This window comes from Capra hircus, chromosome 9 (assembly GCF_001704415.2).
Source record: "Capra hircus breed San Clemente chromosome 9, ASM170441v1, whole genome shotgun sequence".
NCBI lineage: Eukaryota > Metazoa > Chordata > Mammalia > Artiodactyla > Bovidae > Capra > Capra hircus.
This window is the reverse complement of record NC_030816.1, coordinates 91,369,542-91,507,866: the sequence shown is the minus strand read 5'-3', so window position 1 is coordinate 91,507,866 and position 138,325 is coordinate 91,369,542. Positions and strand designations below refer to the sequence as shown.

At 50.8% G+C, this 138,325-nt stretch overlaps 2 protein-coding genes and 1 long non-coding RNA gene across 6 annotated transcripts in view; 1 reads left to right on the top strand and 2 right to left on the bottom strand.

The window, feature by feature from the left end:
- On the bottom strand, window positions 55,052–124,549 carry FAM120B (family with sequence similarity 120B). 4 transcript variants are annotated; one of them, XM_018053498.1, is made up of 11 exons: window positions 124,463–124,549; window positions 104,832–106,049; window positions 99,604–99,784; window positions 86,310–86,411; window positions 83,275–83,447; window positions 77,674–77,766; window positions 69,648–69,854; window positions 68,295–68,403; window positions 65,734–65,826; window positions 59,521–59,572; window positions 58,897–59,354 (listed from the first exon to the last, which is right to left on the bottom strand). In XM_018053498.1, the coding sequence occupies exons 2-10, from the start codon at window positions 106,026–106,028 to the stop codon at window positions 59,532–59,534; spliced, it is 2,196 nt and encodes a 731-aa protein (XP_017908987.1). In that variant the 5' UTR covers window positions 106,029–106,049; window positions 124,463–124,549; the 3' UTR covers window positions 58,897–59,354; window positions 59,521–59,531. The 4 variants fall into 4 exon arrangements, with proteins under 4 accessions (XP_017908989.1, XP_017908988.1, XP_017908987.1 ...); XM_018053500.1 differs by lacking the exons at window positions 58,897–59,354; window positions 65,734–65,826 and adding an exon at window positions 55,052–56,613; XM_018053499.1 differs by lacking the exon at window positions 65,734–65,826 and having other exon boundaries at window positions 57,585–59,354.
- On the bottom strand, window positions 129,139–136,501 carry LOC108636758. Its single transcript, XR_001918576.1, has 3 exons — window positions 136,437–136,501; window positions 129,872–130,028; window positions 129,139–129,248 (listed from the first exon to the last, which is right to left on the bottom strand). It is a non-coding gene; the product is annotated as an uncharacterized LOC108636758 (long non-coding RNA).
- Window positions 136,446–138,325, top strand: part of DLL1 (delta like canonical Notch ligand 1) — a 9,348-nt gene continuing 7,468 nt past the window's right edge. The window contains exons 1-2 of the mRNA XM_018053497.1: window positions 136,446–137,346; window positions 137,532–137,828. Coding sequence (XP_017908986.1) covers window positions 137,293–137,346; window positions 137,532–137,828 — 351 coding nt within the window. The 5' untranslated portion in view covers window positions 136,446–137,292. The remainder of the gene's footprint in view (window positions 137,347–137,531; window positions 137,829–138,325) is intronic.

Below are 138,325 nucleotides of genomic sequence, written 5' to 3'. Positions count from 1 at the left end.
AAGAGAAGACTGGTCCCAGCTCAATGTGAAGAGAAAACTAGTGGATGATGCCCACCCAAATTGGGGAGGGCAACCTTTTACTCACCCAATTCAAATGCTAATCTCATCTAGAAACCCTCACAGACACCCAGAAATAACACTCAGCAAGATATCTGGGAACTCTGTGATCCAGCCAAGTTGACATAAAATTAGCCATTAAAATTGTCAGCTATAGGTATATTTTATTTTTTGTTTCAAAGGATTTTCTGTTGATTTGAGATTTAATTTTTCACTACTTAAAATTATATAAATTTGTACCTAAACTTTTCTATTAGGTCTTCACCTCCCAAGGTTTCTAGCACCATTTTCCCCCAACCATCAGGTGCAAAGTACTTCAGCCTAATATTCCTCTAGACTAAACGTGGTTTCCCTGAAGGCCTTGTCCAGAATGTGCTACATGTGAAACCTCCTAGAGCTACCTCTGACTCCAGTTGTTTGAGTGGCTTTTATATTTTATTCAGTTACACATGCTCACCCGGAAAAGGCAGCCTTTTAGCCTTTGATAGGTTGGAGGAGTAATTGGCTTTTGCAGTTAGCCAGACTCTTACGATTCCAGTACCAGGTGGCACTAGTGGTAAAGAACCCGCCTGCCATGCAGGAGACAAGTGATGCGGGTTCCATCCCTGTGTCAGAGAGATCCCCTGGAGGAGGGCATGGCCACCCACTCCAGTGTTCTTGCCTGGAGAATCCCATGGACAGAGGAGCCTGGTGGGCTACAGTCCACGGGGTCGCAAAGAGTCAGACACGACAGAGCAATTTAGCATGCATGCAAGATTCCAGTGAGAAAGCTCAATTACGTTGAGACTTGGCTTCATAGATGAGTTACATTCCTGCCTGCAGCACGGAATTGAAAGAACCTGATAATATCAGACGTTGTTGGGGGAAAACAGCACTCGCTCTGGAGGCAGCAGCCGTGGTCTGACTCACATACGCTGAACTGGGAGTGTGCACACGCTCGTTTTCCCTTTCAGTCAGAGCAGAGATGCCTTTCTGCAGCTGCTGGCCCAGTGCGGTGATGCTGGCTAAGCTGAGCCTGTGACGAGCAGGGGCTACATTTCCCGCTGTAATTGTGAAGGCAGGAGGCTGAGACGGTGACCGTGCAAGCCTACTTGAGAGGAATATGAATTACTTGGAGGAAAATGGTCTTTATTTCTAGAATGTCTCAGTCATTTCCCTGAAGGGTTTCCCAGCTGGTTTTCTGTACCTGTTATTTAGGAGAACCCTTCTGACTCTAGGATCTCCCATCCCCTCTGTGAGTTTCAAGGTGTGACTAAATGCTTCCCTATATCAGAGCTGACTCACTGGAAAAAAACCTTGATGCTGGGAAAGATTGCGGGCAGGAGGAGAAGGGGGAGACGAGATGGTTGGATGGAATCTTCAATTCAGTGGACATGAGTTTGAGCAAACTCAGAGATAGTGAAGGACAGGGAAGCCTGGTGTGCTGTAGTCCATGGGGTCCCAAAGAGTTGGATGTGACTCAGCAGCTGACCAACAATAGCAGCTCAGAATTACATAGAGCACTTGTTAATAATTAATTCCTGAGCCCACCCCAGACATACTGGCCTAGTTTCTGGACTGGGACGTGAGAGTATGCGTTAGAAAGCTAATACCAAGGAGACACAGCACAGTTAGAAAACCCAGGAATTGAACCTGGGTCTCCCGCATTGCAGGCAGATTTTTTACCAACTGAGCTCCAAGGGAAGCCCTAGGAGACTTTTAATGAGGAGCTGACTAGAGGTGTGACCTTGTGCAGTTACGAGGGGCTGGTTAGATGACCCATGAGTGTTTGGTGCTGGAGCCTGAAGCCCGCGTGCGCCAAAGGCTCCTGGGAAGGAGCAATGGGTGTAAAGGGAACTCAGCCGGATTGGAAGCAACACACCGGGGCGTGAGGGCATTCCTACCAGCCTCACCACCTCCAGATCGCTCACTTTAGCGATGGCTGCAAGGGGCTGAGTTCCCTGCACCCAGCACAGCCGCTAGGAGCAGCTGGAGAGGGAGGGTCTGGCAGAGCTGAAGCCACCACCACACCCATCAGAGGGGCACAGAAGGAAGACGGCACTGCCCATCTGCCCAAGTTGGCAGTCTCAGGCCCACACCTAGCTGGTGGGAAGGACATTTAGGCTCCACCCACAGAGGAGGTGGCAACTATGCCCGTGGACAGTTTGGACCACAGGGAACCTGAAGGCAAGGAGAGCTGCAGGTCAGGACGGAGGGTAGGAGAGAACTGTTAGTCTCCTGGGGCTTGTTTTCTCTCTTGGACAGAGAGGGGCTCCCAGTGTGTCTGCAGCGACTCAGTACGTCCAGCGCAGGAAGGGGCCCTGATAACCCCGGCCACCGTGGCCCTCTCTGAGCAGATGCCGGCGTCTGTTCTCTCCTTGCGTAAGATCAGCTGCCCATGTGGCTCTCCCTAGTCTGAGTGGCTCCATGGAGTGTGTATTCATCTTTGAAAATGTTTTTTCTATAATGGAAACACCTCTATTCAAGAAAACCGCCTGGGAAAACGAAAACAACAGAAATCAAACATGGGGTGTGAATGGATGCCCACAGGGCTGAACTGGAAAGTGTAGGTGACCTAGGGTGTGATTCCACACCTTGTCCTCGAGCAGACGCAGAGCCTGTGCCTTTTCTGCAGTGAGACGCTTCTGAGGGGGTTGTGGGGGCGGGGGGGCGGTGCCTGTGCATTTGGAAGAGGAGTTGGCTGTGGTCCAGGGAGGCTGTGAGACCCTCTCTTCAATGGACATCAGAGCTGCAGGCCACTCTCCAAGACCACCGGATGGCAGTGTTGTCTTGTCCGGCTGGGTATCCCACAGCTGGGGGCCTGGCGTTCTATAAGTAAGTGGTTGCTGGTCCAAGATTCCCAGTGCAGACTGCTGAGCTCCTGTGAGAGCCCTGGGCCTGATGGTAAATCCTTTTCATAACCTGGAAGGAGGGTTGACTTGTCCTCATATCAAAGCGGAAAAACAGGAGATAAACCAGCTCAGTTCAGTCGCTCAGTCGTGTCCGACTCTGCGACCCCATGAATCGCAGCACACCGGGCCTCCCTGTCCATCACCATCTCCCGGAGTTCACTCAGACTCACGTCCATCGAGTCCATGATGCCATCCAGCCATCTCATCCTCGGTCGTCCCCTTCTCCTCCTGCCCCCAATCCCTCCCAGCATCAGAGTCTTCCAATGAGTCAGCTCTTCGCATGAGGTGGCCAAAGTACTGGAGCTTCAGCTTTAGCATCATTCCTTCCAAAGAAATCCCAGGGCTGATCTCCTTCAGAATGGACTGGTTGGATCTCCTTGCAGTCCAAGGGACTCTCAAGAGTCTTCTCCAACACCACAGTTCAAAAGCATCCATTCTTCAGCGCTCAGCCTTCTTCACAGTCCAACTCTCACATCTGTACATGACCACAGGGAAAACCATAGCCTTGACTAGACGGACCTTAGTTGGCAAAGTAATGTCTCGGCTTTTGAATATGCTATCTAGGTTGGTCATAACTTTCCTTCCAAGGAGTAAACGTCTTTTAATTTCATGGCTGCAATCACCATCTGCAGTGATTTTGGAGCCCCAAAAAATAAAGTCTGACACTGTTTCCACTGTTTCCCCATCTATTTCCCATGAAGTGATGGGACCGGATGCCATGATCTTTGTTTTCTGAATGTTGAGCTTTAAGCCAACTTTTTCACTCTCCACTTTCACTTTCATCAAGAGGCTTTTTAGTTCCTCTTTGCTTTCTGCCATAAGGGTGGTGTCATCTGCATATCTGAGGTTATTGATACTTCTCCCGGCAATCTTGATTCCAGCTTGTGCTTCCTCCAGTCCAGCGTTTCTCGTGATGTACTCTGAACATAAGTTAAATAAGCAGGGTGACAATATACAGCCTTGATGTACTCCTTTTCCTATTTGGTACCAGTCTGTTGTTCCATGTCCAGTTCTAACTGTTGCTTCCTGACCTGCATACAGATTTCTGAAGAGGCAGGTCAGGTGGTCTGGTACTGCCATCTCTTTCAGAACTTTCCACAGTTTATTGTGATCCACACAGTCAAAGGCTTTGGCATAGTCAATAAAGCAGAAATAGATGTTTTTCTGGAACTCTCTTGCTTTTTCCATGATCCAGTGGGTATTGGCAATTTGATCTTTGGTTCCTCTGCCTTTTCTAAAACCAGCTTGAACATCAGGAAATTCACTGTTCACATATCGTTGAAGCCTGGCTTGGAGAATTTTGAGCATTGCTTTGCTAGCATGTGAGATGAGTGCAATTGTGCTGTAGTTAGAGCATTCTTTGGCATTGCCTTTCTTTGGGATCGGAATGAAAACTGACCTTTTCCAGTCCTGTGGCCACTGCTGGGTTTTCCAAATTTGCTGGCATATTGAGTGCAGCACTTTCACAGCATCATCTTTCAGGATTTGAAATAGCTCCACTAGAATTCCATCACCTCCACTAGCTTTGTTCGTAGTGATGCTTTCTAAGGCCCACTTGACTCCACATTCCAGGATGTCTGGCTCTAGGTGAGTGATCACACCATCATGATTATCCAAGTGGTGAAGATCTTTTTTGTACAGTTCTTCCGTGTATTCTTGCCACCTCTTCTTAATATCTTCTGCTTCTGTTAGGTCCCTACCATTTCTGTCCTTTATCGAGCCCATCTTTGCATGAAATGTTCCCTTGGTATCTCTCATTTTCTTGAAGAGATCTCTAGTCTTTCCCATTCTGTTCTTTTCCTCTATTTCTTTGCATTGATTGCTAAGAAGTCTTTCTTATCTCTTCTTGCTATTCTTTGGAACTCTGCATTCAGATGCTTATATCTTTCCTTTTCTCCTTTGCTTTTCGCCTCTCTTCTGTTCACTGCTATTTATAAGGCCTCCCCAGACAGCCATTTTGCTTTTTTGCATTTCTTTTCCATGGGGATGGTCTTGATCCCTGTGTCCTGTACAATGTCACGAACCTCATTCCATAGTTCATCAGGCACTCTATCTATCAGATCTAGGCCCTTAAACCTATTTCTCACTTCCACTGTATAATCATAAGGGATTTGATTGAGGTCATACCTGAATGGTCTAGCGGTTTTCCCTACTTTCTTCAATTTAAGTCTGAATTTGGTAATGAGTTCATGATCTGAGCCACAGTCAGCTCCTGGTCTTGTTTTTGTTGACTGTATAGAGCTTCTCCATCTTTGGCTGCAAAGAATATAATCAGTCTGATTTTGGTGTTGACCATCAGGTGATGTCCATGTGTAGAGTCTTCTCTTGTGTTGTTGGAAGAGAGTGTTTGCTATGACCAGTGCATTTTCTTGGCAAAACTCTATTAGTCTTTGCCCTGCTTCATTCTGCATTCCAAGGCCAAATTTGCCTGTTACTCCAGGCGTTTCTTGACTTCCTACTTTTGCATTCCAGTCCCCTATAATTAAAAGGACATCTTTTTTGGGTGTTAGTTCTAAAAGGTCTTGTAGGTCTTCATAGTACTGTTCAACTTCAGCTTCTTCAGTGTTACTGGTTGGGGCATAGACTTGGATTACCGTGATATTGAGTGGTTTGCCTTGGAGACGAACAGATCATTCTGTCATTTTTGAGATTGCATCCAAGTACTGCATTTCAGACTCTTTTGTTGACCATGATGGCTACTCCATTTCTTCTGAGGGATTCCTGCCCGCAGTAGTAGATATAATGGTCATCTGAGTTAAATTCACCCATTCCAGTCCACTTTAGTTCACTGATTCCTAGAATGTTGATGTTCACTTTTGCCATCTCTTATTTGACCACTTCCGATTTGCCTTGATTCATGGACCTGACATTCCAGGTTCCTATGCAATATTGCCCTTTACAGCATCGGACCTTGCTTCTATCACCAGTCACATAAACCAGCACAGCTGGTAATAATTTGTACTGGCAGAGATAAATCAAAAGTTGGCGAGTAGTGGTCTGTACTGGAGGTCCTGGGCAGGGTGTGTGGGTGGGAGGGAGAAAACATCGAAGACAGTTTCTTTGGAAACAGGGCAACTTCTGGGGTTTACTCAGGCAGCCGTCTGGTGGCAGAACTGAAATTAAGACTCAGCATTCATTTAATTCTCCTGGGCCCTCTCTGGGTTTTCTTTGTTTGCTGCCACCAGCAAATCCTTTTATTTCTTGTACTTGAGTCTGTTCTTTCAAATGGACTGTGATGTTATGACACTCTTGAGGACCTAAGTCTACCCTTCTGCTCAGACCCTTGGTTGAAGAGTTTCTGTAGGTGCTCATGGTAGAAAACACCCACAAAGAGCACAGTCTCCACTTAATGAAGTTCTAAATCCCAGCAAGTAGGCTGCTTGCTTCAAGTAGTAACTACACCCCCCAAGAAAATACAAGAAAAGACTTGTTTTTCTTGCATTAAATTTAATGCCTTTGGTTTAACAAGAGTTGGCCTATACTGCTTTCCTTTGCCACTGGCAAGGAATACTTCTGTTTTCCTTGAGTATCACAGGTAATTTTGCCTTTCTTCTCTTTTGCTCAGAGAGAAGCCTGGTAACCCTGAGGCTGACCTGCCTTAACTGGAAAAAGTTTAAAAAGGGAAAAGGAAAGTCTGTCATTATAATGATCACATTCTCTAAGCCGAAGGTTGAAACATGCTGTAATGTAGGGTCTGACCAAATAGTTCAGTTCAAGGCTGTCTTGCAAATATTAGCACTTGTAATAGAAGTTCTAAGAGTATCTATTCAGTTTCCTAACACTTACTTTTCTTTCCTAACACTTACTTTTAGCTGTTTCCAAACCTGCACCTGGATTCGTTTCTTCATTCTGGTAGTGTCATTTACTTTTGAACTGGCTGTGGAGAACCATGTGGCTGGCCTAGAGCTCGGGTTGAGATTACGCGCTGCTATCCCTCTTCATTCAGGGTGCTGAGAGCATCCACCCGCAAACTCTGAAATGTCGGTTAGCGCCTCGGGAGACCATCTCGAAGCCCACCTCTGCTACCGCTCCTTCCTGGGAGGAGTGCTGCGTGCAAGCCCCTGGAGCGCGCAGGCTGCAGGTGTGCAGACCTCCAGCCATCGGGCTCCTGGCCTTGGGGCTCTGAAAGGCTTTAACGCCATAGGGCGTTTCCCACTTGCGGGTTCCTTGTGAACCTTTAGACCTCCGTAATGACCATTTATCATTAAAAATAAGTTTGAGGTCAAAGTTTGGTAAATCTAGAATTCCATGTGTAACGATTCCTTTTCCATTTTTGCCAACCTCCTCAAAATATTTTGAGTTTGGATGCTACCTAATGACACACCTAGTGAAAAAAATCTAATTGGTAAATTGGTTTGAGCTGGCCAAAAATTTGTTTGCTTGATAGAGTATCTCACTTTTAGCCAGCCATGTTGACATCAATAGATACACCTGATCATTCCCTAATTAGTAACTAATGAAGACTGTTGTTTTCAAGAGCCATACATATCGGGCGGGGGTAGATGGGGCCAGGATGGAGCTAACTGCAGAGCACATGCCTGCTGTGTGTGAGGATTTTCAGGCAGTTAGGTGATGGCATGGCCAGGATGCCATCTTATCTGTTCCATTATGGAGCTGAAACCCCAGCCTTTTTAGAAAGACGTGTACAAAGTCTCTGGTTGTCTGGAGAAAATCACAGAATTCTGACTTCCTTCAGGCTTCACAAAGGTGAAACAAGTTTTAACCTTGAGCACACATTACAAATTCCAATAAAGGAAATGATATTGAAGAGTGTAGAGTTTCACTTAAAAACCGTGGTAATAAATGCTGACAGGCAACATGTCTGCCACACAAAAATTAAAGAAAAACTCCAGGGAAAATCACCAATGCCTGTTTTTATTCCACTGGAAATTTGTAGTAACGTCAAATATCAACACTTCAAAAACAAGAAACAAACATTTTTTTAATGCTTTTCACAAATCAGAGGAAACAATTACTAATCTAAACTAATCAGGAAGTTTGGTGAAGCTTATTGTTCCATTTCCCTCATAATTTGTAAGAAAAATATGTTTTTTATTTTATACTGGACAAACTTTGATATGAGCTCTTCATTTGCTCAAAATTTACAGCAGGTTTTGAGCCCTCCTGGCACTCGGGTGCCTCCTGTTCTGGGTCTTCTATTTGACATGGGTATGGGTGCTGCTGCCTGGATTTGGTAATTCCCCAGAGGGGTTAGCCTCCAAAACGCCAGCATGCTTTGGTTTATTACAAGGTACAAACTGTTTTTTCCTTGAATTCCTCAAATGCCACATTCATTCACATATTTTATTATAGAACATTTCAAATGCATACAAAAGCGGTTGAGAGGCCACGTCATGAAACCCTGTGCCCTTGACTCGCTCCAGTGACCACTGCTGACCTTCCCTTCCCTCCCCAACACCACACGCCCCGAAGTATTTGGAAGCAAATCCCAGAAGTCCTATAACTTCATCTGTAAATTTTTCAGCCCTATAAAAGATAGTGGCTCACAAGAAACTGGAAAATTCTGAAAGAGATGGCAGTACCAGACCACCCAACCTGCCTCTTGAGAAATCTGTATGCAGGTCAGGAAGCAACAGTTAGAACTGGACATGGAACAACAGACTGGTTCCAAATAGGAAAAGGACTGCGTCAAGGCTGTATATTGTCACCCTGCTTATTTAACTTCTATGCAGAGTACATCATGAGAAACGCTGGGCTGGAGGAAGCACAAGCTGGAATCAAGATTGCCGGGAGAAGTATCAATAACCTCAGATATGCAGATGACACCACCCTTATGGCAGAAAGCAAAGAGGAACTAAAAAGCCTCTTGATGAAAGTGAAAGAGGAGAGTGAAAAAGTTGGCTTAAAACTCAACATTCAGAAAATGAAGATCCTGGCATCTGGTCCCATCACTTCATGGGAAATAGATGGGGAAACAGTGGCTGAGTTTATTTTTGGGGGCTCCAAAATCACTGCAGATGGTGATTGCAGCCATGATATTAAAAGACACTTACTCCTTGGAAGAAAAGTTATGACCAACCTAGATAGTATATTCAAAAGCAGAGACATTACTTTGCTGGCTAAGGTCCGTCTAGTCAAGGCTATGGTTTTTCCTGTGGTCATGTATGGATGTGAGAGTTGGTCTATAAAGAAAGCTGAGCACCAAAGAATTGATGCTTTTGAACTGTGGTGTTGGAGAAGACTCTTGAGAGTCCCTTGGACTGCAAGGAGATCCAACCAGTCCACCCTAAAGGAGATCAGTCCTGGGTGTTCATTGGAAGGACTGATGCTGAAGCTGAAACTCCAATAGTTTGGCCACCTGATGCAAAGAGCTGCCTCATTGGAAAAGACCCTGATGCTGGGAAACATTGAGGGCGGGAGGAGAAGGGGATGGAGATGGTTGCATGGCATCACCGACTCGATAGACATGGGTTTGGGTGGACTGCGGGAGTTGGTGATGGACAGGGAGGCCTGGCATGCTGCAGTCCTTATGGTCGCAAAGAGACACGACTGAGCGACTGAACTGAACTGAAAAGATAATGATCATATTTTAAGATATAATTACAGTTTCATAATCACATTTTTAAAGATTAAATATAATTTCTTTAATCATTTTTTTTTCCTTTTGGCTGTCCTGGGTCTTCGTTGCCTGCGCGTGCTTCCTCTCACCGTGGTGAGCTCACCGCGGTGTTGGGGCTGCGCGCTGTGGCGGCCCCTCCCCTGGAGCACAGGCTCTGGGCCCTCAGCTTCAGGAGCCTCTGGGCCCTCAGCTTCAGGAGCCTCTGGGCCCTCAGCTTCAGGAGCCTCTGGGCCCTCAGCTTCAGGAGCCTCTGGGCCCTCAGCTTCAGGAGCCTCTGGGCCCTCAGCTTCAGGAGCCTCTGGGCCCTCAGCTTCAGGAGCCTCTGGGCCCTCAGCTTCAGGAGCCTCTGGGCCCTCAGCTTCAGGAGCCTCTGGGCCCTCAGCTTCAGGAGCCTCTGGGCCCTCAGCTTCAGGAGCCTCTGGGCCCTCAGCTTCAGGAGCCTCTGGGCCCTCAGCTTCAGGAGCCTCTGGGCCCTCAGCTTCAGGAGCCTCTGGGCCCTCAGCTTCAGGAGCCTCTGGGCCCTCAGCTTCAGGAGCCTCTGGGCCCTCAGCTTCAGGAGCCTCTGGGCCCTCAGCTTCAGGAGCCTCTGGGCCCTCAGCTTCAGGAGCCTCTGGGCCCTCAGCTTCAGGAGCCTCTGGGCCCTCAGCTTCAGGAGCTGCAGCGCAGACACGCGGACACGGCAGTTGCGGCTCGGGGGCTCTAGAGGGCGGGCTCCGTGTTGGTGGCCCACAAACCCAGCTGCTCTGTGGCAGGTGGAATTTTCCCAGATCAGAGATGGAACCCAGGACCCCTGCTTTGGCAGGTGTATTCTTATCCACTGCTCCACCTGGGAAGTCTCTTAAGTATAACTTCTCAGCCAAATTTCCAGTCTATGTTCAAATTTCCTCAATAGTTCTATGTTCAAAATAGCTCATTCAAATCTGGAACCAATCTCTCCATCTTCCTCTCTCGACGACGTCTCTCTCTGGGCACCAACCTCTCTTGGTCTCTTTCTCAGCTTCTTGAAACTCAGTTGTCCAGAAACTGGGTGATCTGTACAGCAGAGCTCCCTGCTTCCTGGTGATTGCTGACTGAATTCCTATAGTTTATGTTTTTGTCTTTTCCTATAAATTGGCATTGAGATTTAGAAGCTTGATCACATTCAGTTCAATTTTTCATCAACAGAGTAATCTACTGATGTTTATATATCTTACCATTGCTTAGATCGGCAAATTTGACCTGTTGCTATTATTTAAATAGTAATCTACTCTGATGAAATATCTGAGTGTCACTGACAGCTTTTGTTTATGCCATTAGAAGATAAACTTCGGTTTCTAAAAAAAGCCACAGCCTTCTTTCAATCATAGGTCTCAAACTCAGACTGGGCAGAGCTTCCAAAGCCTTCTGCTGCGCAGGTCAGATGCTTCTTCCCACCTGCCCTGGGGTGGAGGGTGCCTGGTCTCTGCACAAAGTGCTCCAGCAACGGGGGTTCATCCACCCAGCCTGGCCCCGGGGCCACAGGAAGCGCCTTCACAACATCTCAATTTCTCCTTCAGGGCAGTGCATTTTCTTCCAAGGTTTTTTTGTTGGTTCTTTGTTTTTAAACAGGCTTTTCTCATGTTACCCTGCTCTGTGTTAATAATGTAAATATCACTTGCTTGTGGAACGAACTTCCCAGACTGTTCCCTGGACAGTCAGTCCCCTGGACTGAGGGTGCTTTGCTGGCTCTTGTGAATCTCCTTACAGCTCAGCCCCTGCGTCCACACTCTGCCCCCACACCTGCTTGTGGGCACCAGCTTCGTTTGCACGTTATTCTGTGGGTGACAGAATGGCCCCCCTCTGCCTTCACCTTCACTGCTCCTGTTGGGCTGTTTGGGGAGCGGGCCTCAGGAAACCTGCCATCTGGGTGTCTGTTCCGGCCCATGAAGACGACTCCTCCCGGCGCGGGGGCAGAGAGTCCGTGTGGCTGGTACCCCTTGTGGGAGGCCCAGGTGATAAGGTTCCTTTTAGAAACTTACAGTGAAAGTGAACGTGAAGTCGCTCAGTCGTGTCCAACTCTGGGACCCCATGGACTGCAGCCACCAGGCTCCTCTGTCCATGGGATTTTCCCAGCAAGGGTACTGGAGTGGGTTGCCGTTTCCTTCTCCAGGGGATCTTCCTAGCCCAGGAATTGAACCCGGGTCTCCCACATTGTGGGCAGATGCTTCACCCGCTGAGCCACCAGGAAAGAAACTTAAGTCCAGCTGATTGCAGTGGTGAGTCCTTGAGCTCCAGCTGGCCGCCTGCTCCTTGACGGCAGGGCTCAGATCCCTCGCGGGCTTAAAAGGAGGGTCAGGCAGCGGGCTGCACAGGCGGCTTCTCTCTGAAAGCGCCAAGGGGATGGTTTGAGAGAGTGAGAGGGTGCCTCCCAGAGCTTGGCCTCGAAATAGCCTGGTCGTCTTGAGCTTCCCTTAACAGCCAGCCATGAGTCGGGCACCCACAGTCTCTGTAAAGCCTTTGTAAACGTGTTTGTATTTGTTTGTGCCACTCTGAAGAGCAATTAAATTCAAACAATTACCTGATTATTCTTATTTTCCTTAAACTAAAACCATCTCTAAGTTTCGAGAGTGTCCTCTTTTCTCTCTGATCTGGAATTGGGTGGCAGGTGGCATGTCACACCCAGTTGGGATTGTGCCTCAGGGAAGCCCCGTGACACCAGCTCATTGCCACCTCCACCTTCAGATGGAATCCTCTGGGGGATTGCGTGTTGCCCAAGTGACATCAGTTTCTGGGCGGAAACGAAGTGTCTTGCCTTCTGGAGTCGATTCCATCACTTCCCAGCCATGTGGCTCAGGCATCCCTACCTGTGGAACGTGTGAAATGTCGGTGCTCCCTCCCAAGGAGGAGCAGGCGACGCAAGTACTTAGCCCAGAGCCTGCGGCACAGCAAGCCCTCAGTGAATCGCAGTTGTGACTGAGCCTCAGGCTGCTCCCTTTCTCCAGAGGGCCCACAGCCCCACCCCGTCTATCTGCCTAGAAACTCTCACTTGTCCTCCTTCAAACCCTCCGGATTCCAGCTCAGGGTACCTCTGGGAAGCCGCCTGGCCTTGCTCCAGCCTCCTCCCTCCCCTCATCTCCCTCCATCTCCCCCTGCACAGTAGCTCTGCTCTGTGAGGGGTACCTGCTCACTGCGTGGTGACCTCTGGCTGCAGCCCTGGAGGGCAGAAACCTCACCCCTTTGCACTCTGTCCCTCCATCCATGTCTATCACTACTGCTGAATAAATGCTTGTTAAAATAATTAATTAAACTAACTCAGGGCTTTCTTGCATAAAACTTTCACTGGAAGCTATAAATGTCTTTGATTCCTGAAGAATTCTTTGTTACTAAATGCAACTTTGTAAGGAAAAAACTCAACATAGGGTGTTGGGGGGAGGGGGGTCAATGGGGGGATGGGGTGGAAAGATAAAAAGAATTCTTGGTGGCAGGAAGTCTGAGAAGCTGCTGCACCGACCTCTCCTCCCATCCCACTGGGAGCTTGACTCTAAACCGAGCACTTGTTTCCGAGCTTAGGCGGCAGCAGCTTCCGTGCAAGGTTAGGGTGCAGGGCTTTGCAGCTGGCCAGGGCCTTCTGTGGAGCCCGTCCTCTCTGCCGGGCGTGTGCCCCTGCTGGCCTCCTGAGGGCTGGCCTGCCGTCCCCGGACACTCTCCAAGGTACCTTGGGGTCAATTTGCTGTAAATGGCCCTCAGATTTGGGGCCAGCTCCTCTCACTTCTGCTGCTTGGTAGCTCATACCCTGCAAAATCTTATGAATAACCTGGTGTGATATGGTAACTATGTTTTCAGACCCTCAAACTGAGTTGGTCAACCTAAGATTTATATCAGGTTTGTGAACTGTTTTATACAAGAAGGCTTATAAAGTTACAAATATTAAATCATATTTTATGATGGTTTCTTTTTTTTTTTAATGTGGGCTATCTGAAGAAGACTCTTGAGAGTCCCTTGGAGAACAAGATCAAACCAGTCGATCTTGAAGGAAATCAGCCCTGACAGTTAACTAGAAGGGCTGGACAAGAGCTGGCTCAGTGGGGAGCAGCCCGGGGCTGGGAACGCTTGAAGGCAGGAGGAGGAGGGGCGACAGAGGGTGGGACGGCCAGACAGCATGCCCAACTCAATGGACATGAGTTTCAGCAAGCTCTGGGAACTAGTGAAGGACAGGGAAGCCTGGCGTGCTGTAGTCCATGCGGTCACAAAGACTTCGACACGACTGAGTGACCGAAAAAGGAAGGAAAAAAGTCCCACTATCAACACCAACTTTCAGTAATTCTATTCCCTTCTCTTCAGATTTCTGTATGTGTATTGCTTGCCTGTATGTTTATATGTTTACAAAACTCAAACCAAACTTTCCATCTTCACCTCAAGTTTAGAATTTCATAGTGATTACGAGGCAGCAAGTCAGAAGAGCTCCCACTTATAATAAGAGTTTGTGCGGGAATCCCTGGCAGTCTAGTGGTTAGGACTCAGGGCTTTCATAGCTGGGGCCCAGGTTCCCAGATTCAATCAAGAGATCCCCCCCAAAAAAGGACAGAGTGTGAATTTGTGACTCTGAGTTCCTAAAACTTGAACATCTGCAGACCTGATTTTATCTGCGGGCCTGTATTTTTGTGACTCTGAGTCCCTAAAGCTTGAACATCTGCGGACCTGACTTTATCTCTGGGCCTGTGTTTGGATATCCCGTTTTGGTACTACCTTCGTATCATTATTGATGCTCAGTCGTGTCTGACTCTTTGTGGCCCCATGGACTGCAGCACGCCAGGCTTCCCTGTCCCTCACCATTTCCCAGAGCTTGCTCAAATTCATGTCCATCGAGTCAGTGAGGCCATCCAGCCGCCCCATTCTCTGTCATCACCTTCTCCTGCCTTCACCCTTTCCCAGCATCTGTGTCTCTTGCAATGAGTCAGCTCTTCCCATCAGGTGGTCAAAGTATTGGAGCTTCAGCTTCAGCATCAGTCCTTCCAATGAGTATTCAGGACTGATTTCCTTTAGGACTGACTGGTTTAATCTCCTTGCAGCCCAAGGGACTCTCGATCATCTTCTCTAGCGCCACAGTTTGAAGGCGTCAGTTCTTTGGCACTCGGACTTTTTTATTGCCCAGCTCTCACATCTGTGAACGACCACTGGAGAAACCATAGTTTTGACTATATGGACCTTTGTTGGCCAAGAAATGTGTCCGCTTTTTACTGCCCTGTCTAGGTTTGTCATTGCTTTCCTTGCAAGAGGCAAGTGTCTTTTAATTTCATGGCTGCAGTTACCATCTGCAGTGATTTGGGAGCCCAAGAAAATAAAGTCTGTCACTGTTTCCATTGTTTCCCCATCTATTTGCCATGAAGTGATGGGACCAGATGCCATGACCTCCATTTTTAGAATGTTGAATTTTAAGTCAGCTTTTTCACTCCCCTCTTTCCCTTTCACCAAGGGGCTATTTAGCTCCTCTTCAGTTTCTACCAATAGGGTGTTATCATCTGTATATCTGAGGTTGTTGATATTTCTCTTGGCAACTTTGATTCCAGCTTATGCTTCATCCAGCCTGGCATCTCACATGATGTACTCTGCATAAAATTTAAGTACTCCTTTCCCAAGTTTGAACCAGTCTGTTGTTCCATGTCTGGTTCTAACTGTTGCTTCTTGACCTGCATACAGGTTTCTCAGGAGGCAGGTCAGGTGGTCTGGTATTCCCATCTCTTTCAGAATTTTCCACAGTTTGTTGTGGTTTACATAGTCAAAGGCTTTAACGTAGTCAATAAAGCAGATGTTTTTCTGGAACTCTCTTGCTTTTTCAATGATCCAACAGATGTTGGCAATTTGATCTCTGGTTCCTCTGCCTTTTCTAAATCCAGCTTGAACATCTGGAAGTTTCAGTTCACATACTGTTGAAGCCTCGCTGGGAGAATTTTGAGCATTACTTTACTAGTGTGTGAGATGAGTGCAATTGTACGATAATCTGAACATTCTTTGGCATTGCCTTTCTTTGGGACTGGAATGTAAACTGACCTTTTCCAGTCCTGTGGCCACTGCTGAGTTTTCTAAAGGTGTTGGCATATTGAGTGCAGCACTTTAACAGCATCATCTTTTAAGATTTGGAATAGCTCAGCTGGAATTCCATCACCTCCACTAGCTTTGTTTGTAGTAATGCCTCCTAAAGCTCATTTGACTTCATACACCAGGATGTCAGGCTCTAGGTGAGTGATCACACCATCATGGCTATCCAGGTCATTAAAATCTTTTCTGTATAGTTCTTCTGTATATTCTTGCCACCTTTTCTTAATATTTTCTGCTTCTGTTAGGTCCATACCATTTCTGTCCTTTATTGTGCCTATCTTTGCATGAAATGTTCCCTTGATATCTCTGATTTTCTTGATGAGATCTCTAGTCTTTCCCATTCTATTGTTTTCCCCTATTTCTTTGCATTGTTCACTTCAAAGGGCTTTCTTATCTCCCCTCGCTGTTGTCTGGAACTCTGAATTTGGATGGATGCATCTTTCCTTTTCTCCTTTGCCTTTAGAGTCTCTTCTTTTCTCAGCTATTTATAAGGCCTCCTCAGACAACCATTTTGGTTTTTTGCATTTCTTTTTCTTGGGAATGGTTTTGATCACCACCTCTTGTACAGTGTTACAAACCTCCACCTATAGTTCTTCAGGCATCTGTCTATCAAATCTAATCCCTTGAATCTATTTGTCACTTTCACTGTATAATCATAAGGGAATCAAGTTAGGTCATACCTGAATGGTGTAAAGGTTTTCCATACTTTCTTCAATTTAAGTCTAAATTTTGCAATACGGATTTCATGATCTGAGCCACAGTCAGCTTCCAATCTTGTTTTTGCTGACTGTATAGAGATTCTCCATCTTTGGCTACAAAGAATATAATCAATCTGATCTTAGTATTGACCATCTGGTGACAGCCATGTGTAGAGTCATCTCTTGTGTTGTTGGAAGAGGATGTTTTCTATGACCAATGTGTTCTCTTGGCAAAACTCTGTTAGCCTTTGCCCTGCTTCATTTTGTACTCCAAGACCAAACTTTCCCATTACTCCAGTTATCTCTTAACTTCCTACTTATGCATTTCAGGCCCCTATGGTGAAAAGGACGCCTTTGGGGGGTGTTAGTTCTAGAAGGTCTTGTAGGTCTTCATAGAACGGTTGAGCTTCAGCTTCTTTGGCATCACTCGTCAGGGTGTAGACTTGGATTGCTGTGATGCTGAGTGGCTTCCCTTGGAAACTAACAGAGATCATGCAGCTGTCTGTAAGCGTGCACCCAAGCGCTGAACTTTGGAGTCTTTGGTTGGCTGTGAGGGCTACTCCATTTCTTCCAAGGGATTCTTGCCCACAGTAGTAGATATAATGGTCATCTGAATTAAATTTGCCCTTTCCTGTCCATTTTAGTTCACTGATTCCTAAAATGTTGATGTTCATTCTTGCCATCTCCTGTTTGACCACTTCCAATTTACCTTGATTCATAGACCTAACATTCCAGGCTCCTATGCAATATTATTCTTTACAGCATTGGACTCATTTTCCTAACCAGACACACCCACAGCTGGGTCTTGTTTCCACTTTGGCTCAGCCTCTTCATCCTTCCAGAGCCATTTCTCTGCTCTTCTCCGGGAGCATTTTGGACACCTGCCGACCTGGGGGGTCCATCTTCCAGTGTCATATCTTTTTGCCTTTTCATGCTGCTCATGGGGCTCTCAAGGCAAGAACGATAAAGAGGGTTAACACTCCCTTCTCTGGTGGAACGCTCTCCAGCATGACCTGTCTGTCTTGGGTGGCCCTACACAGCATGGCGCATAGTTTCACTGAGTTAGGCAAGGCTGTGGTCCATATGATCAGTTTAGTTAGTTTTCTGTGATTGTGGTTTTCATTCTGTCTGTCCTCTGACGGATGAGGATCAGGGTCTTGTGCAAACTTCCTCATGGGAGGTACTGGCTATGGGCAAGGCCATGCTCAGTGAGTCTTTAACCCAATATTGTTGATGGGCAGGGCTCTGTTCCTCCCAGTAGCTGGGCCTGTGTTCAGTCTTAGTAGTTGCAGCACAAGCTAATTGCTCGCTGGCGAGTGAAGTCATAGCTCCCCGAGCAGGGACCGAGCCCGTGCTGCTTGCATTGCAAGGCAGACTGTCACCCACTGGGCCACTAGGGGGTCCCTCCTTTCTGCTAATCCGTACTAATGTGTAAGTGAGCAAAGACATTAAGAAAAATAAGTGAAGTGAAGTGAAGTGAAGTGAAGTCGCTCAGTCGTGTCTTAAATGGCTTCTGCAGCATTAGTTCTGGATGATACTGGGACCTGCAGCCACATTGCAAAGCACTGGTGTCTTCAGTTTCTTGCCTCTTGACTCTTCTCCGTGTCTTTTCTCGGAGCCCTTCTGACGTTCTCTCTGCAGAATGCACAGCGCTAGCTGGTCTTGCCCGAGTGCTCAGATTCCCAAGTCCACCCTGGACAGCGAGTGCCCCCGTCCTCCCACGAGTCCTTCACGGGCCCTCCTGAGAGCCAGCCGAGACTTGCTGTGTGTGAAGACTGTGCAGCATTTTCACCCTGAAAAGGCACTTGCCTCTGTGAGGGGCCCTACCCTCTGAGGGAGGCGCTTGGGTGATGCTGCTGTGTGGCCCTGCTAACTCACCGTGCCTTCCTCCAGGTTGCAGATGGAGGCTCTGGCTTCAGGACAGCTCAGGGGAAGTCCTCCCTCTTAGACCCAATTCCAAAGTGGATAAAAAATTTCTAGCTAAGTTTTCGCAAAGATGGAGGGCTGGAAGGCATAGTATATTAATCTTAGTGGTTGAGTCCCTCCCATATTCCACATCTTTCTATTATTTCTTACCCATTTCAAGTTCCCCACCAGTTAACTTGTAATTAAAGATTTTAATGAAAAAAATATTTTCATTGGTACTTAATATCCTTGCATTTAAATTATAAAATCCTATTCTGCATCTCATAAAGTCAATTTTTCCCAAGAACATGGCTTTTTATATTCTGATTGGCTGGATGGGAGAATTCACACAACACACACACACACACACACACACACACACACACACACTTCTATGGAAAAAAATCTATTTTCTTGGAAAGACCACACCTATCTCTCTATTCTCAGCCCTAAAATAATCACAAGACTTACTGAAACTGCTTCTTCCTCCCTAGATCCGCTGAAACTCAATTTATAGTTCCTGCTTGTCTTAAAGCTGGATGACCCCTGGGGTCGCTGCGCCAATCTCTGGCCCCGGACGTCCTTCCTGGTCCTTTCCACCCCCCACAGACAACAGACGTAATCTTCCTATAATGCAGTTCTGACCATGCCAGTTCTGTCCTTACAATTACTTATTGCTTTTTGCTTTTTATTCACTTTAAGAATATTTATATTCAATAAACAAAAGTAACTTGTGGGATATAAATTGGAAGATAACTTGGGATTAATAGATACACACTATTACACACGAAATAGGTGAAGAGCTAGGCCCTACCGTAGAGCGCAGGGAGTGTAGTAGGTTATTAGATTATGTCACAATATAACCAATCTAGTGTGATAACCTAAAGGGAAAGCGTCTGGGAGAATACATACGTCCATTCACGCATAGCTGAGTCACTCTGCTACATACCTGAACCCAGCCTCACACTGCGAATCAACTGCGCCTCAGCAACAGCGCAAGACAGACAGACGAGGCGCAGGCCTCTGTGCCTGACAAGCGGGCACAGCTGGCAACTGCCCCCACCACAGCCCAGGTGTGGGCTGCCGCTCCAACTCCCCACCCCCGACTCCCCTGTCAATCTGGCAACCACTGGTCTGTTTTGGGTTCCTTTAATTTTGCTTTTTCCAGAATATCATATAAGTGAAGGCGACTTCCCAGGTGGCTCAGACAGTAAAGCATCTGCCTACAATGCGGGAGACCCAGGTTCAACACCTGGGTCGGGAAGATCTCCTGGAGAAGGGAATGGCAACCCACTCCAGTGTACTTGCCCCCTCCCTCCAAAAATGGGGTTCAAAGAAGTATTTTAAGGGCTTCCCTGGGAGCTCAGAGGTTAAAGCGTCTGCCTGCAATGTGGGAGACTCGGGTTCGATCCCTGGGTTGGGAAGATCCCCTGGAGAAGGGACTGGCAACCCACTCCAGTGTGCTTGCCCCTCTCCCCCCAAAAATGGGGTTCAAAGAAGTATTTTAAGGGCTTCCCTGGGGGCTCAGAGGTTAAAGCGTCTGCCTGCAATGTGGGCGACCCGGGTTTGATCCCTGGGTTGGGAAGATCCCCTGGAGAAGGGACTGGCAACCCACTCCAGTGTGCTTGCCCCTCTCCCCCCAAAAATGGGGTTCAAAGAAGTATTTTAAGGGCTTCCCTGGGGGCTCAGAGGTTAAAGCGTCTGCCTGCAATGTGGGCGACTCAGGTTTGATCCCTGGGTTGGGAAGATCCCCTGGAGAAGGGACTGGCAACCCACTCCAGTGTGCTTGCCCCTCTCCCCCCAAAAATGGGGTTCAAAGAAGTATTTTAAGGGCTTCCCTGGGGGCTCAGAGGTTAAAGCGTCTGCCTGCAATGTGGGCGACTCGGGTTTGATCCCTGGGTTGGGAAGATCCCCTGGAGAAGGAAATGGCAACCTACTCCCGTGTTCTTGCCTGGAGAATCCCATGGAGAGAGGAGCCTGGTGAGCTACAGTCCACGGGGTCGCAAAGAGTCAGACACGACTGATCGACTTCACTCTCACTTTCACGGTATAGTAGCCTTATTCTGTAATTAAACTTTTTACTCTGAGGTAATCATAGACTCAACGCAGTTGAAGGGAACGACACAGAGGCCTCTGGACACCGGCCCTGCTGTGCTTCCAGCCCCACCTCCCGTGCGGGCGCTGCCTGCTGGCCTCACACACACTGGCATGGAAGCGCGCTGTGGGGTCCCTGTCCATATTCCCAGTCTGTGCTCCCGCCTGAACCTTGCTCTCGTCACCGCATCCAGATAGAGCTGGAGAAGGTCTTCCCTCCTAACAAAGGGCAGTTATTTCACAGGCATTTCCGCCATCGCCTCTCACCGTCCAGGCTTCTCTCCTCCCAGCACGCCTCTTCCATCCTGAACTACGGACCATCACGCAGCACTTGGTTGTCCTCGTGGCTGAACAGCTGTGCTGCAGGGTCCCCGTGTAGAGAAACGGGAGAAGCTCCCCAGCCTCCCCCTGTCCAGCTACTGTCCCGTTATCCCGGGCCTCTCTGCAGCCACGTCGCCCCAAGCACGCTGCCAACACTGCTCGAGCCTTCTCTCCACGTGCCCTCCTACGTGCTGACGTGCCGCAACGCTCCTCTCACGGCACCACGAATGCTCCTGGGCCAGACCCAGCAGAGGCCCCTTGCTTGGAACGCTCCTTTCGCCTGTCCGTGCTTTGTGACGCTGAGCTCTCCGGGCTTTCTCCTGCTTCATTCGTTGCTCGTTGGCTCCTGGACCCCTGGATCGTCTCTCACTCTCTATCCAAGTTCTGGCTGTGGGTGTTTCTTGGGGCTCCTGGAGGCCACTCTTAAGAAGGGTGGGTGTGCTTTTCTTATTTAAGATTTTTGTGATTAGACCATGCTACATGGATATATCTTTTAATTTAAAACCCACCATTACATAAAGAGTCAGAATTCCACTGAGTACTCACACCAGCCCCATTCTCCTCCAGAACTAACCACATCCCAGGCCTGGGGTTCCGCCAGCCCCTCCAGCCTTCCCCCTCCCCACACAGATGCCTTCGCGCTGTTAGGAAGAGCTCCCCTCAGCTCCCTGGGAGTTGGTGTCATCTCTGTCATCTACCCTGAGTATTTATTCTTTTTCAGAGCAAACTGATGACTTTGTCCCTAGTAACTAGCGTAGTCTGCGATTGCCTATTGACCTCTCTAAGAGGGCAATCTTCCTCAGTCTTGGCTGTGAGAACAGACCCTCTGGAGGCAGCAAGTGTGAGCCTTCCGGCGTTTCAGTCCCAGCGCTGGAGGGCACAGGGCACCCGGAAGCAGCACAAAGCACACTGACAACCCCAGCGCAGCCGGTGCTTGATGCCCATCCCACAGGCACACCCCACGACTACAGGCACGTGCACAGATGTGTACAGTCACTCATCACCCATGGGTTTCGTACTTGTGAATTTGTCCGCTTGCTCAAAAGTTCCAAGGGAGGAGAAGATCGGAGATGCACACCCTCCCAGAGACAAAGGCAAGCGAGAAAAGCAACACAGCACAGCGCACGAACCCACCACTGCCGCCATGGCCTGAGACGCCCGAGCGGCAGCCCCGCCGCGCTCTGCTCCCCACGGTTGCTGTTGTTCAGTCGCTCAGTCGTGTCCGACTCTTTCCAGCCATGTGGACTGCAGCCCGCCAGGCCTCCCTGTCCTTCACCATCTCCCAGAGCTGGCTCAAACTCATGTCCATTGGGTCAGTGATGCCATCCAACCATCTCATCCTCTGTCGTCCCCTTCTCCTCCTGCCTTCAAGCTTTCCCAGCATCAGGGGCTTTTCTAATAAGTTGGCTCTTTGCATCAGATGCCAGAGTATTGGAGCTTCAGCTTCAGGATCAGCCCTTCCAATGAATATTCAGGACTGATTTCCTTTAGGATTGACTGGTTTGATCTCCTGGCAATCCAAGGGACTCTCAAGAGTTTTCTCCAACACCACAGTTCAATAGCATCAATTCTTCAATGCTCAGCCTTTATAGTCCAACTCTCACATCCATACATGACTATGGAAAAACCATAGCTTTGGCTAGACGGACTTTGTTGGCAAAGTAATGTCTCTAATTTTTAATATGCTGTCTAGGTTGATCATAGCTTTTCTTCCAAGGAGCAAGCATCTTTTAATTTCATGGCTGCAGTCACTGTCTACAGTGATTTTGAAACCCAATAAAATAAAGACAATCACTGTTTCCATTGTTTCCCCATCTATTTGCCATGAAGTAATAGGACCAGATGCCATGATCTTAATTTTATGAATGTTGAGTTTTAAGCCAGCTTTTTCATTCTCCTCTTTCACTTTCATCAAGAGGCACTTTAGTTTCTTTTTGCTTTTTGCCATAAGGGTGGTGTCATCCGCATATCTGAGTTTATCTCTCAGCAATCTTGATTCCAGCTTACACTTCATCCAGCCCAGCATTTTGTGTGATGTACTCTGCATATAACTGAAATAAGCAGTGTGACAATATACAGCCTTGACGTACTCCTTTCCCAAGTTTGAACCAGTCTGTTGTTCCATGTCCAGTTCTAACTGTTGCTTCTTGACCTACATACAGGTTTCTCAGGAGGTAGGTAAAGTGATCTGGTATTCCCATCTCTTGAAGAATTTTCCAGTTTGTTGTGGTCTACACAATCAAAGGATTTAACACAGTCAATGAAGCAGATGTTTTTCTGGAACTCTCTTGCTGTTTCTATGATCCAATGGATGTTGCCAATTTGATCTCTGGTTCCTCTGCCTTTTCTAAATCCAGCTTGAACATCCGGAAGTTCTCAGTTCACGTGTTGCTGAAGCCTGGCTTGGAGAATTGTGAGCGTGACTTCGCTAACACGTTAGGTGAGTAACTGTGCGGTAGTTCGAGCATCCTTTGGCATCGCCTGTCTTTGGGATTGGAATGAAAACACCTTTTCCAGTCCTGTGGCCAGTGCTGGGTTTTCCAAATTTGCTAGCGTGTTGAGTGCAGCACTTCAACAGCATCATCTTTTAAGGTTTGAAATAGCCTAGTTAGAATTCCATCACCTCCACTAGCTTTTTTTGCAGTGATGCTTCCTAAGGTCCACCTGACTTCGCACTCCAAGATGTTGGGCTCTAGGTGAGTGATCACACTGTGGGTCATTAAGATTTCCCACGATAGAGAGCCCCAAAGCCTTTCCATATGAAGAAACCTTCATTTATTCTAGTTTCAACAGGTCATGTGTCCAGAACTTTTTGTTGTCTTTTATAGTCTTTAACAGTCTTATTTTTATTTATTTTTGGCTGTGCTGGGTTTTTGTTGCTGTTCACAGGCTTTCTCTAGCTGTGGTGGGTGGGGACTACTCTTTGTTGGGTGCACAGGCTCTGGGGCACTCGGAGCTCAGTGGTTGTCACACATGGGCCTAGTTGGCCCATTCCCCAAGGCATGTGGAATATTCCCAGACCAGGTATCAAACCAGTGTCCCCTGCATCACAAGGCGGCTTCTTACCCACTGGGTCACCAGAGAAGCCCTAGACTCACCTCTTTTAAGCTAAGCTAAGTCGCTCGGTTGTGCCCGACTCTGTGCGACCCCACAGACAGCAGCCCACCAGGCTCCCCTGTCCCTGGGATTCTCCAGGCAAGCACACTGGAGTGGGTTGCCATTTCCTTCAGAGGGAAAAAAAAACTGTGCCTAAGAACCCAGCTACTAGAGATCTAAGCCAGTGACATGTTTTCCCGGAATCTAGATATTCACAAATGTGGCAACGATAGTGACGAAAGGCACAAAAAAACCCTGAAGATAAGGTCTGGGGGAGGGGGTGGTTACTGCCCTCTCCCTTTCTGGGGCCGCTGTGTCTCCCCTGGGGCAATGGGGGAAGCTCTCAGAAGACACTTTTGGAAACTGACACACTCTCTGTGGCATGCAGACTAGAGGACTGTTCCAGACATCATCGTTCCCACTGAGCGTTCTGTCCAGAGCGCCTGCCAGGCTCCAGGCCCTGTCCCCCTTCCGGGAGGAGACTGGGCCTTTTCCTGCTCTGTTGTGAACAGCAGGCACTCAGTGAGCCTGGGCTAGAAATACAGAAGAGGCTTCGCATTCAGCAGGCTGGGGGAGTGGGGAGCCCGGCTCCTGCAGACAGGCTGGAAACCGCGATGCCCTGTGTGTGCTGCTGGCTTGGAAACGAGGGTCCCCCATCTTTTTCCGGAGCACGAGCCCTCTGCCCTTGTTTCCTGCTGCGGCGCCTTTGCAGTGTCTGCGGGTTATAATCTTGTCCCGTTACTGACTGCAGCCAAAAGGTAAAGCTTCACTTGTCTTGCTCGCTTAGGTGGGTGCCTGGCACTCAGGGTGCTCAGCAAGTACTTTTGGTGAACGAGTGGGTCCAGACACTGGACAGTGTGGAGGCAGGAGGGTGGCATCCAAGGGGACAAGCGCCCCCAGAGGGTTAGGGTTCTCAGAGTCCCTCGTCAACTCCTCTTAGCCTGGAGCCTCAGCACTGACTGGAAGGCCTATCTTCTGTGAAGATTCACTCCATTTATCCTGAAGGCAGCCTGTGCTTTGTCACATAAAGCCTAGGACTCAGAGGACTTAAATCCTTCTCCAGAGTCACGGCAGCTGGTAATTGGAAGAGGTCCGAGCTGAGTCCAAAGCCTAAAAGTTTACAGATGTCTTAGCTCCAGACAGTTCCCTGAAAACCACGAAGGACAACGGTTGTTGGGAGCTCTGGCTCTGGGGTGAGGACGCAGGGGAGACGCCTGTCTGTGCCTCAGTTTCCATGTCTGTGAAACGATGGGGATGTTGATAGCATCTGTGCACGGGGCCATGGGCATTAAACTGAAAACCACCTGATATGTAACCAGGGACCAAGAAGCATCAGATAGCACTGTTGTTAGTACACTCACAAAGCTAATATTAATACAATCAGGACACAAGCTGCTTTTCCTGGGCCTCCTCGGACTCTGTTCCAGATGAAAAATTGGTGTGGGCAAGGTGCTCAGTGGTCAGTGCCCGTCACCCGTGCCAGTCCGGGGTCCCCACTTACCAGCCTCTGGGCGGAGGGGAGCAAGGCAGCAGCTGGGTCATGCCCATCACTGCTTCCAGCGGCACCTCATTTCTCTCAAGTTTGGGGATAAACTCATCAAGTCAATTCGTGCAGCCACTTTGAAGAAGTGAAAAGGACCAGGGGGTCCTTTCCCAGGACCCCCGGGAAAGCCAAGGACTGGGGAGGCCAAGGGGTGGAGACTCGGCAGGTCAGCCTGAAGCTGAGCACCTCAAAGGCCGAGAAGAGGCTCACCTGACGCTCACCTGGGTGCCCTCTGCCCTCGCCTGGACCCTCCCTCCTCGCCTGGACCCTCTGCCCTCACCTGGACCCTCTGCCCTCACCTGGACCCTCAGCCCTCGCCTGGACCCTCTCCCCTCGCCTGGACCCTCCCCCCTCTCCTGGACCCTCCCCCCTCGCCTGGACCCTCCGCCCTCATCTGGACCCTCCCCCCTCGCCTGGACCCTCCCCCCTCATCTGGACCCTCCCCCCTCGTCTGGACCCTCCCCCCTCGCCTGGACCCTCCCCCCTCGCCTGGACCCTCTCCCCTCGCCTGGACCCTCCCTCCTCACCTGGACCCTCCCTCCTTGCCTGGACCCTCTGCCCTCATCTGGACCCTCTGCCCTCGCCTGGACCCTCTCCCCTCGCCTGGACCCTCCCCCCTCGCCTGGACCCTCCCCCCTCGCCTGGACCCTCCCTCCTCACCTGGACCCTCCCTCCTTGCCTGGACCCTCTGCCCTCATCTGGACCCTCTGCCCTCGCCTGGACCCTCTCCCCTCGCCTGGACCCTCCCCCTCGCCTGGACCCTCCCTCCTCACCTGGACCCTCTGCCCTCACCTGGACCCTCTCCCCTCGCCTGGACCTTCCCTCCTCGCCTGGACCCTCTCCCTTTGCCTGGACCCTCTTCCCTCGCCTGGACCCTCCCCCTCACCTGGACCCTCCCCCTCACCTGGTCCCCACACCCCTCCGAGGCCCCCTTCCCCAGTCCCTGTGTCTCGGCTCTGGTCTCAGCTGCTCACCTCCTGTCCGTCTCCAGCTCCTGCAGAGAAGAGGGCCATGCCCTCAGTTCCCCTCCAGCCCCACACACCTTCTGCCTCTCGGGCCAGAGGCAGATTCAAATGCAGTCCTTGAGCTAGGGATGACTCAGGAAGGGCGGTGAGCGCTGCTGGGGCTCCAGTGTGCGTCTCCTGGATGGCCAGCACCAAGTGGTGAGGCCAGGTAGCCGGAGGGTGACTGTTGTGGGGGAGCAGAGACAGAGATCAAGAGAAAGAGAAAGAGAGACACAGAGACAGGCAGACACACAGAGGGAGACAGGGGGACAGAGGGAGGCAGAGAGACAGAGAGACAGAGAGACAAAGAGACAGACACACGGAGGGGCACAGAGGCAGAGATGCACACGGTGGGGGGAGGGGGCAGGAGAGGTGTTGGCACCTGCTGGGGTCCCTCTGATCCCACACAACCTCCTGGAAGGGATGCCCTCTAGTTTATGATGAGGAAACTGGGGTTCAGGGAGATTCAGGGGCAGCTGGATTTGCCCAGCTTGTCTGGCCCCAGCCCTCTGAGTCTCCTTATTCTCTGGGAAGTGATGGAGGAAATTCAAAAGCAGGAAATTGCGAGCGCAAGCTTGCTACGTTTGTGTTGGGCCTGAGTGCAGTGTGCAGAAGCGAAGGGAAGTGCCCGCTGTCTGAGGGGCTGTGTGTCCCCAGGTCAGTCAGCAGTGGAGGTGCCCGTGAGGCCACGATGAGGGGCTGCCCACGGGGGCCTGGGCGGGGGAGGTGGTGGTGTCTGTGTGTTTAAATCCCGCAGTGCGGGTCTGGCGCAGGGGGCACCGTGGGAGATTCCGAGCGCGTTTCACAGGGCCTGGCTGGGAACGCAGCTGCAGAGCTGAGCAGACACACAGGGCCCCCCAAGGGGCAGCTGCGGAGGAGGGCACAGTCGGTGGCCCAGGAAGGCTTCCTGGGGCTCCAGGATCCCCCTGCATCCGGGGCCTGCGTGCTGGGGGTGCCCCACCCCACCAGAGGGCAGGGAGCAATGCTAGGGAGTCGATCAAGGAGCACAACACCGAGACAGGTCTGAGACAGGTGGAGGGGAGAGAGGAGCCCGCAGGAGGGAGTTCCCAGCAAACAGCCTGGAAGATGGGGCGGCGGGGGGTGCGGTGGGGAGACGGCCAGGCCAGGCACCGGTGTCTCGACACGGAAGTGCCTGTTCTCAAAACCAGCCTTGGATGTGGTGAACAGCTCCTGCCATGACAGTGCCCTGCGCCAAGTCGCTCAGCACCGGCTGGCTTGGACATGAGGGCCTTCTTCACACAGAGTGTGCAGGCCACAGAGGCGGCTGCTCTGGGCTGTGGGCAGAAGGCTGCAAGTTCCCTGGGGAGCTCTCAAGGCCTGGTCCAGGGTGCCAGGTCCACAGTGATCCTCCTGTGAAGGGGAGGGTTGGGGATGAGGACTTGCTGAGCAATAGCTCAGTCAACCAGCTTGTTTTATAGCTAAGACAAAACAAGGCCCAAGGGTGGACTTGTTCATCTTCATCTTCAGCGAGATTGGGCCAATAGCCCAGTCAGTCAGTTCAGTTGCTCAGTCGTATCTGACTCCTTGCGACCCCATGGACTGCAGCCCGCCAGGCCTCCCTGTCCTTCACCAACTCCCAGAGCTTGCTCAAACTTATGTCCATTGAGTCGGTGAGGCCATCCAACAATTTCATCCTCTGTTGTCCCCTTTTCTTCCTGTCTTCCATCTTTCCCAGCATCAGGGTCTTTTCCAATGAGCCAGTTCTTCATGTCAGGTGGCCAAAGGATTTGAGTTTCAGCTTCAGCATCAATCCTTCCAATGAATATTCAGGACTGATTTCCTTTAGGATGGACTGGTTGGATCTCCTTGCAGTCCAAGGGACTCTCAAGAATCTTCTCCAACACCACAGTTCAAAAGCAACAATTCTTCAGCACTCAGATTTCTTTATATTCCAACTCTCACATCCATACTTGACTATTGGAAAAACCATAGCTTTGACTAGACAGACCTTTCTTGGCAAAGTAATGTCTGCTTTTTACTGTGCTATCTAGGTTGGTCATAACTTTCCTTCCAAGGAGTAAGCGTCTTTTAATTTCATGGCTGCAGTCACCATCTCCAGTGATTTTGGAGCCCAAGAAAATAAAGTCTGACACTCTTTCCATTGTTTCCCTATCTGTTTGTCATGAAGTGATGGGACCAGATGCCATGAATTCGTTTTCTGAACGTTGAGTTTTAAGCCAACTTTTCACTCTCCTCCTCTTTCATTTTCATCAAGAGGTTCTTTAGTTCTTCTTCACTTTCTGCCATAAGGGTGGTGTCATCTGCATATCTGAGGTTATTGATATTTCTCCTGGCAATCTTGATTCCAGCTTGTGCTTCATCCAGCCCAGGATTCTGCTTGATGTACTCTGCATAGAAGTTAAATAAGCAGGGTGACAATATACAGCCTTGACGTAGTCTTTTTCCTATTTGGAACCAGTCTGTTGTTCCATGTCCAGTTCTAACTGTTGCTTCTTGACCTGCACACAGATTTCTCAAAAGTCAGGTCAGGTGGTCTGGTATTCTCATCTCTTGAAGAATTTTCCACAGTTTGTTGTGATCCACACCGTCAAAGGCTTTGGCGTAGTCAATAAAGCAGAAGTAGATGTTTTTCTGGAACTCTCTTGCTTTTTTGATGATCCAGCAGATGTTGGCCATTTGATCTCTGGTTCCTCTGCCTTTTTTAAATCCAGCTTGAACATCAGGAAGTTCATGGTTCACATATTGCTGAAGCCTGGGTTGGAGAATTTTGAGCATTACTTTACTAGCATGTGAAATGAGTGCATTTGTGCAGTAGTTTGAACATTCTTTGGCATTGCCTTTCTTTGGGATTGGAATGAAAACTGACCTTTTCCAGTCCTGTGGCCACTGCTGAGTTTTCCAAATTTGCTGGCATATTAAGTGCAGCACTTTCACAGCATCATCTCTTAGGACCTGAAATAGCTCAACTGGAATTCCACCACCTCCACTAGCTTTGCTCATAGTGATGCTTCCTAAGGCCCACTTGACTCCACATTCCAGGATGTCTGGCTCTAGATGAGTGATCACACCATTGTGATTATCTGGGTCGTGAAGATCTTTTTTGTACAGTTCTTCTGTGTATTCTTGCCACCTCTTTTTAATATCTTCTGCTTCTGTTAGATCCATACCATTTCTGTCCTTTATCGAGCCCATCTTTGCATGAAATGTTCCCTTGGTATCTCTAATTTTCTTGACGAGATCTCTGGTCTTTCGCATTCTGTTGGTTTCCTCTATTTCTTTGCACTGATCGCTGAGGAAGGCTTTCACATCTCTCCTTGCTGCTCTCTGGAACTCTGCATTTAAATGGGTATATTTTTCTTTTCTCCTTTGCCTTTAGAGTCTCTTCTTTTCTCAGCTATTTGTAAGGCCTCCTCAGACAACCACTTTACCTTTTTGCATTTCTTTTTCCCAACTATGGGAGTTTGGGAATTTTTTTGCTGGAGTTCAGCTACAGATATCTGGATCTATTTGAGCCAGTTTAAGAAGACTTAACTCAGGAGATGGTACTTCCAGAACAGTCGACACAAGCAGAGAGCAGGCGCTAAGCTGTGTTTCCAAAACAGCCCCTACCTCACCCTTCAGGATGGGCCTGGTGAGACAGCTGGTGCTTCTGCTTCCAGCAGTGGCCCAGCCACGCCTGGCTCTGTGGTTAGAATTCAAGAACATCACCTGACAGTGGGCACACAGACCTCAGGAGAGGGCGCTGGTAGTTCTGGGCTTCTGGACAAGGCCTGTCTCCAGGGCTCTCCAGGCCCCACCCTCCTTGTTCTTTAAACAAAGAAGAGTGACTCTGGGACTCAGGGCTCCTCTGCTGAGCGACAGCAGCAGAGTCTGCATGATGGGACCAGGAACCCCAAGTCTGACCCTGGACACTCGCTCTGTGGCTGCTGTGCCTGCGTGAAGGTCTCCGTGCCAGGGCCGCCTTCTGAGCCGCCCTCAGCCATGAGCGCATGTGTGGTGTGTGCACACTTGAGCGTAGACCTGGGTTTGGATTATGGCTTGGAACTGTAACCCACCACTTGTTAGCTGTGTCATTTTGGTCAAAGGACCAGCTTCTCAGACTTCAGTCTACTCACTTGGGAAGCAGTGTCTGCCAGTTCACCACGGCACCAGGCCGCCTGAACAGGAGTCTGGGAATTTCCCAGGAATTGGGAGATGCCGTTGGGGTCTCCGAAAGGCCTCTGGCAAGGAGCCCTCTTCTGCATCTGGTTCGACCAGGATGAGACACCCCCCTGGGTCCTGGGCCATCATGGGCTGTGAGCAGCTCCAGCCACACCAGCGCCACCCTCTGTGAAAAGACAAACCGCATCTTGTGGAGAACCGTGCTCAGACTCACAGACACAGGCTCTGCCACAGGGCTCCCGTGAGCACAAAGGACACGGAAACGCAAAGGCCAAACGGATGTAACTTGTGTAGGACTCACTGACTCTTCCTGTGGGACTTGGGAGGACCTTTCATTGGGGAGGAATTGACTACAGTGCCACACCAAGGGGGCGTAGACACCCCACGCCTTGCTGAGTCTGTCAAGACTGCCTTCCCCCTTCCCTCCCCATGGCTTCCTGAGTGCTGGGGTTATCTCTTCCAAGCACATCCCTGGGACACACCCCGCCAGGTGGCCAAGGCGGGCTCTCATTCAACCTGTCTTCCAGTGCACCGCTGACTGTGCTGTGGACTTCAGCTGAAGCTTGGGGCTGACCAGTGAGGCCTCACCTGCCAGCAGGGTGGGTGGGGGTAAGCGCTATTCCTGACTTCCCTTTCTCACTCTCTGGGGTCACCTGGAATGCCTCACCTTGCCGGATCACCACGCAGCCTCCTCTGAATGTTTCTGAGTGGGATGAGAGGCCAGAGCAAATGGTCCTCTTCCTTTTTTGCTGCCCCAGCACCAGCAGGACAGCTGCACCCCAGGCGGGCCTGGCTGGCTGGGGAGATGAAAGAGGGGTCGACATCCCTGAAACTGGCCTGCAGCTTCCATGACTGAAGACCACAGTGCATATTCAGGCATGGCCACTTGAGAGAAGAAAAGAGAAACAAAACAAGACAAAATGAATAAGCTAAAACAATTAAAAGGTAAAAGAAAAAACACCAGAGTCAATTATCTACTTTTCTTTCTCTCAAGTTGTCAAATAAAGGTCATTCCCCCACGTTTTGAAAAACCAAGAAAAAGACTCCTCTGAATTATGAGCATTTGTAGCAAATTATCTAATATATGAAGAGTCGCTCCAGCGAGTGTGTCACTACCGTCACTAAAGCCCGTGTCCTGTGCGATCCGCTCAAGGACGTCCACATCCCTTCCCACTGATTCCATGGTGATGCTTGCAGCAACGGTCGCTGGATGAGCCATCAGCTTTTTAAAATGAGGAGACTGAGAGGACTCATGATTTGTCAAGGTCTCTTTAAGGAACTTCAGCACATCTGTGGAGCCCATGAGTCCTTACAGAGACAGGGTGCAGACAGTGAGGAGAGGCAGGGACGCGGCTGGGGGTGCGGGTGCGAGGTGAACCCCGGGGTGAGAGCTGGGGTCTCAGCTGCGGTACTGGCAGGGGCTCCCTGAGAGGGAGGAGCTGTGTCCTTGCGTTGGAAGAGGGCTCCAAGGGGCAGAGGCGCTAAGGAGTTTGTCCAAGGGCACACAGCTGGCCCGGCTCACGCCAAGCCCTGTGCACTCCTCGGCCCTCCCCTTGTCCCTGCCCCAGGAAGGGCCAGAGTGCGCATGGGCTCACGGGCCCAAGAAGGCGGTAGAACGTCGGGGACGAGGGCCTCTGGGGCCACCCAGCCCTCGTCTCAGTCCTTTCTCCTGCCTGGTGGGCTGTGAAGGGAACCCCTGAGCCCCTGCCCACATCTTGGCCTGAATCACCAAGGAGCCCTGGTGTCCAGTCGGGCAGCTCGGACCAACCTCCCCTGGCAGGAGGGGCCTTGGCTCCACGGGCTCCGGTCCACTCACGCGGTCTGTGGTCCTCCTGGCTGGGAGGGAAGGACAGAAGACACACCTTCAGATTCAGGTTTCTACTCATAACCAAGTCCTCGCAGAAGAAGGAAGAGGGAACCAGATAGCGCTGGGAACCAGTAACAGGATAGGGAGCTTTGAACCTGTACAGACCACCTGTTGGAGTCTGGCCAGCCAGCTTGACAGCTGCTTGCTGAGGGGGGCCTCACCTGGGGCGGAGGGCAGCAGTATCTGGTGCCCACCGTTAGCTGGTGCCTCTGCTGAGCAGCGGCCGAGGGCCAGGCTGCAGGCTGCCAGCCCACGCGCATCAGTTCCGTTTCTGAGTCAGAGGAGCAGCTAATGAACACCGGCCAGAGCGAAGCTGCCTCCCCGGGCAGAGGCAAGAGCTTGCGGCCTGTCTGGAGGGGGACCTGGCCTGGGATGAGGCAGGGGCCCCGAGGGAATGGCTCAGATACACAGTTGCTCCGTCCACTGCTAAAGGAGGGCTTGTTTGGAACTCTGTCCACTTGGCCTTCAAATTACTAAGACCGCCTTTGACAAGCAAAGATCGAGTGTAAACAGTGTAGCTGTGAGTGAGGCTTTAGGAAAAATGTCAGAAACAAGTACTCTTGTGTAGGTATTTTTCAGGTTGGCAAATTTTGAATAGAAAATTGTCTGTTCTAGGAAGGGTTTTCCGTTGACAACTATCTCACTAGTTCATGGTGTGTAGCAGCCAATGGTGAGATACTTCTCATAGACAAAAATCAAGTTCTTTCTGAAACAGTATTTTTGCAGGGTTTGGGCCACAGGGCTCAGGTGGACTACAGTTGTGTGCTGTTTGCTGGTTCTGGGAAAACTGCTCAAACATCTGTGGGGGCAAAGAGCCCAGATCCCTAGGTGACGCTGCAGGAGAGTGACGGGAATGAGCAGAAACAACTGGCACATGTTTGGAGAGTTTCTGGTAAATTACTGTTCCATGACAGAGGCTAATCCCCAGGAAGGCCAAGCATCACATCATTTGTTCAACGAACACTCACTGAGCACTGAGCGTGTGCGAGCGATCCTAAGAGGGCAGTCGCCCTACAGGAACAGGCACCCCAGCCCCACGCCTTGGGCACCGTCTGAGAGGTGGTTTTGAGTGACTCCGGGGCTGCGGCGACACACTCCATGGCCGGTTCTTGGTTTCCCAACTGAACGGGAAACATTCAGCGAGCCCGGCCACACAAACAAGTCCAGGTGCATCCACCCCAGCCGCTGGATTAAGTTTCCACGCGTCCATGCAGCCGGGCATCCACAGCTCTCCCTCCCAATGCGTCCTCCTCTTCCTCTTTCTCCTTCAAGTCCTGGCTCCTTCTGGCAGAGTCTCATCAGTCAGCCCTCTTGCCTGGCTGGGGAGGGCAGCCAGGGGGGCAGTGTGTGAAAAGGATTAGAAGCGTCAAGCCGAGCACCTGTGAGGCAGGCCCGCTGCAGGGCAGACCCCACAAAAACCTTCTGTGCAGGAAGGCCCTCTCACCCTGGGAGTGGCTCCTGGAGGCCACTTCTGAAAGCTCAGACTCGTTCGCCTTTTCAGTGGTGCCTCCCTGCCATGGGGCCAGCCCCAGACAGCGGTGAATTCCCATCTGGGGGCGGCTCCTCTGATCTCAGACCCTCTTCAGGGTCATTTGTGCACTGAGATGGGGCCGCCTCACTTCTCAGCCTGCTGTTGATGGCTTAGTTCCCAGAGGTGTGGCAGCCCCAGAAGCAGAGAGCAGCCAGGCCCCCGGTGTCAGCACTCACAGTGGGAGGCAGGCGAAGGCTGAGGCTTCCGTTTGACGCCTTCCTCCCCAGAGCTGCCTCCTGTTTCGAAACTTTCTCTGGCTCCAGGGCACAGACTTCTGGGGCTTGTGAGGGAAGCAACCTCAAAAGCTCATTCGATCCACCCCTCTGCTTCAGGAGGGACCACACGCAGGAGCATCGGGGACAGGCTGTGGGGGGGCAGCCCAGCTTGGTGGCCAGCCCTGCCGTGCTGGGTGGGGAGGCAGCTTTAGGCTCCTGCTGGCCCCTCTGTGCAGACCTGTGCTGGTGACAACCACGCCCAGGCTTTGGGCCCTGGCGACAGCTTCGGGCCTACAAGCAAAGCCATCCAAGAACGTCTGCTTGCCTCTTGCAGGTTTAAAAAGGAAGCATGCGCAGTGGCGAGGGCCCTTCCCTCCTGCCCTGAAGCCTTGTCCCCAGAGGCCTGCGGAGGGTCCTCTGCGGCGTGGACACCGCTGCTGTCCTCACCTCCCTCTGTGAGCATGTTGCCCACAGAGGCAGCCCCCTGGCTGATCCTGGCTTTGCTTTTAATACAAGTTTTGCCTGTAGAGCAATATAGTTCGACATCTGTACACACTATGGCGTGCTCACCACCTCAAATACCATTTGCAGCCATCATGATACAGATGAGAACCTATGAGCCTGTTTTTTTGTTTGCTCTTCAGATTCCACACGTTAGTAAAATCACACAGCATGTATTTCCCCGTCCGACTTATTTCACTCGGCATAATGCTTTCACGGTCCGTCCATGTTGCAAACGGCAATTTCCTTCTTTTCTATGGCTGAGCGGTGTTATTCCATTTTACGGACGTGCCATACACCATCTTTACCCACTCTTCTACTGATGGACACTCAGGCTGCTCCCATGTCTTGGCTGTAAGGACAGAAGCAGAGCTCTACAAAAACAGAGCTCTGATGGACACAGAGGCACAGGTACACTTCTGAGTTCCTGTTTCTGTTTCTTCAGATAAACACCCAGGACCAGATTTTCTAGAATACATGGCAGCTCTGTTCTTAGTTTTTTGAGGAACTTTCATACTGTTTTCCACGGCAGTCGTGCCAACTCACATTCCCGCCAACAGTGGAGCAGGGCTCCCTTCTCTCCACAGCCTCTCCAACACTTGCTATCTCTTGCTGTTTTGACAGTAGCTCCCAGGCTGATTCTCGGCTCCATTTCTGTAAGAATGTGGGGCACGGGGGTGGTAGCTGCCCCAGCCCCTCCTCCCCGAGTCCTCCTCCCAGTCCGGCCACGACACCAGCATCTGCCCCTCTTCAGGGCACACTTAGGGGACCCGTGGGCACAGGCGCTGCAATGCTGTCCCCATGGGGCCAGGGAAGCCACTGTGAGCCCAAGTGACATTTCTGGGGGCTGGTCTCTTTCTCCCACACCATTCCTCTTCAGCCCTGAAGAGGCCCTGGCTGACTGGGTTGGGGGCCACCTCTGTTTATGGGCAGGATACCCCTACCTTCTATGTCAGGCTCCCAGGTCGACTCCAACAGCTCCCAGTTGCAGGCAGCCAGGGGACAGTTTAGCGCCAGAGAGAGAGGAGATTCTGTTACTAGTGGAGACATTCTGCATGTCATATTATGTGTGGTTTTTCTCAGAAAATAATGCAGCACTTCTCAGGGGCTGCTGCGGGTGCTGCTCTGTGCCAGGGCCGTGGGAGATACACACACGGACAGCCACCAGGCTGCCCGTGGCATAAACAAGGAGGAGACGTGGACACACCTGTGACCATTCTCAGTGACCACCCAGCTGGCTCGGCCTCTGTGGATGGGGCCCCTGAGCCCAGACTGCCCCGGGCCCAGGTCAGGTCCCCAGAACAGTGAGGGGGCTGGCGTGAGGCGCAGGATCTCTGGAGGGAAAGGCCCTCCTGGATGGCCTGTGACCAGAGGATCTGGGCCTATGACGGGGGCTCACAGAACCACTGAGCATTCTGGGGTCACAGCCACCCCAAGCCAGCCCCTCACACCTGTGTCCACGGATCTGAGTCTCAGGTGCTGACGCTGGTGGCCACAACGCTGGGCTCCAAGCTCCGCTTGGCAGGACTGTTTGGTGGGCAGGTGACCGCACCCGTATCTGTGAGTGAGGGCAGCCCCATGGGCAACACAGCCACAAGCGACCACACTGTGTAACCGAACCTGTGGACTAACCCAGAGAAACAGAATTCTGAAGGACTTGACCAAATTTTCTTCCATTCAGAAGGGATGGATTTTGCATTGGTACCAAAGGCACAGGTGAGCCCCCTGCCCTTAGCATGACCGAGGGGAACACGGTCACTCAGAAGTTTTATGAGAAAAGCTGGGCATCTTCTCGTGTTTATGAGCAACACACATCTCTAGCTCAGGTGAGCTCTTTGCCTCCTTTTCCTTATTGACCTACTAGTCTCTTTTTTATTGATTTATACAACAGAGAAACTATTCTTTGTTTCTGATATGCCTCATAAATATTTTTTACAGCTCACCATTATCTTCTGACTGGCTTATGGTGATGATTCTGATCAATGCGCCATCTTTTTATTCTCACGTAGTTTTTTCCTAACATTATGCCTCTTGCTTTTGGGCTGTATGTAGGCCTTCCACTGCTGCTCAGTCGCTAAGTCGTGTCCAGTTCTTTGCGACTGCATGGACTGAAGCATGCCAGGCTCCTCTGTCCACTGTTTCCGAGTTTGCTCAAATTCATGTCTACTGAGCAGGCGACGCTATCCAACCGTCTCATCCTCGGTCGCATCTGCCTTCAATCTTTCCCAGCATCAGGGTCTTTTCCAATGAGTCGTCAGCTCTTCACGTCACATGGCCAAAGTATTGGCGCTTCAGCTTCAGTCCTTCCAATGCATATTCAGGACTGATCTCCTTTAAGACTGACTGGTTTGATCTTGCAGTCCAAGGAACTCTCAAGTCTTCTCCAACACCACAGTTCAAAAGCATCAGTTCTTTGGTGCTCAGCCTTCTTTATGGTCCAAATCTCACATCCATACATGACTACTGGAAAAACCATAGCTTTGACTATACAGATCTTTGTTGGCAAAGTGATGTCTCTGCTTTTTAATATGCTGTCCAGGTTTGTCAAAGCTTTTCTTCCAAGGAGCAAGTGTCTTTTTCATTTCATGGCTTCAGTCATCGTCTGTAGTAATTTCGGAGCCCAAGAAAAGAAAATATGTTACTGCTTCTACTTTTTCCCATCTCTTTGCCACGAAGTGAGGGGACCTGATGCCATGATCTTAGTTTTTTGAATATTGAATTTCAAGTCAGTTTTTTCACTGTCCTCTTTCACCCTCATCAAGAGGGTCTTGAGTTCCTCTTCACTCTCTGACATTAGGGTGGTATCATCTGCATATATAAGGTTGCTGATATTTCTCCTGGCAGTCTTAATTCCGGTTTGTGATTCATCCAGCCTAGCATTTCATATGATGCACTCTGCATAGAAGTTAAATAAGCAGGGTGACGAACAGAGTGACAGGTACAGCCTTGTCGTCCTCCTTTCCCAAATTTGAACAGTCCATTGTTCCATGTCCAGTTCTAACTGTTGCTTCTTGGCCTGCATACAGGTTTCTCAGGAGGCAGGTAATGTGGTCTGGTATTCCCATCTCTGTCAGAATTTTCCAGTTTGTTGTGCTCACACTGTCAAAGGCTTTAGTGTACTCAGTGAATAAATAAACATTTTCCTGAAACTCCCTTGCTTTTCTATGATCCAACCGATGTTGGCAATTTAATCTCTGGTTCCTCTGCCTCTTCAAAATCCAGCTTGTACATCTGGAAGTTCTCAGTTTGTATACTGCTGAAACCTAGCTTGAAGGGTTTTGAGCATAACCTTGCTAGCATGTAGAATGAGTACAACTGTATAATAGCTGGAACATTCCTTGGCATTGCCCTTCTTCGGGACTGGAATGAAAACTGGCCTTTTCCAGTCCTGTGGCCCCTGCTGAGTTTTCTAAATTTGATGGCATACTGAGTGCAGCACTCTAACAGCATCATCTTTTAGGATTTGAAACAGCTCAGCTGGAATTCCATCGCCTCCACTAGCTTTGTTCACAGTGATGTTTCCTAAGGCCCACTTGACTTCACACTCCAGGATGTCTGGCTCTAGGTGAGTGATCACACCATCGTGGTCACCCAGATTATTAAGACCTTTTTTGTATAGTTCCGTAGATTCTTGCCACCTCTTCTTGATATCTTCTGTTTCTGTTAGGTCCTTGCCATTTCTGTCCTTTATCATACCCATCTTTGCATGAAATGCTCCCTTGATATCTCCAATTTTCTTGAAGAGCTCTCCAGTCTTTCCCACCCTACTGTTTTCCTCTATTTCTTTTCATCGTACCCTTAAGAAGGCTTTCTTTTCTTTCCTTCCTGTTTTCTGGAACTCCACATCCAGCTGAGCATGTCTTTCCCTTTCTCCCTTGCCTTTCACCTCTCTCCTCAGCTATCTGTAAAGCTTCCTCGGCCAGCCACTTTGCCTTCTGGCATTTCTGTTCCTTGGGGTGGTTTTGGTCACCACCTCCTGTACAGTGTTATCAACCTCCACCCATAGTTCTTTGGGCACTCTGTCTTCCAGATCTAATCCCTTAAACTGACTAATCACCTCCACTGTATAGTCATTAGAAAGGAAAGGGAAGTCGCTCAGGCGTGTCCGACTCTTTGCAACCCCATGGGCTGTAGCCTTCCAGGCTCCTCCCTCCATGGAATTTTCCAGGCAAGAGTACTGGAGTGGATTGCCATTTCCTTCTCCAGGGAATCTTCCTGACCCAGGGATCGAACCCGGGTCTCCTGCACTGCAGGCAGATGCGTTACTATCTGAGCCACCGGGGAAGCCCTGGCATAATGATTAGGGATTTGATTTAGGTCGTATCTGAATGGTCTAGTGGTTGGCCCTGTGTTCTTCAATTTAAGCCTGAATTTTGCAATAAGGAGCTCATGATCTGAACCACAGTCAGCTCCGTCTTGTTTTTGCTAACTGTATAGAGCTTCTCCATCTTCAGCTGCAAAGAATGTAATCAATCTGATCTCGGTGTTGACCATCTAGTGACGTCATGTGTAGAGTTGTCTCTTGAGTTTGGAAAAGGGTGTTTGCTGTGACTAGCGTGTTATCTTGACAAAACTCTGTTAGCCTTTGCCTTGCTTTATTTTGCACTCCAAGGCCAAACTTGCCTGTTTTTTTGGGTATCTCCTAACTTCCTATTTTTGCATTTCAATCCCTTATGATGAAAGGGGAATCTGTGTGTGTGCCAATTCTAGGTGTTATAGGTCTTCATAAAACCGTTCAGCTTCACATTCTTCAGCATTAGCAGTTGGGGCACAGACTTGGAGTATTGTGATGTTGAATGGTTTGCCCTGGAAATGATCTGAGAGGACCATTCTGTTGTTTTTGAGATTGCACCCGAGTACCGCATTTCAGACTCTTTTGCTGACTATGAGGTCTACTCCATTTCTTCTCAGGAACTCTTACCCACAGTAGTAGATATAATGGTATCTGAATTAAACCTGCCCATTTCTGTCCATTTTGTTCACTGATTCCTAAAATGTCAATGTTCAGTCTGGCCATCTTCTGCTTGCTGCTGCTGCTGCTAAGTCACTTCAGTCGTGTCCAACTCTGTGCAACCCCATAGATGGCAGCCCACCAGGCTCCTCTGTCCCTGGGATTCTTCAGGCAAGAATAACGGAGTGGGTTGCCATTTCCTTCTTCAATGCATGCACGCATGCTAAGTTGCTTCAGTCGTGTCCGACTCTGTGCGACCCTACGGCCAGCAGCCCACCAGGCTCCTCTGTCCATGGGATTCTCTAGGCAAGAATACTGGAGAGGGTTGCCATTTCCTTCTCTGCCATCTTCTGCTTCATCGCATCCAATTTGCCTCAATTCATGGACCTAACATTCCAGGTTCCTATGCAATACTGTTCTTTACAGCACTGGACTTTCTTTCACCACCAGTTACATCCACAACTAAGCATTCTTTCCGTTTTGGTCCGGCCACTGTGTTCTTTCTGGAGCTGTTAATAAGTGCCCTCCGCTCTTCCCCAGAAGCATACTGGACCCTTTCCAACCCGGGGGGGGGGGCATCTTCCAGTGTCAGGCCTCTTGGCCTTTTCATATTGTGCACAGAGTTCTCAAGGCAAGAATCCTGGACCGAGCTGCCGTTTCTTCCTCCAGCGGATGAGGTTTTATCAGAACTCTTCACTATGACCTATCTGTCTTGAGTGGCCCTGCAAGGCATGGCTCCGAGCTTTAACCCTTTGCCACAAGGCTGTGATTCATGAAGGGGAGGCCTTCCATACTTCAACAGAAGAAAATCCTCCGGTGGTGGTTTCTTTCTGTACATGTCTGTTTCTCTTTTGCACTTAGACTGTTGATCTTTCTGGAATTTACTTTGATGAGGTATGGGCCTAACTTTTCAGTTTTCCATGATGTTTGCCCACATGACATCAGTATAGGAAAATCATGTTGCCCAACAATTCAAACATTTTTATCATAAATTACATGTATTTGGGTCTGTTTTTTGGACTTCCTAATTATCCATTTGCCAGTAACAGAAGTTTAAAATGTAACTTCATAATGTGTTTTAATATCTGATGGGACTAATTCCTCCATTATTTGTTTTTTCTTTTAGGTTTGTCCTGCCTACTTCTATTTTTTCATACAAATTTAGATTTAACCTGTCTAGTTAAAAAGGGTCAACCCTTCAGTTGGGAGCGCACGATGTGTACAGATTAACTTGCAGCAACTGGCCTCTCCACAGCATGTGCTCTAGCCCACGCGCACAGGCACTGCTCTCTCTGTCCCTGTGTTTCTCATCTCTTCCTGACCACAGCATCAGATAGTTTATCTCCTTTTTTTTTTTTTTATGCTGTGATAAAAGCAACCTTTTTTTCTATCATATTTCCTAGTGGTTTCCAGACAGGAAGGCTGCTGACTAATTACTTTGTCAAATTCTCTTTTATTTTGTACATTTTTTCCCCAGTTGCTTCTCTATGGTTTTCCAGATATTCAATGAAATAATGTGTAAGAAAGCACTTTATCTCATCCTTTCCCATTGTGGTACTTTCTTTCTTTTGACTAAACTGCACAAGCTGGAGCCACCAGAACAGTGTGAAGGGGGCCGCCGGATTCTGAGGGCCTGTCTTCTTTCTGATATGGGGGGCGGGGGGGGGGCTGTTTCCAGGGTCCCCAGGGTGCGAGCTTGCAGGCTAAGACAGCACTGATGACACTAAAGGCATGCTCATCACCCTCTATTTCATTAGGAGCATTTTAAAGGACAGAGTGTGTGTGACTTTCATTCAACATTTGTCAGCATCTACAGAGACGTTGTTTTTATCTTTTGCTCCACTAAATGGTGATTTATATCTAAAGACCTAGTTTTGACCCATTCCTACTTCATTGGAAAAAATGCTTAGTCACTCACTAGTATATAATCCTCTTAACACACTGCTGGATTCTGTTCTCTGATTATTTATTTAGGATTTTCACACTGCTACTTATTCACTAGATTAGTTGGCAGCTTTCCTTTTGTTGATCTCTTTGGTGTCAATGCTATGCTTGCTTTCTTCCTATGTCTGCGATGGCTTAAACACTGTTGGAACAGACGGGCAAGCGGCACGGTGGGAGTTAGCCTTTTCCACCCTGTACCCAAGTAATCTGGAAATGGGTCTTCTATGTGCAGCTTTTAGACATTAGAAGGTATACAAGCTATGACAAAGAAATTTCTATTTTTAAAAGCAGGTGAGATAATAAAGTCTAAATAGGAGTTTTGTTTTTGGTAAAATTTCACGTTTGACTTGCTCATAAGGCCATTTGGTATCTAGCAATACTTGTTGGTTAATTTGGAAGCCCAGATTTTAATTTTATTTAAATAACACTATGCTCTCAAGCTGCAATGGTGAATGGCCAAGAAAAACGTAATTTATAAGCAGCCAAGCACCTGCTTTCCTGCGTCCAGAAAGCGGCAGGACTCGCCTGCTGTCGCACACCAGGCAGTTGCTGCGGGCTTCAGGGAAGTCGGGTGACCGGAGGCTGAAAGGAGGCAGCTGGGGGCCGGGTCAGGGCATGGCTGGTGAGCCCTGGGCAGTGTGATGGGGAGGCCAGGCTGAAGAAGCGACCGAGGACTGAGACCTCGCAGTGACTGAGCGCCTGGGTCTCAGAGGATGCCACGTCCTAGAGCCACAAGTGAAACTTTACAGCAGATTCTGTGCAACTCTGGGGGCCCTGCCCCCAGCTACTGGTGCATACCAGACAGCCCAGGGCTCAATGCTGGGCAGGCACTTTGGGAGGGGCTTGGGGATGAGGCTGGCCATGGAATCACTCATCCCACAGGTGATTAGCCTGCATGGACTCTCTTGGGGGCCCTGACTTCCCAGTGACCCACAAGATGCCCCAGGTCTTGCCTAGGCATCCACTCCTTCTCACACCAGATCCAGCCACACAAAGAACTGAAGGCCCCCAGAAATCCCAGGGTGGACCTCGTGCAGCCCTTCTGCCTGGTCCTGGCTCTGAGTGCTTGTATCAACACAGAGGATATGAGGGAGGGGCTGCCACGCTCTGCCCTCTTCTGATAAGCCTGGGGGGTGGGCTCCACGTGCAGGTCTGAGCAGGGCCAGTGGCAGCACCTTGGCCACACATGCCCGCCCTGATGGACACAAGCAGCTGGAGGCCAGAGCTGGTCCCTGAAGAGAGCCAGGGGGAGAAACACTCGGCTCGGTGTCCTTCAGTTCTCATGGCTCAAAAAATAAAGGAACTGTTGGCAGACAGGGTGGGCTTCCCAGGTGGCACTGCTGGTAAAGAGCCCCCTTGCTTATGCAGGCAGATGTGAGAGATGCGGGTTCGACTCCCGGGTCAGGAAGATCCCCTGGAGAAGCAAATGGCAACCCACTCCAGTACTCTTGCTTGGAGAATCCCACAGACAGAGGGGCCTGGTGGGCTATAGTCCACGGGGTCACTAAGAGTCAGACACGACTGAAGTGATTTATAAGGCAGGGATCCCAGGAGAAAGAACCAGGCACGGCTTTCTCACATAAGAAGCCATTTTTGGCGCACATCTTTTGTGATCTGAGCCTGGACACAGTGCCTGCCTTCGAACAGGTCTCAGTATTTAATGATGTTCATGAAGGTGGGGAACGTAAGAACAAAGGGAAAGCAGCCAAGAAGCAACAGTCCAGCGATAAGACAGTCCATTCCTCCCGAGAGGTGTAAGGGACAACCTGGTGCAGGCTTTGAACTGCTCTGCAGGGACTGAGGCCCCAGCCCGGAGCACTGAGGGACGATGCTGACCCTCCCGCCTCCAGTCGGCTGAAGCCCGGCTTCTGTCCACCCTCGTCCCAGGGCTGTGCTGGACTCTCCTCTGCTCAAGGTGCATCACAAAGGTGCACGGGCACTTAGCTTAAAGCTCCCCGATTCTGCTGCTTTGGGAAGGTCCCTGGTGTTCTCCTGACTTGTTGCAAGTAAGAAATCCTTCCTTCTCTTCTGGCACAATGCTCACCAGGAAAGGAATCCAGTTTGGGGGACTTAACAGAGGTCTAGTTTTGCCTCAGACCCCTCCTTCCCGCTGGGGGCTCTCGTCCCGGCCCCGACACCCAGGTGGAGGAGGGCCGAGCCTCCTGTGGGGCTGGGACCCCCGCGTTCCCTTCAGCAGGGTCTCAGTCCCACCTGAAGCACCGCAGCTGTGCCCCCAGGGAACCTCCGCTGGCGGGACATGGCCCCCACTACAGGGCCTATGCAATGGTCCTGCTAACGGCTGACGGAGCCCACCCATTTGTTCCATTAAACCAGCTCCCTTAACCGCACGGGTGGCAGACGTTCCCTGGCCGAGGGGCAGCGTCCCGGCAGCTGGCGCTCTCCCTGCGGGCAGAGACGCACCCTGACCCCGGCCTGAAATATGGGGAACGGTCCACTCTGGAGTCACCTGCCAGGTGCCAGGGGAACAGAAATTCACCGCCACCCAGCTCTCAGGCTCGTTAACTCCCAACTGTAGCTGCTCCGCACGAGGTGGGGGGTGGGGGGTAGGCCAGGCCAGAGGCGGGGGAGCACTGAGGGAGGGGGCCGAAGGCTGGGAGGCAGCCTGACCCCTCCCAGCCCCATTCCAGAGCACAGATAAAAGTGAAACCTGAGCCGGGAGTGTTTGTGTTGCCACCGCCAATCAAGGCCTCTGTCGTCATGGTAACAGGGACACTTCGGCAGCTCGAGCAGATGGTCAGTGAGCAACAGGCGGCATATGCTCCTCAAGCCCAGCCGCGGCACAGATGGAGGCTGGGGGGGTGCTCCTCGGTGACCGGACGTTTCCTCCTCTGCTCCCGTCATGGGGATTAGCGCCGTGTGCGCAGTTGGGCCTCGGTTAGCAGAGCCGGCCGCAGGACAGCCAGGGCCCAGAGCCTTGTTAATAGTCCTGCCCATCCTGGGCTGGTTCCTGCGGCCTTTACAGGAGCAACGCACTTCCCTTCGGGATGGGGTAGGGGGACGGATTAAACACCTTTTGAAGCATTTCCAGGGCGGCGGTGGGGCAGAAACAGGTCCTTGTGGGGACGTTTTAAACTCAAGGCTGGGACACACGTGGTCAGCCACTTGGCCACTAGCTAGTGGGTGACCCTGAGATTCTCTGTCTTTTGCTGTTTGTAAACATTCACCGCATTTGGTTATTAAACCTCCTTTCTGGGAAGTTTAAGTATCAGCCTCCACTCTGGCCTACAGAAACCCCTGTGTGGGGAGAAGCGGCCTCAGAATGGCTGGTGATGACCAACAGCGTTACAGCAATTGCCCTTCAGGGCGCACTGGCTACACCCAGACACTGGAGATGCCTCGGGCCACCTGAGGCAGAGGCGAAGCTGGGATGGCCATGTGGGCCCCAGGGCTTAGGGTTACGGGGCCCCTCTCCACCAGGCCTGGGCAGCGGTCACACTGTCACCTGGCCCCGGGTCTCGTCTCCTGCAGCCCCTGCACGGGTCACACAGTAGTTGCTCATCGGTTGTCACCCTGTGACCCCATGGACTGCAGCCTGTCAGGTTTCTCTGTCCATGAGATTCTCCCAGCAAGAACACTGGAGTGGGCTGCCATTTCCTTCTCCAGGGATCAAACCCACGTCTCCTACAGTGGCAGGCATTATCAGTGAATGAACAAGTGACCATCCTCAGGGTTCCTAAAGCTAAGCTTCAGGTAAAATTCGTGCAGATGATACTGAACTGGAAATGACTATCACCAAGAGAGACGTTCTGGACTGAAGTAAAATTTCTGGAAGCAGACATATCTCAGGCATCCTGGCCACCACGGTGAACCCACCGGGACTGGGACCCTGCATGGGCCAGAGGCAGGGGAAGAACAGCTGTCAGAAGGCCTGAGAGCAGCCAGCTAGAAAAATAAACAATAACACTTATTGCAGGTAAAGAGGAGGCTTGTGTAGTCCCCCCGGAGAGGGCGACTCAAACAGACAGAGAGACAGGAGGCAGGAGGGAGCTGAACACCCACCAGGCAATCAGGGAGGGTCCATCAACACATGCTTGTGATATGCCTCAGTGTCAGTGACTTCAGTAAACTCCACCACGTTTACTAAAGCTTGACTTTAAAAGCCTGCTATAAGCGACTATATACTGGATGATAAACAAGGTCCTACTGTGACACAGTGACCTGTATCCAATATCCTGTGGTAAAGCACAACGGAGAACGTGAAAAAAAATGCACATAAACATGCAACAGTCACTTTGCTGTGCACCAGAAACTAACAACACTGTAAACATCAACTACACTTAAGGTAAAAGGATGATAAAAGCATGTGTTGCTTTCTTACTGGTTTGTTTTAGATGGCTATTAGGCTTTGCAAATAAAAAAAAAAGAGCCCACAAAAGTTTACTAATATCCATCCCTAGTAAAAATGATGTAAATAAAATGCTTTGAACTCAGCAGCATGTGGGAGGAAGCAGTCTTGGTGTGGCCGGCACTGAGGCAGGAGGCAGACCATCTCCCAGCTGCCGCGGGGCCCGTGTGGAGGCGTGCAGGGCCCTCCACAGCCAGACAGCATACCTGCGCAAGGGCACGCTCTCCAAGCAGAAGTGAGGCCCAGGCAGGGCAGCAAAACCAGGTGGATCTAAGGGCTGGGCTGCCATGGCTGGTCTGCCTTTTTAGCAACAAACCTACCTGCGTAACAGTCTGAAGTCAGAGGTGGTTCTGAGTCGGCTGCCCTGGGCCTCTCATGTACCCTGAGCTGTTTCACAGCCCATCAGAGGCCCCTGAGCTTCAGCTGCGTTTGCTCCCACTCGACGTGACCATGAGACAGAGGGAGCTGCGGCACAGGACAGTCCCCTTCTGAGAGCAGACCAGAGTTGTGCCCCACTCCCTTCCTCGGCTCCTGCGGTTGAGGTCGCTGCTGGCGAGGTTTCAGGATGCCTTGTCTCCTCCGCAGGGAACTGCTTGCTCCTCCCTTGCCCTCAGTTCTGATGCTTTCTGTCCACAGAAGTCAGGCCATGGGGGCTCTGACCACAGGCCACGGAATGGACTCACGCGGTGTGGGCATGTCGGGGCCGAAGGGAAAGAGCCAACACCACATAGCGGCCCCACAACAGCACACGGCCTCTGCAGACACGGCCCCTGGCAGAGTCACCAACTCCTACAGGCCCTGCCGAGTCTGCCCAGCAGCTGACGAGCCTCAAGTGCAGAGGTGATGCACGGCCCCAGGCCAGGCTCAGAGGCAAGTTCCCTGGAAACTCCTGGTGGCCCCAGCACCTGCAGGGCGAGCGGAGATAAAACCTGACCCCAGCAGCCCCACCTCAAGGGCCTCCAACACCTTTGCTTCTCAGACAGCGTTTCTAAGACTCAGCTCTCCTGAGAAACTCTAGACAGCTGGGGAGCCCAGGTCTCAAGCGTCAGGGCTCCAAGGCCAGGTGTCAGCAGCCACCCTTCCCGAAGCCGCCCCGGAAGCAGAACACACCACACGTTCCTGTTCCACTTACTCTGAACACGTCCTGAGCCCCAAGCCGGACACTCTCTTCCCTTGGGCTACCTGGCTCAGAAGCAGCTTTGCACAGACAGGAGGAGAGTCAAGTCTCACCTGGACCCGGGGGACAGTCTCCCACACAAAAGTGTCACGTCGGCCTGTCTGCCCACAGAACGGCTGCACCATGCACGTGCCCACCCCCCACCCCCACCCCCACCCCCGCCGGGGTCCTGCACCCTGAGGCTCCGACCCCTCCATCCAGCCTCCTCCAGGCTGCCCTGCGTGAACTTTTGGACCTTCTGTTACAACTTACACCCTACAACTCTTTCCATATTCCATCCCTAGAGGTGCTAAAGTTGTCATCTCAGGAAAGCAATACAAAACCAGCTTTGTTGCCAACAATGAAATTTGAGATTTCAAACAAAAATCAGAGTTCGGAGCCCTGTGAGAGCCACAGCTGCCGGAGGGGGTCTACACAGAAGAGACCTCCGATGGGGCTGCCGACAACGTGGCCAGTGTCTCTCGTGAGGGAGCGCGCTGGCGTTCGGAGCTGCAGGGCTCAGCAAGCCGTGTTTTCCACATGACCAAGCAGGTCACACACCTGCGCACCCAGAGGGCAGGGCAGACCGGCGGCTATCACACACACTCGCTGAGGTCACTGAGGGGGTTTGGGTTCTATGGCAGGTGCTTTCAGAGAATTCCCACCTGCGGAGTTTGGGGTCGTTTCCAGGAAGACTGTCGACACATCTCTGAAGAGGCCACGAGGGCCACCTGTCCTTGAGCCACAGGCCCGTGGCTGGCCCTCCCCTCAGAGAGCAGTGCGCTCCTGCAGACGGGTGGCTGTCTTTCCTAAACCCGGACACTAAGTGCGTCTGCAAAAGAGCAACTGCTGCTCTTCTAACTTTGGGGGGCAATGCAGGGGTTCCACTGGGAATAAAAAATGTTCTCGTGTAGTTGGTGTATTGTTATTTTTAAACGAATTAATAAATACACATTTGAACTTTTTATCATTTTAAATTTCTAATACAGTAACTCAGAGTCCTCCGGTTTCCAGATGTAAAGGGGCCTAAGACCAGCAAGAACTGTCCCTAAGGGGATGACAGGCACGTTTTCCATCATCTCCATGCACTTGCTGGGGTCCAGCAAGCCTGGGAGCCCACCGCGATGACAGCTGCTACTCCGTGTATGAGAAAGCTGTCAGTATCCGAACATAAGGACACTCCTGACACCTGTCCACACAAGCTCAGAAATACTGACAGCCAGCTCTTTATAATGTGCTGTGAGCACGTTCATGAGAGTCAAAGGCTGAACCTCACTACATACCAGCCTGGATAAAAACAACTTTAAATCAGCTTTAAGACTTGGAAAGGTCCAATTTTCAGAAGGAAGTATGCTGAGACCTAGAGTATCAGAAAAGAACAAAGAAGAGAAGGATTTCTGAGGGGAGAAAAAGGGTATGACACTCTGGGGAAGACTTTTCAGGATGAAATAAAATTCTGTAACCTTAAGCTGGTGATTGTCCTTTAGGACGTAAAAAATACTGCTGAGTCACAGCCCCTTCAGCACTGGAGCACTGTCTTCTCAGAGGCAGCTTGTTTCGGGGCTAACGCCAAAGCTTCTGAAGAATTCCCTTCTTTGGAGGCAAACACGCACTCCCCTCCCCTGAGCACACGTGACCTGTCTCACCACGCTGCACTGGGGACAGGAAGGTTGGGGTCACACCAGACGCAGTTCAGTGGCTCAGACTGTCTCAATATCTCTTCACAATTGAAAGGCTTTTATCTTCATTTGGATCTGATGTTAAGGGCTGTGGCTTGATTCAATAGACAGATTGGTGGCCTAAATTAATCACATTATCTGCTTTTCCTGTATTCTAACAACTACACAGATCAGAAAAGGAGAGTATACCTCACGCCATTTTACACAAACATGAGTCAGCTGCTAACAGAGGGCTGACAGGATGAGTCAGACCAAGAACCGGGCCTTGGACAGGTTTCACTCTCGATGCTCGATGTGCCTCAAAGAGCTCAGGCTTAGAAGACAGCAGCCAGTGAGAAAGCCTATGGCCGTCAAACCTTACTGGGCTGAGTTTTACTAAATTCAGTGGATCTAGTGGAGACCAGGGCCTGCGTGTGAGGCTGCGGCCTGGGGCCCGCCCCTTCCCCTCATGCCCTCTTGCCTCCAGCTCCCATCTCCAGGCAGAGGTGGGCTCCAAGCTGCTGTCCGTGGAGGTTGGTGGTCAGCACTGGCACATGGGCCCCTCGTGACCAGCCCGTGTCTGGCGGACCTGTGACCTAGATCTCCAGGAGAGAAGCTCTCCAGGAACCATGAACATGGAGACCAATCTGGTTGGCAGAGGTGGCTGCTTCTCCTTCTTTTTAGAAGACATGACTTGCCCAACAGAGAAGGCTCAAGGTAATTTTTTCATCTAATCTCTAATAAAGCTGGTTTTCACTATGTGCTTTCTCACTGAGAACTATACACGTCCTGCAGACCAGGACTGTTTCCACAGGAGGCAGGCTTAGCTGGAAGCTGCTTGGCTTGGCCTGGGCCCTGGGGACAAGGCACGAATCACCGTCTGGAGTGTCACCAGAAACTGGGAGTCACTTTTCTAACACAGGACCTCCTTGTGCAGGTGGCTAATGTGAGGGAACATTTGCCAACTGTAGGCTATGCCACCTTCGTATGATGAGACCAACTCTGCAGAGCCAGCCTCCAGCCCTTAATGCTTCCCAAACGGCTCCTGGAACGTTTGGGAGACGAAGCCATAGAAGAAAAAACACGAGGCAGCTTTTGCTAGAGTAACAAGGAAGCAGCCATCTTGGCTGTGGGTCATGTTGGCATCAAACAGGAGGAGGTTACTGCCGGGCTCCCAAACACACCTGGCGGGCAGGCCGGGTCGCCTCTGCCCACACGGAGCTGCAGCTTTCCCAGGGATGCAGTTCCTCGTCTGACATCACAGTCTGCACGGCCTTGAGCCTGCTCGTCCCCAAGCCAGCGGAATGGGTTGAGTGAGGAACCCACCGGGCGCCAAGCCACGCTGACACTGAAGACCTGGTGAGGCTGTCTGGCCACCTGCATGTTGCCTGCTGAAGCTCCGGCACCACAGACAAAACAGCCTCGCCTCACACGTGCTTAGTTTTCCTTTTGCAATTTTTTTTCTTTCTTTTCTTTTTTCTGTGAATCAGGAAATATTGGTTCCTACTTATTTTTCTTCCTAAGTCGTGACAGAGGCCTGGAAGAGCTTTAAACAAGAAGTTCAAAGAATGGAAAAAAAATGAACATAACCAAGTTTCGGTTCTGAAACCTGAAATCAGATTTATTAAACCCAAATAATGAGTGCTCTGGGTTTCTCTGGTGGCTCAGCAGGGAAAGAATCCACCTGCAATGCAGGAGGGGAAGAGATGTGGTTGGACTCTGGGGTCGGGAAGATGCCCTGGAAGAGGAAATGGCAACCCACTCCAGTATTCTTGCCCGGAGAGTCCCATGGACAGGGAAGCCTAGCGGGCTACACGGGGTCACAAAGAATCAAGACATGACTGAGGGGCACCACCACGATGAGTACTTTAGAAACACACACTTAACTGCAGACAGACAGCGTCCCCGCCCCTCAGGCTCCACACGCGCCTGCCGCAGGCTTTTGCTGCGCGGCTCCGGCAGGAGCTCTTCTGAAACCCAGGCCCCAAGCGCTCCAGTTCAAGGAAGCAGCGGCGAGGCTGCAGCCCGGGTGCTGAGGGGATGAAGTGAGGATGGCCCCGCACCCCAGCCGCAGGGTGCGCGGCCTCTGGGCGGGGCCAGCCCAGGCCCCGTCCAGGTACCATGGCCAAGCCTTGCTCCCTGCAAGGCCCTGATGCCCCGCTGCAGCGCCTGCATGGGGCTGCCCACACCACCCCATCAAAGCCCGCCTCTGAGCATGGCCCACAGGGAGCTGCTGAGGTCATGACACTGCCTGCTTTGTAGTTTAGTTTCCTTCCACACACAGGACGCCATAGACGGAAAGCTGTATGAAGGAAGAGCTGCTAAGCTTAAGGAGTCTAATGTGTGTCTGCAAGTATTCAATAACGTTAGAACACAGGAAAGCACCTTTTTCCGCGTAAGAACACATGACTTACAATTCTCTCCAACGGTGACAGAAGAGGCAGGTGTTGACTGGACTGCCTGGACCACAAGCCAAGTGAGCCTCCCTGGCACCTGCATTTTCTGGGGCTGCCGGCCCTTCCTGCCAGGACCTGATGGCTTCCTAAGCGGGAGGGCCTGGGCGTGCAGGGGGTGGGCGGGACAGGAGGGGCAGGAGGGTAAGCTGCAGCGCCTCCTTGGGGAGCATCACACCCGAGTGTGAGCCGCGTGTGTGCTGCACCTGTCTGCGTGTGCTGTGCACGTGTCTGCATGTCTGTACATGCGCTGCGCACACCTGCATGCATGCTGCACGTCTGCGTGTGCTACACATCTGTGCATGTGGTCTGCAAGTGTCTGCGTGTACTGCACACATCTGTGCACGTGCTGTGCACGTGTCTGCATGTCCAGGTGGACAGACACACGCCCGCACCCTCCTACTCCGCATCTTCCCTGACATCACTCTCCTCCCATGAGTTGTAGAATGCAGCACTTTCATCATTTCTAGAAGTTATTTTGATTTTTATTTCCTCAATAAAAATGTACTTGCCCTTCAAAGACAGTGTGCGTGTACAGAATGTACAGCAAGCAGAGCTGTCACCTGCGCCTGGGATCAGGGAGCGTGGGGAGCTAAGCAGAGAGGCCTGGGAGACCATGCGGCTGCTGGGGCCCGGGGCCAAGTTCCTTGAGGCTGGTGAGCACTGAGTGCACGGCAGGGCTGGCAAAGGCCACAGAAAGGGAGCACGAGGGGTCAGCCTCAGGCTGCTGGGGGGACTATCGAGTCAAGGCTGTTCAAATCATCCCCAGAGGCGTGCTGGGAAGACTGAGCCAGGAACCCCCATCTGGAGAATCGGAAGGACAGAAGGAAGCGTAGTGGTGGGTACACGGCACGAGAGCTGAAGGTCATGGTTTTTATGGTCAGGGGGGACGCTCTGTTCAGGAGACGGTTTCCACAAACGGTCACAGCGACACTCCTGTCTCCTATGCTCTTCCAGAACCCCACTCCTTTCCCACTGAGAGGAAAGTCTACTTCATCTCCACCTGAAGCTGGACGCCTTTCTGGCTACCTTATGACAGAATATGGCAGAAAAGCATGACTTACTGGATTATAAAAGGTGACGTGGCTTCTGCCTGGTTCTTTAGCTCGAGGGGCACTTACCTTGGTATCCAGCTGCCATGCCGCAAAGAAGCCCACACAAGCCCCTGCGTGTGCACACGTCTGTGTGCTGCACGTGTGCCGTGTCTGTGTGCCGTGCACGTGTCTGCATGTGCTGTATATCTGCATGTGTGCTGTGCACGTATGCTGAACCATCACTTCACATAGTTATCATTTGTGTGTGTGTGTGTGTGGAGTGAGAACATTCTATTAGCAAATTTCAAGTATACATTATATTATTATCAACACAGTTGCCATGCTACACATCACATCCCAGGAACTCATTCATCTCATAACTGAAAGTCTGTTCATTTTGACACATATCTTCCCATTTCCCCAACCTTCCAGCCCCTGGCGACCACCACTCTATTCTCTTTACTAGTTCAACTGTTTTAGGTTCCACATGCAAGTGGTATCATGGAGTATTTGTCTTTTTGTGTTTGGCTTATTTCACTTAGTGTAATGACCTACAAGTTCATCAACACTGCTGCAAATGAAATTTTCTTTTTTAAAAAGAAACTGGACAGCATTCCTTTCATACACACATGCACCCTAATTTCTCTACTCACTCACCGAATGAGTGAATGGAGGCCGGTCAGGGCACCTCCATAGCCCCGTTCCTGTGAACAGTGTGGGAAGGAACACTGGAACGCAGGTGTCTCTCTGCGGTGCTGGTTTAGCCTCCTTTGGAATGGACAGAGAGCTGGGACTGCCGGGTCATACGGCCGCTCTATTCTTAGTTTTTTGAGGAAACGTCTAGTTTTCTACAGTAGCTGTGCCATTTTACATTCACAGCAGTATGCAAGGGTTCCTCTCTCTCCACATCTTCACTGACCTTTGTTGTCTCGTCTTTTTGATGATCGCCATTCCAACAGTTGTAAGGTGGTATCTCCTCGTGGATTTGATCTGCATCTCCCTGATATCAATAACACTGAACATCTTTTCATGTCCATTTGTATGTCTTCTTTTGATAATAGTCTATTCAATTCCTTTGTCCATTTTTTCAATTATTTGCTTTCTTGCTAATGAGTTACGAGAGTTCCTTACATATTTTGGATATCACCTCCTTATTAGGTATGGTTTGCAAATACTCTAAACCATTCTGGAGGCGGGCTCTCCATCTTCTTCAGTCTTCCTTCTGCCTTTGTCCGATGTACTTCCACTTGTTTATTCTTACTTTTGCTGCCTGTGCTTTCCGGTGTCATATCCAAAAGAAAAAAACTACTGCCAAGATGAATGGCGTTATTACCTACATTTTCTTCTAAGAATTTCAAAATTTTAGGTTATTTAAGTCTTTAATCCATTTTGAATTGACTTTTGTGTATGCTGTAAGGGTTCAGCTTCATTGTTACGTGACTATCCAGTTTTCCCAACATCATTTATTGATGAGACTTTTTGGAGACCTTGTGGAAGATTAGCTGATCATGTATGAGGGTTTATTTGGGGGCTTTTTATTGTTCTACTGATCTGTATGTCAGCTTTTATATCCAAGCCGTAGTTTTGGTTACTTTACTGTGGAATATACTTTGAAATCAGGAAATGTGACCCGCCAAGCTTTATTCTCATTTCTCAATATTGCTTTGGCTCTTTGGGGTATTTTGTGGTTCCATGCAAATTTTAGGATTGTTTGTTCTACTTCTGTAAAATGCCATTGGAATTTTGTTAGAGACTGTACTGAATCTGTAAATCACCCAGGGAAGAATGGACATTTTAATAATATTAATTCTTCTAATCCATGAACATGGGATATCTTTCCATTTGTTTGCATCCTCTTCAATTTCTTTCATCACTGTTTTATAAGTTTCAGTAAACAGATCTGCTACCTCTTGGTTAAACTTACTTCTAAGTACTTCATTCTTTTTGATGCTATTATAAATGGAATTGTTTTCTGAACTTCTTCAATACTCCGCTGTTGTTGTTCAGTTGATAAGTTGTGTCCAACTCTTTGCAACCCCATGGACTGCAGCACATCAGGCTCCTCTGTCCTTCTCCACTATCTCCCAGAGTTTGAGCAAATTTGCCCGTTGAGTCACTGATGCCATCAACCATTTTATTCTCTGCCACCCCCTTCTCCTTTTGTCTTCAATCTTTCCAATCATGAGGGTCTTTTCCAATAAGTCAGTTCTTCACATCAGGTGGCCAAAGTATTGGAGCTTCAGCTCCAGCATCAGTCCTTCCAATGAATATTCAGGGCTGATTTCCTTTAGGATTGACTGGTTTGATCTCCATGCAGTCCAAAAGACTCTTTCGAGTCCTCTCCAGCACCACAATTTGAAAGCATCAATTGCTTGGCACTCAGCATTCTTTATGGTCCAACTCTGTTGTCAGTGTGCAGAAACCCAACTGTTTTTCTGTATGCTGATTTTATACCCTACAATCCTTTACTAGTTCTAACACTTCTTTGGTGGAGTCTTTAAGGTTTTCTATATATGAGATCATGACATCTGCAGACAGGTTTTACTTCTTCCTTTCCGATGTAGATGTCTTTTACTTCTTTCTCTTGCCCAGCTACCCTGGCTAGAAAGTACTACGCTGCGTAGAAACAGTGACAGTGGGCACCCTTGTCACATTCCTGGTCTCGGAGGAAAAGCCTTCAGCCATTCACCATTATGTATGGTGTTAGCTGTGGGTTTGTCATATACAGCCTTTATTATGTTGAGGTACATTCTTTTTATACTTGATTTGTTGAAAGTTTTTATCATGAAAGGATGTTAAAATGGACATATATAAATAAATATAAATGTATAAATGTAAATATATAAGGAAAATATTAAAACTAAAATAAATTAAAACTAAAGAGAGGACAGATAGCAATGTAATAATATCATAATATTAGTACTGAAAATAATAATTGCTTTTAACAATGGGTAGTAGAATCATCCTAAAAGAAAATCAATAAACACTGTACTTGAACTGTTTTATATCAAGTGGGCTTAACAGACATATGTAGCCCATTTCCATCCAATAGCAGAATATACAGTCTTCTTAGGTAAAAACAACATAATATTCTCTAGGACTGGTATGTTAGTCCACAAAATAAATCTTAAAAATTTAAGGCTAATGTGACATTAAGTGTATTTTCTGATAACAATGGTTGTTGTTGCTCAGTCACTAAATCATGTCCGACTCTTCGTAATTCCATGGACTGTAGCACACCAGGCTTCCCTATCCCTCACCAGCTCCTGGAATTTGCCCAAGGATAACAATGCTATGAAACTAGAAATCAGTAAGAGGAGGAAAACTGGAAAATTCACAAATCTGTGGAAATTAACACATTCTTGACCAAGCAATAAGTCAAGGGAGAAATCAAAAGGAAAATCAAAATGTATCTTCAGGCAAGCAAAAATGGAAATACAACATACAAAAACTTAATGCAATAAAAGCAGTTCTAAGAGTGAAGTTTATAGCAATAAATCCGTACATTAAGAAAGATCTCAAACCATGTAATGTTACATTTGAAAGAACTAGGAAAAGAAGGTACCAAGTCCAAAGACAGCAGGGAGTGTGCGTGTGTGTTGCTTCAGTCTTGCCTGACTCTGCGCAACCCCATGGACTGTAGCCTGCCAGGCTCCTCTGTCTACGGGATTCTCTAGGACAACACCAGAGTGGGTTGCCATGCCCTCCTCCAGGGGATCTTCCAGACCCAGGGATCGAACGCATGTCTCTTACGTCTCCTGCATTGGCAGGCCGGTTCTTTAACACTAGCACCACCTGGGAAGCCCCAACTTACCAAGACTGAATTACAATGAGATAGAAAATCAGAACAGACCAATGAGTCAGTAACTAAAAACATTCTAACAAAAGCTCAGGACCAGATGGCTTCACTGGTGAATTCTATTAAACATTTTTTAAAAAGAATTAATGCTAATCCTTCTTAGACTCTTTCAAAAAACTGAAGGGAAAGGAATACTTCCAATCTCATTTTACAAGGATAGCATCACCCTAATACTGAAAACAGCCAAGGATACCACAAGAAAAGAAAATCACAGGCCAATATCCCTAATGACTACTGATGCAAAAATCCTCAACAAAGCTGTGTGTGTGCTCAGTCACACAATCGTGTCCAACTCTTTGCAACTCTATGGAATGGACAGCGCAGTGGTGGTGCAAAAAGCTGTGCAAAGGAGACAAGAGCCCTGAAGACGAGGAGCGCGAGGGCCGGCCACTGGGAGCTGACCATGGCCAGCTGAAAGCCACCGCTGAAGGGGACCTTCTTACAGCTATATAAGCAGTTGCTGAAGAACTCAACATCGACCATTCCACAGTCATTTGGCATTCAGCAAACGGGGATGGTGAAAAACACAATAAATGGGTGCCTCTTGAGCTGACCAAAAATTAAAAACTCGTCATTGTGAAGTGTCATCTTCTCTTATTCTGCACCACAATGAACCACTTCTTGGTTGGACTGTGACGTGATGAAAAGCAGATTTTACACCACAGCTGATGATGTGCTTCCCAAAGCCAAACCTGCACCAAAGAAAGGTCATGGTGACTGTGGGCAGCATTTACCATGGTGGTCTGCTGCTGGTCTGATCCACTACAGTTTTCTGAATCCCGCTAAAACCATTATATCTGAGGAGCAAGCTCAGCAAATTGATGAGATGCACCAAAAGCTGCCACGCCTGCAGCCCACACTGGTCACCAAGGGCCCAGTTCGTCTCCATGGCGACACCCGGCTGCGCACTGCACAAGCACCAGTTCAGAGCTGGAGGGGCCGGGCTGTGGGGCTCTGCCCACCCGCCACGGCCACGGCAGGCGCGTGCCAGCCCGCGACCACTTCCTCACGCATCTTGACCCGGTTTCGCAGGGGAAACACTTCCACAGCCAGGAGGCGGCAGAAAATGCTTTCCAAGAGTTCGTCAAATCCCAAAGCATGGATTTTTATGCTACAGAAATAAGCTTATTTCTCACTGGTAGAAGTGTATTGATTGTGATGGCTCCATTTTGATTAATAAAGATGTGTTTGAGCCTAGTTATAATGATTTAAAATTCACAGTCCAAAACCGCAGTTACTTTTTCCATCAACTTAATATTAGCAAACTGGATTCAACAGTACATTAAAAAGACTGTACACCTTGAGCACCTGGGACTTATCCCAGGGATGCAAGGATGGTTCAACATTCCCAAATCAATCAATGTGATAAACCACAATAACAAAATGAAAATGAAAAATTATATGATTATCTCAATAGATGCAGAAAAGGCATCTGACAAAATTTAACATCCTTTTTCTTCACAAAGACCCCAATATACTGGATGGTAAAATGTCTTCCAAATAATTTTTAAAAAGTGAAATTACATTTCATTATGAATAATAATACTTTTATTTTCATTTTAGAACTGATATATGGAACCTTCATCAGAAGACTTAACTGCAGAGATAATATACCACCACCAAAACTACAAAAAAAAAAAAATCACTGCACTGGTTTTCCAAATGTAGTAAAGATTTTATCAACTCAACAGCTTCACTTAAGCATTAAATGAACATAAAATATTTTACTGACAAGTTAGAATTCACTTATGAAACAGGAGATGACATTCATGGAGGTCTACTCTTCTAGTCTAAGGAGTGAGAGATTTATTTCAAAGTTATACAAATAAGCAACAAAGAAATGAAATTTCTAGAAGCAGTAGTGGTATCAAATTAGCAAAAACAAGATGAATAGGTTTTAGACAGGAAACCTACATATAAAAAAATTCTATTTCTAAAATTGGGAAATAAGGCTATAGGTCCTACATGACTACATAAAAAGTGACTAGACATGCAGATGTCCTAAAGAAGGACCTGCAGGAAGTGAATAGGAGACTATATTTCTTTTTGGTGAAAGTGAAAGTGCAGTCACTCAGTCGTGTCCGACCCTTTGCGACCCCATGGACTGTAGCCTATCAGGCTCCTCCATCCATGGGATTCTCCAGGCAGGAATACTGGAGTGGGTTGCCATTTCCTTCTCCAGGAGATCTTCCCAACCCAGGGATTGAACCCGGGTCTCCCACATTGTAGGCAGACACTTAACCGTCTGAGCCACACATATTACCAAATAAGATTCTAAAACAAAGTAAGAAGCCTGCACACACAGCTGTCAGTCAGGCTAAAGCATCAAGTGCTAAGATACAAAGTGCACTATGATTTGTTTAGGGTTTATTTTGTTTTAATGACATCAGCTGAAGGACATGTCTTGTGAGCGCAGGCAAGCATGACTCAGAGGCTCTCCTGGGTGCGGGTGCAGCCTGGAAGGTGGATTGGCAGTCACAGCAGCTCCAGGCCAAAGGGAGACAGCTGCTAACCTAATCCCTAATCTAGATTATTTTCAATTATCAAAATACCCAGGGGCTGAGGTCAGGACAATTTGGGGCTTAAAATTTCAATTCTTAGACTATGTGAAAATTCTTTCATGAATAGAATGTCTCTGAACTTGGATTCATTTAGAATATTTTTTAACAAGAGCCCTTCAGGGCTCACAGATAAAGAGCAACAGATGTCCCACTTGTTAGCGGTATCATAAATTAGGCTTCTTGACACTCAACTACTGCTTCTCTCTACATGGTTTGCAGGCTTCCTGTCTGATGCCTAATGTGTGCTGAATCCAGGTGTCTTCACAGGCACAGGCTCTGGGCTGGAGCAAATTCTAAATGAAAGGGTGAAACAACTGAAACAGACCCCTGCGTCACAGGCAATGTCAAGACCATGCAGTCATCTCTCCCACCAAAAAGGTGAGAAGGAAGCTGGTACATCTTTCTCGGTGAAGGTACAGTTGGAAACTTTACTTCTGGTTACAATTTATGATTAGTAAATAATTTCTGGAAAATGATACAGCTTATTAGACATCATGTCTTAAAAGATAAGATCATCTGGGAAATATCCTCACAACTTTAATCCTCTAGTATTAAAGTTAAAAAAAGTGGGATATCATAAGATTTCAATTCATTATAAGAATCAACAGATGCAGACGGGCATGAAGACGTTAACCATGGCTGTTTGGGGACGTGGAGTCAGGACGACGTCTACAAGTAAGCCCACAAAGGCGTTTTAAAGTTGAATGAGGAAGAAGGCTGAAATAGATGCTTTTCCTCTTGTGACTCTGGGTCTGGAACCCCCGGTGAGCTTCTCCTCAGATGACTTCATTCTGAAGGAGGGCCCAGAGGATCCAGAGGCTTCACTCTGGTTCGACAGCCAGATTCTGCGGCTTCTTCTGTGCACACTTTTTCTAGAGAAAGCAAACTTACCTTGAAACCAAGTTGGGAGGTTTTAACATCTGAATTCTTTTAAAAGTTTGGTACTTGATATGAAAGATTTATGGTATAAAGACAGATATTTTACTTCAATCTTTGATAGAACTGATTTATTCTGAAGATGTTGAGTGGTGGACTTACCCAGAAGATGACTAATATCTTCTCCACTGGTCAGGCTCATACTGTCTACTTCCTGTACCAAACAGATAACAAAACAAAAAATAAGAATTAAATTTCTCTAAAAATCAAACAGAAAAAAATGACACATTTCTAAGTATGTACAAAAACATCTAAGTTGTATTTGGGCCAGAACTTTATTGTCTTTTTGGCTGTGGCCACCTGTTATTAAGATTTTGTTCCATAATTAGCCATTAAAGTAGGAAGCAATTAATTAAGAGGCAGTCCTGTTGGTGGAAGGAAGCACTGTCAGAACTGTTCCCCTCAACTCCAGGGCCACCGTCTGCACAGCATCTACGCAGCCACTGCTGCCAGGGATGTTTGCAAACGGCCCTTCCCATGCAGATGGCACCTGGGATGTTCTGCCAAGAGCAGGAAAGCACCAGGGTGGCTCCCTCCGCAGCAGAGCCCAAGGCTTCCCCACCCCTGCCCTTGGGGCTGCTGCCCACTCTCTGGCATCGCTAGGGTCAGAAAGGAACCATTCTGCAAGTAAAACAGGTGATGGCTTTTCACATTTAAAATGTAACACTTTTCCAGCAAAAGTGATGGGCAGCCTTGTCACCTGCACCCCCCAGGAGGGTGACAAGAGAGGGTCACAGCAGTGGCCAGAATGAGGTTTCCAGGCAGCATCCTTGTTATCACAGATGATCAGAGGCAGCTTTACAACAGCCCAGGCCTCCTAGGAATCACCACTGAGAAGTGAAAATCTGAAGAAATCACAGGCAATTTTGTAGCTACCAACTGTGGAATTTAACACATCATTTCTCACCAACAGCATGAAGAGGTTAAACGTTCTCACTTTAGCTGCCGGCTAGCATTTTACAAGTTCCGAAAGCTTTGATGTTCACCCCTTGGTGAACAGAGGTTCACACCTCTGCAGGTCCCAGGTCCCCACCCTTGTCTCATTGGCTCCCAGCCCAGAAAGGCTCCCAGCCCTCGGTTCTCACCTCTCTGCCCAGCCCAAATGGAGCAGCTCAGCTCTCATCAGGTCAGGGGCCCTAGGGGCAGCCATGGGAAACCTGCTTGTTAACTCTGTCCTGAAAACAGTGACAACTTTCTGCTTGGACTGCTTGAGTATCTCCAAAAAATACTGTAAAAAGGGCTCAAAAGTAGATAAAACACAGCAAAAAATGTGCTGGCTAAGTGAAGACGACTCATTCAACCACATTAAGGAGGTGAAAAAATGGATTACCTCACCTGAAAACATGTGTTCCTGTTCTAATAAAAGACTTAATGTACACATGCGTGTGTGTATAAAACACATTGTGTGTGGAAACACACGTGCACTGCAAACATTTTTTGAGCACCTTCCGTATCGGGCAACGTGCAAGGACACAGTCTGCTTGCTTGTATGCGTCCAGTCAGACCTTCCAGTTTCTCCCCCACCCCAACTCCTAAACTGCCAAGTCTGATACCAAAGCAGCACTCACCACCTCACTCTGCCTCCAACCTGAGGCCCCCAGAGAAGTGTTTCAGCCCAAACCCTCTGGCACTAGCACCCCTGGACTTTGGTGGGGCTCCTGCAGGCCCCACAGAGCAGGGGTTTCCTCAGAGGCCACTTGGCAACCGTCTGCCCTGAGCCTGCAGGGAAAGCACCCCAGGGTGGCGGGCCAGCGCGGGAACCACCAGCACCTGAACTCCGGCTTCCCTCGCAGAGCTGATGGTCCCTCAGGTCCACAAGTCGACCTGGGCCTGAGACCTACAGGAGGTTCGGCAGTGGGACCCGCAGGGCCCAGAGCGCAGGTCACCAGCAGAGTGGAAGGACCAGGGAGACAGCACATCCCCCCCAGGGCCTCCACTCTGCCAACGTGCTCGATGTCCATGGGCGGGCTGGACAACTCACCAGACACACAGGCCTTGCTGGCATGCGTCCTCGAACCCTCTTGTCAGCCCAAAGTGGTGGCAGCCCTGGCCTTGTGCTCCGGCAGGTGACACCTCCTTCCCTGACCTCCCAGACCTACCCCTTCCCAAAACCTCAGACCCTGCCAGACCGACGGGGAAGATCAGCAGGCACCAGCTTCCCATCTGTCCTCTGGTCCAGGCCCAGAGGGACACCAGGCCCTCAGCGTGACTTGCCCACTCTCTGACCTGCATCACCGACAGCACTCAGCCTGACCTCAGCCTCCACGGGGCCGTCCATACACGCAGGGCACGGTACACGGGCAGCTCCCTGGGGCTGCCCCCAAGACCCCTGCCGTCTAGTCGCGAGGGCGCCGAGAGAAGACCCCTGCCATCTAGTCGCGAGGGCTCCTAGCGAAGACCCCTGCCGTCTAGTTATGAGGGCTCTCAGGAGAAGATCCCTGCCCAGGGCGCCAGGGCTGACGTGACGGTCTGCTCTTCCACCCTAAGGAAGTCTGTTTTCTAATCTGCATGAGGAGGGATTCCTAGACACCACTGTCTGCCAACACAATCTGAAGAGACTGTTTACTGTAGATCCAAGGAAAACAGTTCCTCCTTTGATGTTAATATGCCCTGACAGCTCTGGGAAGTAAAGAGGAAGCCAATATTCCCACCTTCCCTGGCCAGTGACCAGAGCAAACGCTGATCAGGCCAAGGGCGAGGGCCTGGGGAGGGCTTGGTGTTCAAGCGATGGCTTCTGGACGCGTGCTCAGTGACGGCTGAAACCACACAGGCCAAGCCTGCAGTCAGTGTGCTTTGTTTCCTTGCTTTACTCTGTGATTAAAACCAGCTTTAACTGAGGCATAACTGACTTTTCTTTTTAACAGAGAAAAACTCTAACAGGACAGGTCAGTGTGAAAATATTAAGAGAAACCCTAGAGTCAATGCAGGATTAGAGCAAGATCAAGAGGAAACCATGCGACACGTGGAGGCCGGGGTGTCAGTCTCTCCCCTCCAGGTCAGAGGTCAGGGAGAGCCCTGGGGGCACTGCCTTTGCAGGATTCCAGGCAGTGTCTACTTGGCTGGACCCGAGTGAAGTAAGAAAAGAAAGGCTGTAGCCTGTACTGTTCTGCAGGCTTCAAATTCAAGGCCCACCAGGTCCAAGGTCCCCGGTGCGGGCAGCACAAGGCCTGCTCCTGACGGTGTGTCCCCAGGACACGGCCCGCCCCCTGCACTCACCCCGCAGGCTGTCCCCACGCAAAACAGCAGCAGCAAAGACCTTGGGGCTCGGAGCAGAAGGACCCCAGGGCACCAGGCTGACGCCAGTGAGGAGGCGCAGGGAGGCCCGTCAGTGGGCTGCTGGGGTCGGCCACGCGCGCCCACAGGCACTGCTGGTCCCTGGGGTTGTGCCCCCCGCGGTCACGCCCTTGCCCACCTGTGCCTGGCTCGGCCTGCAGCCTCCCCATGGGGCTCTCCCGAAGCCCGAGCCAAGGAGTGAGAAAGGCGGCTGTTCTCACGCACTTGCCAGGAGCTCGACCGGGAGACGGCCAGGCAGGCGCTCTGGGCGGCCTCCCCTCCGCGTGCGAAGCGGGGGCGCGGGCTCTGGAGGAGGGCCGAGCCGGCCGCGTCGGGTCGGGCAGCGGAAGACGACCGCGGCCCCTCCTCGCTCCGCGGGGCCTGGTTCCAGGGGTCGGCATCTCACTGGTACAGGGATGGGGCTCAGAGCCGCCACTGCTCCTCAGCCCACCCCGAGGCCCCCGGGCCAGCACAGAGGCCCGGTCCAGTGAGGACCACGTCGCCTCCGCGCGCAGCGCCGTGGGCTCTAGGCGTGACCGACCGCCGCCTCTCCCGCTTCTGCCCGGGAACCACTGCGGCAGCAGGTGCTGCCGCTCCTGCCCCAGGCCGTGGCCCCGCACCAGCCCCTTTCCTCAGAGGCCCTCTCCACCTCAGAGGCCCTCTCTACCTCAGAGGCCCTCTCCTCCTCAGAGCTCCTCTCCTCCTCAGGGCCCTTCTCCTCCTCAGGGCCCTTCTCCTCCTCAGGGCCCCTCTCCTCAGAGCCCCTCTCCTCCTCAGGGCCCCTCTCCTCCTCAGGGCCCCTCTCCTCCTCAGGGCCCCTCTCCTCGTCAGGGCCCCTCTCCTCGTCAGGGCCCCTCTCCTCGTCAGGGCCCCTCTCCTCGTCAGGGCCCCTCTCCTCGTCAGGGCCCCTCTCCTCCTCAGGGCCCCTCTCCTCAGTCCCCCTCTCCTCAGAGCCCCTCTCCTCCTCAGGGCCCCTCTCCTCGTCAGGGCCCCTCTCCTCCTCAGGGCCCCTCTCCTCCTCAGGGCCCCTCTCCTCCTCAGGGCCCCTCTCCTCCTCAGGGCCCCTCTCCTCCTCAGGGCCCCTCTCCTCCTCAGGGCCCCTCTCCTCACAGCTCCTGTCCTCACAGCCCCTCTCCTCAAAGACTCTGTCCTCACAGCCTGTCTCCTCAGCACGTAAGGTGGCGGAGGCCGGGGTGAGCCCCTTTCTCCTTCCGGGCTTACATGTCTCCAGGTCCCTCTTTCTCTCAGAAACCCCTTCCCTGGACTTCCCTGCTGGTCCAGCGGTTAAGAATCTACCTGCCAATCCAGGGACGTGGGTTCGACCCCTAGTCTGGGAAGACCCTACGAGCCGCAAGGCAGCTAAGCCCATGAGCCGCAACTAGAGAAAGCCCTCACTCAGCGACGGTGACCTAACGAAGCCAAGAATAGATCAATAAAATTCAAAACCAAAACCACCTTGCCCTGGCTTCTCTAAGGAGGGCTGTCAATCTTAAAGTTACCACCTGAGATTCCCCAGGCTCCACTGCCCAACTAGGGGCCATGTCCTTACACACCGTGCAGGTGTGAGGACAGACAGGGACCCCCCTCCGCCCCCACCCCCGTGTCAGAGGGACTTGCCCTCAACTGTGAGTCCACAGCACTGGGGTCCCCTCTGATTCCAGGGTGGACACAGACCTGCCTACATGTGGGGGCCCTGTCTGTGGTTTCATCGTCAACCTCAGCCCCTGCTCAACTAGAACCCTCTCAGACACACTCGGAACCATGGAAAAGCTAGTATTTCCCTACTCTTGGTGACACTGCTACGTAACTGTTCAGACAGCTTGGCTGGCACCGGGGGAGGGAATCCGTGCTTACTCCGGACCGCGGCTCCTCAGGGGTGGACGCCACCGACTGACTGCTCAGCCAGCCCGTCTGGAGGCCTCGGGGGGCACTGGGAGGCATGACTGGAGAGCAGAGGCTGACGGGGAAGCAGGGTGAGAGGGACAGCTGCAGCAACTGCGACTCACTGTGGGGGCTTCTCTCCCCTCCAGAGGTGGGGCCTCATGGAACCCTACTGCGGACCCCAAATATCCGCTAAGTGTGCAGACCCTTCAAGAACCAGCAGGAGGAACACAGCCCTCACAGGCCACCTGCGGGACCAGGGTCACCCCAGGAGTCCTGGGTCACGCCGCTGTGATGACTGGCAGCAGTCACGCACAGCAACGAGAGGCCGGTGCACGGCACGCGCCTCAAAGGTTGCAAAAGCAACGGGAAAATTACAGGTGTTTCATTTGCAAAGGTAAAAGTAGAAATCTTAGGAAATTCGAAAGTCTATACAGTTTGGCTCTCAAAACTGCACAGAATCTGAATTTAAATACTGATATGAGGTTTTCGGTGTTTTTAAAGTGTAGATTACTGTATATGAAGTTCATCCTCATGTTTTAAACCAGGCGTCTGCATCACACATGCAGGGAAAGACTCACCCTGCTTCCTAGGTCACATTCTGAGGCTCCTCGGTTCCTCACAGGACATAAGGAGATGCCAATACTGGCAGAATGCTACTTTCTGCGGGACCTCATCAGAAGGATGTGCGTGTACACAGGGGCTCCCCGGGCAGCACTAGTGGTGGAGAGCCCATCTGTCAGTGCAGGAGGCCCCGGTTCCATCCCTGGGTCGGGAAGATCCCCAGGAGGAGGACACGGCAGCTCACTCCAGTATTCCTGCTGGAGAGCCCCAGGGACAGAGAGCGCCTGGCGGGCTACAGTCCATGGGTCACAAAGAGTCAGACATGGCTGCAGTGACTCAGCACGCACGCACGCACACGCGTGTGTAACCTTCACAGGAGCTTTCTTTTGAGTACATTACGAAGCTGGGTCTTGGGCAGCTGAACGAATTAACAGAAGATGAATCAGGCGGCAGGCTGGTGCCCAGCATGGTGACCGCCTCTGCCTTGAGCAGGCGGGGCTCCCAGGCCTGTGTATTTTCCTGCTCACTCACTTGCAAACATACAACCTACTCCCAAGCAGCCACGAGGCAGGCCCAGAACGCCCGTGGGCCTCTTACCTGGCCCCTGGTCCCTCCAGTGCTGTCCGTGGCCAGACCGGCTGTACCCGGAGCTTGTCCCGTGGGAGCTGGATCCCTGTCGGCCCCACCGCCCTGTGGGGACACGCGATGGCATGTCAGCAGCTACACGCGCCTGACCCCAAGTGGCAGTTGTTCTTAGGAGTGAGCAAGGTGGCCCTGGGCTGGTAGCTTTCAAACTCCTGGTGTCCCTTCCATCAGCGGGAAAGCCCATGAAAAACGCAGGCTCTGGGGCTGGCCTGGGTTGGGGCCGCTTTAAACTTATGCCCAGGAGAGTCTGTGTTGGTGATGAGCAGGGCATTCTGTTAGGTTCCTCCAAGCAGGGCCTCCTCTGTCAGCTGCTCTGTGCAGTGGACTAGACACTGCTGTGCCCGGAGCTAGAAGCCCAGGCCCGCAACACTGGCCACCACCCCGTGGGCTCTGGGACAGAGCAGGCCTGAGCAGGCTGCCCTCTCCCAGCTCTTCATGAACTCCATCAGCACGTAAGCCATTCACCCTCACTTCCTCTCCTAAAGCCCTAAGCCCTGCTGCCCTCTGCTTGTCTCTACTGGGATGCAGCACTAGCAACTCTAAGTACAAATTTAAATGTGATTTTAAACAGTATCTTGGTACTTCCTGCTGCTCTATAAAGAAAGGAGGCCGAGCCTGCCCAGTACTGGCCCCAAGGTGAACCAGCGCTCGGTGGACACAGGCGGGCGGATCCTCGCTGGCCCAGCACCATGACTGCTGCCCTCCACATGCACTCTGACCTGGGCGCTGCCTGGAAGGTACCAGGACAAGTGTCCCTGGCACAGCCCTGTCCAGGAGGAGGAGGCAGCGTTTGCTACAGGTAACCGAGGATGCTGGGCTGGGTTCAAGGGGCTGAGTTCTGACACCAAGAACCTGCATGGTGTTGGTGGGTCACTTGGGCACAGCGGACTGAACCAAAGAACCTCAGGCTGTTAACAGTTTCCTCCACAACCTGGGATAACATGACAGGCCCACCCCAGGCTGCCATCTGTACAGACACTTCGCCAGAGAGCAGTCAGTTTCCTGTCCCTACTAGGAGCCACTGGACGGCAGCTTTAAGCGCACACCTGACATCTGTGAGACCACAGGCCTTAAACAAAACCTGTCCCACACGTGGGCCTCCTGGGCCTGAGCACCCGACTCTGACGTGCAGAAAGAGGTTCAGGAGTTCGCCTCCCAGCGACCACCGTGGCTGAAGCAGGCCTCACCCTGCCGTCTGCATGTCTGTAGCCAGCCCGCCCCTGCTCTGCAGACAACCACACCACTGACGGGAATCCTGGGCCAGAGCTCACGGGACACATGGTCTGAGTGACACTGCCAAGAGATGCAGGGAACAGGTGATGCAGAGAGAATGCTGCCTATTTACTTTGCAAGGAATCAACTTCTGCTTTGCTCCAGGCGGCAGGAGAAAGGTCACAGACGGCAAGAGGGTGAGGCCAGGGGGGGTCTGTCCCACAGGAGCCAGGAGGGGCTGAAGCCACCGCACGCGGTGCTGACGGGCAGGAGCAGGACAGCACCCCGGGCCCCATGGACCTCAGGGCACAACGTCTCTGGGAGCAAAACGTGCAAGGCTGGGGTGAGAACCAGGACAGTCTGCGGGTAGGAAGTTGGGGTAATTCTCTTATTCCGTCACCGCAGCACCAGGACAGCTACAGTGGCAGTTACAGGCCCCACCCAAATGAGGACACGGGAACATGATTAAACTGAACTCATTAGCACGACAAGTTACTGAACAAGATGCCCAGCTCCGCTGGTAAAGAGGCGCCCAGTGAAGGAGACAGGCTTTTCTATCAAATTACTGAGAAAAGCAAACGCGAGTGATGTCAGGATGCACCCAGCGGAAACCCTTAGTCCTGCTGGTGAAGGTGTGAAGCGACCATGCACTTTTAGGAAACAAGCTGGCAACGTTAATCTAAAGTCCGATGACGTCTGGATCTGTAACTCTGTGAACAATGGAACTCTACCCTAAGGAAACACACACACAAAACCATCATGTGTAAAAAGAAAACCAGAAGCTTGAGGCAGGGAAGCTATCAGGCAAACGCCACACGTGCAGAGGTGGGGATTCTGTGGAGGGGAGCCTGAGCACCGCGACGGTGCTGGAAGGCGAGTGCCCAGGAGGAGAGGGCACACACCGAGCGCACTCACAGTGAGACAGAGACACTGCCAACAGCAAACATCTGTTACCTTCAGGGACAGATTTAAAGGTTGTTTCCCTTTCAATGTAATTAAAACAACCCTTTTTAGTTATGTTCTTTATATTCTAAGTTCTTCTCATATCATGAGAAAAAATAAACCCAAACCTTTGTCAAATAAAGACCCATCAACCCAGTGGCGCGCATTCTAGGGCCTCCTGGAGAGCAGGCGAAGCCCCAGGGCAGGGCCCTCAGCCCTCTGCACACGCGGCCTCTGCAGACTCTCTCCTGCGGGGCCAGAACCTAACCACTCAGCAGCACACGAGCACCTCAGTTCCGCTTCTTCCCACTACGCCAGCCTCCCTGAGCTGCACGCAGGGCCAAGGGGCCAGGACCCACCTGCGTGGTGTGGACGCCAGTGACGCCTGCTGACGATCGGTCTGTTCTCCTTCCCACAGGCCTTGCACACGACCGACTTCAGGGTGTGGAATCTGGTGACGTGGGACCTCTGCAAACAGATGGGTCAGCAGAGCACCATCAGACACAGCAGGCGCTTGGGAGACACGGCGATGGGGAGGGCAGTGCCTGCCCGCCACGCTGCAGCCGGCAGGAGTCCCAGACGCTGGTCCTTGCCCGCGCCCTGCTGGCGGCAGCGCACACCTGTGTCTGCAGGGAGACAAGGGTCTGCAGGAGGGCCTCAGGCCTGCGGGGGCGTCTACCCCCTACCACCGACGGCACCGAGGACATCCCTCTGAGACGTCATCACTTCAGTCCCCGCCAGATCCAAGACGGCAGGCAGACAGGGCGATGCTGCGATAGCACAGGGACGGGCGGCCTTCCCAGCCGCCTCTGGGCGGCGGTGTGCTCGCCCGTCTGTCGGCACCTTCCGTGGAGCAGGAAGTGCAGCCCCTGACCATCTGCGCTGGCTCCAGACGTGAGGCAGGTCTGCGGGGGTGGTGTGTGGGCAGTGGCGTGAGCCCGGCCTACTGTCACCTCTCACTGATTCGGTTCTAAAGCCACAGCCATGAGGCATTTTTGCCAGCACTCTGCTTTTGCTGACTGTGCCTAACTTTGGCTGCTTCTAAATTCTGAACACTTACACTCCTGTGACGCCCTGAATTGTCTCTGCATGAAACAGCGATGCCAACACATCGACATTTTCTGCCTGATGCCTAAGGCGTGGAATGCCACCCCGTCACTGACCGGTCAGCTCTGGCCCATCACAGGATCCTGTGGGTGCTGACACTTGTTTCAAACAAGCTGGGCTGTAGCCTGACTTGGAAATCTTCCAGGAGCCATGCAGCAACTGTACTTACAGAGCCAGGGTGGTGGTGAGCAGCCCCACTAAACTGCTGGCCTTAAAGGAACACATCACCACCATGCCGACCGAACCGCCCTGACACCTGCATAGAGAGGCCTGCAGGGAGTGCACGCTCTTCACTCAGACGGGGAAAAGGAGAAAGGTGCTCGGAAATATGAAACACGCAAGACGGCGGGATGCCGCTCGCTGCCTCCACACAATCTCGGGGAAGCTCGTGACGTGATCCTCAGGCCAGGGGCACAGCCTGAGCCGGGCGGCCGCCAGCAACCCTGCCGATTTCTGGGGTCACCCCTGAAGGAGTGACCGTGAGGACAGACAGTGCTGCTGACCCCTGTGACCTCCAGCCAAGGACCCTGAGGTTTCACGATGCATTTGAACAACTGACTTCAAACCTACTACCTTCTCTAATGTGAAGAGGACTGTGGACTCACGTTCTGCTCCACGAGCACCTCTGCAGTGTACCCCTTCTCGGACTGCAGGTACTTCTGATGAAACAGCTTCCCGTCAAACAGGTGCCAGGGCATGAAGTCAGCCATCTCCCAGGGGGAGCCGCAGGCACCATTGACCAGCACCAGGGTGGTAAGACCGCGCACCAGGAGGGTGGCCAGCTGCACAGCTCTGGGGTCGATGTGGTCGAGCTGCAGAGGCAAAACGCGGGGAGAAGGTGAGGAGGCAGCCCTCGCACGGGGAACCAGAGCTCCCCCAACACGGCCGGTGGCTCAGGCACCGCGCTGACAAGGCCAGGACCAGCTCTCCACACAGACGGCCTTGGGGCAGCAAAGCTCTGTCCTGACAGGAAGGTGATGGGATCGCGGCGTTGGGCCCACCAGGAAAATTTCTTCAAAAGCAAAGGCAGGAGCTTCCCTGGTGGCACAGAGTCTGCCTGCCAATGCAGGGAACATGGGTTCGATTCCTGGTCAGGGAGAGTCCACACGCTGCAGAACAACTGAGCCCACACCCTGCAGCCCGAGGTCCGCAGTAGGAGAGCCCACCACTGTAAGAGCCCACACATGCAACGAAGAGCAGCCCCTCACTGCGAAGGGAGGAAGCCTGCGCACAGCAGTGAAGACCCAGCACTGCCGAAAAGAAAAGGAACTCCGCAAGGGAAAAAAAGAGAAAAAAAGGAAAGGCGGAGAGGCCAAGACAGCGTCATTCTACACACTGATGAGTCACTGAGTTCTAACTGTGAGCATTACTATAAAATTTCACATAAATGTCTGTCATTTAAGAACAAAACGGCTTATTATTGCATAGGGTTGATGGGCTGGTCCAGTTTACTTGCTCAGTGGTGTCCAACTTTGTAGCCCCATGGACTGCAGCACGCCAGGCCTCCCTGTCCATCACCAACTTCTGGAGTTTACTCAAACTCATGTCCACTGAGTCAGTGAGAACATCCAATCATCTCATCCTCTGTCATCCCTTTCTGCCTTCAATCTTTCCCAGCATCAGGGTCTTTTCTAGTGAGTCAGTTTTTTGCATCAGGTGGCCAAAGTATTGGAGTTTCAGCTTCAGCATCAGTCCTTCCAATGAATATTTAGGACTGATGTCCTTCAGGATGGACTGGTTGGATCTCCTTGCAGTCCAAGGGACTCTCAAGAGTCTTCTCCAACATCACAGTTCAAAAGCATCAATTCTTCAGCGCTCAGCTTTCTTTATAATCCAACTCTCACATCCACACATGACTACTGGAAAAACCAAAGCTTTGACTAGATGGACCTTTGTTGGCAAAGATGGGCTGGTACTTCTTACAAATTAACATCACACCCATACAAAATTTTTATTCTGTTGTCAAACCTCCTTCCTAGTCTTGGACACTGTGGGGGCTCCATATGGTAGGACCCTGCACAGGCATCATTTGCCTCCGTCGCTCATGTTTCCGGCACTTGCGGTCTGTGCTGACCATAAACAGTGAACTGACCACAAGCAAGTGCGCACAGGGCTTAGTAGTGAGGGAAGCCCCACTCCACCCGTCAGCAGCCAGTGGGTCTGTGCTGCTCAGAGAAAACAGCAAACATTTCCAACACCCTTATGGAGCTCACAGAGTTCACGAAACCGAAACAAACCAGGAAAAGGACCGACCCGTTTCACTTCCCTACTGAAAGAAACGTGGTCGCGACCCCTCAGTGGATCAGTGTCTCACCAGGCTACTGAGCGCTCGCTGCCATCAGCATTCTGCCCCCACCGCCTGTTTCCAGCCACGGAACCCGCCCTGTGTGCCCACACCCGGTACTGTCCATCTCGAAAGGCACTGCCCGGGCCAGCGGTGGGGCCCCAGGGGGACTTGAATTTAAGTGCAGAGCTGGGGTTTCTACACTGCTCACCCTCTACACTGTTATACACCACTGCATACAGTGCTGGGGTTGCTACGCCATTCACCCTCTGCGCTGTTATACACCACTGTATACAGTGCTGGGGTTTCCACACCGTTCACCCTCCACGCTGTTATACACCACTGTATACAGTGCTGGGTTTCTACACTGCTCCCCCTCTGCGCTGTTATACACCACTGCATACAGTGCTGGGTTTCCACACCATTCACCCTCTGCGCTGTTATACACCACTGCATACAGTGCTGGGGTTGCTACGCCATTCACCCTCTGCGCTGTTATACACCACTGCATACAGTGCTGGGTTTCCACACCATTCACCCTCCGCGCTGTTATACACCACTGTATACAGTGCTGGGTTTCTACACTGCCCCCCTCCGTGCTGTTATACACCACTGCATACAGTGCTGGGTTTCTACACTGCTCCCCCTCTGCACTGTTATACGCCACTGCATACAGTGCTGGGTTTCCACACCATTCACCCTCCGTGCTGTTATACACCACTGTATACAGTGCTGGGTTTCCACACCATTCACCCTCCGCGCTGTTATACGTCACTGTATACAGTGCTGGGTTTCTACACTGCCCCCCTCTGCGCTGTTATACACCACTGTATACAGTGCTGGGTTTCTACACTGCCCCCCCTCTGCGCTGTTATACACCACTGTATACAGTGCTGGGTTTCTACACTGCCCCCCCCTGCGCTGTTATACACCACTGTATACAGTGCTGGGGTTTCTATGCTATTCCTCTTCCACGCTGTTATACGTCACTGTATACAGTGCTGGGTTTCTACACTGCTCCCCCTCTGCGCTGTTATACACCACTGAATATAGTGCTGGGTTTCACATTGCCCCCTCTCCTCGCTGTTATACACCACTGTATACAGTGCTGGGTTTCTACACTGCTCCCCCTCTGCGCTGTTATATACCACTGAATATAGTGCTGGGTTTCACACTGCCCCTCTCCACGCTGTTATACACCACTGTATACAGCGCTGGGTTTCTACATTGCTCCCCCTCCGCGCTGTTATACACCACTGTATACAGTGCTGGGTTTCACACTGCCCCCTCTCCGCGCTCTTATACACCACTCTGTGCAGTGCTGGCTAGGGCACTCTTACATGTAATCACTCTGGAGACAGTGGCACCTTTCACAGAGAGCCTGTTCCCACCCAGAAGTGCATTCTGTCAGCACAGCTTTACGGCTCTCAGAGTGGGTTTCTGTCCAACTGCTGCTTTTCCTAAATGTTTTGCTTTTTCCTTTCATGTTAAGCGTAAACACAGCAAACGTGGTGGTCATCTTTACTTGTTTTTGTGGAATACACTTGAATTATGCGTGTCAAGTCTGCACTAGCCCCTGATAAGTTTGTGTAGTGAGTCTAATCGTCGCCCTGTAGACTTGGATTCTCATAAACGCAATCACACCACCTGTCAATAATGACAGGTTTAGTCTATTCTTTCAGTGTAAGGGAAGTTGGTGAAAGAAGGCACCCCTGACTCACGCACAGCACAGTGGAAAAACTTCCACTATTTCACTATAAAGTCTGACTTTTGTTTTAGACACGCTTTCTTAGATTAAGAAAACTCTCTTGTAGCGCTAGTCTACTGAGACTGTTCACCACAAACAATAACTGAATCCAACCAACACTTTCTCTACAGCATGCACGGTGCCAATGGAGGCAAGCACACTGGTTTTCAAACATTAAACTAAGCGTGTATTCAAAAAGTAAATACTTATTTGTGTCAAAAGAGCAGAATGAAAATATGAGGCTTGAGGGCCTCTTCTGGCAACTGGGAGAGTCACACAGCAACTCTTCTTCCCAAAAGAACCAGGATTTGGGGACAAGTCAGTGTGGCAGAAGCCTGGCCCTGAATCCAGAGTAAGCGTCACTGGTGAGCATGGGCTGACTCCATGTGGCTAAGGTAAGGCTTCACCAATAAAATGAGAAGAGGATGTGACCCATGTTTCGGAAATAGGAGTTAAGCATGTCTTCATGCTTTGGAATGAAGACAGGGAGGAGCTGCTTCCTGAGCACTTCCTGCTGAGGCGATGGACACGAAACCAGAAAAGCCAGTTTACTGCTGCAAAGCCTCAGGGTGAATACTGAGCAGTAAACTCCCCGTCGTGTGGTGTTCATCACACCTGCGGCTCACTAGCAGTTATGCATACACTGAAGCTGAAGCCCCTAAGTCAGCCATTTCAGGCACTGCTTCAGCAGAGCGACCGTCTCAAAAGCAGGTGGAAACCCAGCCAGGGCGAGGAGAGCACTGCAGACACGCCGCCACGCACCAGACAACAAAGCGAGAGCACACTCCTGAGCTTCCCCAGCCTGAAAGGGATGCTAGAGGTCTACACCGAGCTCTCTGCGGCTATGACTGGGCACGGCCGTCCCACACAGGCCCGAGGAGGCCTGAACCTCACCGGCGGGCACATGAGGAGCAGCGGCTGCTCCCAGCCCTCTGGACTGGACAGGGTCCCACAGCTTCCGAGGGCAGAGGCCACCCAGCCACCGAGCTCCTCCCCCGGAGGTTTCTCATGCTGTACCTGTGCCTTCTCCTTATACTTTCCATTCTCCAAAGAAAGCTTTTATTTACTGAAGGACACTGTCTGGCACATGCCCACCTGAGTGTGTGAGTCACACTCAGACCCTCAGACGCTCTGTCCTCAACAGGGGGCACATGGGCTAGAAAATACTGCTGGCTCAAATCAAATACTGGTATTCTCCTGGAGCCCAGCAGCTCCCCAGCTTAGACTTCCAAACCTCCCATCCCTGTCCAGTGCCACCCCCTGCCATGGAACAGGATGTGATACGGTGAGAAAGCGGCGTTCAAAGCGGGAGGCGGCAGCCTGAAGCGGTGGGGCCAGGGACAGGCACCTGAACTCGTCACACAGCCACGGCCTAGCACGCACCCTCAGAACAGAGAGCTGTGGGCCAACAGGCAGGTGTGTGAATGCTCAGGTGACAGGCTCATCTGCATGACACCCAGCGAGCATGCAGGGGAGGAAGACGGGAGCCAGGGAGCAGGGCCCACGTCTGTGCCGAGGGCCTGGACATGGCGTGGTGGCCCTGAGCCACGTGCCTGTGAGTGCAGAGCAATTCGCCCACGTCTGTCTGACACACGAGCCTGTGAGAACACAGTAGGGCAAACGTGCCAGCCAGCTCACTGCAGGAGGAGTGCCCCACAGTGGGTACTTTAAAAATAGCTGTTGGGCTCACATATAAATAAGTGACATCTGAAGGCTGTGTGGGGAAACCTACCATCTTCTGATCCTGTCTCAGAGGGAAAAAGAAATCAGATCGAGGGTTGGTTTAACAAGGAGCCCAGCAGGAGTGCATTCAGAAGGCTCTTCCTCCTCACAAGGCGCCGGGGCAGGGCTGGGCCTGGCGAGCGTGGCGCCTCCATGAAGGGCCGGCGCTGCGGTGAGAACGCCGAGGCCTGGGCGGGCGAGCACTTGTTACGCAGCTCCTGCCCCCAGCGAGCAAAACAAAACCCAGCTCTCCTCTGTGCGGTCCATTCCCATCCAAGGTCACTTTCATGCTTCACCTTTAAGCCAGGTAAATGCAAGCTGTGTTGAGCTACACTCCTAGAATTTGAATCGATACGAGGAACAAGAGGAGGAGAGGGTAAAACGGAGTAAGAGACACACTGGCAAAGTTTGCCCATCACAGGACCGGGCTGGCCGCTGCCCCGTAAAAGGTCACTAAAATATCGCAGTCCCAGCGGAAACAACTGCAAGTTTTCTGAACTCACCATGTGCAGCAATAAAATCTCCCCCCAGCCAGAGTCAGCGGCTGTCTCCGGTGAGCTGGGTCCACCAGGGCTGACAGGCCTTCCAACAGTGACTGTCTTACCTGCAGCCTCAGGGCGCAGGACGCTGAGGAGGCAGCCTCTGAACACACACGCGACTTCCAACTTAGTCGTGACCCTCGTCTGAGGTTCAGAATGGAGGACCCCGGATAATACACAGGAAAAACAACTTCCACTGGAGTGTATGCCAGCTTACAGAAAGAACCCAGAAACAGCGGAAAGAAGAGAGCATGCAGCTTGGCCTGAAGCCGAGTGTCTTCCTCACGAAAAACTATGTGAGAGAGGAAACGACTCTGGGAGCAGCAGGGCCCGTGCACGTCCCGTGGCGTGAAGCCCGCCATCCGAACGGTCTCCTCAGCCCAGCTCTGACGCAGACTCACCTCCTCCATCACCTCACCCCAGGCAGCTCTTCCAGCCACACGTGCCCCAGTCGGGAGGAAGGGTGATCCAGGGCCATGGCCACCACGAGGTCTACCATTAGGTTTACAAGCAGAGAGCTGCAGAAAGGACCCAGGACTCAAAGGACGGCAAAAGGCAAATCTTTACAAGACGCAAAAAGAGCAAGCCTGAAGCAGTAACCCTAACCCCACCCTCCTCCCCTCTCTTCAGTCGCCTAAGACTTGGCGCCATCAGTAAGCACACGGGGCAGGGAAAGGCAAACCTGTCAAGTTCTGACCTCCGAGTTTCAAAAGCCCCACCCCTAGGAGAGCCTGAGATGCCTCAGATCCACCCCAGGTGTGAAGAGTCTGAGCAGAAGGAAGGGGCAGGAGCACATGGCGCTCTGAGCTCAGAACAGCAGGACCAGACAGCCAGCAAGCTCTGCCTCCAGCCCTGGAGCTGGGAAGAGGCTCTACACCGGCTGTGTGGGCTTTGCTGCCTAGCCGGCCTGGGAACAGGCATTCCACAGGGCAGGGGCTGGGGAACAGGCTCCCCCAAGCAGAGTGAGTGGGGCATGGCGTCTTGGGATGCCCAGCCGCCCAACCCAGAACATACACCACAACCTATCAGGTGGGGTTTGTAAAAGAAACAAGTGAGGGTACCTCAAGCTACAGTGCTTCTGCAGATTCAAAGATCCCCCCCCAAAAAAACAAGATATGAACTACTACGTACAAAAATAAATAGGCTATAAGGATATACTGTACAACGCAGGAAATAAAGCCAATATTTTACAGTAACTATAAAAACTATAAATGGAGTATAACCTTTAAAACTGTGAATCACTGTGGTGTATACCTGTAACTTATATAATATTGTACATCAACCATACCTCATAAAAATAAACAGGAGAAAAGGAAAAAAAAGGCTTCTACACAGCAAAAGAAACCATCAACAAAATGAGAAGAAAATGCACTGAATGGGAGAAATTATCTGCAAAGCATCTGTCTGATAAAGGATAAATGTTCAAAATGCATAAATACCTCCTACGACTCAACAACCAAAGACCGAACAAGCTGATTTAGGTTCAGCAGAAGACCTGAATAGACCTTGTTCCAAAGAAAACATGTAGATGGCCGACAAGCAAATGAAGAGACGTTCAACACTGCTGATCATCAGAGAGATGCACGCAGATCAAAACCACAGTGAGCTGCCGCCTCAGACCTGTCAGATCTGTCAGAATGGCCATCATCAAAATGACAAGAAACATCAGATGTTGGAGAGGATGTGGAGGAAAGAGGAGCCTTATGCACTGTTGGTGGGAATATAGATCGGTGAGGTCACTGTGGAAAACAGTATGGAGGCTCTTAGAAATTAAAAACAGAAATACTATACGATCCAGCAATCCCGCCCCTGGGATTTATCTGCAGGAAATGAAAATACCACCTTGAGGAGACATGCACTCCCGTGTTCACTGCAGCACTGTTTACAACAGCCAAGACAAGCAGGCCAACCTCAGTGTACATCAATGAGTGTGTGTGCACTGTGCATGCGTGCACACACACACACACACACGATTGAACATAAAAAAAGAATAAAACTTTGTTATTTGTGACTACATGAATTGAGGGAATGATGTTATGGGAAATAAGTCAGAGAAAGATAAATGACACGCTTTCACTTCTATGTGGAATTTGAAAACAAAACAAAAAACAAACAAAAAAACACACAAACTCACAGATACAAAGGCCAGAGTGGCGGCTGCCAGGGGGAGGGGTAGGAGGCGGGCCGAATGGGCCCAGGGGCTCCGAAGGCAAGCTTCCCAGTCACAAAGGGAGCGCGTCATGGAGCCTTTCCTGTGAACACCAACCGAACTTGCGGAATGCTGGCAAGGGCCGCCCTGTGGCCAGGCGGGCCGTCCCCAGGGTGGCGACACTCAGTACCTGCAAGTCTGCGAGCTCCACGGCGGGCTTCCCTTGGAGGCACAGGGCCTGCGCAATGAAGGCGTGCAAATCCTCCAGACAGAGAGTGTCCACCTGCATGGAGAGAGCCAGCGTCAGCCCTGGGAGAACACAGCCATAGGACAGCGCGTGCATACACATGCACGCACGCACGCTCGGCAGCTAAGGGCACCCAGGGCTGCATGTGTGCACGTACAAATGTACACACACATACACGTGCATACACGCTCAGAACAGCAAAGCACACACACCAATGTGTGCACATGTACACTCACACACGCATGTGCCCAGGGCAGCAAAGTGCATGCGCGCGCGCACACACACACACACACACATGCATGCACGCTCAGGGTGGCAATGTGCACACACACGTGTCCACGCACACATACACACACATGCATGCGTGCTCAGGGCGGCAAAGTGCACACACACACGGGACAGCATGTGTGCACGTACTGCACATGCACACATACACACATGCACATGTACACACACACACGTGCACCCATACCACATGTGCACACTCAGGGCAACAAAGCACAGAGGGCAGTGCATGCACGTGTACACACACACACACACACTACACATACATGCGTGCACACTCAGGGCAGCAAGTGCACACACATGTACATGCATGCACATGTACACACACGTGTGCAGTCATGGCAGCAGAATGCACACCTACACAGCACAGCGCATATACACATATATACACACAGATATATGCACGTGTGCACATGCTCAGGGCAGCAAAGTGCACACATATACACACACAGGACAGCATGTGCCCACATGCACACACACAAACATGCACACTCGGGGTGGCAAAGCACATGTGTGCATACACATACATGCGTGCTTGCTCAGGGCAGCATGGCACACATACACTCTCACATGAACAGCCAAGCATGCACATGCACACGCACACGCACACAATGGGGGAGGCAAAGTGCACACACGCTCGGGGCAGCAAAGCACACACACAGGCACAGGAGAGTGCATGTGCACATATGTGTGAGCACACACATGCCTCGGGCAGCAGAACATACACATGACCATGCACACACATGCACACACCCAGGACAGCAGAGCACACACACACACCTGGGGCAGCAGAGCGCACACACTCTCATACACACACACACACCCCCCCAGGACAGCAGAGCACACACATGAGCATACACACACATGCACACACCCAGGACAGCAGAGCACACACACACGCCTAGGGCAGCAGAGCGCACACACTCTCATACACACACACACACCTGGGGCAGCAGAGCACACACACTCTCATACACACACACACACCCCCAGGACAGCAGAGCACACACATGAGCATACACACACACACACCCCCAGGACAGCAGAGCACACACATGAGCATACACACACACACACACCCCCAGGACAGCAGAGCACACACATGAGCATACACACACACACACACCCCCAGGACAGCAGAGCACACACATGAGCATACACACACACACACCCCCAGGACAGCAGAGCACACACATGAGCATACACACACATGCACACACCCAGGACAGCAGAGCACACACAGACATACACACACATGCACACACCCAGACACAACACACACACACGCCTAGGGCAGCAGAGCGCACACACTCTCATACACACACACACACACACACACCTGGGGCAGCAGAGCACACACACTCTCATACACACACACACACCCCCAGGACAGCAGAGCACACACATGAGCATACACACACACACACCCCCCCAGGACAGCAGAGCACACACATGAGCATACACACACACACACACACCCCTAGGACAGCAGAGCACACACATGAGCATACACACACACACACACACCCAGGACAGCAGAGCACACACACACACACACCCGGGGCAGCAGAACATACACATGACCATGCACACACATGCACACACCCAGGACAGCAGAGCACACACTCTCATATACACACACTCACACCAAGGACAGAAGAGACATCCTTGGAGGTGGGCGGGGTCTTTTCTCCCCCGATCCACAGTCCCTGGTGTATAAATCTCCATGTCAACCAGAGCCAGGCTGGGCAGCAGAGCCTGGTACTCATAAGCAAAGCAGAATGCTCCAGAATGCCTGTGGGAAGCCTGAGCTATAGCCAAATCTGAGCCTTGGAGCAATGTGGGTCATCAAGGGTTAACACAAATTTCCAGAGCTGACAATTGCGGGGTTTGCAGACAGAAAGCATCCACAGCTAGTCTGAGCTAGGGTGATCAGAGCTGGGACGAGCATGAGCTTGCGAGCCCCAGATGTCAGCTGTGTCTTTGCATCCCCATTTATAAGAAACCAGGATTCCCCAAATATGCATCTCCTCCCATCCTCTGCGAAATCAAAAAGTCCAACCAAAGTGTGAGTGAGAAGCAAGGAGAGACAAGGACACAGAGAGACAGAGCCTGGGAATGAGGGGGCGGAGCACACAGATGGGTGGGGCCCGGTCACACCAGCATCTCCACGCCCTCCTCACAGGGTCAGGGGCTCAGCCACCAAATGCTGCACTGGTCCCATCACCATCCATCTCCACCTTTATTCCAACTTTATACAAAGCTGCCTTTGTATAAATGAAGCTACAATTATGTTGCAGAAAAAGCAAGAAATCTACAAATGCTCAGCACTTATGACCAAGAAAAAAAGATCTCAACCTACAAAAGCAAGACCAAGGGTTCAAACTCGTAAGCCCTCCCCTCTCTCTTAGACAGGCTTGTTGGCATACAGTTAGTTCTACTTCTTGCCTTTAGCATCTTTTGCAGAAAGCTGATTTTAAAAAACCAGCCTACAAAGAAAGAATCACTCTTGGACTTCCCTGGTAATGCAGTGGTTAAGACTGTGCTATCCGCAGGGGACATGGGTTTGATCCCTGGTTGGGGAGCTAAGATCCTGCATGCCAACAATGCAGCCAAAAAAAAATCTTTTATCGTGCTTTTTCAGTTTATCGATTTCATACTTTTTCAACTTAACGATTCCATACTTTTTCAGTTTATCGATTTCATACTTTTTCAGTTTATCGATTTCATACTTTTTCAGCTTATAGATTTTGTACTTTTTCAGCTTATCAATTTCATACTCTGCAACCATCTTTGTAATTAGCAAATCTACGCTTACTCCTTGGCAGGAAAGTTATGACCAACCTAGACAGCTTATTAAAAAGCAGACATTACTTTGCTAACAAAGGTGCATCTAGTCAAAGCTATGGTTTTTCCAGGAGTGATGTATGGATGTGAGAGTTGGAGCATAAAGAAAGCTGAGTGCCAAAGGACTGATGCTTTGGACTGTGGTGCTGGAGAAGACTCCTGAGAGTCCCTTGGGCTGCAAGGAGATCCAACCAGTCCACCCTAAAGGAGATCAGTCCTCAGTGTTCACTGGAAGGACTGATGTCGAAGCTGAAACTCCAATACTTTGGCCACCTAATGTGAAAAGCTGACTCATTTGAAAAGACCCTGATGCTGGGAAAGATTGAAGGCAGGAGGAGAAGGGGGCAACAGAGGATGAGATGGTTGGATGGCATCACCAACTCAATGGACATGGGTTTGGGTAAACTCCAGGAGTTGGTGATGGACAGGGAGGCCTGGCGTGCTGCAGTCCAGGGGGTCACAAACAGACAGGACTGAGCGACTGAACTGAACTCACTGATAACATATCAGAGGACCAAGATTCTTAGTAATACCAATAGTGGAGATTATCAGAGAAGGCAATGGCAACCACTCCAGTACTCTTGCCTGGAAAATCCCATGGATGGAGGAGCCTGGTAGGCTGCAGTCCATGGGGTCACTAGGAGTCAGACACGATGAGCGACTTCACTTTCACTTTTCACTTTTAAGCACTGGAGAAGGAAATGGCAACCCACTCCAGTGTTCTCGCCTGGAGAATCCCAGGGACGGGGAAGCCGAGTGGGCTACCGTCTATGGAGTCGCACAGAGTCGGACATGACTGAAGCGACTTAGCAGCAGCAGTGGAGATTATTATGCTAAAGTATTTGCTCTACCACGATTATAAAGATATGCAAACTTTCTACGATGCAAAATTACCCTGCCAGAAGAGCTTCTCAAATAAACCTCTAATAACGCTAACTTGGAGGCTGGACTCCAAGTGAAACATGAGCTAACCGAGTTAGGATCCAACAGTCAGCAAATGAGGGCTTTGTTTCTTTGTATGCTCTGTGCACTCAACAGTATGCATTCATCCTGTGTGGCACCTAATTTAAGCTTAACTAGGAGGAAACGGCAACCCACTCCACGGTTCTTGCCTGGAGAATCCCAAGGACGGGGAAGCCTGGTGGGCTGCCGTCTATGGGGTTGCACAGAGTCGGACACGACTGAAGCGACTTAGCAGCAGCATACAAAAGTATACTATTTAGCCTTATTAATCTAAACAGATTACAGTTATTAATCTAAACAGAGAATAGTCATCCTTATGGATAACAGCCCAGTACAGTACCTTTAATCTAAGGGATAACACTGATGCATTGATTGGTTTTCTATTTTGAAAGTTCCAATTTGAATGTATCCTTTAAAGTCAACCAACGAGTCTATCTCATGCTGACTTATACTAAAAAGACTTCATTTAAAAGGTAATTACTAGTAGTGGGAAGGTAAAAGTGGAAATTTTCCTTCTGATACTTGTCTAGCCTCAGGCTTATACAAATGCGTGAGACGTAAAGTGGCTGTTCTGTGATCTGGGGCATTTTCCTTCTGGAAGTGGATTTCGTTGCCAACGGGCACTTGCACCGCTGACAGGAGGGCAGAGCTGTGCCAAGTGGCTGCAAATGGGCTCAAGGGCCTCGCTCTCCTGCGGGAAGGGGTGCAGAATGCAGTTCTGAGAGTGCTGCCACACGGCTGTCCAAGGGTACGGCCATATCCAGACGTCAGGATCCATGCATTCACACACAGTCCTGAGAAGAACGCCGCCTATTCTCCTGGAGGAGGAAACTCAGCTGCTGGCCATCAACCAGCTCCCGACCCTCAGTGTGCACCTCGGCCGCCTGCAGACTCATAAACACAGGAAAGAGGGCACTGACTGATAATACACGCACGCACAGTTAGTAAAAGTAGCAAAAGAAATGCATTTCTCATTTAGACGTTAGATAATCCTGCGATCGTTTACCGATTTATCCTTTGCTGAGTCTGGTGCAAATAAAGGAAAGTTCTACTCAAAACAAAAGTTCGGCCTGGTGCGTGTGAAACCAGTGAGGAGGCAGTAAAACTGAAACTCACTAAGGGTGGTCTAACTACCCCATGTTTGCGGTAACTACCATCCAAACGGGGACACAGGACAGCCCACGCTCTACAAAGCTGGGCCATCGTGAGCCAAGTGCACCGCGGCCTGGACCTGTCAGACACCTCAAGCTTCTATCACAGGGAGGTGCAGAGCCCACTTCTACGCCGGCAGCCGACAGGGCTCCTCAAATGTACAGCCACACAGAGACCTCACTTTTTATGAAACAGACACTGGGCAGAGATGGGACACCCCAGACCGCCATACCCCCCGAAAGTCAAGGGCCAGAAGCAAGGGGTGAGTGCAGCAGCCACGGCCAGGAGCGAGGTTACCTGCACGAACAGGTAGACCAGGAGGCAGCACAGAGCCTGGAAGGGGCGCTCCACTGCCTGCAGCTCTTCTCGTGAGGACGAAAGGTCGAAGCAGGCCAGCAGTGTGTCCAAGCGCTGGGCCTGGATTCCTGGCTCTTGGCTCAGCCACAGTTGTCTCAAACTAGGCGTTCCCCCTAGTTTAAAAAAAAAAAAAAGTCCATTTACCATTATTCTTTGTACTAGCAAGTTACAAGACGCTTCTCAGAAACAAAGTAAAGAGATAAAGGGCACTGACCTCTTTCCTTGCTGACTTCCTTGGGCTTTTACACTTTAAGCAACTGGAAAGTACACATTAATAGAACTTCCTGATTCCAACAAGCAGAAACCCTAAAAGGTCAGCATGTATGTGTCTCATTGGAAACATTCCTCTTTCTTTAAACGGCTATACTGTGTGGGAAAGGGGGGGCTTTCTCCTCCTGTGCTCAGCTGTGCTGTCCGAGGGAGTGAGACAGATGCGACTGTGAGGGGTGCCTGGTGAAAACACCACTGGTCTGCTCTGGTAGTTGGCTCTCTTATTTTCCTGGACTAGTGGTTTTCAAAGTACACTGTGCAAAAGAAACAGCTGCCAAAATTGTGTAAGATACATTTCCCTGGGTTTTATATGCAGAAATTATGAATGAATGATTTTCACATTTTTAAATAGTCAAAAACAGCAACATGAAAACATTTCACTGAGAAAATCGCATGACTCTGCCAGAAAGGATCACGGGTGGCCCCCACGCTTCACCCAGAGTTCCATGGGCAGCTGAGATTTCGTCTATAGGTCCCAACTGCATTGCTCCTGAAACGCATCAGCTTCAAAAGTCAAGTTATGTCCTTACTTGGCAAAGGCTTCTGTGCGAATTCATGGACAGGAAAGTCTCAAGAGCTTCTCAGAAATGAGCAAGCCCGAAGAGTGCTGCCCGGAGGGACAGGGAAGGAGGTAATTTCTGTGAATGACAACTTGTCTCATTTTATAAAACAATCATCTAAGAGGGTCTGCAAGGTGCTAGTGAGTCACATCTTTAAACAGTCAAGAAATACTAAGCTTACTCTAGGATTCTTGAATGCTTTAAAAATTGTTCCAGATGGAGAAACTACCAATTAGATGTGTCAATCAGCTTTCTGAGGTTTATAAAATAAGGACATGCTTAAAATGACCAGAAAGAGGCTCTGCAAAGACAGAAAAAATCACCAAATGTTGCCTAAAGAATATCCAGTTTGGGAGATAAAAAGCTATGTCAGATGCTTGCCTGCTGTGTGGTCCAAAACTTGCAGCACAAAATGCAGCCTGTCAGTAAGGGAGGCAGCTGAGGACGACGTACAGACGCAGGGACCCTGTCAGTAAGGAGGCGGCTGAGGATGACGCACAGACGCAGGGACCCTGTCAGTAAGGAGGCGGCTGAGGATGACGCATAGACGCAGGGACCCTGTGAGGGACAGGCTGGGGGAAAGGAAGCCAAAGTGCAAGGCACACCCTCCCGAGGGCCTGCGGAAGGCAAGGATCAAGCCGCAGGGGTCCACTCTCTTAACATACACGTTGCCAGGGTGCTGGGAAACCACGAGATAGGCACCTGGATGATCCAGCTTCCAAATGAGTCCAAAATAAAAACCATCCGGCGTTTTTATTCATGGATATAGGGAAGATTTATATATAAAAATCCTATTATTTTGTATTGTTAATAACATAAACGTGAACAGTCATTCATCTGAATCACCCGCAACACAAGTTCAAGGCCCCACCTCCAGGGCCCTCGTGACGGCAGACGCTGGCCGGCCCTCTGCGGGTGGGCAGGGCTCCCGCTCCTGCTGGAAGCCCAGGCCCCGTGTGCAGTCCCAGTGTGCAGCACACACACCTGCGGCTCAGCAGTGCCAAGGAGCACGTGCCCACAAGCCTCAGAAGCAGTCTCTCCAACAACTGAGTGAGCTTTAGAGTTTATTAAGACCTAATACTGAGTGGCCTCTAAAATTAACTCATAATATAATAAATGAAAGGCCAAATAGTCCCTTTCTACATTATTTCTGGAACGATACTATAAAATGAAAATTACATATATATATATTTAAACACTTCTGAGAAATGATTTTGGGTATTCTTTAAAAGTACTTCTTGCTGTAAAATGTCTTAGTTCATTCTTAAATTGTTTTTGTGATAAGTACCTTTAGGTTTGAAATACTAAAATACTAATATTAAGGTTTAAGTCTATCACTCACCAACTGAGAGAATTAGGAAACGTTCCCTCAGCGTCTCTCCTCGTGCAATCCCACTTAGAGGGACTGCGCCTCACAGTGCTGCTTATCTGGCAGACTGCAGGCTCGAGTGACCGAGCACAACAGTGACTTGAGAGAACCTGAAGCAGGTGAGAGTGGAGTCTTAGGGTTGTGGAGAAATATCCGTTTGTGGACCAGTGAGAAAGCCCACTCAGATAAGCCCGAAACTCTCCTCTCTCGAGCGTCTGTATGTGGAGCCCTGTCTCCTACAGTCGGACGAGCTTGGCCCTCTTCAAACACCAAGAGCCCACAGGGAGACTTTACTTCAACTAATGTTTAGGAGAACCCTGTTTTCTCCTCCCCTCCCACTATGTGTTTTAAGATATGGCCCTTGAAAAAAACTTATTTTTACAGTTGAACACTTTCCTTCACCTCCTCTTCCTAGTTCATCAAGCCCACTTTCAATCGTGGAAGCAAGACAAGGATCGCCCCAAACAGAGCAGCAAGACTGCAACCGTGCTACCTCGAGCTGCTTACTACAGTGGCCCTGGTTTCCGTCTCCCCCTGCATGGACCCTGGGCAGCAGGCGGGGGAGTGAGGCGGGGCGGTTCAGAAGCCTGGCCTGGGAGGTCTGTATGCCGCCCTTTCCTCTGCTGTATTTAGACCCTCATCAGGCGCACCGCTCCCGGAGCCACGGTGGAAATGGAAAGCGGTGTGTGTGCAGCGCTGGGAAAGTATGTTTCCACAGAGATCACTGTTGCCTCACGTGGTGAGCAGCTCTGACATTTAATCAAGGCTGTCTGTACCTGGAAGGTTCATCTGCAGAGGCCTGACGAGGTCTGGCTGCCTCAGTGGGTTCCCGGAGTACACAAACCACTCCTTGACAGCGGGGCCGGTGCTGGAACCACCTGAGTAAAGACAGCTGCGTCAGTGGACGTGCGCACCAACCCATCACCAACACTGCATGAGAGCCACCTCGGCAGGACCGACGCCCCGCCGGTGAGCACGGAGAGCTCTCACATCCAAGGTCACCACGGGGCCTCGGGCGCCCAGCAATGGGTCTCCTACCCTCTGATCGGATGGTCATCCATCCGCTCCCAGCAGCATGATAGCCTTGGGGGGGGGTGTGGCAGGACAACCTGGACAGGTGGTCACTGGGGGCAGAGGCGGCCTCTCAGTCTCCACCGAGACAGCTCCTACAGCACCCTGGTTTCCTTCCCCGCCACCCTCACGCCATTCCAGAGAGCATTTAGGGAGCAGGGATATGGCAGTCCTTTCTGCTCTTAAGTTCACGACTTTACGCAACTATTAAGACTAGGGTTATGTCAGACAAATCAGAAAGCTGGCGGGAATGATCCAGAATAAAGGCACTCCTGTCTGTGGCTGGGTCACTGACTGCTGCGGAAGCTCAGGCGGCTCAGTCAGCCGCCGTGCCCCGCTCAGCCGCAGCTCACCTCGCCCTTCCTCACCTCACCTCTGTGTTTGGGCCACGCTCTGCTCTGCCCCCACTCCCCTCCACCACTCCCCCAGCGCCCGCAGACACCACCTCCTGCGCCCACACTTGGCAAGCCCCCCTTCCCTCCCTCTCAGCTGAGCCGCCCACGCTCCCCAACCACTGCGCCTCACTCAGCTAGCACTCTGGCTGGAGTCCCGGAAAACTGAGCTCCTGAGAGCAAAAACCATTCTCCATAAAACACAAGGCCCAGAGCAAATGCTCCTTAACTGCAGCTTTAGGAGCAAGTTCATCTTAGCCTAAATTTCATACACACAGGAAAAAATTTTAAAAAGAAGATGAGTATTCTTAATGTTGTTAAAGATAAAACAACCCAATTTCTATGTAATCCTCTTGGCCAAGATTTTCATTACATTCAAAAATAGCCAAATGAGTGAATGCTGCCCTGCTCATGCCATGAGACAGACGTTACTAGGTTCTGTACTCCCACCCAGCCACTGCTATCAAGGGGCCTGGCCTGCCAAGTGACTCCTTGGGAATCACTAGGTTCTGCACTCCCACCCAGCCACTGCTATTAAGGGACCTGGCCTGCCAAGTGACTCCTTGGGAATCACTAAAACAGTCACAAAACCACATCTGACACTGCGTGGAAATGACCACCTTTTATCTAAGACTGTTCACAGCACAGAGGTTCAGAGGCAATGTCTCAGAGCTTTAACCCTCGGTGACACACAAAAGACAGACAGAGAGGCTCACGGTGGGCGCTGGGGCCCGCATCTAAACACCCGGCAGTCCTCCCAGCTCCCGTGAGGACCGAGGGAGGCAGTCTTTGGACCAACATTTCAAGAGACACACAGCATCATCTCAGTTCAGTCGCTCAGTCGTGTCCAACTCCTTGAGACCTCATGGACTACAGCACCCTAGGCCTCCCTGTCCATCACCAACTCCAGAAGATTGCTCAAACTCATGTCCATCGAGTCGGTGATGCCATCCAACCATCTCATCCTCTGTCGTCCCCTTCTCCTCCTGTCTTCAATCTTTCCCAGCATCAGGGTCTTTTCCAATGAGTCAGTTCTTCGCATCAGGTGGCCAAAGTATTGGAGCTTCAGCTTTAGCATCAGTCCTCCCAATGAATATTCAGGACTGATTTCCTTTAGGATTAACTGGTTTGATCTCCTTGCAGTCCAAGGAACCCTCAAGAATCTTTTCCAACACCACAGTTCAAAAGCATCAATTCTTTAGCACTCAGCTTCCTTTATGGTCCAACTCTCACATCAATATATGACTACTAGAAAAACCAAAGCTTTGACTAGACAGACCTTTGTCAGCTAAGTAATGTCTCTGCTTTTTATTATGCTGTCTAGGTTGGTCACAGCTTTTCTTCCAAGGAGAAAGCATTTTTAATTTCATGGCTGCAGTCAGCATCTGCAGTTATTTTGGGGCAAAAGAAAATAAAGTCTGTCACTGTTTCCATTGTTCCCCCATCTATTTGCGAGGAAGTGATGGGACTGGATGGCACGATCTTCATTTTCTGAATGCTGAGTTTTAAGCCAACTTTTTCACTCTCCTCTTTCACTTTCACCAAGAGGCTGATTAGTTCCTCTTCGCTTTCTGTGACAAGGGTGGTGTCATCTGTATATCTGAGGTTATTGATATTTCTCCCAGCAATTTGATTTCAGCTTGTACATCCAGTCCAGCATTTCTCATGATGTACTCTGCATATAAGTTACATAAGCAAGGTGACAATATACAACCATGACATACTCCTTTTCCAATTTTGAATCAGTCCTTTGTTCCATGCCCAGTTCTAACAGTTGCTTCTTGACTTGCATACAGATTTCTCAGGGGGCAGGTAAGGTGGTATGGTATTCCCATCTCTCTAAGAATTTTGCACAGGTTGCTGTGATCCAAACAACTAAAGGTTTTAACCTAGTCAATGAAGGAGAGACAGATGTTTTTCTGGAATTCTCTTGCTTTTTCTACGGTCCAATGGATGCTGGCCATTTGATCTCTGGTTCCTCTGCCATTTCTAAATCCAGCTTGAACATCTGGAAGTTCTTGGTTAACGTAATATTGAAGCCTCGTTTGGAGAATTTTGAGCATTACTTTGCTAACATGTGAAATGAGTGCAATTGTGCGGCAGTTTGAACATTCTTTGGCACTGCCTTTCTTTGGGATAAGAATGAAAACTGACCTTTCCCAGTCCTGTGGCCACTGCTGAGTTTTCCAAATTTGCTGGCATATTGAGTGCAGCCCTTTCACAGCATCATCTTTTAGGATTTGAAATAGCTCAGTTGGAATTCCATCACCTCCACTACCTTTGTTTGTTGTGATGTTTCCTTAGGCCCACTTGACTTCACACTCCAGGATGTCTGGCTTGAGGTGAGTGATCACACCATCATGGTTATCTGGGTCATGAAGATCTATTTTTGTATAGTTCTTCTGTGTATTCTTGCCTCCTCTTCTTAATATCTTCTGCTTCTGTTAGGTCCATACCATTTCTGTCCTTTATTGTGCCCATCTTTGCATGAAGTGTTCCCTTGGTATCTCTAATTTTCTGATGAGAACTCTAGTCTTTCCCATTCTATTGCTATTCTCTATTTCTTTGCACTGACCACTTAGGAAGGCTTTCTTAGCTCTCCTTGCTATTCTCTGGAACTCAGCATTCAGATGGATGTATCTCTCCTTTTTCTCCTTTGCCTTTCACTTCTCTTCTTTTCTTAGCTATCCGTAAGGCCTCCACAGACAACCATTTTGCCTTTTTGCATTTTTTCTTCTTCTTGGGAATGGTTTTGATCACCATCTCCTGTACAATGTTACAAACCTCTGTCCATAGTTCTTCAGACACTCTATCTATCAGACCTAATATCTTGAATCTATTTGCTACTTCCTCTGTATAATCATAAGGGATTTGATTTAGGTCATACTTGAATGGTCTAGAGGTTTTCCCTACTTTCTTCAATTAAAGCCTGAATTTTGCAATAAGGAGCTCATGATCTGAGCCACAGGCAACTCCTGTTCTTGTTTTTGCTGACTGTATAGAGCTTCTCCATCTTCGGTTGCAAAGAATATAAAAAATCAGATTTTGGTGTTGACCATCTTGTGACATCCAGGTGCAGAGTTGTATCTTGTGTTGTTGGGAGAGGGTGTTTGCTGTGACCAGTGCGTTACCTTGGCAAAACTCTTGTTAGCCTTTTCCCTGCTTCGTTTTGTACTCCAAGGCCAAACTTGCCTATTACTCTAGGTATCTCTTGAGTTCCTACTTTTGCATTCCAGTCCCCTATGATGAAAAGGACATCTTTTTTTTGGTATTAGTTCTAGAAGGTTTTGTAGGTCTTCAGAGAACCATTCAACTTCGGCTTCTTTGACATTAGTGGTTGGGACATAGACTTGGATTTCTGTGATATTAAATGATTTGCCTTGGAAACGACCGGAGATCATTCTGTCGTTTTTGAGACTGCCCCTAAGTACTGTGTTTGGGACTCCTGTTGACTATGAGGGCTACTCCATTTCTTCTAAGGGATTCTTGCCCACAGTAGTAGATGTAACGGTCATCTGAATGAAATTCGCCCATTCTGGTCCATTTTAGTTCACCAATTCCTGAAACGATGATGCTCACTCTGGCCATCTCCTGTTTGACCACTTCCAATTTACCTTGATTTACGGAGCTAACACCAGGTTCCTATGAAGTATTGCTCTCTGCAGCTTTGGAGCTGGTGCTTCCATCACCAGTCACAGCCACAACTGGGCGCTGTTTCTGCTTTGGCTCAGGCTCCTCACTCTCTGGATCTATTTCTCCACTCTTCCCCAGTTGCATTTTGGGCACCTACTGACCAGAGGAGTTCATCTTTCAGTGTCAGATCTTTTTGCCTTTTCATGGGGTTCTCAGGGCAAGAATACTGAAGTGGTGTGCCATCCCCGTCTCCGGTGGACCACGTTTAGATACTGAAGTGGTGTGCCATCCCCGTCTCCGGTGGACCACGTTTAGATGCTGAAGTGGTGTGCCATCCCCGTCTCCGGTGGACCACGTTTAGATACTGAAGTGGTGTGCCATCCCCGTCTTTGGTGGACCACATTTAGTCAGAGCTCTCCACCATGGCCTGTCCATCTGGGTGGCCCTACACGGCATGGCTCATAGTTCCACTGAGTTAAGCAAGGCACCTCAGCAGTATCTGCCCAGCTACAATTCAGGAGGATGGCACTGCCCATGGAGGTGAGTCCAACAGGAGCAGCAGGCCTAAGGGAAAACAGGCTTGAGACCAGCACCAACACCAGGAGCTCTTCTCTCAAAATTTAGACCAGCACATCAACCCAACCCCCTCTTTCCTCATTATGCAGACCAGGACTGACGCCAAATTCCCTCTTTCCTCCATAACGTGGACAACAGAGGGTCTATTTTCCTGGCTCCAAAATCACTGCAGATGGTGAATGCAGCCATGAAATTAAAAGACACTTGCTCCTTTGAAGGAAAGTTATGACCAACCTAGACAGCATATTAAAAAGCAGAGACATTACTTTGCCAACAAAGGTCTGTCTAGTCAAAGCTATGGTTTTTCCAGTAGTCATGCATGGGTGTGAGAGTTGAACCATAAAGGAAGGTGAGTATGGAAGAATTGATGCTTTGAACTGTGGTGTTGAAAAAGACTCTTGAGAGTCCCTTGGACTGCAAGGAGATCCAACCAGTCCATCCTAAAGGACATCAGTCCTGAATACTCACTGGAAGGACTGATGCTGAAGCTGAAGCTTCAATACTCTGATGAGAAGAGCTGACTCATTAGAAAAGATCTTGATGCTGGGAAAGACTGGAGGCAGGAGGAGAAGGGGATGACAGAGGATGAGATGCTTGGATGGCATCACCAACTTGATGGACATGAGTTTGAGAAAGCTCCAGGAGACAGTGATGGCCAGGGAGGCCTGGTATGCTGCAGTCCATGGGGTCGCAAAGAGTCAAATACGACTGACCGACTGAACTGAACTGGGGGTTATGTGTATATTAATTCCAAAGTATTTCTTAACTAACAAACTAAGAAAAGCTTTTGCTTTTTAAAATGATTAACTGAACACCTGATGAGTTTAACTGACCAGAACAAGAGTGAACTTTGCCACATAAACTGTAGCACTTACAGCTACTTACTTACAGAGCCTTGAATAGGGAACTCTTACCTTTCAAATAAAATTAGCTAGCCAGAAGATGAAAGTTCAATTGGAACTGCTAATCTTAATTTTCATTCCCTAAACAAAATTTTATCAGCAACTATGGGGAAGGACACAGAAACAGAGACACGATGCACGTCTTCTCCGAAGCGGAGGCCAGGTGTCTGCAGGCTCTTCCGTGCCCTGCCGCTCCCCTGGTAAGCAGGCAGGTGACAGGGACACTCAGTGCGCCTGCCTCCTCCTTCTGCCAGAAGAGGGCAAAGGGCAGTGCAGAGAGGCCAGAACAGCCTATCAACACGCAAAGAATAAGTCTTTAGTCTGAATGAGGTCTCTGTCCAAACCGAGACATTCATTTGGAAGCATTTTCTCTGTTAATTCAGATTACCCCTACCACAGACACAGTTACAGTTCCCTGCTTCTTCCAAAAGCCACAGCTAGATGCAAAGTGTTACCTGAAATCTTAAAATAAACGCATTTTGCTGGAAAATCAGCCCATTCTTTGGATGTTGTCGTTCAGTCACTAGGTCAAGTCTGCCTCTTGCAGCCCCTTGGACTGCAGCATACCACACGCCTCTGTCCTTCACTATCTCCAGGAGTTTGCTCAAGTTCATTTCCATTGAGTCAGTGATGCTATCTAACCATCTCATCCTCTGCTGGCGCCTTCTCCTTCTGCCTTCAAACTTTCCCAGCATCAGGGTTCAATGAGTTGGCTCTTCAGATCAAGTGGCCAAGGTACTGGAGCTTCAGCTTTTACATCAGTCTTTCCAATGAATCTTCAAAGTTGATCTCCTTTAGGACTGACTGGTTTGATCTTGCAGTCCAAGGGACTCACAAGAGTCTTCTTCAGCACCACAATTCAAAAGCATCAATTCTTTGGCATTCATCCTTCTTTATGGTCCAACCCTCACATCTGTACATGACCGGTAGAGAAACCACAGCTTTGACTGTATGGACCTTTGCCAGCAAAGTGATGTCTCTGCTTTTTAATATGGTGTCTGGGTTGGTCATACCTTTCTTTCCAAGGAGCAAGCGTCTTTTAATTCCATGGCTGCAGTCATTTTAGTGGGGAGCCCCAAAAAGAGAACCTGTCACTGCTTCCACTCATCCCCCTTCTATTTGCCATGAAGGGATGGGACCAGATGCCATGATCTGAGTTTTCTGAATGTAGAGTTTCAAGCTAGCTTTTTCACTCTCCTCTTTCACCCTCATCAAGAGGCTCTTTAGCTCCTCTTCGCTTTCTGCCACTAGAGTGGTGTTCTCTACATGTCTGAGGCGGCTGCCATTTCTTCCAGCACCTTGATCCCAGCTTATGATCCATCCAGCCCGGTACTGAGCATGAAGTGTTCTGCAGAGAAGTTCAGTGAGCAGGGTGACAGTATGCAGCCTTGTCACTATGCACCCCTTTCCCCATTCTGACCAGTCAGTTGGTCCATGTCCGGTTCTAACTGTGGCTTCTTGACCTGCACACAGGTTTCTCAGGAGGCAGGTCAGGTGGCCTGGCATTCGCTTCTCTTTAACAATGGATTTTCCAGTGTGTAGTGATCTATACAGTCAAGGGCTTCCGTGTAGTCAAAGAAGCAGTTGCTGTTTTTCAGTCACTCAGTCGTTTCTGACTTTTGTGACCTCACGGACTACAGCATGCCAGGCTTCCCTGTCCTTCACTATCTCCCAGAGTCCATGGGAGAAGGGAATGGCAAACCACTTCAGCACTCTTGCCTTGAGGATCCTATGAGCAGCGGGAAAAGACAATGAGGCAGAAGCAGATGTTTTTCCAGTCCTTCCTTGCTTTTTCCATGACCCAACAAATATTCACAATTTGATCTCTGGTTCCTCTGCCTTTTCTAAACCCAGCTTGTACATCTGGAAGTTTTTGGTTCATGTACTGCTGAAGCCTAACTTGAAGGATTCTGAGCATGTTACTTGCTAGCATGTGAAATGACTGCAACTGTACCGTGGCTGGAACATCCCTTGGCAATGCCCTTCTTTGGAAATGAAATGGAAATTGACCTTTGCTAGTCCTGTAGCCACTGCTGAGTTTTCTCTGAGGTACCACATATTTTCACAGATTTAATCTGGTATGTATTTTGAAACAGCAGAAATGTTTGCAATAATCTAGTTTGTCTGAATTAAAATAAAATAACCTTCTTAAATGCCCACATAACAAAGAAAAAGAGAAGAGGAGATTGAGTTTGATAATTCCTAAAAGGAAAGCTTGATTTTCTCATTTGAGCTTTCGATTTGCTGGTTTCCAAGTTCAAAGAGCAAAGTAAAACTCAAGTGAAAGTTCTTTGCTAGTTTTCCTCTATTCACACTATAACATTTTATATGGAAAACAAAAAAATAACAATCAAAGTCGCTCTGCTATTTCCAAAGGACAGACACATCACACCATTTATAAAAAGCTTCTGTGTATAACTAAGAAATGTTCCCCTGGGAGCAAAAATGTGGGTCTGTCTACATGTCCAACCTTTCTCCCATTAAAAACTCTTGATTATTCAACACACAAACTCTCAAAAGTGCCCACTCCTCTCACGCGATCTGGCAGGTCTGTGAGCACCGGGAAGGGAACAGAATGAGCAGAAGCAATGTCATCTATAACCTCTCAATCACAGGGATTTCAAGTTTGATAACAACTCTCCAGGCTTTAAAAAGTTTATATTTGTCTTTATGATCCTACATTTTTTATATTGCTGGATTAATCTACAATTATGTGTGGCTTTAGTCCTTAAAAAATAGAAAATTCCCCCAAACTTTCTTTTTTGTATATATATTTTGGAAGAAAGGATTACTTTTTAGGTCAACCTCTAGGACTCAGAGCTGCTGCCCTGCAGGCGCTTTGCAAAGGTGTCCATCACGGGTCTATCAGCCTCCTGCAGCTCCCACTGGATCCCTGGAATGTGTGCGCGGTGAAAATGAGGGGAAAGTGACAAGGAAAAAGGACAGTTAATAGTAACTGTTAAAGAGGGCCACAGGCGCGGGCCATTCTGAGCTGCGAACCAGTGAGGTGGGAGGGGAAGCAGACAGAGTCTGCCTTCTTGCACCTTTTTGAGTTTCTTTTATTTCTGAAGACGCATCACGCTTCTCAATGACTTTATCTAAGGTCATCACTAGGGAGACTGAGAAACAGACAGTGTAAAATCAGGGGTAAGAGCAGGCGTGAGGCCAAGGGCGGCTGAGGACTGAGCGACTGCAGGGCTTCTCCCGTTTTGGCCATGACGCCACTGAGCTGTCTAAACACCATATGCTCAGCCACATACACACGGGGAGGAGTGACAGAGGCCGAGCACTCCCTAAAGCGGCGCCGCCAACCCTCCAGACTGGCTGGAGCAGCCAACAGGCCTGGTATCCAAGTCTTGCCCATAATGAGGAACTTTGAGGGACGAAGTCATCAATTTGGTGCCGTGCTTTGGCTCAGATCTCCAGTGTCCACAGCTGCACACCTGCAGGAGCTCTGGTGCGGAGAGTCAATGACTGTGGAGCTAAAGGCACCTTTGATTCTAAACCTTACTCCGAACAAGTAGCTCCCGCCTGCCCATCAGACAGGGCTTAGAGACAGCTGCTTGTGTGGTGGTGCTTGAGGGGCCATCGCTCTCCCTGTGTCTGAAATCCAACCATCAGAGTAAGCCTTTTCCAAGGAGTGCCTTGCCAAATGCAAGCACTTCTGAAGAGGCAGTATTTCAAACACACATATCACTCAGTGATTCACGCTGAGACATCTGCCAGGGGCAGCAGAATGCCCCGACCAGGCCCTGCTCAGCCCGGTGGGGAGGCAGCCACGGACGATGCGCAAGGGCAAGTAAAAACCGAAATCTGCTGAAGAAGGAAGTGCACACGCGCCCTCAGAGAGAAAACTACTTCTTTTCCAGGGAGGAAGAGGAGACACTGGGTCAGTGGCCCTCTGGGGCACCTCCTTCCTCCCCTACTTCCCCGCCCAACCACCCCTCTCCTACACGCAAGATGGTCCCAGTGAGTGATGGGAAATCACTTTTGATGAGGGAAGAAGGGAGGAATCTGGGGGAGTTAGCGTTTAAGGGCCTGAGGGATAAAGAGAACTGATCAGAAGGATGGCTTGAGTCGGAAAATGCATTTTGTATCTGTCAACATGGATTTGATTCTCAAAGCAATGCAAGTGAAAGAAAGCGCCTGGGTATACAGGGGGCGAACCCACTTCTGCCAGCCCCCCACCAGCGAGGTTCAAGGCTTCCAGCAGGAATTCCACTTCCAGGAGAAGCGGCAGTAAGACGAGCAAGGTCTCAAAGGAGAGAGGAATGAGACAGGAAGGAGAGAGGGAACCCTCTCAAAAAGCTGAGAATGAAGTGGTGAAATGTTCCCCAAATGCAGGAAAAACAAACCGGAAGTAAGGATGAAGAAACGAAACATCAGTCCAGGAGGTCCAGCACCATTTCTGAGCAGCTCCAATAACACCACAGACATATGGATGGGAGAAAAATGTACCAGCATGCAGGACCCAACCCTCCAAGGGCAAAGAAAAGCCACCAAAAAGGTGCCAGCACCACACCAGCACTCGCCTCCGTCGGCGCCCACAGCAGGAGAGGAGGGTGGGTGCGGCCGAGACGGGGGCTGCGGGGCTGCAGCCACGACCCTTCCCGTACTGAGCACCCAGGGCGCCGTGCAGACGGCAGCTGAGGCTGCGAGAGCCCAGAAGAGCAAGAGAGCAGAGCAAAGCAGAGCTAAGCAGGGCTCGGAGAGGACAGGCTGCCCTGACAGCAGGGCTGCGAGCAGAGCCAGCGCCAGCGCCATGCAGAAGAGCACCCTGAGGTCCCGAGGGCTGGAGCGTGTCACGCCCAGGGCAAGGCTCAACGAGGCCAGGCAGGTGGCCACGGGCCATGCGACCCTGGGGCCACACAGGGCCAGCATGTGCAGGGGCTGCGCCAGACGCCGGCACGTGGGGGACAGCCCAGGAGGCCCCGGCCTCAGGAATAGGGCCCCTCCATCTCCTGAGGTTCCCCAGACCGCCTAACAAGGCTTCAGGCAAACCCTGTAAGGATCAGGTAAATGACCCCTTACAGGACAAAAGGCAAGACCCTTCACAGATCCAAAACCTTCTAAAGTACAGTACAATACTGGACACGAGGGTAAGCAGAAACACGTGGACCCCCCGGAAGAAGAAAAGGCAATGAACAGACAGGCCCAGCAATGACAGGGATGATGGAATTAGTAGATAAGGACTTGAAAACAGGCACTGCAAACAAGTTTAAGGATTTAAAGGAAAACATGAAGACAGGGAAGAAAGAAATGGAAGATTTTTTAAAAATGCTAAAAACACAACATCTGAAATGACAGTGTCACTGGACAGGCTAGTAGCAGATTAGACACTACAGAAGAAAGGCCCTGAAAACATGAAATCAGAGCAGCGAGAGCATCCAAGTTGAAGCACAGAGAGAAGAGGCTTAACAAACGAGCCTTGGTGCCTGAGGGGCACTGTGAGGTGTGAGCCAGGCATGTGATATGGGCCTAGAGGGACAGAGAGACACAGAAGACAGTGTTCCACGAAACGGTGCTCTCAAAGTCAACAGGGAACAGAAACTCACAGACCCAAAGAGCTCAAGAGCTGGAGGAAATGACTCCAAAGTTCAGCTTCAACAGGGGATGAAAACCAGCAGTCAGCAGGAAACCCAAAGGACAGCCAGAGAAACACTCACAACCTGCAGACCCAACAGTCAGAAGGACCACGGGCGTCTCCGGAGAAACGCAGCTAGACGACAGAACAACACCCTCAAAGCGCCAGACAGAAGTATTTAGGACTCTGCCCCCAGCAGAATTATATTTCTGCAATAAAGAGCACCAGAAACAGCACACATGGCAGACATCGACTCACCGACTGACTCCTTTCCAAAACAACCAAAAGCACAGCTCCCAGGCCAAGTCTGGCTGGCTTGCCTTTATTCAGTCTGAAAGCTAAAAATGCTTTTCATATTGCTTTAAATGATTAGAAAATTATTGAAAGAAGAACATTCTGTGACACAGACCAATGACATACAATTCAAACTCTGTGCCATGGGAAAACTAGACAAAGCTTCAGTGGCACAACCATGCCCTCCTGGATTTGCGTCTAGGGTGCCCACCTCTGCAGAGTTCATTAGCTGCTACTGACTGTGGGGCCCTCAAAGCCTAAAATATTTATCACCTGGTCCTTCACAAAAATGTTTGCCAACAGCTTAAAAATAAGAATCATGTATTTATGCTTAAAACATATGCATAATCTCAGAAGGCTACCCACTATGTTTCCATTTATGTGACTTTCCCAAGAATGACCGAAGGGTCGAGTTGGAGGACGGACCACTGTTGACCGGGGACAGGGACAGAAGGTGGGTGTGAAGAGGCAGCAGACGGAGAGCCGCTGTGGCCGTGCAACACGCCTGTATCTTGCACGGATGACACATCCGTATCTGCGTGTGGGCACCTGCACATCCACGCCTGTATCTTGAATGAATAATACTGCACAGAATTACACACACACACACACACGAATGGGTGTAAAAAATGCTGAAAAGTGAGTCACAGCTATAGTCTGCTTCACAGTATTGTACTGATGTCAAGTTCCTGGCTTTGATACTATACTTTATTATATACAACGTCATCTTATAAAGGGTACATGAAATCCTATATGCTATTTTTTGTAACTCCCTTGAGTAAATAATTATTTCAAAATAAAATCTTTAAAATATACTGAACAGGAAAAATGATGGGGGAATGGAAGCACACTGCTGTAAGGTTTTTACAACACGCCTTACACGGTATAATACTGAAGCCAAATTCTGACAAGTTAAAGACATGCATTAGAAACCCTAGAGCAACTGCTAAGAAAATAAGCAAACACATAAAAACAAATAAATCTAATAATTCAAGTCCAATAGTAAGCCAATATAAAGCAAAATACCAATAATTATTCAACTGTTCCAAAAGAAGTCAGAAAAGGGGAAAATAGGGAAAAGAGGACAGAGCAAAGAGCACAATGCAGAAGTGAACCCAGCCACATCAGCCGGCACAGCAAACGTAAGCAGCCCAGACAGACATGCTGCCTAAAAGAGAAACGCTCCGACCGTTAGGAACAGTTTAAAGGCAAAAGAACAGAAAGGAGCTATACCATACTCATATGGAGACGGTCTTCTAATAGCAGACACACCTGCATGAACTTCTACAGGAGGAAAGAGTTTCCAAAGTTTTAAATTTCTTAAATCCTTCTAAGGAATAAAACTACAACTACTTTACAACAGAAACAACGCACTTCTCTTTCAATGCGCTCTGGTCAGCCGCCTGCTGATCAGGTAAACAGACACCCAGTGCGCTCTGGTCAGCCGCCTGCTGATCAGGTAAACAGACATCTCGTGCATTTGCCCCTAATCCTGCGCAGATGTGAGCGGCGTTTGCCATTTCAGACTTCACAGAGAAACAAGTCCTGAGTCCTGAAAGCATGCACTCGTCCCATCCGGCCGGTTCTCAGCTCCAGCCCCAGCTCCAGGTGCACTCACCTCCGCCGCCCCCCAGCAGAAGGGAGTAGACGCGCTGTCGCACGGGGCGGTAGACGAAGGCCTGGCTGGGCAGGGCCTGGTCCGTGGCGTCCTCCAGGCTGCTGCTGCACTCCACCTCGCCGCTGCTCATCACGCTGTACACCAGGTAGCTCTCCGCCCGGACGTGCTGCGCTCTGGCGACCTGCCCAACAATCAGATGCAGCTGGTTTCTCCTTGAAAACAATGCCGTGGCCTTCAGCAGGAAAGGCCTTCTAGGGCTCAGAGGCAGAGAAAATGTCACTCAAGCTCAGGACGTCAGCTGGCCTCTGCTTCCAGCTCAGAACTTTCTATTACCGTGTTCCTCCTCCAATTTCCACCCACCAACCAGACTTGTGACTCACCTCTGCCATCACTGAACATCCTGTCCACCCGACAGGGAGAGGGGCAGCCCAGGGCTCCAGCCGCCCCCCTCCAGGCTCTCCAACCCACCCTTCACCCCAGTGGCACTGTCTTCCTAGAAACAGAGGCCCAATCACTGCACTCAGGCCGGCTACCAGACTCTTCAGCCTGAGTTGAAGAGGCCCTGTGAAGACCTCCATCTCCTCCCGTGCACCCCTCGTGGACACTCTGGAACCCAATCTCCAAGAGGGAAACTGACCTCTCTCAGCCCTTCCCAAAAGCCACTTCCCAGGCTCTGCCCTGTGAGGCTCCCCGGAGGTGCCACCTCTCCGGGACCCTGCCATCCTCTGTGAGCAAGAGCTCATCTCCCCGACCTAAGGGGCTCAACTCACATTCACTGTCCAGTCGTTACCTTGCCTCATCTCTCCTATTAAACCACAGATTCCCTGGGATTAGAAGCTGCATCACTTCCATTCACCTGCTCAGCACTGCTTTACTGAGCAGAAACTGTGCCCAAGCACTCGCTTCCTTCTGCTCTGAATGCAGTGTAGTGCCCCCACTGGGAGGTGAAGAGATGGACGATGGAAACGGATGCCATGCTCCCACTCAATGAGGAGCTGAGATCAGATGGTCTGTAATAACCGACACACAGGTTTCATGCGTCCGCAAAGAACACTCTCACCACTGCAGGATTACTCTTCGTAATTTAAAGCCACCCTGCCCCCGATGACATGTGAAATGCGCTCTGACAACAGCCTGGAGCATCAGAACCTCTGCTCATCAGCGTCCTGCTACTGACGCACATGACGCGCTCGCTCAGGTCCATTCACTCCGGTGACTTGAGTCTTAATATCTTCAGTGCCTGCTTCCTTCACGTGTAAGATAGGTTTAACAAAGGTGCTGTCCTCACAGAACTATCCATGAGGATTCAGTGAGCTAATCAGAGGCTGGCAAATAGCGTATGGCCAACAGGCGGCCACGACTACTCTCTGGCTGGACATTCTCCAGGGTCTATCTCATGGCTAAATGCTTCTTTAAATCAGGATGGCAGACAAGCTAGCAGCGTTAAAGTCAGCAAGGATCCCAAAAGAGTTATTACTTGATGCTCTAACCAATGCTCTAACCAAGAGCATTAGAAGTAACATTATTTCTCTATAATGCCTCTTTTGATACAGAATCTATCAGCAACAATATGGTTAGATATTTCATGATTCTTTTAACGTACAATACCGTCTAATGTATTTTCCTATACCTTCCTACGTTTCTTCCTCTTTTTTTATTTCAAAAGTGTTAGAATTTTGACAAATTTATCCATAAAATTTTAATAAATTATATATTCACTCTATCAAAAAGCCTCCAATTTTGGCAACTGTACAGAATTGAGATGTAACATTCTTTTCTGGGTATACACAGGGTTTTCAGAGAAGTTTTCTACAATTGTAGTATTAATTCATCAACTAGCTCATCACCTCAGCATCTTTCATCTCTGCCCTTACTGCAGATATTATATAGCATTCCACACCTGGAAAAACTGTAACATATCCACCTAATCTGAACATCCTAAAGCAAGAATTCAGCTTATCCAGGTGCTGGAGGAAACAGCAATAGCTGTGTGCATGCACCCAGGTAATTGCTACACTCAGCTACTTGGCACCAAAGGGCTTCTAGGGTGTCTACGTCCCCAAAATGCACGTCTGAATTCTGGTTATCTATTGTCAGTGCTAGAAGATGCTACTGCAAAAAGAAAATTTTAAGGAATTTTTAAGGGGAATTTAAGAAACTTCCAAATTATTTTCGAAGGGGCTTCTAAGTTCAAGAAGTCCAAGTGTCACTGATGCAGGACACGCTCTGTCCTCTCCCCGCTCCCCCCACCACCACCCTCCACCTGCTCACAGGCCCAGAAGACTCTGCTGGGCTCCTTCCACCAGACTTCCACAAAGAGCAACCCCATCCCCAGCTTCTGTCTTTTTTGCCTCCAAATTGCCACCAAATTCCTGTAATCTGACCTCCACCAAGCCTATGGGTGACCACGGCTCTGTAGGCCCTCCGATCCTCCCACACAGCAATCCTGACGACCTCCGAGCCCTGTCCACGGCCGCTGCGGCACTGGGCAGACCCGCCTTCCTTCTCACCCTTGAACCTGTCTCCCAGGCCCTTGTCAGCTTACTCTCACCTCGCCCTCCTCCCTGTCGGATGCCCTTCACCCCTCAGGGCATCACTGCTTCTACCTGGACGGTCTCCACTACAGGTAGAGCACACATTTTAAGCATCAGATGGTCCCTGTGAAGCCTTCCTTCTGGTTGGCTCAGGCCAACCCCACCCCACCAGCCTGAGCACAGGCGCTTCACCTGTGCAGCAGGATTCTCTTCTGAAACACTGCCTGAGTTGCTTCTTTTACTCCGGTTCCGTTTCCCTAATTCCAGCTCATAGCCACACTGGTCCATTCTCTGCTGTGTTTCAGAAAACAAGTATCTGATCTTGACACACCTCCACTTGCTATCCCATGCCTCCTGAAAGAGGCTAAGAACTAAGTCCTGAACTCTCTCAGCACACAAATGCTTGCCCTCTGTGGCTGGACCTAACTTTCCCGGACTCCCCTTGGAGGAAACCGGGTGAGATGCCAGGCCACCACGCCCAGTGGGTATGGGGCAGGCATAGCAAACGCAGCCAGGATGTGTGAGGAGGAGCCCAGACTGACAGGTGCAAGGCACACAGACGGAAGTGAAAGCTGGGGACTGGCAGGAGCCAGAGCAAACAGAAGCGAGCAGAGAGGGCCTGGGACGGTGCCGGAGGCGTGGCAGGGGACCGCTCTGCGTCCTGGGCTGGACAAAAAGCAGATACCACCCAACTCTCGAATGAGACCCCGAGCAGGGCAGCTCCCTCTCAGACTCTTCCGTTCTCCCACTTCCCAACTCCTGACCACGACGCGTCCCTCTCCCAGTGCCGATGGACTTTCAGACCCCAGGGAAGGCGGGTACGATCTCGTGAAGCATGGAAGGCTTGGGTTCAAACTCGGGGTCTACAAGAACTAGCGGTGTGACCACTGCAGACATGTCATTTAGCCTTTGCACACCCACGGCCTCACGTGAGCGGGAGACCAGGACGTCCAGCAAGAGCTGTGTTAGCGGAGACAGTGAGGAACAGCTGAGAACCAGGAACAACTACGCAGAGGTAGTCGCTGGAGAGCCAGCTGCGCAACCACACTGAGCACGGAAGCCGAGCGCAGACTGGGCTCCGTCCTTCCTCTGCCCGCCTTTCTCCTCGGGCCGCGCTGAGGCCCATCCTTCTCCAGGCTGACATGCTCCACCCACCCCCCACTGCTCGTCGGGACCTCCACGTGCAGGTCCGCCTCCAACCCTCCTCCAATGTCCATTCACATTCTTTTCCCTCTAGAAAGCAGTTAAGAATGTTTCCAGGTAGAATAAATTTCTTAATGCTTTTTCACCTATAACTCTCTTGAAACATGTACCACATTCGACCTCTCACCTCATCACTATGATAAGAAGCTACCCTCTCTGTCACAAGGCACGTGGCAGAGAGAGGGGAAGGGTCCCTGCAGTTGTGCAGGACGGAGGGGAGAAGTCACTGACAGACTGTAGAGACAGAAGAGGCGGAGGACACTCCCTGAGACCACGGCAGGGCAAGACAAGAACCAGCAAGGCCAGGCCTTCACAGGACCCCCTGGTCTGGAAGGAAAGACCTGAACCGGAGAGGACATTCTGGGGGCACCTGCGGCAAACATCAGTCTCTCACACAGGGTGGGCGGCCTCTCTGGGTGTAAAGGGAAGGCCCAGCAGGCACCGACCAGCGGAGGGGCCGGAGGGCCGTCCAGGAGAGGGGCAGGTACGGCTGGAGCAGCAGGCAGCAGCCAGGATGGCGGCCCGCTCTGTGCAGGTCATTGCTTCCCTCCGAAGAGCTAGCAAACGCAAATCAGGGCTTTGTTTCTGCTTGCAGCATGACAAGGGGGCTGGAAGGGGCAAAAGCCTGTTTAGGAAGAGTTCCCAGACGTCTGCAGCCATCCACACAGGGCGGTGAGAGCCCAGGGTGGTGAGGGCCACTGAGCAGATCAAAGGAGCAAGACTTAAGAGAGACTGGTTATGAAAAATGAGAGCGACGTTCCCAGGTTTTTAACTTGGAAAGATGGTGACACTCGACGCAAGAACAATGAAAAGCTGTGACTGAAGTCCTATTTGGCTCCACACTTGCTGAGATGCCCCAGGGCATTAGTGTCCACACGCACCTCCTCTGTAACCCAAGGATAACGAGAGCTTTCGATGAGATAATAGCTACACTGCAACCAACCTACACCGAGCGGGCAGTTCATGAACAGTGGCCTTCCTTCAAAACTATCAAGGCTCTGTATCATTTTCAGGACTACATTCAAACCCCTAGGGTGGCACGCAGGAATATCCACCGTCTGGCTCTGCCTGTCCTTCCCAATTATCTTCTGCTTACTTAGCCCTTCACACCCCAGGCCTCAGCTACTTGTCCAGGGCTCTGCTGAGGGCACAGGTCCCATCTTTGTCTGTTCACAGCAAACCTCAGCCCAGGAAGGCCTGGCTCCAGTTGTAACTACTCCTCTGGGGGCCTCTCTCTGTCCTTAAGCCACAGCTATCACTCTCTTCAGATCCCTAGCGCTCTGTAACAGCCACGGAACAACACGAGGCAGAGCCCACAGTGTAGGTTTTCACATGTATCGTGAAGCTCCTAGCTAAACTCAAGGGTTTGGCTCTGTGGCCCTCACCATGTCTTAACCACTGCAGGCAGTCAATAAATATTCACTGACAAATCCATCACTGGGTACATTTTCAATCATGACATATTAGATTCGGGTGGGCACGTCCACCTACCTTTAAGATTTCAGGATCCGAAACCACAGTTACTTGATGTTTGGCTTCAAGCCCCATATTTACAGGGTCTTCCTGTTTAACTTCAGTGTTTGCACACATGGCTGCTTCTAGGTTACATTCAGGGTCTGTACCTACAGGTAACTTCTGCCTGGATTCAGGGTCCATACACATGGGAACCTCTTGCTTAGATTCAGGATCTGAACTCATAGATAGTACCTGCTTGTCCAAAGTTACTACATCTTTAGGTTTTTGGATAAACCATGGAGATTTCTGTCCTGGCAAAAGATACGATGCTACTCCTTTATAAAAAAGAGCTTTATTTGGTCCCAAAGGCAGCATCTCTTCCAGCTTTTTCTCACCTTGATGCAACCGAAGAACTTTAGATATGTGGTCTGCTACAGCTAAGATAACATTACCTCTTCTGTCACAGCTCTCTCTCACAGAGGCATAGGAAGTCAAGCACTTGTACCGAAAGCTCTCGAACATGCCTTCCGGAACGACGTCATTGCCAAGCAGGCAGGCCAGCAGAGGCAGGTCGGCCAGGCGGAGCCCGAGGCTCTGAGAGAGCTTCTCCCGGCAGAGCATGACGGTGTCCAGACTGTCCAGGGAGAGCTCGCTGATAGAAAAGTAGGGACAGGTGTCATAGATTAAGTAGTCAGTGTCTTCTCCAAGAATCCCAAGACAGTTGTTCTGGAAGCCGTAGGAGGCCACCTCGTAGTCGGCCTCCTGTAGCGAGCACAGAGTCTCCTGACCCAGGGCCTTCAAAGCAAACCGTGTGAATACGGCCAGCCCGGAGGGGATGAAGAACATGTTTCTGCCTGGCTGCTCCCTGTGGGACTTGATGTGGTGGAAGATCTTGGCTATCTCCCTATTGTTCTTGAGTCTGCGTTTCACCCACTCGCCTCTCTTGGACTGCTCCACCATGCCATCGAAGAAGAAGATCAGCTTGATGCCAACAGCGGTAAAAGCGCTCACGAATTCTCGCAAAGAAGAGTAGTATTCCCGCCACTGCCCGCCGCAGACCCAGGACTCCGGCGTGTACCAGTACCTGAGGCAGCACATGGCGTCGACCACAACGGCGGGCGTCCCTCCGGGGTGCTGGCTCCGGTGGCGCTCTGCCAGCTCCTTGAAGTTCACTACGGTGCATACATGTGGGCAGCTACTTGCCACAAACCCATGCAAACCTCTTACGCCCATAATGGAACTCCTGGGAAGGATCTAAAAAGGAAAAGAAATGAGTAAATACCGCGTCACCGTGACACACGGCGCCTTTCAAAGCACACAGTCAAGGTTTCACATTCCCTCCGTCCTCATCGTAACACGGGGCACACCGTGCTCGCGGGAGCCCGAGCGCCCTCCTCGCGCACACCCGCGGGGCTGGATGCGAGCGAGGCGCTGAGTCGGGCTCTGACCAGGACAGTGCGGGGCAGGGTTCTCTCAAGATTTTCACTATGACTATTACTCAAGAGATTTCCCAACGAAGTTTGAAAACAGGCTAATAGTTTCACAGAAATACTGCTTCCCATCTAGGAGCGCAGACAGAAGTGAATTCTGAAAGCTTAAAATGCAAAACCGATACACGCAACACTGACGTCTCCCAAAATAGTTTCGCTGAGAGAAACGGGCGGGACCGAGGCACGCACGCCGCTGCCACCGCCGGCCGCCCGGGCAGCCGCAGGGGCCAGAGCCGCGGGGTGGTCTGCGGTGGGGCAGGAGGGGGAGCTGACGCTGCGCAGGCAAAGTGACAGGCACGTTCACTACCTTGGCTGTGGGGTGGTTTCACAGGTAACCACAGGCTCGAAGTTTCCCGCACATCAATATATCTCAATAAAGGTGTTAAAAAGATGATGTGAAAATTCTCTAGGCCAAATATCCTCAACATTTGAGATGATGACTGACTGACTGTAGATGAAAAACTATCTGTTCTAAAACGTAAAAACACACAAAATAGTTCGAAGAGTTAGAATTCACAATCTGGAAAAAAAAAAATTAAGCAGAGTCCTTTATACGAGTATGATGTCCTTGCACATAGTAAAAAAGACACCCACTGGTGGTCAGACATCTTTTATCTCAACAGCCTATTCTTCTCATCAAGGCTTCATGTCCTCTGATACAACAAAACAAAAGAATCCTTATCATGCAAACAGCAGCAGAGAGGAAATGGCCCTCTCTCAGGCCAGGGGCTGAGGGCAGACACCCCAGCTGCCCCCACACAGCAGAACGAGCTCACCGCCTAGGAGACAGCACTGGGCACTCAAAACACACGTCTCCACTCTTCAAAACCACCATGGTGGGTAAAAATTAGAAGTCCTATTTCACAAATGAAGAAATGATAAGCAAATTACTAGGCTGGGAAAAGGCCCCCTTGTGGATTCCCTTCTAAGAATGTACACCTGTTAATAGACAGTGGCCTCTAACAGAATTTAAAATTATCTACTTAATTGCTCCTAATAATAAACATAGGGCTTGCCTGGTGCCTCAGACAGTGAAGGATCCACCTGCAATATAGAAGACGTGTGTTCAAGCCTCGGCTTGGGAAGATCCTCTGGAGGGGGTAATGGATTACCCACCCCAGTATTCTTGCCTTGCCTGGAGAAATCCATGGACAGAGGAGCATGGTGGGCTACAGTCCATAGCATCGCAAAGAGTCGGCCATGACTGAACTTCTCCCTGGTGGCTCAGCAGTAAAGAATCTGCCTGCCAACGCAGGAGACATCAGTTCAATCCCTGGATCAAGAAGATACCCTAGAGACAGAAATGGCAACCCACTCCAGTATTCTTGTCTGGAAAATCCCACAGACAGAGGAGACGGGCAGACTACAGTCCACGGGGTCACAAAGAGTCGGACATGACTTACTCACTACACAACAATAATAAAAAATATCTAAAAGCCGAGTGGACACACACAGCACACTGAAGCTGAGACCGAGTGAGGCCGTCTCAGTAAGTATGATGGACCCACACTCCCCACCACTGCAGATCCTGCCGGCACTGGGCTGGCCTGGGAAGCTGTGTGTGTTTCTGATGCAGAAGACGGACTGCACAGAACAACCCCCTCAACCGCAAGTTCGTTCCCAGGCACGCCCCTGGGCCTGGCGGGAAGGCAGCCTGTTTCAGAACACAAAGAAGGGCTGTCAGACGGAACAAAACCAAAATGGATTTTTTTTTAAAAAAGGAAAGGTTTGTAGACGAAGAGAGGACCCAAGGCAGAGCTCGCCCAGCGGGCGTCTGTGGGGCCCGCGGGGAGGAGGCCGCGCCGCGAGGAGGAGCCGCGCCGCGGAGAGGAGGAGGAGGAGGGCCGCGGCCGCGCGCGAGGAGGAGGGGGGGAGGAGGAAGGAGGCCGCGCCCGCGAGGAGGGGGGAGGGGGAGGAGGAGGCCGCGCGCCCGCGAGGAGGAGGAGGCCGCGCGCGCGAGGAGGAGGAGGCCGCGCCCGCGAGGAGGAGGAGGCGCGCGCGAGGAGGAGGAGGAGGAGGCCGCGCGCGCGAGGAGGAGGAGGCCGCGCCCGCGAGGAGGAGGAGGAGGCCGCGCGCGCGAGGAGGAGGAGGCCGCGCCCGCGAGGAGGAGGCCGCGCCCGCGAGGAGGAGGAGGAGGCCGCGCGCGAGGAGGAGGAGGAGGCCGCGCCCGCGAGGAGGAGGAGGAGGCCGCGCCGCGAGGAGGAGGAGGCCGCGCGCGCGAGGAGGAGGCCGCGCGCGAGGAGGAGGAGGAGGCCGCGCCGCGAGGAGGAGGAGGCCGCGCGCGCGAGGAGGAGGCCGCGCCCGCGAGGAGGAGGAGGAGGCCGCGCCCGCGAGGAGGAGGAGGAGGCCGCGCCCGCGAGGAGGAGGCCGCGCCCGCGAGGAGGAGGAGGAGGCCGCGCCCGCGGAGGAGGAGGCCGCGCCCGCGAGGGAGGAGGCCGCGCCCGCGAGGAGGAGGAGGAGGCCGCGCCCGGAGGAGGGAGGGCCGCGCCGCGAGGAGGAGGAGGAGGCCGCGCCCGCGAGGAGGAGGAGGAGGAGGCCGCGCCCGCGAGGAGGAGGAGGAGGAGGCCGCGCCCGCGAGGAGGAGGAGGGCGCGCGAGGAGGGGGGAGGCGCGCCCGCGGAGGAGGAGGAGGAGGCCGCGCCCGCGAGGAGGAGGAGGAGGCCGCGCCCGCGAGGAGGAGGCCGCGCCGCGAGGAGGAGGAGGAGGCCGCGCCCGCGAGGAGGAGGAGGAGGAGGCCGCGCCTGCGAGGAGGAGGGGAGGGGAGGAGGGAGGCCGCGCCGCGAGGGAGGAGGAGGAGGCCGCGCCGCGCGAGGAGGAGGGAGGAGGAGGCCGCGCCGCGAGGAGGAGGAGGAGGGCGCGCGCGCGAGGAGGAGGAGGAGGCTGCGCGCGCGAGGAGGCGCACAGGCTCCAGGCCGCTGCCTCGCCCACCCGCAGACCCGCCTCGCCCACCTGCCTCGTTTGCCTCGGCTGCCTTCCCTCGCTAACAAAAAAGCCATTTTTGTTTCAAGCGTTTTTCTACTAAAACTGCAAGTGGCGACACTGAGTTTCGTGAAACACCCTCTTTATTTCGCAAGAAGTCGGGCTCAGCCTCTGTTTTCGTTCCATTCAAATGGTTTTCCTCCTCACTTACCTCAGTAGTAAAAAGCTCACTATTTTCTTAAACAGGTACTGGTTTTTCCTGTATTTTACACTGCCAATTTCTCACAGTTTGAATCACAAATTACCTTAGGAATGTGCTCTTCTACAGTATTTACAAAGAACATTTGGATAGGTAAAGATTTGGGAACTTGGGACATTAGAGGATGCCTTCTGGCATTTCAGGTCCCCAAAGCGTGAAGGCAGCGTTAACCTGCCATCAATGCTGTGTGTGGTGTGAAAAGAAATGCTTAAAAAGAGAATCTGTCAATATTACCTTGTTCAATAACTTTCTTCTGTTTTTTAAGCCTTTTATTTCTAAGAGCATATACTAAGGATTTACATTCTTTAAAGGTAGTTTTTAAGATGACTGCAAATATATATATACAAAATACACATTGTAAAATCACATGTATATACACACATACACACCTAGAAAGTTTTACTTATTCTACCTGCAAACTATACAGGGAACTGCCATTACCTAGATAACTACTGTTTGGAAAGAAAACAAAAGTTATTCTCGTCAGGGAGGAGTCTTGCTACCCAAAGGAGAATCTGGGGACCCTGCCCATCACTGTGGGCCTCGGGGCAGGTGCCACCCCCTCAGATCCCTAACACCAGCAGAGTCAGGTACGTGAGACCTGGCACACATCTGTGAGGGAGTGACAGACGAAGGCATCACAGGGCAGGGATATAAAGAGAAACCAGGAACCAGCAAGTTTACAGACTCAGCTGTGGGCAAAGCGAGACTACAAGCCGGAGTCTGACTTGGAGAGAAGGCGTCAGGGCAGGACAGTTTAGGAAGGAGCCGGCAGGTGCACAGCGGGGTGGGGCAGGGGCTGCACAGGGGGACCGGGGGAAGCCTTGCTCTGGCCATGCCCAGCTCAGTCCCGAGGTCCAGGGTGACGAGCAACTGAGGCCTGGAGAGAAAAGGTAAGAAACCCAGAAACTCCTTTATTTACCATCTTTCTACTGGCAACACTTAGAGAAATGGAGAGGCAGGCCTCAGCAAACACACATACACCCCCACCTGCCACTGAGAAATCAAAGGTGATGCACGGAGGGTCACTCAGAGCACAGGACAGTGGGCCCACGACAGCCCTGGGCACGCCCTCACGGACCATGAACAGCCTCGGGCACACACCCCACGGATCCACGACAGCCCCGGGCAAACACCCCATGGACCCACAGACAGCCCCGGGCAAACACCCCATGGACCCACAGACAGCCCCGGGCACACACCCATGGACCACGGACAGCCCCAGGCACACACCCATGGACCCACGGACAGCCCCGGGCACACACCCATGGACCGACGACAGCCCCGGGCACACTTCCCACGGACCCACGACAGCCCCGGGCACACCCCCACGGACCCACGAAAGCCCCGGGCACACACCCATGGTCCACGGACAGCCCCGGGCACACACCCATGGACCCACGGACAGCCCCGGGCACACACCCATGGACCCACGACAGCCCCGGGCACACTTCCCATGGACCCACGACAGCCCCGGGCACACTTCCCATGGACCCACGACAGCCCCGGGCACACACCCCATGGACCCACGGACAGCCCCGGGCACACACCCATGGTCCACGGACAGCCCCGGGCACACACCCATGGACCCACGGACAGCCCCGGGCACACACCCATGGACCCACGACAGCCCCGGGCACACTTCCCATGGACCCACGACAGCCCCGGGCACACTTCCCATGGACCCACGACAGCCCCGGGCACACACCCATGGACCCACGACAGCCCCGGGCACACACCCATGGACCCACGACAGCCCCGGGCACACACGCCACAGAACAGCGTCTGCAGGACAACCAGAACCAGCAGCTGTGGCCACGTCAGGGACACCTGGCGTCCCAGAGGTTCAAGGCGTAACAGTCAAAGGTGAAAAGACAGCATGTGTGCAAAAGCACATCAGTGAGGAGAGGGAAGACAGGAAGCTGGTTCCGAGCACATCTGAAGAGCTGGCTGACAAATCAGACCAATATTCTACAGAAGCAAAACCATAACCTCTCGACAGATCTCTATCAGACAGAAATAATGTCTCTACAAGACAGAGATCTACAAATTGACATGCATCATCATGATATTTGGGCTGCATCAAGAGGAAACAGCAAACTAAAAGAGAGACGGACATTCTTTTAGAAACCTGAACTATCTCAGGGGTAACTCTTGGAAATGGCCTAGGATTCGGGGAAGGATGCACAGTCCTCCTTTGTCCTGGCTTCCTGTCCGAGTCTTGGGTAACTGCTCTCAGCGGGAGCTTGCCACCTGGGCCCGCACCCCCTCATGAGGCCCCCAGAGCTTGAAGTGGAGGGTCTGAGGTCCACTCTCTCCTCTTCCCCCCGAGAGCCCCAGCTAAGAGGAACTTATAGGGACCCTTACTACACAGCAGGGTTTAAGAAAAAGGACTGAAAATTCAGAGATGAAAATGTGTCCCAGGCCGGGCAAGACACAGCAGCTGCTCAGCGTTCACCGGAATTCACAAGTGCAGCCTCGGGGCAGCCCCGGCGGGGGCCCCACACAGGACGCGGGACGATGGGCCAAGCCAGCACCCCTGTCGCCACTCCAGCGGATGCGAGCTGACCTAGACAGACAGGGCCCTGCCTTCGGCAGTGTACACGCTGGCAGGAAAAGCCCCAGCAAGCGGTCGTCACTGGGGCATCACTTGAAGACAGACAAAAGCAGACAGTGTGAGAGATGGTCAGCAGGAAGACGCAACCCATCCTGGTATCCGCAAGGACCACCTGAGGAAGGGGATGGCACCCGAGGAAGGGGACGGCACCCGGGGAAGGGGACGGCACCCGGGGAAGGGGACGCACCTGGGGAAGGGGATGCCACCTGGGGAAGGGGATGCCACCTGGGGAAGGGGATACACCTGAGGAAGGGCGTGCCAAGGGCCTGACAAAGGCAGCCAGGGCAGGTGGCACCGCCAGAGGGAGCAGGAGGGCAGGCGGACGGGATGCATGAGGCAAGAGCGACAGGGATGCCTTTATTTAGGTCCAGGGTGTCTTTTTATATTAAATCCATGTTTCTAAGGTGCTTAAAAGATCTGTTCTATTATGCAGTTTAACCTGCAACTTTACTTAGCATATGATAAATGTATTCTTCAACACAGAATATGGGGGACCAAAAAAACCCAAACCCCTGGGCCTGGCAGAGCCTCTGCTGGAGGGAAGAGTATGGACAGATGTAGTAGGAGGCTTCTGCAACAGCGGCTTCCAAACCCACACATGCGTGCACACTTGGTTCTGAGGGGAAGTGGGTGTCACGCAAAGCTCTTCAGCAAGTGTATTTTGGAAGCACTGCCTTGCCTGTGCTGTGGAAGAGGGATGGAGGCAGGCCAGACATCCAAAGCCCTCTCTCGCTGGGAAGAACCCCAGCTCTGGAGGGATGCAAAGCCCTGTGTCATACTGCAAGACAAAGAGGCTAAAGAGAGCCTCTGTATCCCCTTCCCCCAGGACACCGAAGGCATGAGGTCCCGCAGCTGCGGACACAGCAACGAGCAAGACAGACACCTAAGACGTGCACCTTGAAAGGAGCCCAGGCTCAGGGTCTGTCGGGAATGAAGCAGACCTGGGCGCGTGCAGACGTGTCCAAGCGCACCAAGCTGTACACTGTGAACCCACAGTGGATGCCCCTCCAGCCCCCCCGGTGCACTGTGGGGGTTTGTTCAGACTCCACTGCGAGGCCTGCATGCCAGCAAAGAAAGCAGGAAGAGCCAGCGGCTGGGGGCAGTCAGCAGTGTGCACTGAGTCACCTGCTGAGGTCACAGACAGTAACGGCACAGCCAGCTCCTCTCTCGAGCAGCTGTCCACCCCGAACACCACACTTCAGAGATCTGGTGGCGGCTGGGCCCGCAGGGAAGACCACCCCTGGCAGAGCCAGCCCTGGGGCGTGCATAGCCACAGCGCTCCTTTCTGGAAGCGCTCCCAGCCCCAGGGGGCCTAACGGACCAGTGGGACTGAAGCGGCACCCAGAGGCTACTTGACTGCAGCTTTACAGAGCGCCTTACAGGCCAATGAACGCAGAAAAGGAAAATGCCTGCCACCTATAAAAACTTACGCCTCATTGATCCAGAATTCAGAATAAGACTCCAATGTAAGTTTCAAAATTCGTAAGTAAAACTGAAATAATTTATTCATAAGAGACTTCTCAGGCTCTGATTTGTCATCTGTGAATCACTCTTCTGCATAATTCTAACAATTAGCTCCAAGTCCACAGTAATGGAAAGGGCACGAGACAGGTGTGCCCATGCTGACAAGGGTTGGAACCTCTGACAGCGGACCCAGGAAACTCGAGGGACAGGAAAACGCCACATAAACAGCAGAGAAGACCGGTGCACGCGCCTTAACAAGCCCTAACACTATGCTCATCACAACAAGGTGTGTTTACAATGTTTACTTGATATCATATCACAGGGATCAGGCAAAGTTCCTACACATTTAGCACCTTCTATAAAGAAAGCAGGGAATGGTGGCTCACTGGTGAAGAATGCAATTCCAATGCAGGGGACCCAGGTTCAGTCTGTTTCAGGAACTAAAATCCCATAAGCTATGTAGTGTGGCAAAAAATATACTTTTTTAGGAAAGCAGGCAAATCCTCTATTTCAGAAAAATTTCCAATCTAAATGTGAGATTTTTCTCCTTAATGGGCAAAAATCCAAAATTAAATTATCCAGAAAACTCTGTTCAGAACTAGTATCCCCTTGTCCCGATGGCCAACCACTTCACCATGCATGACTTAAAGTAACTTACATGAATCTGTACTGGGCCAACTATCTGAGCTAAAGCACTGATGTGGGGAGCATTCGCCACTGCTGTGCACCTTCCAGAGCCCAGCGTGCACGCGGGCGTGCAGCCGGACAGGTGTGTGTTTAAGAGCAGGTGTTCTACAAGAAGAGCTGACATCAACGGACTCCTTGAGTAACACTTGTTTATAAGGAAAAGGGTGCGGAGGACCTGGCTTTTTAGCTAGTAATGGCCCTGACTTACTGGCTGACTGAAAAGAAATCACTGACTCTTTGTACACCACTGACTTCTTCATTTGCTCAAGTGACAATGGTTTACCTCTCAATTTGGCAGATTTTAAACTAGTACTATAAAATCCTTTAGTAGTTTATATTATTATATGTATACACATAATTTAAACCTTAAGTAACATGTTTTAATTCTCTGAAAACTTTTCCAACAGAACACCTTACAAAGAAATAGAAAATTACTTATAAAAGCAAATGAAAATGTAAAAGTTCTATAAAAGTAACTGATACTGTAAGGATGCCTCACTTTCAAACTAATAAAATTAAGATGAAATTAATTTCTCTGAGTGAATTCCCAGTGTGTGACCCTAATTTCAGTGGAGCTAAGAGCCGCTTTTACGATCTTAATTAGGTGGATTTCCCTTATTTTCAACCTTTTCTTGAAGGAAGTGGCAAGGCAGCAGCAATGAAGCAAATCAAATACATTGTTGCACACGGTCTGCCCCTTGAGCTCAGTTGTCGATCTCTGACCTCCTTTCCTCCTGAGGCAAGAGCAAACCAAAGCCATGTTCCAACAGGAAGGTGGTCGGCCCCATGCATTCACGCTTTCTCGGCGTCACTCAGTCGCCAAGTCGTGCCATTCACGCTTTCTTGGCGTCGCTCGGTCGCCAAGCCGTGCCTGACTCTTTGCCACCCCATGGACTGCTGCAAGCTGTCCTTCACTACGTACCAGAGTTTGCTCGAATTCATGCTCACCGAGTCAGTGATGTTACCAATCCATCTCACCCTCTGCCTCTCCCTTTTTATGCTTTAGATCTTTCCCAGCATCAGGGTCTTTTCCAATGAGTTTGCTCTTTACATCGGGTAGCCAAAGTATTGGAGAAGGCAATGGCACCCTACTCCAGTACTCTTGCCTGGAGGGTCCCATGGGCGGAGGAGCCTGGTGGGCTGCAGTCCTTGGGGTCACCAAGAGTCCGACACAACTGAGTGACTTCACTTTCACTTTTCACATTCATGCACTGGAGAAGGAAATGGCAACCCACTCCAGCGTTCTTGCCTGGAGAATCCCAGGGACGGGAGGCTGGCGGGCTGCCGTCTATGGGGTCACGCAGAGTCGGACACGACTGAAGCGACTTAGCAGCAGCCGCCGCCAAAGTATTGGAGTTTCAGCTTCAGTCCTTCCAATAAATATTCAGAACTGATTTCCTTCAGGCTTGAATGGTTTGATCTCCATGCAATCCAAAGGACTCTTTCTTGGCAAACACCACAGTTTGAAAACATCAATTCTTTAAAGAAGGTGTTCAGCTTTCTTTACAATCCAACTTTCATAGCCATACATGACCGCTGGAAAAACCATAGCTTTGACTATACAGATTTCTCTGGCAATGTCTCTGCTTTTTAATACACCATCTAAGCTTGTAATACCTTTCCTTCAAAGGAGCAAGCATTCTTAAATTTCATGGTCGCAGTCACCATCTGCAATGATTTGGGAGCCCAAGAAAACAACACCTACCACTATTTCCATTGTTTCCCTATCTATTTGCCAGGATGTGATGGGACCGGATGCCATGATTTTAGTTTTCTGAGTGGTGAGTTTTAAAGCAGCTTTTTCACTCTCCTCTTTCACTTTCATCAAGAGGCTCTTTAATTCCTCTAGCTTTCTGCCATAAGGGTGCTGTCACCTACATATCTGAGGTTATTGGTATTTCTCCCGGAAATCTTGATTCCAGCTTGTGCTTCATCCAGCCCGGCACTTTGCATGATGTACTCTGCATAGAAGTTAAGTAAGCAGGGTGACAATTACAACCTTGACATACTCCTTGCCCAATCTGGAACCAGTCTGCTGTTCCATGTCCAGTTCTAACTGTTGCTTCTTGACCTGCATACAGGTTTCCTAGGAGGCAGGTAAGGTGGTCTAGTATTTCCATCTCTCTAAGAATTTTCAACAGTTTTTTGTGATCCACACCATCAAACGTTTTAGCATAGTCAATGAAGCAGATTTTTTTCTGGAATTCTCTTGCTTTTTCTATGATCCAACAAATATTGGCGATTAGATCTCTGGTTCCTCTGCCTTTTCTAAATCCAGCTTGAACATCTGGAAGTTCTTGGTTCACGTACTGATGAAGCCTAGCTTGGAGAATTTTGAGCATTACTTTGCTAGTATGTGAAATGAGTGCAACTGTGCGGGAGTCTGAATATTCTTTGGCATTGCCTTTCTTTGGGGCTTCCCTTGGAGCTCAGCTGGTAAAGAATCCACCTGCAACGCGGGAGACTTGGTTTCAATCCCTGGGCTGGGAAGATACACTGGAGAAGGGAAAGGTTACCCACTCCAGTGTTCTGGCCTGCAGAATTCCATGGACTGTATAGTCTATGGGGTCACAAAGAGTCAGACACAACTGAGTGACTTTCATTCACCTCTTTGGGACTGGAATAAAAACTGACCTTTTCCAGTCCTGTGACCACTGCTGAGTTTTCCAAATTTGCTGGCATATTGAATGCAGCCTTTTCACTGCATCATCTTTTAGGATTTGAAATAGTTCAGTTGGAATTCCATCACCTCCATTACATTTGTTTGTAGTGATGTTTCCTAAGGCCCACTTGACTTTGCACTCCAGGATGTCTGGCTTTAGATGAGTGATCACACCATCATGGTTATCTGAGTCATTAAGATCTTTTTTGTATAGTTCTTCTGTGTATTCTTGCCGCCTTTTCTTAATATCTTTTGCTTTGTTTGGTCCATACCATTTCTGTCCTTTATTGTGACCATCTTTGCATGAAATGCTCCCTTGGTATCTCTAGGTTTCTTGAAGAGAGCTCTAGTCTTTTCCATTCTATTGTTTTCCTCTATTTCTTTGCACTGATCACTTAGGAACACTTTATCTGTCCTCCCCATTCTTTGGAACTCTGCATTCACATTAACATATCTTTCCCTTTCTCCTTTGTCTTTCACTTCTTTTCTTTTCTCAGCTACGTGTAAGGCCTCCTCAGACAACCATTTGCCTTTTTGCATTTCTTTTTCTTGGGATGGTTTGATCACCGCCTTGTGTACAATGTTACAAACCTCCCTACATTGTTCTTCAAGCACTCTTATCTATCAGATCTAATCCCTTGAATCCTCTTGTTACTTCAACTTATAATCATAAGGGATTTCATTTAGGTCATACCTGAATGGCCTAGTAGTTTTCCCTACTTTCTTCAATTTAAGCCTAAATTTTGCAATAAGGAGCTCATGATCTGAGCCATAGTCAGCTCTTAGCCTGTTTTTGCTGACTGTATAGAGCTTCTCCCTCTTAGGCTGCAAAGAATAAAATTAATCTGATTTTGGTATTGACCATCTTGTGATGTCCATGTGCAGAGTTGTATCTTGTGTTGTTAGATGAGGATGTTTGCTCTGACCAGTGCATTCTCTTGGCAAAACTCTTATTAGCCTTTGCCCTGCTTCATTTTATACTCCAAGGCCAAACTTGACTGTTACTCTGGGAATCTCTTGACTTCCTACTTTTGCATTCCAGTCCCCTATGATGAAAAGGACATCTTGTTTTTGGTGTTAGTTCTAGAAGGTCTTGTAGGTCTTCATAGAACCGTTCCACTTCAGCTTCTTCGGCATTAGTGGCCGGGGCACAGACTTGGATTACTGTGATACTGAATGATGTGCCTTGGGAACTGAACAGAGATCATTCTGTCATTTTTGAGATTGCACCCAAGTACTGCATTTTGGATTCTTTTGACTATGAGGGCTACTCCATTTCTTCTAAGGGATTCTTGCTCATAGTAGTAGATATAATGGTTATCTAAATGAAATTCCCCCATTCCGGTCCACTTTAGTTCACAGATTCCTAAAATTTTTATGTTCACTCTTGCCATCTCCTGTCTGACCACTTCCAATTTACCTTGATTCATGGACGTAACATTCCAGGCTCCTGTGCAATACTGTTCTTTACAGCATCAGATTTTACTTCCATCACTAGTCACATCCACAGCTGGGCACTGTTTTTGCTTTGGCTCAGCCTCTTCATTCTTTCTGGACCTATTTCTCCACTCTTCTCCACTTGCATACTTGCACCTACTGACCAGGGGAGTTCATATTTGCCCTTTCATTCTGTTCATGGGGTTCTCAAGGCAAGAATACTGAAGTGGTTTGCCATTCCCTTCTCCAGTAGACCACAATTAGTCAGAACTCTCCACCATGACCCATCTTTCTTGGGTGGCCCTCTACAGCTGGCTCATAGTTTCACTGAGTTAGACAAGGCTGTGATCCATGTGATCAGTTTCGTTAGCTTTCTGTGATTGTGGTTTTCAGTGTGTCTGCCCTCTGATGGATAAGGATAAGAGTCTTGTGATGCTTCCTGATGGGAGAGACTGGCTGTGGGGGAATCTTGGTCTTGCTCTGATGGGCGGGGCCACGCTCAGTAAATGTTAACACAATTTCTGTCGATGGGGCAGCGGGGTGCTGTGTCTCTCCCTGTAGTTTGTCCTTAGGCTGAACTATGGTAGGGGTAATGGCAACCTCCTTCAAAACGACCTATGCCAGCACGCCAGGACTCCCAAGACTGTTGGATTCAGTGCCCTGACACTGCGGCAGGCCACTGTCCACCCACACCTCTGCCAGAGACTCCTGGACACCCACAGCAAGTCTGGCTCAGTCTCTTGTGGGGTCACTGCTCCTTTCTCCTGGGTCCTCGTGTGCACAAGGTTTTGTTTGTGCCCTCCAAGAGTTTGCTTCCCCAGTCCTATGGAAGTTCTGTAATCAAATCCCAGTGGCCTTCAAATTCCCTGGGGGCTCTCAGTCCCTTTGCAGGATCCACAGGTTGGGAAATCTGTTGCGGTCCCTAGAACTTTGGCAACAGCGCAAGAACATCTTTGGTATAATTGTTCTCCAGGTTGTGGGTCGTCTGCCCAGTGGCTCTGTGGTGGGGCTAATGGCAACCTCCTCCAAGAGGACTGATGTCTTAAGCTACACCACCCACATCTGCTGCAGCCAGAGCCCTTGTCCCTGTGGAAGGCTTGCTGGTCTGTGCTTTCACAGGACACACTCAAACACTCAAAGGCAGGACTGGCTCAGTCTTGTGTGGCTCACAAGGTTTTGTTTGAGCCCTCTGAGTATCTCTGGTGGTTGTGCGGTTTGATTCTAAACATAATTTTGCCCCTCCTACCCATCTTGTTGGGGCTTTTCCTTTGTCCTTGGTCATAGGGTGTTTTTTTTTTTTTTTTTTTTGGTGGGATCCAACATTCTCCTGTTGATGGCTGTTCAGCAGCTAGTGGCAATTTCAGAGTTCTCACAGGAGGTGAGTGCACGTCTTTCTGCTCTGCTATCTCGAGAGTATCTAAGCCACTAGGGAAGTCCTGAATGGAGCAGAAATAGACGATTTTCTGGAATTCCCTTGCTTTCTCCATATTCCAAGGAATGCTGGCAATTTCTGGTCCCTCTGCCTTTTCTAAACCCAGCTTGTATATCTGGAAGCTCTCAGTTCATATACTGATGAGGCCTAGCTTGAAGGATTCTGATCACAGCCTTCAGTTCAGTTCAGTCACTCAGTTGTGACTCAGTCAAGTCACTCACTCTGCGACCTCATGAATCGCAGCACGCCAGGCCTCCCTGTCCATCGCCAGCTCCCAGAGTTCACTCAGATTCACGTTCATCGAGTCAGTGATGCCATCCAGCCATCTCATCCTCTGTCGTCCCCTTCTCCTCCTGCCCTCAATCCCTCCCACCATCAAAGTCTTTTCCAATGAGTCAACTCTTTGAATGAGGTGGCCAAAGTACCAGAGTTTCAGCTTTAGCATCATTCCTTTCAAAGAAATCCCAGGGCTGATCTTCAGAATGGACTGGTTGGATCTCCTTGCAGTCCAAGGGTCTCTCAAGAGTCTTCTCCAACACCACAGTTCAAAAGAATCCATTCTTCAGTGCTCAGCTTTCTTCACAATCCAACTCTCACATCCATACATGCTGCTGCTAAGTCGCTTCAGTCGTGTCCGACTCTGTGTGACCCCATAGACGGCAGCCCACCAGGCTCCTCAGTCCCTGGGATTCTCCAGGCAAGAACACTGGAGTGGGTTGCCACTTCCTTCTCCAATGCAGGAAAGTGAAGAGCGAAAGTGAAGTCACTCAGCTGTGTCCGACTCCTAGCAACCCCATGGACTGCAGCCTACCAGGTTCCTCTGCCCATGGGGTTTTCCAGGTAAGAGTACTGGAGTAGGTTGCCACTGCCTTCTCCCATCCATACGTGACTACTGGAAAAACCACAGCCTTGACTAGACAGACCTCAGTCAGCAAAGTAATGTCTCTGCTTTTGAATATGCTATCTAGGTTGGTCATAACTTTTCTTCCAAGGAGTAAGCGTCTTTTAATTTCATGGCTACAATCACCATCTGCACTGATATTGGAGCCCCAAAAAATAAAGTCTGACACTGTTTCCCCATCTATTTCCCATGAAGTGATGGGACCGGATGCCATGATCTTCGTTTTCTGAATGTTGAGCTTTAAGCCAATTTTTTCACTCTCCTCTTTCACTTTCATCAAGAGGCTTTTGATTTTCTCTTCACTTTCTCCCATAAGGGTGGTTTCATCTGCATATCTGAGGTTATTGATATTTCTCCCAGCAATCTTGATTCCAGCTTGTGTTTCTTCCAGTCCAGCGTTTCTCATGATGTACTCTGCATATAAGTTAAATGAGACAATATACAGTCTTGACATACTCCTTTTCCTATTTGGAACCAGTCTGTTGTTCCATGTCCAGTTCTAACTGTTGCTTCCTGACCTGCATACTTCTCAAGAGGCAGGTCAGGTGGTCTGGTATTCCCATCTCTCTCAGAATTTTCCACAGTTTATTGTGATCCACACAGTCAAAGGCTTTGGCAAAGTCAATAAAACAGAAATAGATGTTTTTCTGGAATTCTCTTGCTTTTTCCATGATCCAACGGATGTTGGCAATTTGATCTCTGGTTCCTCTGCCTTTTCTAAAACCAGCTTGAACATCAGGAAGTTCACGGTTCACGTATCACAGCCTTCCTAGCATGTAAAATGAGAGCAACTGTCCAGTACTTGAAACATTATTTGGCCTTGCCCTTCTTTGGGACTGGAATGAAAGCTGACCTTTTCCAGTCCTGTGACCACTGCTGTTTTCCAAACTGCTGATATATCGATGCAGCACTTTAACAGCACCCTCTTTCAGGATTTTATTAGTAGATAGCTCAGCTGGAATTTAATCTTTGTTTGGAATTTAATCACCTCCACTAGCTTTGCTTGTAGTAATGCTTCCTAAGGTCCACTTGACTTCATTCTCTAGGATGTCTGGCTCTAGGTGAGTGACCACACTATCATGGCTATCCTGGTCGTAACACCTTTCTTATTTCAGTCTTCTGTGTATTTTTGCCACCTCTTCTTAATCTCTTCTACTTCTGTTAGGTCCTTAGTGTTCCTGTCCTTTATCATGCCCATCCTTGAGTAACATGTTCCCTCGACATCTTCAACCTTCTTGAAGAGACCTCTAGTTTTTCACATTTTTTATTGTTTTCCCTCTATTTCTTGGCATTGTTCATTTAAGAAAGTCTTCTTATCTCTCCTGGCTATTCTCTGGAACTCTGCATTCAGTTGGGTGTATCTTTCTCTTTCTCTCTTTCCTCAGCTATTTGTAAGCCCTCCTCAGACAACTGCTTTGCCTTCTTACATTTCTTTTTCTGGGGGTGGTTTTGGTCACTGCCTCGTGTACAGTATTATGATGTTCCATCCATAATTCTTCAGGCACTCTGTCTACCAGATTTAATCCCTTGAATCAATTAATCACTTCCAGTGTATAATCACAAGTGATTTGAGTTAGGTCATACCTGAAGAGCCTAGTGGTTTCCCCTACCTTCTTCAATTTAAGCCTGATTTTGCAATAAGGAGCTCATGATCTGAGCCACAGTCAGCTTCAGGTCTTATTTTTGCTGACTGTATAGAGCGTCTCCATCTTTGGGCACAAAGAATATAATCCGATTTTGTAATCGACCATTTGGTGATGTCCGTGTGCAGCGTCGTCTTTTGTGTTGCTGGAAAAGGGTATTTGCTATGACTAGTGGCTTCTCTCTAAGCCTCAGTAAGAAGCACACACAAGGTGGAATGGGAGGTGGGGAAGGGAAAGTAAAGGACAGGCACACAAAACCAAGACAATAGGAGGCAACTAAAGGGATCCAAGCACTGTGGGGGGCTGAAACTTAAGAATTTGAGGCCCTTCTTTAAAACACACACACAATTATAAACTAAAAACCACTGAGGCCCTTCCCAGTGCCTTGGAAGGGGCCCGTGAAAGTGAGGACTCTGAAGTCTGAACTTTATTAGCTTTACAGTAAAATCTGCCCCATGAATGCCACTGATTCAGGCTCGGGGAGTAGGCAGAACCTCAGAATAGTAACAACCGAAGGTGACCTCAGCCATCACCTACTTCGGTCTTCTCATTTCTCAGGTGAGAAATCCGTCGGCCAGAAGTCATTAGATATTTCTGTGTCTGGAAAGCTGAGTGGTTAGGAGTTACACAAAGAAACTGGGAGGTAAGGTAGTCAGAAAGCAGTACGGGTGGCAATGAGCAGTGTGACACAACCAAGGAGGTCTCACTGCTTTACGTGAACACAACACACTAAGGAAGGCACTGCAAGATTTCTGAGAGTGAGGAATGGCCAGGTTGGGAGAAAGCCACTCCAGTGACCTGAGAGATGGCAGACACTGGGGAAATCAATACACAGAGAATGTGTGAAGCTGTAGTGGGGCAGGGGGTAGCTCCCAACAGCAAGGTCCAAACATGCTCAGGTCAGAGAGCACATGATGCTGGGAGGCCATGGTTCAGAAACGACAGCAACAGAGCACAAAGCACAAGGGTCACACCAGACACCGAGGACACAGAGCATAATACATTTGGGAGGTGAGAGGTGAGGAGCCTGATGCTGCAGACCTGCCTCCCGTTCTCTGAACTGTCTCAAGTGCTCAAGTCAAAAATGTGGAAGTCACTTGAAATACCACCTCACTTTTCCCCATATCAAACTCACTTCCAAGTTCTCCCCACTACCATTTCCAAATTTTCAGTCCTAAATCTTCTCTTCCCTAAATGACTGCAAATGCCATCTTATCACACATAGTCATCCCAGACCACCACCAGTACACCTGCCATGACTCTTTTAATACTAAGATCTGATCACTTATTTGATCACATCTCTTGTTGATCCTAGTTCTCCCAAAGGGGCTTCCCTGGTGGCTTAGTGATAAAGAATCCTCTTGCAATGCAGGAGACTCAAGAGACATGGGTTTGATACCTGGGTTGGGAAGATCCCCTGGAGGAGAAAATAGCAACCCACTCCAGTCTTCTTGCGGGAAAAATCCCACGGATAGAGGAGCCTGGCTGCCGGGAATATCCCATGGACGGAGGAACCTGGCAGGCCATAGTCCATAAAGTCGCAGAGTCAGACAGGACTGAGTGAGCACAATTCTCTCAAGCTTCCTGCCAACCCCAACTCTAAGCAACCTATATTTTCCAGAATATGTCCGACAGTCTCAAACCTGCATGTGGTAAGCACCGTTTCTGCTGCAGTAATTAATGGCCTCTTGCCCGCAGCACCTCTCAACTTCTACTTATTCGAAGCTCAGCTAGAATCCCCCCTCCAGTACAGAGACTTCTGTCCCCTCCTTGGCCGTCTAGGACAAACCATGTATGTTCTCAGCCACCAACGCATCATCCCGCAGGCCTTTCTTTCCCCGAGGGCATGGTGCTTGCTGGGTGCTGGAGCCCCAGCTCAGGACTGATGGGTGACTGGGGGGAGGCGGTCAAGTTCGGAGACACTCGTGCAGAGGTCAGAGGACGCCTCCCCGAGCGACGGCGGACAGGGTCACCGGGGACCCGGAACCACACGCCTCTTTCCTGAGGGGTCGGGCCAGGGTGGCGCCGGGGGGAGCAGGCAGGGCGCACAGCTGTGGGGTCGAGCGGTCAGGGAGACGCGGTTCAGGGACCGCCACGGCGCCGAATCGCGAGTGCACCCTCAGCGCCGAGGCGACAGCGCCGCAGGCCCAGCCCTACCTAGAGACGCGCCAGGACACCGGAGACGCGCCCACGCCGCCCTCGGCCCTCAGCAGCTGTGCGCACTTCCGCTTCCCGTCGCGAGACCGCCCCGCCCTCGCGGGGGCGGGGCCTGCGCGGCCGGCCGGGCGGCGCCGGGAGCGCCACGCGCAGGCGCCTGAGAGCGCGTGGCCGTGCCGGCTCCGGCTCGGCGCCCGTTGCCGCGGAAACCGCGCTGTGCTTCCGAGGTCGGGGTCACGACTCGCTCGGCTTCCGCAGGCGTACCCGTTGGTGCTGTGGGCGGCGCAGCGGCGGTACGCTAGGGTTTGGCATGAGAGCGCTGAGGTGATGGGGTGAGCTGCAGGCAGACGGGAGGCTGGACCTGAGCCCTGGGCCTGGAGGAGCAGGCGGCGGGGGGTCCTGAACGGGTGGAATTTCAGGCTTGGCGCTGTGTCCGCCTTGCCGTCTGTCCGACTGGGAGGAGGCCGGCGCTTCCCAGCTGGGGCTGAGCAACGACACAGTGGAGCACGGAAAGCCCTAGGTAGAGAGGAGCCGCTAACATGGCTGTGGCGGCGACGGCCCCCCGAGCTATTCTGGAGCCTACGGTTCTTCGTAGGCAGACCTGCGGTTTGGAATGGGGCGCGAGCCCAGGGCAGCCGCCAGGGCAGGGGAGGAAGCGAGGATGCGTCTCACGTTAAGGAATTTGGACTCTGGAAGCCATGTTGTTGTTTAGTCCTACTCTGACCCCGTGAACTGCAGCAGGCCCGGCTTCCGTGTCCTTCACCGTGTCCTGGGAGTTTGCTCAAACTCATGGCCATTGAGTTAGTGATCCCATCCAACCATCTCACCCTCTGTCTCCCCCTTCTCCTCTTGCCCGCAGTCTCTTCCAACATCGGGGTCGTTTCCAATGAGATGGCTCTTCCAGAGCCAGTGGCCAGAGTATTAGAACTTCAGCTTCAGTATCAGTCCATAAAGAAGGCTGAGTGCTGACGAACTGATGCTTTTGCATTGCGGTGCTGGAAAAAGACTCTTGAGAGCCCTTTGGACTGCATGAAAGTCAAACCAGTCAATCCTAAAGGAAATCAACCCTGAATATTCATTGGAAGGAAGCCGCCATCTCGGCCTTGTTTGGGCAGCTGCTTTGAGGCCAGTAGAGTTCATGCTAAGGACATGCTCCCCTGGGCTGGGAGGTAGGCAGCCTTCAGATTACACACGATTCCCATTCCTCTAGTCACAACGCCAGTCTTTTATTTACAACCAAGGGAATATTTTGGCAGCCAAGTGTGATGACAGAATAACTTTGAAACCAATCTAATTTATTTTTAAATACTTGGCAAACTTCAATTAATAATATCAAGTTACTTAAGATGCATCTCAAACCCTATCTTTGCACATGACATATCTCAGGAGGGCTGCTGCAAGCCCCAGGGAGCTTACTTTCCATCTGGGAAGTAAGATGGTCAGATATTGTTCCTGCTGAGTCTCTTGCAGATCAAGCAGTCAAAAAACATTAACAAATTGATGGGACTTCCCTCATGACCCAGTGGTTCGCCCTCTGCTTCTACTGCAGGGGGCACAGGCTGGATCCGTGGTCAGGGAACTAAGATCCCAAATGCTGTGGCATGGCCACAAAACAAATTACCAAATTGAAGTAACACCGTAGGGATGTATTACTTTAGGAAGGGCTCTCTCCATTCCGTCTATAAGACTTTTATTTCTTGTTGATATTTTTTCCTAAAATCAGACAGTACTTGCTCAGCACCTAATACTGGTTGGGTGCCATAGGGTCAGACAAACAGTGTGTGAAATGGTCTCTGGTCATGAGTGCGTGTGTAGCTGGGGAGACGAACACTTCAAATATCAGGGAACAAACAGAAGAGTGGGTTTTATAACGTGGATGAAAAAGGCAGCAAGGAGACAACCTGAGAGTTGAACCTGGAAGGGAGGGTAGGATCTGAGGCTGGATGAGAAGAGGAAGGACTTAGAGGCAGAAAGAGCAAACCTAGGAAAGAGATGGAGATAGGGAGTCAGGTGCTGTGAGGGAGCAGCCAGGCACCCCAGACTTTAGGAGCGGGAAACACACACAGCGCAAACACGGGGCCAGAGTGTGGAGGCCGAGGCGGCAAGCTGACCAGAGCTCCCTCTCATTGCCCGTGTCAGTCCTTACCACTTAGCAGCACTTGGTTCTACCCCACAGAGCTTCAGATAAACACCTCTGCCTCCCTCCTAATACAGACGATCAAGGGCCAACAGACATTTGAGGAAAACGGGAAGGATAAAGAGGAAAAACAAACTTCTAAGAGGAAAAATATTAAAAAGTTTATTATCTGCAGCTTTTGGAGATAATAGTGAAAGAAAAAGTGTATCAAAGAGCATTCAGAAAATAGCTCTTGAGAATTTCTTTAAAGCAATAATTTCATGTTAAAAATTGATTCGAGAAGATAAATTTGATGATGACTCTTGGATAATAGAACAAAAAAAAAAAGAGAGAAAAACATAAGAAAGACCCAGCAATGCCCAGCACAACAAACCTATGAAGATTCCAAGGATGGCACAGTATCACAAAATGTCAGGACACCAGGGATAAAGGGCCTTAAAGAGTTTCCATAAGGAAAAACAGGATACATTTAGGGATTGGAAACCAGGATGACATGGAAAGTCTCAACAGAATTCCAGGAACTGAAATTCAGTAGAGCACTAAGTTTCAAAATTCTGAAAAAAAAAACACAAACAAACATGGAATTCTACTCAAAATCAAAATATTAGTTATAAGTGTGGGGGTAAAGATTTTTTCAGATATACAGTTCAAAAAAATTATCTATCAAATACTTTATCTCAGATACCTGCTGGAGGATACTCTCCAACATTTAAGAGGCCAAGAAAAAGGAATATTTAGGATCCAGACAGGGAATCCAAGTGAAGAGAGATGGGAAACCTCAGGACAAAATCTAGACACACATCTCCGGGAAAAGTCAGTCCATAGAATGCCTGGGGAGTTTGAGTAGTTTAAGAGGAGATCTACAGAGTTTGGTGACAATATGTAATAGATATGTTAAAAAATCAATAAGCGAATTAGGCAATTGTTGAATCCGGTAAAGACAAATTGTACAAAGAAGAAAATGTAATCATAGCATATGCCTCAACTGTGAATAATGATCCCATAATTTTAATGAGGTAAGTAATGGTAACCTAATGAAAAGGGTGCTGTAACTTTTTGAAAAAAATTAGAGGTGATCCTCTATGGATTCATAACTGTGTGTGTTTAGGAAATCCTGTGGAAGTGTTAAACTCTCAGTTTCTAGAGTTGGAAGTTTATAGACAATGCGCACAACTGAAAAAGATACAGCATTAGAAAGTTTCTCTTAAAGAAATGTGAGTAAATTTCAAACAAAATAGCTATGAGGTAAACAGGGAAAAATTGGGAATGCATGCTGTGGGAAATACCTATGTTCTTGTAAACCTAGAAGTACTATTTGAATTTTAAAATCTGTAGGCATATTACATTGATAAAAGGAAAATATATTAAGTTTTAAAAAGTAAGTTGCATGTACAGTGATAGTAAGTTGCACAATTATTACTCAAACTCAAATCTGTCTAAATTCTAACAGTTTCTTAAAAATTTTTATGACTATAATACATTACAATGAAGGGGAGGAGAAGCCAAAGATTATTTCCAGGTCTCTTTCCTGGGATATTAAAAGAAAAATTGTACATAGAAATCAGTGTAAAAGGAGCACAAATATTTACATGTGACTATTTGCATCCTTTTCCCCGCCTTCTGTGTCATATCTATAAACACTTTGGTGTGCCCTATAGTACACATCAGATTTATCAGTTTGGGGAGAATCTAAAAACAGAGGACGAAGGATTTACATAAAACAGAAAAACGGGAAAAGGGAAGAAAATTGCAAGTAGAAAGTAGGGAGAAGTTAAGGGAGAGTAAAATGTTTCCAAAAATTTTGGCAAGAAAAAAGGCCACAACCATAAAAAAAAATCCTACGTGGGTGATCGACATGAAATATAGAATTGCTTTAGCCCTGAAAGAGTGCCCCTTCCTCTACCCGCTACCCGCATGTCTGTTTATGACTGCTTGGATCCCTAACGGCTTCATGCAACCACTAGAGAGAGCTCATCCATGCTGGATGCCAACAAGACAGGGAAGGTGGGGCAGACAGATGGGGGTACTCTGTGCCTTGAGATGTGGTTGAGCCAAACTAACTCAGACCACTCTACCTCCTTATCCTGTGAGATGAAGTCTTTTCCTTACAGTTAAGAATATTAGAGTTTTCTGTTACCTGTAGCCCGAAGTACTGTGACTGTTCCAGCTTCTGTCCATGAAGGAATAATTACTACAGAACTGTCTCTTCCACTCTAAACAACAAGAAAACTAGATAAAAATATATGAAGTTACTATTTTCAGACATTAGGCAATAGGAAGTGAAGGATGAAGATTCTTGAAGACTGATCTTTGATAAGATCAGCTAAACTGATAAACCTTTAGCTAAATTGATCATGATAAAAAGGAGACATGGGTTATCCATATTAAGGATGGAAGAAATGGTATCTTAGATTTACTAACATTGAAGAGATTAAAAGGAGGCTATTTGAACACCTTTAGATGAGATGATGGAAAAGGCAATGGCACCCCACTCCAGTGTTCATGCGTGGAGAATCCCAAGGACGGAGGAGCCTGGTGGGCTGCCGCCTATGGGGTCGCACAGAGTTGGACACGACTGAAGTGACTTCGCGGCAGCAGCAGCAGCAGCAGCAGATGAAGAAATTCCTTGAACCAAATGAATTACCAAACCTGAAGAACAAATAGAAAATCTGGGTAACTTTATATCTCTTAAACCCTATATTAAGTTGAATTTGTAAGTAAAAATATTCCAACAAAGAAAATTCCAGACCCTGGTGGTCTCAACTGGTGAATTCTATTCAAACACTGAAGACATTAATCCTACACAAACTTTCTGAAAATTAAAGACCAGGGAACATTTCTCTCCTTGGACCATTCATCTAGTGGCAGAAAGCAGGTCTGATCTCACTCTGGACCTCCAGCCCCTTGAGCGGTGGGTGGGTGAATGAATAAATGACTGAATTGGCCTTCTCCTTGCCATGTGCTTTGGGTCTGGGAGTAGCCCCAGCTGTGAACTCTGATTGAGATAAGCCAGTCGTGGTTTCCCATGTGCCTTGACAGTCTTTGGTTCAGTGGTGACCTATGACTTTGTTTAAGCCCATGAGAAATGCAGGTGGTGGTGGTAGGTCATTCCCTCACGTACTCAAGCTGTCATTTGACCTGAAAACAGCTACATTTCTTGCTTCAACTAACCTACCTATGTTAATAGGAACAGTTCCAACTACCGCAAGAACAATTTATGGTTTATGATTGTTCCTTAAGTATTGAGACTCACCAACCATGCCCCTACGTACCTGGCAACACCTCCATGCATCCCTTTTGAGAGCAGTTTACAATCATTAGTGATGATTATTGAGAAACAGCCCTGGGCCCCATTCTATTTTCCTACGACAAAACAGAATTTTGAAAACGTCTCGATGGTGAGCCAGTGCTGTCCGCACTCCGGGTTTCCTGTGAGGTGGGGGAGGGGAGGGAGCAAGAATTAAAATGACAAGAAGGAAGGAAACTGTTGAAAAGCTCGAAAGTATGTCTTACATTTGGAGATTAGGAAATGTGCTGATGTGAAGGTGAAAGAACATTTGCCTAAATTTGTCCCCCATTTTTCTCCAATACTTAGGCTGTTTATTGGGGTCCCTTTCTCTCCAGACCATTTACTGGAGTAGGGCTTTGCAAAGCCGTTTCCTAGCAGCAGAGTGCAGAAGGCCCATTCACAGCACAATGGACGGGAAAGGAAAGAAAGAGCTCCGTTTGTTTAAACTGCCTCTGTCTTCATTCACAGCCTGATGTCCCTCCGCGTTGTGACACCCACAATGGCACTAAGGGAATCATTGTGACCGAAAACAAACCAAAACAGAATACGAGATGCTGAAATAAAAGAGTCACACAACAGTATTGCTAAAAGGAGTCTAAGTCATACATCCGAGGTTTATGTTCGCTTTTGGCTATGCTGCCTATTGGCCGGTGTCTGTAATGACCATTAGAGTTTAATAAACAAAAAGGTAAACGGGAACTTGTACATTTTTAAGTTGCTTCCACAAAGAGGATGAATATGCTGAAGGCTGTTTAATAGTCATTGGTCTTTGTTTGCACAACATTCGTGAGCCACCCTCGCACGTTGTGTTTATTTCCCCTGTAATACTCGTGCCCTGGCGGTGCCCATGTGGCCCAGCAGCGTCTCCCGCACAGTCGCCCCCGCCGGCTCCCACCCCCCCCACCGCCACCCCCAGCCTAGACCGACATCGGACGTTGCAGGAACCCACGCCCAGTTCAGCAGGCAACAGGTGGAAGGTTGAATAGCTTCACACGTTTTTCGGGAGGGGGTGGGGAGAAAGAGGAGAAAAAGGAGGGCGGGAGAGCAGGCTTTTGGGAGCCGATTTAAGGATTAGATCAGATGTTATTGCTAGTGAAAAATTAAACAGCCCGGTGCTCTGGGGACTGCAGATTAATATATTTAGTGGCTGTGCGCACAAAGGCCGCTCATTGTGGCCGCGTCTGAACGCCTGTGAATAGGACGGAACATATGCGGCCTGTCTCCGCAGGTGCCCACATCTGTTCCTGGGCGGGCAGATGCTCGCAGAAAGGAGGTGGGAGGCCGGGCAGGACGGCGCAGCCGCGCGGAGCCGCTCGGGTCCGGCGGGGACAAGCGGGCGGGGCGGAGTCCGGGCGGTTCCGGCCCAGCCTGCGCCCCGCCCCGCGGGCCGGTGATTGACGGGCGCCGGGACCGGCGACAGGTGCCCGCGACCTCCGGGCGGGGCGTGTCCCGGAGCGAGACCTCGGGCGGGCCCGGGTCGCTCTCGCCGCCCTTCCTTTCCCACCCGCATTGTCGGACGCGGCCTCGGGCCGGAGACTCCCAGGTGGGGCCCCGCCTCGGTGCAGGTGACCGCGTGCGCCCTGTGCCGCGCGCCCGGCGACCAGGGTTGGCCCGCCGACCTCGCCATCCCAGCCCGCGCGCATGTCCCTGCGACGGGTGCCCGCCGCCGCCACCCACTCCAGGCCACCCTCTGGAGCGCCCACCGGCGCCGCACCCCCTCCAGGCAGCCCTCCAGAGCGCCTGGCCCGGCGCGTTCAGTCGGGGGCTGCTCGGGCGGGAGCGCGGAGCAGCTGCGCGGTCATCTGATCCGGACAAAGGCGCCCGGAGCCGCGCCAGGTAAACAGCGCTTTGTCATGGAGATGAGCGCGGACCGCCGGGCAGATGATCCCGGGGTCGGAGGAGCGGCCTCCGCGCCGCCAGCTGAGCCACGCGACCGCCTTTCTCATGCAAACCAGCGCATGCCTCCGCAACCCTGGCCCGAGCTGCGCCCCTGGGCATGGGGGGTCCCCGCTCCGGACCACGTGGCCGGGCCGTCCTTCCACACTCGCCGCGGGTGGAAGGGAGGGCGGAGGGGAGGCCTCAAGTCCACTGGGTTTTCCCAGGGCTCTCTGTCCTCCGGTCCTCGTGGCCTCTGACCCGCGCCAACCTGCTGACCGCAGGTCGTGGTCCTGGGTGTCTGCGGGCCGCCCCTCCTCCGGGGAAATGCTCCTGCGAGGGCAGGGGAGGCCGAGCTGCGGGGCCTCCCTGGGCGTGCCGCGTACGTTTTTATGCTCAGCGAGAGGGAAGCCTGGGAGCCTAAGTATAAACTAGATCGGCCCCTCTTTCCCGTCGTGGACCAATGGACGGCTCGGGTTACCGTGTATCTTCTGTAGAGTGATCCAGACGCAATGGAGTGATCAGGTGCGAACTCCGTGCTACATTGGAGTCAGTGTGTCTTGTAAATGTCCATGCGCCTCCGGGGTTCAGTCCTTAAGAAGTAAGGAAATATCCCTAACGGCTACCCGGCACGGGTGAGGTTTTACACACAGATATCTCTAAGAGCTCCCTGGACGCCCAGCAAGCAGGCCAGTCCTCTGTTCCCCAAGGGCTGGACGATTCCAAACCTGTGACTGATGGAGACTGGGCACAGGGCATGTTGGTGGAGATGTGATACTAATGCCAATTAATAAACTTGCTTTAGGTGCCCTTCATCATCTTCTTCTTTTTCAAGTAAGCTGGCATGTTTGGTCAACACCAGATTTGCTGCCTGGAAGTTTTTCATTTTCTTGTTCTGAACAAGGACCCTAATTCTTCTTAGGAATAAGAGAACTTGTCTGTTGGGTATACAGCATTCAGTTGGCCTAAGAAAACACAAACCCCCTCAAGTCTCCAGACTTGTTTACACAGAAAACTGAACCTGGGGCTGGCTTAGAGTCTGGAGCCTATTCCGGGCATTGTTCACTGCAATCTGCCCAGACCCTCCTCCCCCAGCCACAACCTCCACCACACATGTTCCGCAGGAACAGAACCTTTCTTTGGGCAAAGGGGATGGAAACAGGATTGGCTGACCACAGTGTCAGCTCACACTCTGCTGACAGCGGCATATTTAATTTGATAAAATGATGGTCATAAGCTTTCATTCCCATGAGGCCTAGTAAAAGGGTGGGTAAAATAATCAGGGTCTCCAACAAATAGAGATCTCAGTTGCAGTTGTTGTAGCCGTGGTTCTGATTATACAACTGAGCCTACCGTGGTCACTGGGGTCATTCAGGCTACAAGCTATGCATGCCTGGCAAAAATAAAACACCAACACCAGGCGGCAAATCCCTCTCTCCACTCCTGTGTCTGATATATTGGGTGCCTTCTAAGCCCTAATGAGCCTCACTTTGTACAGTAAATTTGCTGAGACATCAAAAAGTATTTAAAAGAAAGTTTTCTGCTTTTTCCTAATGAGCTAGGTGAGGATTTATGGAGTGTGGGGGAGGAGGGAATCTGGCTGCCACAGCCAACACGGGGCAAGTCTATTTAACATAGTCAAGCTTAAGCTCCCTCCTGTATTTAGGGGGTTCAGAGCGCTTAGTTGCGGGAGTATACAGACATGCAGTTAGGGAGTGAAAAAACGCCATTTGGTTCGGAGCAGATGGCTGGCTAGGGGGCTGATGGCGTCTAAAGGCGTGTCATCCCCCTTCAGCCTGAATCCCTAGGGGCTCCCCTTGTCTTCCCAATCAATGAAAATTAAAGAGCAAAGAAAGGGTGAATGGTTGGACCTCGAGTCTCTCTTTTGTTCATCTCAGCTACTGGTGTGCAGGAGTTAAACTACAACAGACTCCTATAGAAACACTGAAGTTAAACAGTCTCCCGTTAGCTCCACTTTGAAAGGAAGAGGGGGAGAGTGACCAACGTGGGGGGGGGGCAGAGAAGGAGAAGAAGATGGAGAGAGAACGGGAGGAAGAAAGTGGAGGAAAGAAGAGCGAGAGGAAGAGAAAGGACAAGAAAAGGGCTTTCTGCTTGATTTCCCCAATACAGAATCGCGTGGCATAAATTAAGCTGGAAAAGAATGAACGCTTTGGGCAGGATTCTGATGGATTTTACGATGCCTTTCAGTTCCGCTTTGCCGCTGTAATCGAGAAATCTGTGCCATGTCAATTTAACAAATACTTGATACTGAGGGGGGTTTGTTAAAGATTTGGGGCAAGTCTTCCCCCTACCCCAAGGTTTAAGCCCTTGCGCGTGGAACTTTTTATTTCCAGTTTTCTAAACAGTCATTCAAGTGGGCCTGTTTCTCACTTCCATTTTCTAATTAAAAGGTTCCTGATATTTCATTTCTTACTGAAATCTACTCTCAGTCTGGAAGCACAGAGGACTTAGATCTCATGTTCTTTTCTTTGGCCCCCTCCTGCTCCCAGAACCCTCTCAGCTCTCCCCACCCACCTCTCTCCCTCTCCTTTCTCTCTCCGTGCCCACCCCTCCCCCGCCCCCACCCCCCCACCCAACGCGTACACACCAGCTTCCATGCATTAGGGAGCAGAGTTCTGAGAAAGTAGCTTTCAGAGGAAACATGGATATCGTGAAAAAAGGATGCTGACACTAGGTGGCAAGATTAAATTAGGATTCGCGCTGGCCCAGCCCAGTGGCGATGCAGTGAGTCCTCACAAAGTCCCCAGCAGGCAGCCACACTGGGCCGCCACCGTCGTGGGGCCACAAGAAGGTGTGAAGTCTCCATTTGTTCTGAGCCAAAGTGTGGGGCTTCTAGCGGGGTCCAAACCTGCCTTTCTTACCTCAGCCTTGGATTACATTACTTTTGATTAATTATTTGCTTCTCTGGCAGCAGTGGAAAACCTAAAATCTGTCCTGAAACTTGACAGGTATTTGGGAGCCTGTTGCCTACCAGCTGGAGGGATGACCTTGGAGGACTTCAGCTGACTACTCGGTCTTTGAGGATTTCCCCTCTCCCCGGGCGTTACGTGGTCACTGTGATCTCAACATCTGCCTCAATGAAAGTCACGTTTTGCCAGGACAGTGCAGTCCTGACGGAGAGGCCGGCTGCAGCACACCTATAGCGAGGCCGCAGTGACCCGGCGCCCTGTGCGGTGCTCATCAACGTGACCTTTACTCCACGCCCACACCTCTCACCCCGGATGACGGTGCCCCGGGTGTTGGGGGTGGGGGAGATGGAAGGAGGAGCAGATAGGGGTGAGGTAGAGACCTCAACGTGAGCCCTGCGCGAGGCTGGATGCCAGAGTGGGAGTCCCTGCCCCACCTTAATTCTGCACTGTGCCCGCAAGCTTGAAAACAACTTAGCTAGCGCATTGTGAGATAACGTGCGTTCTCGGCCCTCCCAATAAACTCATTTCCCTTAAAAAAAAAATGAAAACAAAAGTTCTGGTGTCTGATGGACGTGTAAAAACCTAATAAGGTGATGGTTGTGCGAAGGTGGCGGGCTGGGGGGGCCAGGCTGGAGAGGCTTTAGAACATGTGCCGGACATTGTTGCAGAGGCCGCGGCGCGCGCGGAGGGGAGCTCTTTCTGTCTGCATTGTGCGGGGAGCAGGTGCGGTCTGCATTACCATACAGCTGAGCGCACAAAGAGCCACTGATTCAGCCGCGCACAATAACAGACCGCCTTAATGACAGCCACGCGAACAACTCACACCAAACTCACTTTTCACCAAACCGAGGGGGACCGAGGGGGGATGCCCAGGAGAGAGGGGCCGGAGGCCCCGGCGAGGTGGCGGAGGCCGCGAGCCGCGCCCAGAGGGGGGCGTGTGCGTGTGTGTGTGCGTGTGTGTGTGCGTGTGTGTGTGCGTGTGTGCTTGTGTGTGTGCGTGTTGGGGGTGGAGGGGGGCGGCGGTTGGAGACGTCAGGATCCCCGGCGCTACCCGGACCCCGCCTCCAGCGGCGGCCGACCCGTGCGAGGACACCCCGAGCTCGAGGAAACCGGGTCCCCAAGGGCGCCGCGCTCACCTCTGCGTTTCCAGACGCAGAGTCGCTGTCCGGGAGGCGTCTGGGTGTCAGAGCTTCCCAAACTTCCCGAAACTGCCGTTGCCCTTTGGCCACCCTCTGCCCACCGCTCACACCCTCCCCTCCCTGCGCCCCGGTCCCCCGCCCCGGAGACTCCTCCTTAGGAAGAGACTGCCCGGGCGGAGGGGCGGCCCGCCGGGGACTGGGCTTCCGACTTCCACTCCCCTCCCTGCACCGCCCCCCCCGCCCCCCCCGCCCCGCAGGACCTCGGCCGCAGCCGGAGAGGGGACGGAGGCGGGCGCCGCGGCGACCGGAGGGTTCCCAAGGCCAGACGCGGCCTCACCCGCCGGGCGGCTCTCGGCCGGGCTAGGGCGCAGCGCCGCCCCCGCGCGTCCCGGGCCTCTGCGGGCCTGCGGCCGGAGGGCAGCGCCGAGGAGCCCGGGCGGCGGCACCCGCCTCGGGCGCAGAGGGGATTCTTGCGGTGGACGTTTTGCAGGAATGTAAATGAGCGCGTTTCGGGCGGCGGGGGCTGGGGGCGGGGGCAGGGGAGGACCCGGGGCGGGGAGGGTGGGGGCGGGGAGGAGGGTTGCACATTTTACAGCTCACTGACCATTTGGCGATCCATTGAGAGGAGGGTTTGGAAAAGTGGCTCCTTTGTGACAGCTCTCGCCAGATTGGGGGGCTGCTCATTTGCATCTCATTAGCTATGCGGGCGGCCAGCGGGATATAAGGCGGCGGCGCCGGGAGAGCCCGAGCCCCTTCGCGCCCGCGGAACCCCGGCCGGCAGCGCACTGGACTCACAGCCCGGCGCGCAGCTTCCGCCTCGACCCGGTCCGGGACCCCGGGCGTTGACCTGGATGGCATTGGCTGGGTCCCCGCGAAAGACTCAGGTCCAGGGCGCTGCCGGGACCGCCGCCCCCGAGTGAGCCGGCCGGGCCGATCCTGCTCCACCGCCCCGGATTACCGCCTCGCGCGTGGGATTTCCAGACCGCAGCTCGATAAACGGACTCGCGAGGAGCCCTGCAGCTCGTTGGGAATCGGGCTGAATATCTGGACGCTTTCTCTCCCCTCTTTCTTTCTTTTTTTTTTTTTTCCCCTGCCAACAAGCTTGAGACAAAACCAGGAAGCAGACGACCCCTACCTACTTGCGCTTTGGAAGAAAGAGGGGAAAACCGAAAGTTGCCGCGCCAGGAGCTGCTTTCCGGAGAGACCCTCCCCCCCTTTTCTCTCGCGCATCCCCGGGGTCGCTGTCGCCTCCGCAAGGCGGACCTAAGGAACCTGGGCCTCCGAAAGAGCCGGAGCCGGACCCTTCAGGAGAGAAGTCCGCATTATCTCGGCCCGAGGCAGAGCGGCGGCGCTTTCCTGCCCGAGCTCCCAGGGACACCTTCCTCCTCCAGCGTCCCCTGACGACTTCGGAAGACAAGGCGGGGGGACGCGAGGAGAGCCAGCGCCGCGGGCGGTGCACCATGGGCGGGCGGTGCGCCCTGGCCCTCGCCGTACTCTCGGCCCTGCTGTGCCAGGTAAGATGCCACGCGGGACCCCCGGGCCGCGCCGTCGAGTAGGCTGTCAGCCGGGCGCCCCGGCGGCCTGTCGCGTCTGGGGGCGGACCCCGGGGAGCAGGCCACGCGGGGGGCAGTGCCCGGGGCAGGACGCGGCCGGGCGGGCTCCCCGCGCCAGGCGCCCCACGCCCTCGGCTCGCCCGCAGGTCTGGAGCTCCGGGGTGTTCGAGCTGAAGCTGCAGGAGTTCGTCAACAAGAAGGGGCTGCTGGGGAACCGCAACTGCTGCCGCGGGGGCGCGGGCCCGCCGCCGTGCGCCTGCAGGACCTTCTTCCGCGTGTGCCTCAAGCACTACCAGGCCAGCGTGTCCCCCGAGCCGCCCTGCACCTACGGCAGCGCCGTCACTCCGGTGCTGGGCATCGACTCCTTCAGCCTCCCGGACGGCGCGGGCGCGGACCCCGCCTTCAGCAACCCCATCCGCTTCCCCTTTGGCTTCACCTGGCCGGTGAGCGCCGCACCTGCGGGCGCGGGGCGGGCGGGGAGGGCCGGGAGGCCCCGGCGCGGCGGGGGCGCAGGGCGGGGGGCGCAGGGGGGCCCGGGCCGGTGGGCGCCACGCTCTGCGGGGCCCTGGGGCGCAGCCTCCACGCCCGGGTGACTCACAGCCGGTGGCAGCGGCGAGGGGGTGTTGCGCGGGGTGACAGCCCGGGTAGAGAGAGGCGGAGAGGCCAAGGACCCGGGACGTTTCCGTGTCCGGTCTGCGCGCCGAGCCGCGGAGCTGAAAGGACCCCTTCAAGTGGGAGAGTCCCAGTTCCGCAGCTCCTGGACCGGTCGGTTGTCAGTCGCCCTTGCAGCCTGGCAGCCCCCAGCGCCTCTCCCTGGCTCCTTCCCCAGAAGACTGCACACAAGCCCCTCCAGCCTGCTCCGCGGCTTCTTTCTTTCCTTCAAACGCGATATCCTGTATTAACAGACTGAAGAAACATATCAGGAAACCACTCTTGAAAG

What these genes read in the sequence shown, in the direction of transcription:
- FAM120B (XM_018053498.1), bottom strand. Translation starts at nt 106,028, where the DNA reads ATGGGCGTAAGAGGTTTGCATGGGTTTGTGGCAAGTAGCTGCCCACAT. An exon ending in CGGATCCTGAAATCTTAAAG is followed by an intron (nt 99,785 to 104,831) that starts GTAGGTGGACGT and finishes ATTGTTGGGCAG; the next exon opens with GTCGCCAGAGCGCAGCACGT. An exon ending in CTGGCGTCCACACCACGCAG is followed by an intron (nt 65,827 to 68,294) that starts GTGGGTCCTGGC and finishes GTGTCCCCACAG; the next exon opens with GGCGGTGGGGCCGACAGGGA.